This window comes from Glycine soja, chromosome 17 (genome assembly GCF_004193775.1).
Source record: "Glycine soja cultivar W05 chromosome 17, ASM419377v2, whole genome shotgun sequence".
NCBI classification, from domain to species: domain Eukaryota; kingdom Viridiplantae; phylum Streptophyta; class Magnoliopsida; order Fabales; family Fabaceae; genus Glycine; species Glycine soja.
Genome location: NC_041018.1, coordinates 41,016,414 through 41,158,032, shown reverse-complemented (window position 1 = coordinate 41,158,032; position 141,619 = coordinate 41,016,414). Strand labels below are relative to the sequence as shown.

Here is a 141,619-nt window from a genome sequence, read left to right as displayed (position 1 = left end):
AATAGAATGATAAAAATGATAATTTTTTAATAATAGTATACATAATTAATAAATTTAATGTAATTAATTAAATTAATTATTTTTCTCAACTAACATAAAATTGGTGAAAAAAATCTTGTGAGAGAAGTATAAACTTAAACAAATCTCAATATTTCTAGATATTGGTGTTTGACTTGAATTCACCCAAATAAAAGTATTTTTCTTACCCCTGAAGACAATTAATTTCCGTTTCTATGTCTCTTTCAAGTCCTGAAAACGATTAAAGAAACACCCAATATCAATTTGTAAATCTGTATATTATTATATTTTGAAAAGCTTATCGAAGATATATAAAAGAATAAGGAGACAGCTAGCGCGAGACATCGTAGTTTGTCTCTCTGCAATGTTTTTTGAATTCCCATTGTACAAAGCTACAAATGCAACAACAAGATGGATATAGTTGTAGATGGGATGTTTCCTTTTTCCTTGAACGTCGGTGCGAGCTATTTAATGCCGAGGATGAGATGAGATAACGACACTATATAAGGTGGCTGTCTATACAATTATGTTTCCTCTTGCATGCATGGGTGGCAATATGTGGTGACCCCATTGGAATGGATAAATAAGGAGAATAGTAATCATTAGCCTTGTGACTCCCTTTTTTTTATTTTTATTTTGTATCAACAAACGTCTTTTGAAAAGGAAAAGAAAAAAAAAAAACATTTTCCTACTCGATCGCAGTTATTGATTAATTTGGTGATGGCACGGAGCAAATAAAAATTAAATATAGAGAACAAGCTTAATTAGTAGTAGCATATTACAATTTACACATTATCATCAAAAGGAAAACAACTAAAAATAATCAATGCTTCACATTGTAATTAATCCTTCATCAACACTGTCATTATCATTGTTATAACCTTCACCATTACTATTCTTGTTATTATAAATAATAAATAATGATATTAACTTTCTATTAGACAAGTAATCGTTCTATGATTATCCCTTAAAATTATATGAATTTGTTGTTTTCTGCTTTCTACCAATGATTTGATTGATTATTTCGGATTGTGCAAAAAGGATAGAGAAGACTTTTCAGGTAAACCGATCTATTTCTTTCACTTTTTGTTTTTATTTTTTATATTTGTTTGATTAAGAGACCTCTTTAACTAACTTCAGACAACAAAAACACATAATGACATCGACTTTGACAGACACTAATTATAAAAAAAATTGTTGCATCAAATAAAACATATACCAATTAACATCGGATAAATGGACGCATAAGCGGTCACTAAGAAAAGCCAAACAACTCTTCTTTTTTAAAATAAAAAAAAATCATCTTACGACGCTATTTTGTTTTTAAAATTCTTTGCAGTTCCAGTTCTTGCACTCGTTAAATCCATTCCAAATATTGGTGAGTTTTTCTAGAATGGTTAAAGAATAAAAGAGCTATTGGTTAAAGAATGAGAAAAATGAAGTCAGAGAGAAGCCTGCACTCGTTAAATCTATATTCAAATTGAAGTACGCAGTTCAGAGAATAAAGCTATTGGTTTTCTTAAACTGTTCAAATCATTGTCCAAATCCTACAAAAAAAAAAAAATATATATATATATATATATATAATAATGCTACTTTAAAATTCATCTTCTCAATGTTCATAGCTACATGATGGAAACATTAGAATGGTAGGTACATAAAGAAACGCGCATACAAGAAGCCACTACCAAACTGGAATCACACGGCCCAAATATTAGGTCTTAAATTTTGCTAACTATCATTATTTCTTTTGCCGACAAAGTAAGTGCTTGTTTGCAAAAGCTCCAATTTGCTTTAAAATAATTTGGGCTGTAAAATATGTATTTAAGTAGAGTTTGGACAAGAAATTGAGTTCTATTATTCGTATGGTATTTTTATAATTTTATTTTATATATTTTTTTATCACATTACTTATCATATTTTGTTAATTTTAACTTTTTTATTCTTAAAAAATGTAAAAATAATAATAGAAAAATAAAAATTTTCTAATAAATTGTGGGCCAATCTACATAATATGCAATTGGGTGGACAAAATATTAAATCATTAAAGTGGAAATTTACTCAAATGAAATTATTAGGTTTGAATAACATTTTGTTTTTGTAAAAATTAGTGTTTTTTTCTGATGAAACTTTGAGATGTTCTTACAAGTTTACCTTTAAACTGACTATTATGAAGTTAATTTTCAGTCTAAGGTTTAATTATACTTAAAACACTAAAGTCTAAACTTATTTCATTTCATAATTACTCTACCGTACGTGTTTTTCTTTTCTTCATTTTTCACTTACTATTCCCCCTCCCACTCACTTCTCAATCGTGATCGTTGGTTGTCTTTAATGGCTAATAACAGTCCACAAATTGTGGTCCCACTCATCGGTTGTTGCAGCTTCTTCCAATCGACTAGGTTGTCCCAATAAAGACAACAACAAGCCACTTCATCTCCCTCCAATCAAAGAATCACGAGTTAATAGGAACTGGGAAGGAATTAATATTTAATTTTGAAATTACGTTTTTAGCTCAGAGTACAATCATATTCTCTGTCTCCATTGAAAAAAAAAACACATGCTTCTCACTTATTAAGAAAATTTAATTAATTTTATTAAATTGTGTTATTTTTAATTAAAGAATATATTTTTTTAAGTTATCCTTTGTTGAAACTTAACATCACAAGATAAAAAGATCTTTGTCCTTATTAAATAAAAGATAATTTCATTGAATAAGACTTTACATAGAAATTTCATCATATTTGAGACTAAAAAATAGGAGAGTTTTGCTAATTACAAGGGAATATATAATTAGATATGATTATTAAAGTACTTTTTAATTAATCTAAATGCGTATTAAATTAATATTTCCTTGTAATATGAAATATTACCGCATTGAGATTGGACGTCGCTTTGGCGGATTGATAGTTCGATGGTGAATGGGGTGGGTCGAAAGAGAAAAAAAATAAAAATAAAAAGTGGTTATAGTGACAGTACTTATAAGGAATTTGATGTTGAAAATAGGAAGAGATTTTGATTGAGTAATTATGGTATAAATGAAGCATTAGATCTAGTAAGATGGGTGGAGCCTTATATTTATAGGTGAGGGTGTGATCTTGGGATATGTAGTGGATATTAACTCAGTCAAGGCTATTGCTTCCTGCACCATTTTTGTTTAATAGGAAAGGCAAAAAAAAAGAGATGCAGGAAGCTATTTTTGGGGTGCAAGAAGCAATATTCCTCTATGAATTGGTAGTTGTGTGTAATCGTATTTAGACATGAAGTGGTAAAACGGGATTAGTCTAACGGGTCAACTTGGGTATTCAACTTATAAGTTCATTTTGGTCTCATTGTTTTATACTGCTAAAATATAAGTTCTAATTCTCTTAATTATACGATTTTTTCTCTCTCTCTTAATCCTCTAGAGGAAAGGGATCTACATTAATCTGAAATTGGATAAAGATAAATAAAATATGACAATGTCAAACATCAAATTTAGAAGATATTAAAATGATTAAACTTTAATTTCAACATATTAATCACTTGTATTTAATCACATGATTTAATCACATGATTTAATCATAAGATGATTGAAGTGTAAACTAGTAGCAGAGAGAAAAGGTTAATTTATTATTGGAAATCTTCAGGCAATTCAGATCCTCTCCAGTAGCTCCTTTTATCCTCTCTACATAAAAAATCTTAACCATACAAATGATCCAAATAAACCAAGCTAACAAAATAATAAATAGTTAATCTACTTCTTGCATTGGTTTCATATATTTCTAAGATCAGTCCATTATAAATAAGGAAGAGAATTTGATATATTTTGTACTATAATCACTAATTCACCTGAAAACAAAAACTAATTAAGCACACTGTTGCAGTCCAACTTATTTTATGTTGGATAAGGAAGAGAATTTTGATAGACACAACACTTCATTCATTCGTTCATCAGCACGTTTAGTAACTGAAACAAGTAATAACTTCCGAAAAAGAGAGTTATAGACGACAAGTTCCAACCCTGGCATTTTCCAGATTCTACACCTCAACCACAATCTCTGTAACCTTGAAAATAGAATAAAAGAATTCATGTTAGTCAGAGTGCGATTTGAGCAATCGATTCCACGCATCGCATACAAATTAATTAGCCGTTCCAAATTGGCAAATTGCAATGGCATACACAAAAATGTGATTGTTGTGCAATGCAAAAAGAAAGACCAAAGTCATGTGTGCAGTATGATTTAGAAATAAATAATAAAAACTTCAATTTGTGGAACCTGTACACCATTTGAAACAGCAAGATGCAAAAAATACAAGGAGGGCATGATAGCTTAGCCAATAGCCATGCTTTAACAAAGAGTCAATTATGTGTCATATTTAAGAATTTTAGTATGCTATAATTCTTGGAATTTTTAATAGGCATATGCACAAAGGGAGAGTGGAGGGAAAGGAAGGAGCAAGATTGGAATAACTAGCAGCCAACTAGTACTTCAATACTATTATGAGTTGGGTCAAATTTAAGTGCCTTTTGTTTTAACTTTGCATACTTTCAAGGCAGTTGAACATTATAAGAACAAAAGGTTAAATTAGTGTTAAAAAAGGAGCTTTAAACAGAAAAACAAACAACTTAAATTATTCAATTAATAAGGATATGATTTATATCTGGTAGGGATGGATGTAAATTGTGAGTTTGGATTCTCATATCAATACTAGAATTCTGTTGGTAAATAATTATAAGGCTATCTAATGTCAGAATTAATTTTGGATTCTTAACACACTCTTAATGTCACCTATCATTTAAGAACTTTTAGTATTTTACTCTTGATGATAAAATTTAATTTGAGTTTTTTATTGAACACTTTTAATGACTCTCACTCCGTCTTTATAAGTTACTTTTAGTTAAAGACAATTCTTAAATTCTTGTAGAAGAATTGATTCTACAAGTGGCATGTCACCTTATTTCTCTTCAATGTAAAAGTAAAATTAACTCTAGTAAGAACTTGCAGAAAAGATGTCCTAAGCATCTCTATAAACATTTTTTGACCTCAAATTTGTCTTGTCCCTAGTAAGTCTCTAAGATTTACCTTAAACTTTTTTTATAATATTTTTAAAGTAATTCTTATAAGCCGTATTTTTATTTTTATTTGTTTAAATTTTTTTAATTGATTGTATCTAAAAATCAACTGTTAAAGTTTTTGTTCATTTATTCTGGCAAAAATTGCATTAAAATTACAGAATTTTATGAAATTTTGAGGGGGCCGGAGGACATCCTAAAGCCTCATGGCAATGATATGCCCCTAAGAGAGCCACCCCTTTACATTTGGGTTGCTAATAAGAAAGGAGAAAAAGCCCTTTCACATTATACAAGTCCATTTGCTTTACTTGATCAAATTATATGTGATCTTGTATACATGATTGTTCAGTGTATGTATGTGAGTTAAATCTAACAGCTAAAAGAATGTCCAATTCGGAAATCCATGGAGATCTTTCAATTTGGAAGGTGCATAACAAACAAGAAAACGGTCGATAGATGTGGTTAATGGTTATTCACACCTCAGCCTCTCTTGGTAAGTTTTATTGATATGTTATGCTAGGTTAGATACATAGTGATGGCCACAATATTAAATAAAAATGATAGATTTCCTGTTCAATTCATATCTTGCGTTTCATCTTCTCTTGATAACAAGATAAGGCAAACTGATCAGATGGCTATTGCGCTGTTGAAATGTTTACGTCTTATACGGAATTTTATTGAAATGTTTACTTACATTTATCTTGCTTCAAGGAGACAAGTGGGGTTGAAACCTGGGACCCATCATATGAGAGACTTTGTATTGCTCCACTTGACCAATTCCTTAGGGTTATTAATGTTGATTTTCTTTTTGGGTTAAACAATTTTGGGTATATAAGATTTTAATAATTTGATCATACCATTATGAATTGGCATGCTTTAAGTACTGAAATATTAACAATAATGTATTGTAATATTATCATTAAAAGAAATTAAATGTGATAAAAAAAATATTAAAATTGGGTTAGAGAGAAAAGGTAAAAGAGGAAATGGACGAACTTTGCATATAAAAGAAGAAAAGGAATGGACGAACTCACGAGGAGAGTTTGCTAAAATGGTCATGTTCATTCGAGTTATTTTTATGTCCTACTGTTAAGTTTTTGTGGTAAATATGAATTATAAAGGGAGAAAATAAGGAAAAGTTCAGGATTAAATAGCTATTTTCTCTCTATAAATTTGTAAGATTGCTGGTAGATATTAAAGAGATAAAAGAAAAAAAAAGTTTCAGACTTCAACACACATGGAGAAAGGTCTTATAATAGTGAAGAAGAAGGAAGAAACCATATGCTTCTTTGATAGTCGGAATAAAGAAGGATAGGATAGCATTCTATCCTATTTAAATTAACTCATGATAAGGTAAACCTATCCAATTAGTTTATTTTATGTCTTTCACTAATAGGATTTTTTTCTAAAAGGAAAACTGAAAGAGTTAAGATAGGATAAACATTTTTTTCCATTTTCACTCTTATCTCTGTATTGTGCAAATATTTTCCTTATTTCCTCTTTGGCTAATGGCTATTGTTGTTACTATTGGAATTGAGTATAAGGTTACATTTAAGGTTGACTATTTAACTTGCACTTTATATAAGCCTAAATTCAATGATACCTTGTCCATTTAAATGTGAGTTTATATGTGTTAATCCGTTTTTGCCTGTAAGTAAGTTCAGCTTGTGAGTTGCCAATCGAACTGATAAACCAACCATGATAAAAAAAACTGATTATCTAACCTACGTTTTTTTAATAATTTGTCAATTTTATATTTTAACAATTTTTTAAAAAATGTTAAGTTATTTCAATTTTTTAATAATGTTTATTTACATTCTACAACAATTATGGGTAATCGTGGACCACATATTTTATAAGCCCATTTAACTCGTTGACCAACAAGCTGTGAAAACTATAGTAAAAATGTGTTTATATTGCAATTGCCTTCAATTGAACTCACATTGACCTCAATTCCTCACTCACATAACATTTCACATCTATGAATCGGAATTCTGAAAATCTTTGTTCAATGTGGTCTAAACGTGTGTTCCAACCATATGATAACTAATATATCATGGTATGGTTATTATTATCTTTGTCCCACTTTTATTATTATTCATTTGTTATCATTATTTATTCTCATAATTATTATTATTTCTCTCTTATTATTTATCACAATTATCACGATTATCATCACCAAAAATCATTTTCCTTATCACTATTCATCTAATTATCACTACCTTCATTTCATCAACATAATTGTGATCACTTTTATTTTTATATGCATTATCACAATCATCATTGTCATTTATATAGTTATGATTATTATTATTATTATCTCTACTACTAATGTTATTGTCACATTTATCAATCTTCTCTCACCTTGTTATCATTATTTTCATCATCACCATTATCATTGCTAATATTGTTATTGTCATCTATTATTATGGCGACCACATTTACCATTAGTGTAAATATTTTTACATTGCCAATAAATAAATAAAATTACTTTAAATGTAATTTTGAAGTAACTCTTATAAAAGTTAAAAAAATTTAATTATACTATAATATATAATAAGATTATATTTTTTTATTTTTTACATGATCAAATGTATTTTAATTAAATTTTAAAATGTTTTAATATTTTTTAACAAGAGAACAAATAAAAAGAGTAAAAATTTAATGTAAAATATTAATTATAAATAACCGCTCGCTAATAAACAGCAAAACCTTAAACTATGTTAACCTTTGTTTAGATTTAAACTTCAAATTGATGGAATTTTTCTAAAAGAAAAGGTTCAATTTTGAAAAAGTGTGGCTTATCAAAAAAAGAAGAAAAAATGAAAAAGGTTTGGCCGTGTGGGATTGGCCGAAACTAGTGAATGGGAGCCCACCTTCATTAAAGTCAAGAGCGCATACGAATGCCAGAACAGAAAAGAAAGCATTAATGGGGTGGGCAAAGCAAATATTAATATGGACGTGGAGGGTAAGGTAACAAAGAAAAATAACATTTTTTTTAAAATTAAAAAGACGATTATGGTATATTTGTTGATTAATTCTGTAATTTTTTTTAAAACAGAGTAGTAGATCGATAATACTCTGTCCATTCTAAAATAATTGTCCCCTACAGATTATTTTTCATAGATAAAAAAATAATAAATATATGAAACAAAATAATGATTTTATAAAATTAAATTTATATCACTATAATTTTATTGTCTATCATTAATATTATAAGAAATATAAATAAAAAATAATTAACATTATATTAAAAAACTAAAACAATAATTATTTTTGGATAATTTATTTCAATCATACAACAATTATAATGGAACCGATAGGGAGTAGACTTAAAAAGATCACGTGAAACAGTTTCAATGACACTTTTTTTTTTTTTTTTTTGTGAATGCAACATCAATGACACTCTTATTTTGCCCATAACTCATTTGTGATTGATTTATGGAGTATATGTTTAAAGTTTCAATAATTTTTAGGTTAATTATGAAGGGCTTAACAGACTAAAGAAATGATTAACACAACTTTCATCGACTTTGGGATCATTGACAATTGTATAATAGTACATTAAAATGAGCTTTTAGATAATAAAAATATATATAACCAAGAATATATTGTTATTGATTGAAATTAAAATAACGAAAATTAAAAAAAGATACTTTACAGATACATGTGCATAGAATAATATATGAATTTAATATAAATAGTAATAGTAATTAAGATTGTTGTTTTCACAATTGTTATCTAGAATATCTATAATGTATAGTTGCTTAAATGATTATTAGTGTTAATTAATTTTATAAATCTTACAATTTCACATAAATTTAAATATTTTATATAAAAATTCACTTTAATGTTAAGATTACTAAAATGAATGTTTATTTAATTTTATGAGTATTATAATTTTTTTAAAAATATGTTATTTATGATATAAATGTTACTAAACAATAACTATTTATATAAACAACTTCATCTCATCTATTTTGTTAAAGAAGAAAAAAGTTAAACAAAAAAGTTCATACCTAAGATGATTTAAAATTGACTTTGATTTTTTAATTTCTAATATTGAGTAAATTAAGTTTTTCTATGTTGATTTCATGTAATATTTAACTCGATCATTACTTTGCTCAGAACAAAAAAGACATTTCTTTTATTTGTTCATTGTTGTTTTAAAAATAATAATTCATTCACAGGTTTTATTAACACCACAATTAAGTTAATACAATAATAACATATATAAACTAGTAAAAAAAACATAAATTTTTCCAGAAGCTTACCAAACATAGAGATTGTTATAATTTAAATATTTTTAATTAGTGCACTGTAATTATAATTATAATGCCATGCTCAATTTCTCATGTCAATTAATTATGTAAAATATTGAATAAAATCGAGATAAAGAGATCTCTTACAAATGAGAGAAAATTAACTCTTATAATTTCTCTCATTTATATAAGAGTTTAATTTCTCTTAATTACCGTTAGAGACATAAATGACATATTCAAAATATGAAGAAGAAAATCATTATCACACACTTAGAATACTTTAGAAACTGAAACTACAAGTAGCCGAATTTTTATACTAACTAGATAAAGTAATTATATATGGGTATAATAGGAGAGTCTAGAGAAACAAAGTGGCAATAACTCTCCATCCAGCTAATAACTAACAAAGCACATAATAACTTTTTTTTTCCCCTTCACAAAAGTCGTTTATAATAACACCACTCGACCTAATTATAATAATTAATTAATTAATAGTTAGACATTAATAAGGGATGGCGTGTACTGGATTAGAGGGTGTTGTAGTTAGATTTAGAAGACATGAAGCATACACGTCGAAGCGTGATTTTGTCACTTTCACCTACTTGAAATAGCGAATCCAGCCAACCTTGATATACCCTCATTTTTATTTAATGAGACAAAGACAGTTTCTGTTCAAAAATGCTGTTCTCTGTTGATGTTCGTCCTACCAGCAACAGTAGTAACAACAAGATTATGATTTATGCGTTAAGTCAGAAAGAGGAGGCTTAAGAAGGAAAAGTAGCTAGGGTTACAACTTACATTACATTACATTACAGGTCCACCAACTGGTGGTTAGGGTTTGAACACTTCCAAGCATCAACCAGTCAACCACCCACTCCCCTCTTCTATTCTATATATTATATGCTTCAATTCAATTGCTTTTATTACTATACTATTTCTTACAAGAAAAACTTTTTACCAATATTAAAAAAAAAATCCACCACATCACGCCACACTCCTTTATCAAACGTGATTCTGTATATAGTTATAATTATATAGTGTAGTTGACTAACAATGGTTAAACCAAAAATTGATATAATGATATAAGATTTTTTTATATTTATATAAGTGATTGTATTCAATTATTACAGTATATAAAATTTTCTTGAACCAACGGCGACCACACATTACAAGTAAAATTAGTCTATTATTTATTAATCCTATAAAACTCAAATAAGATTACTTCTTATAATAATATAGTTTAGAACTTGTAAAAAAATGACAATGAAATTGAGAGAATATTTAAACAATTTATCTACATCATCTTATTTGTTAACGCTAGAAGAAATGAGGCAAGGTTTGTGCCTCTCTATATTTTAAAAAAATATAAAAATGAAATAAGAGAGAAGATGGGAATTAATTTTAAATGAGAGTGTACACTTGTTTTGAAATTGGACTTTATTTGTAGTTTGATGGGGTAATTTTTTCATATACAATTAAAATAAAGTACTGCTAATTTAATTTATAATAGTTTTTTTTATAAATTTATAATGTTAGTCAAGAGAAAAATAATCTAAAAAACTGTAGAAACAAAAATAGAAATCGCCGGTTAAAGATGATAAATAATGTTGAAGCAAAACAAATTCCTATTAAATAGCTGTATATAAAATTTTCCCACAAACTATACGTATAAATTAAATAGTAAATGGTGTAAAATAATTTTATTTTATTCTTTAATCATAGATTATCATTTAAATTATATTAATATAATTATTTTGAGAGTCAATAAATTTATTACATATAATAAATTATAATTAAAAATTATTATATAAAACTTTTTAAACAAATACATAATCATTTTTCTCTAAATTAAAACCATATTTAAGAAACAACTATTGATACGAAACATTAATTTTTAATAGACCATGCATAAGATTTAATTAATAGAAATAAATAATACAAGAAGTTGACGTGTGGAAGTAACCAATTTCTTTCTTTGATTTAATTTTATTAATAATAATCCTTTTATGGTCATTGGTTGGTGCCGCTGTTTGTTCCAAAGATAATTTGAAAATTTATATGTCTTGGGATTGCCACTTGTCTGGGCTTCCCCAAACTGTGGATTCTTGTCTGTAATTTTTTCTCTCTTACCCTTTTCTTTCTCTTCTTTGCTACCACCCTGCATATCTCTCCCCTGTTCCTCCCTTTTCTTTTCCCTTTCAGGTATTTCTCTTTTCTTTCATTTTCTCACTCTCTTCTTTTCTTCTTCTTTTTGTGTTTGGCTTTCGTCAACGACAACAGTGCAGAATGAGAAATATAATTTACAAAAGAAGCTTGAGATGACTATGATGATGGTAGATGCTAGTACTTCTCATGGTCACAACACAAGCTTTTGTTCTAACAGGAGGGGTGGTGGGGTTAATTTTCATGATTAAAAGCAGAAAATTAGAATGTAAAAAAGCTAATATGGTGTGAGAAAAAGTTAAATTCTGCTTCAAAGGCTTCAGATTTTTTCACTCCTGATTGTTTTATGTTTTTTATTAGACCTATCTTTTCACTTTCACTTTTGTTGTGTGTGTTCTTTTGCACCTCAACCTGGTTTCTCTGGTTTTCACTTTCAACTACCACTACCATAGGGTTTCAACTTTGAAGTTAATTATGTTTTATGGGGTTTTAGTTTTGCACCTCGTTTTTGGTTTTTGTTTGGTTTTCAGGTTTGTTTGCATCGTTTTCTTCTACCTCGTACCTCCGTTTTTTTTTCCTTACTTGCAAAGAACAAAAAAACATGAAAGAAGCTTCCTTTGGTCAATTTACTTGACAGGGCTAACAAAGCTTTTTTCTTTTCTTAATCTATGGTAATGAAAGTACGTGTTTGGCCAAACCCCTTTTAATTCCTCGCGTCGTTTGAAGTTTAAACCAATGTTTTGTGGTTAATGATTAAAGCTGCACTGTTATACTGTACATATATGTATGATATAGAGCATAGATAGTGATATAATGTGTCTCTGATTGCTTTTGCTTGTGATGTGGTGCTTTTGCTTTATAACAACGTAATCTTTTTTCCTTTGATCTTACTTGCCTTCTATTCTATTAATCTTCCTCTTCATTAACTTTTTCCTCCCTTTTGGATCATTTTCATTCGATTTAGGTACTCTATTTTGTAATGAGCTTTTGCTTGAGCAACATCATCATCATCTTTGCCTCAATCTTGTATAGCTGAGGTGACATTATATATTTAGCTTCAGCATCACTGCTGGATTTTCTCGAACCTAAATGGCGAAGGAGATGTGTAGTTGATTCAGTTGTAAAGGGACCAGAAACAAGCACATCTGAATTTCAATTACTAATTTTACAATGTATCCGAACCAAGCCTTTTCTTCAGGGTCCTATGCTGATATGTTGTCTGGGAATCCTCTTTTACCTCATAACTACGGTGAAACTGTAGGAGGACAAAATGAATTGAAGTTCATCACATCCATGAGGGACACGATGATTATGCAACCTATTGATGGGCATCCCAATGCCGCCGCCACCACAGGCAATCCGGATTCTTTTGAGAATGCCGGAGATTCCCATTCCCATGTTATTCCAAGGACAACACAATTGGGACTTGTGGACAATGAGCAAAATGTACAAAACCAAGGCTTGTCTCTTAGCCTTGGCTCAGTGATGCCTTCTATTGCATCTGTTCCTACCTTTCCATATCAGTATCCTGGCACCAGTTTCTCTTCCCTAATGTCTGCTTGTGTCCCAAATTTAAAGGGAACTTCATCTCTTAAAGATGATGAGGCCAGCTTACAAAGGGAATTGAGAAATGCTGAGTGCATGGCATCTTTAGCTTCTTCTGGTGGCTTTCACAAAAGGGATGGTTTGTATAATCCACAACACCCCTCAATGTGCCTTGGTGAAGGCCAAAGTCATGGATCACAAGGTTTTTCCAACAATATGTTGAACTCACAATACCTCAAGGCAGCACAGGAGTTGCTTGATGAAATAGTTAATGTCCGAAAGCAAACCAGTTTGGAAAAGCAACCGAGTTTCCGTGATGTTGGTTTAGATGGCTCCAAAGATTCCGATGGAAAATCTACCACCCAATCTGTGCAGATATCTTCAGGCCCCAATGGTTCTTCTGCTGCAAACTCTTCATGTGAGCTATCACCTACAGAACGACAGAATTTTTTGGACAAAAAGACAAAGCTTTTGTCTATGCTGGATGAGGTAAACTTGTAGACTTTGTGGCATTGAATCACAGTTCTTTTCTTTTCTGTTGATATAATTGCCTTGATCTGTCTCCAGTTCTTGTGTTTCATATAGTTGGTCTTCTAATTTGTGTTCACATAAAATTATATAGTGTATGTTTAGTTTATTTTGAAGTACAAAGCTTTTTTTTTTTCGTATTTTTTCTAAGAGAACTATAGGGGGGGAAAATATTGTTTTCCATGAAATAATCATATTTCAAAACATTGTTCCAAATAAGCATTTTAGCTAACAGTTTAAGATTGTGTGAAGTTATTATTTTTTCTAATCTTGTATGTTATTTTCCCCCCGAAAAGGTGTATGTGTTGCAAGTGCTATATATTACTAAGATTGCTAATACACTAGTAAGTGAGTTGTTCAAAGAGTAAATACTTTCTCTGTGGTTTGGTTGATCTTTTGTTATGCAATTTAGTTTTATACATATCCTGCATTAGTGTTTGATTGAACTGTGTATACTTAGATACTAAAAACACAGATAGTGCTAGTGATGATGGTGATGTGATGAGAGTGTTAGCTAGTGACTTAACAACTCTTAATCCTTTCTTTGCTCTTCTGGCAGGTGGATAAAAGATACAGACAGTACTGCCACCAAATGCAGATTGTTGTGTCATCTTTTGATATGGTTTCTGGATGTGGAGCAGCTGAACCATACACTGCACTTGCCTTGCGCACAATATCGCGCCACTTTCGGTGTTTGCATGATGCCATTAGCGGCCAAATTCAAGTGACTCAAAGGAACCTTGGAGAACAAGAGGGAATACCTCGTCTCCGCTATGTTGATCAGCAGCTTCGGCAACAAAAGGCCCTTCAGCAACTTGGTGTAATGCGACAAGCTTGGAGGCCTCAGAGGGGACTTCCTGAAACCTCTGTTTCAATACTCCGTGCATGGCTCTTTGAGCACTTCCTTCATCCGTTAGTCCCCCTCCCCTGTTCTTATTTTATTTTTAACTTGTGGTATTACATCTAATAATTGTTTCCCAAATTTCATTTGCTACCAGTTATCCTAAGGATTCAGAGAAAATTATGCTAGCAAGGCAAACTGGCTTAACAAAAAACCAGGTACAATAATTAATGTTTTCTAAATTGTAGAACATTGTATGTATAAGTACATGTTTGGGAATGATTAATTGTGGGGAAATAATCACTTTTTCTTAAACTCTTACAAAGCTGATTATAAATTGTTATGTACGAAAAATTTGTTAACTTTTACAAGAACTTCTTTAAAAGTTATATTAACGATGATTTTTCTGAGTGGCTAACATTGCACAATTCCTAAATGCATTCCATGAAAATTTGTTTTTGATGGGGGATCAAACAGTAAAAATAAGTGACTGCCTAAAGTTTTTGTCCTGTGCCATGTTTGCTAATCTTCATGCGATTCATGTTAGGTGGCAAATTGGTTCATTAATGCAAGGGTGCGTCTTTGGAAGCCAATGGTTGAGGAAATGTACAAAGAAGAATTTGATGTTCAAGCTTCTGACAATAAAAGGGAAGAGTCACAGGACAACTTAATAACAGTTGATGATAGTGTTCAGCATCATGGGCTGAAGTTGGATCATGCCGACAGAGGAATCCAAAGCAGTGATCATGGAGAAAATGCCATGGATCCTAGAATTGGAAAATTGCAAGGTGATCAAAGGTTCAACATGAACAACAACAATAGTCCTTATTATGGTGATGGCTGCATAATGGCTTCTACTCCGGCCACATATGATTTATCAGAGTTAGGTAACATTGCCGTTGGTGGCCACGTGTCTCTCGCATTGGAATTGAGGAACTGTGAAAGCGAAGGATTTGGTGTGTCGAATGATGACATGCATAAACGACGTAAGAAAACATTGGCTTCTTCCCCAGAGGCTGATTTGCTAGATTACCATTTCACAGACACAGGAAAGCAACAAAACAAGTTTGGCAATCCTCACCTATTGCACGAGTTTGTTGTGTGAATGAAGAAGGATTGGAGAATATTCTAATGTTTTTCAAGGGAACCCAAGTAGTAGATAGATAGACAAAGCCTATGTTGTTGTTACTTACTTTACTTGGTTGCTCATTCTTGTTGTCCACAGTTCATAAAAAAGCGATGTAAATCATGAAAACCGTACAAAAATATACACGTAGGTATGTGTAGATATATTATTCTCTTGTAATATCGTGGATGGATGATTGGTTGTATCATGTGCAGGCAATTTTGTAAGGACAAGGAACGTATCTTGTGCATCATGATGAATAATGGAATCTTGTCAAAAACGTAAAAGGAGTCCCATCTGAATGCATTGACTCTTGTGCACACACACATTATTGTAGTTCGTGTCTTTCATGAATGACAGACATGCTTCACAAATCATACTTTACATTTTGGACGAGAGAGGAGTACGAGCACGTTAATTATTACTATGGTTAATAATATTTGCCTTTTGGATCAACAGTTAAGGGTGTTTTTGGAAGATGGTGTTATCCAAAGTTTTACATTTTCTAAGCAATGTGAATTATTATTTATTTATTGGTAGGGTTGATGAAATTGATATCCAAACACACTCGGATTTGTTTTAGAGGTTGTTATGTTCTCTTCGTTCCCTTTCATCTATATTTTTAGGTTTTTACATAAAAAATCAAGAAATACGATAAATTTTATTGATTCTAATAAAGTTATGAAGTTTCTTATTTTATTGTTTTCATTTCTATTTTATAATAGATGCATGTGCAAATTAATTAAAAATTAAGTAAAACATAAAGATATAACTGACAAAAGAGTAATTAATGTTATCCTAATCCTAAAAAATGACAAATAAATTGAACAAATATATTCTAAAAATCCAACTATTAAAAAAAGAACATAGAGGGTAATGGCTTTCATAAATCTAATTTTGAATATGAAAGTTGATTGAGACGTGTATCTAAATTAATTTTAACCGTAAATTTTGCATTAAAATATCCGTGGCATTGTGTGGAATTGATTATGGATGCAAACAAATCAAATAGGTATTTCACAAATCGTAAAAGAAATTCTTTCACAAATGGACATTAAATCAGCTAATCTAATAGTATATTGAAATTGGAATGAAATGTTGAGTCAATATAATCCTAGGAAGATTAGTAAAACCAACCCCTCGAGGAAGAGTCGATGTTTTCATATTTTCAAGTGTCACAATGATGGGGTGCAGTGATATTTGAAAACAATGGGCATTTTAAGCACGGTTCAATTAGTGTGTGATTGAGTACAAAATGAAAGCAAGTTCCATAATTCAAGAAACAAACTAAAAGGTTGTTTTAATAAAGTAAAGTAAAGAAAGCATTTTCTTTCTTATTCTGAATCCATATTACTAGTATTTATGAAGGTTCACAGTCACAGATTGACAATCCTAGAATGAAGAGTGTGCAGAAGCCAGAAGGTGGCCAAATTTTTTGGCCTCTGCTTTTTGCAGGGCACAGAGATCAAATGAACATAGGCACAGATTTACTCTGTTCCGATCCTACTTTTTCAGTCTAGAAAAGCTGGAAGGTTGATGCTTTCGTTTGTTGTTTTATTTATGGTCAGGGAAGGTTGGGGACCATGTTTTTTTTTTGTCATTTTCTAGGTTGCTAATGTCAATTTACTTGGCTTCCAAGATAGGGCAGAACAGAACACTGCAGCCTCATAGATAGGTCTGAAATGTATCTGAGAAAGAGAGGACCCCCTTATTGCTATCTTAGAATTATTTAAAGCATGTCAGCATCCTATTGAACTAGTGCCCAAAAGTTAAGCCTCCAAAACTTCTCTATTAACCTAAACTAAGTATAAAAATAATTCACCTATGCTATGAACAATTACAAAGGGTAAGTTTTTTAGAGGATTAAAGGCATGATTTCACAAATAATACCGAATTGTCTTGGTAGAGTCACGCCACCTTTTTTATCAAATTATATTTCTAATTACAAACTATTAGTTATGATATATTTATTTATAAAATTATCTTAAAAATCATATTAATAATAATTTTATCCCGCGGTGTATTATCATTAAATTCTCTATAATATGTGTCTAACCCAATGATTTTTCATGTGATTTTAATTTTTTTTCATATCTAATATTTTTATGTCTGACATATTTACTGGTGTCAGGGGTCCTGCAGTTTGCAGCTAGCCTGGCATTCATTTGTTTTCTCATCGAAGAAAGTTCGGTTTTTATTTTTGAGAACTCCCATTCGATAAACAGCCTTGTTTTCAAGGTTTCGCTTGTACTTTAAAATAAACTTTCATTTTTATTTTATTTTTAATTTTGAAAGAAGAAGTAGAGCCATTAACTTTCATTTTTCTTATGTGTAATTTAAAAGAAAAAGATATTTCTTCGTCAATTTTGTACATTTTTTAAATAAGAAAGAAGTAAGAAGAGAGAAGAGAAAAGAAAATCTGAAATAAGATAGATCATGTAATAGACTAAGATAGAAAAAAAATTGCAAAAAATATTGACAGAATTTATTGTAAAGATAATGTATCTTCATTCAAAATATTTCATTTGTAGTTGAACATCTTTAATCAGACTTTTTTCTTTTACATATCATAATAGTTGTGAGGAATATTTACTAATTTTATTACTGATTAATTTTTCTCATGAACCTAATTTATCATTTTTAGTAAAATGTCTTTTCCTAAACACATTTTTTCATATATAAGATTCAAACTATAGATCATACTTAAAAAAGAAATTCGAGTACAGAATGTTCTAACCACCGACTTATAGGCAATACCCATTTGTTTAATGAATGTTAAAAGATTTATATATATATATATATATATATATATATATATATATATATATATATATATATATGATTGTTTCTATAAGCATAGTGTCTTAAATAAAAAAGTATGTATTGGATTTCTTTTATTTCTTTTTGCAGGAGAGTGAGAAAAGATGAGTTCTGTGGGTGACGGATCCAGGAGTTTTGGGTTGTGTGATAATATTCATGTATATAAGTTAGTATTTTAGTTTATGGAACATAGATAATAAACGTTTGTTTTTAAATAATTAAAATTTAAATAATAAATAAATAATTTATAATATATAAAATAAATTTTAATTATAATCCACAATAAATAAATATAATTAATCAATAAGTTATTGGTTTGAGCTATAGTAAACTTAATTTCCTTAAGTAAAATTTTGAGTTTGAGTCTTGTGAATGAAAAAAATATAATCGAGAGTAGAAAATTCAATTTATAATGAAGAAGATTATTTTTAAGTATTGATAATTTATTTTTGAAAAAACTATTGAAATTTAATTGAAAGATGAAGATAGAAGAATGTAAATTGAAAATGATAGAGAATTAAAATATTCAATTTTTGTGTGTGTAAAGATAAAAGAAAGATAATTTAAAATGAATAAGAGATTTTTTTATTGATTATAAATACATAGTATGTAAAATAAACATCTAAAAATAAAAGGAAATAATAATATAAACTTATAAATACTTAATTGAGAGAATCAACAGAGTGAGATTATAAATAAATTTACGGGGACAATATTTTTATTATGAATAAAATTATTTTATTATACTTTAAATTATAAAGATAATTAATAGTTATACATATCTATTACATAAATAAAAATTAAAAAGTTAGTAGGTAATTGCCCCCACGATATTGAATCTAGATCTATCCCTGAGTTCTGTTATTAAAAATGATCTTAGTTAGTATTTTTTCCCCATTTTTTAAAATTAACGTTCATTAAACTAATTTTTTATTATATTTCTCCAAGTAATGGGAAAACGAAAAAAAAGTAATTTTTGTTTCTTTATGAGAAATGCTAGGAAATAATAATGCATTTTCGAACAAATTATTTATAATTGACTGAAATTTATGAGATTATAAAATTTTGTTAGATTTTTTCTTATTTAATAAGTGATTCATAATTTTATAATTTTTAATAAATTTTAAACTAATAATAAATGATGTATAAAAAGACTGCATCACTAAATTTATTTAGTGTAAAATATGTTTGGAATGTCTGTAAAATTTGAAAAAAAAAATAATTTTGTCATTATAAAATTTTTCATATTACACGTGTAATTTTAATATAGTCCTTAGTGACAATTTTGTTTGATTGATATGTCTAACAAAACTTATAATTTTACTACAAATGAATTAAATAATTTGTGAAGGTTAAACATCTCCGGTAATGAATTAAACAATTTTTAGCAGCTAAAAACTCTCATATATTGTAATCTTTCATCACATCTTTGATAATTTTCTCATATTTTCTGATGAAATTAGGAGGAAAGATGAAGTAACAATGAGTTATGATGTATCGTGAGTATGTTTGAAAAGGTAGAAAAAAAAATTAATTAAATTTATTAATCACATCAGATGATCGTCTAATTGGATTATCATTGTGGGCTATAAAATATTTTTTTTATAGGGACTAAATTAATACAATTTTTTTTATGAAGACGAAATTAGTGCTTCTTAAATTTTAAAGCAACTTCAAACATATTTTGGCCATTTTTTTTATTACATAATTGCTATGAAGCTATTTATTTAGTCAATAAAACAAAGGTCCCCTTAATCAAATCAAGCTGCTTTATGTACCCAAAAAAATAATCAAACTGCTAGAATGAAGGAGAGGATGTATCATTTATGTGTGTAAAAAAATGGGTATAATTGTCAAAATATGCGAGCTAGATCAACAAATAGTAGTATTTAATTTAGTCTGACTTAGCAATTTGAACAATTAAATTTGGTCCAACTGGATGCAGACCGATTTACCCAATTCTACTGCTCTTGCTTCCTGCACCTCATAAAGACCCGAGCGGACAAAAATACCCCTCACCCTCTTAAAGGCACCAGGCAACTCTAGCCTCTTCCTCTTCCAATTATGCACCATCCAAACACTCCATTCTCCTTCTCTTTTTCCACCTCCCCACTTATTCTCTTCTTGCACCATTTCTCGTAATGCATTACGTAATGTCCTGTTCTGGAATATTAAAAATATGTTTAGGAACGTACATTCTGTAAAGGAAAAAAATATTTTTTTGTGTTATGGATTATGTAATCCGGAATTATGTTAACATAATTCCAGAAAAGTCTATCCGTAAGGAAAAAAAATATATTGTGTTATAGAAAAGCTTATCCATAAGTCAATTGAAACCATTAATATAGGTTAATCTGGAATATGTTCTAGAGTGATTGTTCTTGAATATAAAAAATTTATTCCAGAACAATCATTTTGTAACGGAAAAATTGTGTTATGGATTGTTATGAAAAAGCCTATCCATAAGGGCTTTGAAGCATGATGTGTTATAGAAGAGCATATCCATAAAAAGCTTTGAAGCATGATGTGTTATGAAAAGCCTAATCATAAGCCACGTGAAACCATCTGCAATAGATATGACAAAGAAACGGTATCATCTTCGATTAGTTTTGATTTTCATGAAAAATATCCGCTTTTATAATGAATTTATGATTAATCTCTATCATAAAATTTAATTGATCATTTTAATAAAAAAAATTTAACTTGAAATTTTGTTTAAAGGAATTGAATATAATATTATTTAGACTAATGCCTTATTGGTAATTTGTTAGTATTTCAAAAAACATAGTAAGAAGAGATAGCAAATAATAAATCACAGTAAAAATGGGACTACATCTTAATTATAAGAAAAAATCTGTCTTAATCAACTAAAACTATTTTTTTATAATAATTTATCCCTTTCAATTTTCACTTTTTTTAAAATTAAATTTTAATGTTTCATAGGACCAATACTTACTTTTGTTTTTGTTTTTACTGCATGACCAATGCTTACTATTAAACAAGGACATTTGATCCTGACATTGTGAGGTAAGGTATAAAAGGTATTTCATACAAGAAGCATATTCATATATTTATACAATATATTCATAATTTTCTATTTGTTTTTCTCCTTGTATTTTTTAATTTTTCATATGTCACTAAATACAAAAGATTTTTCTAGTTTACAACAAAAAATATTAATGATAAAGAGTAAATTGAAGAAGCCAGATATGGAGTGTTAAACTAGATTTAGGGCATCACATTGCCACATGTCTCAAGTCTCAACTTAAAGGATAGAGGATAAGACTGACTATAGTTGTTGGCAGCATAATAGTAATAATAAGTTACTAATAACTAAAAAAAGCGAACGCAATCCATCATTGGAATACATAGAAAAAGAGAAGAGCTTATGGTGGAAGGTTGAAGAAAGAGATGAGTGGAACTGGAACATTCTTCTACGGTTCGGTAATTCAGCCGTTGATTCGCTACCATTATCTATCACCACCAATCCCTATTCGTCCCTTATGCTGCATATCCCCTCTCATCACCTCCATTCACTCCAACGACGCCGTTTCTCCGCAAAACGGAACGCTTCGCTTCCAGACAGAGCATCAGCAGCACAGCGAAGAACCGCTTCCCGTTCCGTCACTCTCTGCCGCCGAAGAAAACAAAGCAACAACGAAGCTTCGAAAGAAGAAAGAAGACGACGTCGTTTCCGATAACCGCTTCAAGCTCCGCAACGGAAGAGAGGTCTCTACTCTCTCTCTCTCTCTCTCTTCGCTTTTCGGTTTCCTTCTTCGATTCTATCATTATTTGGCGTTTTCAGGTTTTTGAAGAAAAAGCGTACCTCGTAGGCGTTGAGCGCAAGAACGATGTTCAGGATTTCGGCATCGAAGAGTCTCTGAGCGAATTGTCGCAGTTAGCTGACACTGCTGGATTATTGGTTGTTGGCTCTACTTACCAGAAGTAACTAATTCTCTTAAACGTGCTTTTCTAATTACTCTGCCTTCAATTTGCAATATGGCCTAGTTAAAAAGAAAAAAAAAAAACAGTTATGTTATAGTTTCATTTAATTATTATCTCTATTGCTCTTGATTTGGTGAAAACTTGGCATCACGTAGAATGTAGATGTATGGAAGTGGAATGTCTGATTTCGAGTTTCACCAGAGTGATTGATTCTCTTGCTGTCTCTTGTCATGCACTTGAATGCCGCTGGCTATGTGTTGTTGCTGTCTTTGATTGCTTATATTTTTTTTTCATTCTTCTCTTGGTGTTAATAGAACTAAAAGTTATTTGTGCGTTCCACCCCTTACATCCCAAAAATGGGTTGTATAATGATATTTTTTGTAATACAACAATGCATATCCATGTTTTTCCTTATTTTCATTTTAATAATACTGAGAATCAACCCATGTCGTACCCCTTTGATGGGGGATAATAGACCATGGCTGCTACCAATTAATGTACAGCTTTTTCCCTTGGGGGCCAGGGAAGGTTTTTGGACCTGCTGTGGCCGTGGGTCTATTGTAGGCAGCCTTACTCTGTGTTTGCTAAAGTACATATAGATTGATATTTCTTCTTCTTTTGAGATAAAATATTGTTAGTTGACTCAATTTACTATAAATGTTACAGGCTTACTTCTCCAAATCCTAGGACGTACATTGGCTCTGGCAAGGTTTCTGAAATTAAGAGTGCAATTCATGCATTGGGCGTTGAAACTGTTATCTTTGATGATGAGCTGTCAGCTGGGTAGGGCCCTTTTTCCTTTGTTTTAACATTTATGTCATCCATATGTGTGCTTCATGCTTCATGTTAAGACTAATTTTTGTCTGTGCCACCATTTATTAGTGAATTAAGGGTTAGATGGGTGGGTATTGAGAGTATGATGTATTTATGTTGGAGAATATCAATTTGCAGGCTGTTGGAATGGAGAGGTATTAAGCAGTCAATTGGTCCGTTTGGGGTTGTGAGTTTACCTGCAGCATTAGGATTTTGGGATTGATGAGTTCTATGGAAAACCCAATCAAGGAATACTAGGTTTTGATGGTGTGAAGTTAATTTGACTTGTTAGGTAGGCATAAAAAATCAAGAAACAAAAAAGTAGCTGAAAAAAGAAAACAAATGATTCAATCTAAGGAACCTTAATTGGATTATATGTTATGGAAGTGGTAATTAAAGATTATTTGAAGGGTACAAAACTTCACACACTAGGATAAAGCAAAACTTGGATAAGTGATTCTGAATGGTTCCAATATCTGGCCTTTACTTGCAGGAAATATGGGTCCACTCTTTGGTAAGACATCAGAGAAAATAAAGAATAGAGCATTTTATAATCCATTAATACCTATGAAGCAAGAGGAATAACCCTTATTTATAGAACTCCCCCTCCCCCCTCCAGAAGACTGGATTCTTTAGAGTTTGTTTGGATGTAAGTGAGTGGAGAAAAAGGGAGGGATAGGAAAGGTCTTGCCTGAGAGTTTCCTTAAAAGAGTGGAGGAAGAAGAGGCATTGTCTGAAAACACTTCAAAAACCTTATGCATTTTTTATAAACATTTTGAAGTTCACCAATTAACTGAACCCAATGACACCTTGTAATCCATGTAGCCAACCTCACCTAGTGGGATAAGTCTTTTGTTGTTATTTGAAGTTCACTAATTTGGTGGATTTTAATAATCTAGACAAGGGGATGGAAACTTACTGCTTAACCTTCCAATATCTTCCTTTCTGTTCCCCTCCCCATTCTCTTTTGATTATTTTCCCTCTGTACTTCTCTCTACTCCCAAACTTACCTTCAAGTGTTGCTGTCTTGCTAACTACTATTAATGACTTTATACTGATTCTTTTTGTTTTCCTTGCCTTGGTTCTGTGAGAGAACTGTACCAACATTCATTAATTTTTTATTCTCACATTGCTGCGTAAGAAATGCCCACCCTGGATCTCACAAAATTACTGGCCGCTGCTATTTCTAGGCAATTGCGCAACTTGGAGAAGATTTTTGGTGGAGATGTGAGAGTTTGTGATCGAACTGCTCTCATCCTTGATATATTTAATCAACGAGCAGCAACACATGAAGCGTCTTTACAGGCAATTATAAATTAGAAAGAGGTTTCTCCAGTATCCTTTGATTTTAGTAGGGTATCAGTACCTGATCCGCTCAGTTGAAATATAAATGCCACAAGGATACATGATAAGATAAAAAAAAATTTATTTATTGATCGTTTACTCTAATAATTACATGATAAGTAGTTTTTTAATTATCATATATGAAGAATATTTAATATCATTAATTCATTATTAAGATGATAATATGTAAAAGTCCATGGAGAAAAATAATGTACTGTATTTATATTTCAACTAAGTGAGACATGTTGCCAGATATTAGCAGCTAATTATGCTAGAGGTACTGGTACCTTATAAAGCAAAAGAAACCATTTTCTGTTCATGTTGTTACCAGAATCAGCTTTGGCAAGAGGGAAAAATTTTAATCTTTTTTCTGATTATCCTATGGTCTTTCTAATTCTAGGTTTCATTAGCACAAATGGAATACCAACTACCTCGTCTAACAAAAATGTGGACTCATCTTGAGCGTCAAGCAGGAGGAAAGGTGAAGGGAATGGGTGAAAAACAAATAGAAGTGGACAAACGTATTCTGCGCAACCAAGTAAGCCAACAGTCTTGTACAATTGTCAAATTTATCAGCATTTCTGTGAAAATCTGCTATTTGATTTAATCAGTGTGCTGCATACTAGTGTAATACTGGAAAGTACATACATTGTATATCTGAGTAGTACCTAATGGTTACATACACTATGCATTTCTCTGAAAGTTCACTGTTTTTTTTCTGTTTTACCTCTGGAATCTTAGTTTTCCTAAGAAATTTCTGATGCTTTGGCTTTGGCAGATTGGTATTCTTAAAAAAGAGCTAGAATCTGTTAGGAAACATCGAAAGCAGTACCGTAACAGGCGTTTCTCAGTACCTGTGGCAGTTGTATCCTTGGTTAGTTTTTTACAATTATATTGAGACCATTTACTTTTTGGGTGACCTTTGCAACTTATACATCATGGTAATGTATGCCATATACATGATAATTTGACAATGCTTTTGACAACATTGTAGGTGGGTTACACAAATGCTGGTAAGAGTACACTTTTGAATCAACTAACAGGAGCAGATGTTCTTGCCGAGGATAAATTATTTGCAACTTTAGATCCTACTACGAGGAGGGTACAGGTCAGTCAAAACATACCTGGAGAATTTCCCATTTTTTATATACAAACTATTCATTGGTTTTAGATTGTTGATTGCTTTCAACTTTTGTGTGTGTGCTTCTTATTTGTAATGAGATTCAGCTACCATCTTCAACTCTTTTACTAAATAAAGAACTAGTCAAGAGCTTATAATTTTTCTTTACTTTGAGGCATAGCATTTCCTATGTTTACAGTGTATAATGGCTGTGGGATGATTAAAACTCATTATTTATGATTTTTTATTTTGTTATTTTTTTTTTAATCAAAAGTTAATATGAAAGAAAGTATTTGACTCCTCTAAAGTGAGGATACTTGTAAAGTAATACAGTGAAGGTCCATTCACAGTTGATTTAAATTAAAGTATCCTGTAAATTTAGATCATTTCAAATTGACAGTTGTCGGACTCACACTTTCTCACTTTACAACTCTTCCTACTTTAGAGGAGCTAAATTCTGCAGGAAAATAAATCTTGTGTAGTTTAAATATGGTTATTTTAACATGCTGTGCTTTGTTCATTTGCTTTCATCCAGATGAAGAATGGAAAGGAGTTTCTCCTAACAGACACTGTTGGTTTTATTCAGAAGTTACCTACTACACTAGTAAGAAAGATAACTTAAAAGTTAATTTTGCTCTTGATGTTTGACAAAAATATGCTTTTGATATTTTGTAATTTTTTGTTTACTATCAACTTTTTGCTGTAGAAGTTAAGCCCAAATTATGAAACAATCACCAGAAACTGTCTTTTTCTGCTTTCTGTAGGTTGCTGCCTTCAGAGCTACACTGGAGGAGATATCGGAGTCATCGCTCTTGGTGCATGTGGTTGATATAAGGTTATATATAAGTGAAACTGCTGTGAGGAACTTTATTTCTTGAGAAAAGCTAGTAAAACTAGTGGTGTTGACCTACACTGTATTTCGTTAATTATTTTTGTGAATTGCAGTCACCCGCTGGCTGAGCAACAGATAAATGCTGTGGACAAAGTCCTGTCAGAACTAGATGTATCGTCAATTCCAAAATTGATTGTCTGGAACAAGGTATTGGTGAACATTTTTTTTGGTTTTTCTGTTCTGAAAATAGTGTACTGAGTTAGCCTATCTCCCTTTATCTTTGTTATTTTGAAAAGACATCACGGTATTGCCTTGGACCTCTGCTGTTCTTTCAATTTATTGGTTGGTTAGGAATTTGGTTACATGTTTTTCAGGACCTTAGCCTATTCTAGATTTACTTCACTGCAATTTAATCTTTCAAGTTTCATAAAATGTTTTTTTTTTTGTATTTCTTTATTGATGTATTATTGTGTTTAATAAAAAGACATGATTATATCCTTGGTAATTCTGAATTATTTCCATTCCCAACAGAATATTAAAATTTAAAATTGTTCCAACAACCATATAATTTGGGATGTAATTGACCTCACTTATGTGGAGGACTAACTTCAAAATTTAAGCAATTGAAAGCAGAGGGGTTTACTAACATATTATTGAAATTGTTATAACTATAAAACAATTCATGTTCCTTTACTCAATAATTTAAGCTTTTGGTTAGTTGATTCATGATGTGGTATCAAAGCTTGTATGACCAGGACCAAGTGGACAAGAGGGCGATCATTGCTACCCCGATTCTAAAAGTAAAAAGAAATTGAATTTGCACACTAGGTGGGTCAATGCAATGACCATGCTTCATGCCCCAAAGGCTCTCTGGGGCATGTTATAACTATTAAGTTCATGTGTCTTCATTGAACAACTTAAGCTTTTAGGATAGTTGATTCATTATAAAAACTAGAGGGAATGTGTCTTGCAATCTTTGATTTTTTTTCCTTTTAATTGATATCCTCTCTTTTTCTAATCTTAGACTTAAGTTTTCCATTCATTTAGATTTTTTTCTTTTAGTTGATATCCTCTTTTCCTTTCCTTTTTTTTTTCTTTTTTTTTTATCAGCATTGATATCCTGTCATTTAAATTAGCATCATCAGATACTGGGATGTAAGTCATGTAGCCAGAATGCTTTAAATCAGTTTCAGGATTTAATGGATTGCTTTCAGTTCAAAAAATTGTTTTGATTTATTTAAAATTTGCTTGATTCACAGCAATGAAATTCTTCTCTTAAAATTGGCACAAGTATGCTTTTTAAGAGGACTGAGGTCAATTTCTCCCTTCATCAACAAGCTTTACTGTGCACCCAAAATTGAATTTAGTACATCATGAGGTCCAGGTTAAACATTCTGGTGTATCTGGCTTCTTATTGCAGGTTGACAAAGTTAGTGATCCCCAGAAACTCAGGCTAGAAGCTGAAAAAAGAGATGATGTTGTATGCATATCTGCTTTAAGTGGTAATGGCTTGCAAGAATTTTGTAATGCAGTTCAAGACAAGCTAAAGGTGCAAAGTTGAAACCAATCTGGATGTAATTTTAAATATACCATTTTACTATTTGATATCGTTTAACCCGTTTGTTTGAACTACGAACTATTTACATTTGTTAAATCAAAATTCTATTATTCATTAACAGGACTCCATGGTTTGGGTGGAAGCTCTGGTCCCATTTGAAAATGGGGACCTTCTCAGCACCATACACCAGGTTGGAATGGTTGAGAAAACTGTGAGTATACACCCACCCTTTGCCCATTAACCAATTCTGGAACTGGTTTTCCTTTTCCCTTTCCCTTTAAAGCTGGCAGATTTTACATTATCATTTCATGGTTTTCCTATTTGTTATTGTTGGATTTCCTTATATTTCATTTTTTAATTTATATAGGAATATACAGAGCAAGGGACATATATCAAGGCACATGTGCCCCTGCGTTTTGCAAGAATGCTTACACCCATGAGGCAACTGTGCGTATCGCAACCTTAACTTTCTTTAATATATCTAATTTTGCAGCATAACATGTACATATGTATGTGTAATTATTGAAATCATGTTCGACACGGTGGGATGGCAGTGCAAATTGGTTTGTAGCTACAGTTAGTAGCCATGCATATCCAATCCGATTTCGATTTGGATTCTTTCATGTTATTGATAAACATGACAGGGTTATGGTGAAAGAGAAAGATAAATGGATCTTATAAGTTATTACCAATCACAGTGAATCCTGGTTTGATAAGAAATGAAGGTACTCCTATCTGTCTTTAACGTGATCATAATCATATCATGTTACCAACATGAGGGAATTCAAATCCATCTTACTCTTTGTTTCAATTTTAGATATTATTTAGGCTGAAATACATTTTTGTCCTACAATTTAACTTTTTTATTTTTTATTTTTGTTCCTATATTTTTATTTGTTTTAGTCTTTATAAATTGTATTTGTTTTTTTCTTTTTTCATTCTTTAAGTGTTTTAGACAATACTTAAACACTAAAAAAAATGTTATCTAAAACATTTTAACTACAAAAATAAAACGAACATTTATAAGGACTAAAATGATTTTTTTTTTCAGAGACAAAAATAAAAAAATACTAAATTGTAAGAATTAAAAATATATTTAAATTTATTATTTAATTATTATTAAGACAACATAATCTGTAAAATTCCTAAGGTATTAGCATATTTCATTCAAGTAGAAAATTTAAAATTTAAATGCTTATAGGCGATAACACGTGAGCAACGATCTGATGCGGCGCGGCTTCTAATTTTACAATGTAATATACTATTAATGTGAGGGACACTTTTCTTTTGTAAAAGGGAGAAATGATGCATTTTTTTTATACTGGAAAAGGGGGAAATAATGCATATCTAGTGAGAGTAACATCGAATGAGATTAACATTTATAATAAATGAATAGTGTGAATTGTGAATATGTAGATAAGTTATAATTAAAATTTATAATAAATAAATGCTTTTGAATATATAAATTATATTTTAAATTTAATTTAAATAATTTAAAACCATGTATTGTGAGATTATGCCACTCAAAAAATGAAGATTTTCTTAAAAATTAATAATAATATTTGGTCTATGAAGGGCAATAGTGATATGATTTGTTTTCCACTAACATTGATATAAGTTATAACAGCTTGTTTCATTTACCCAAATGATTCATAATAATAAAAAAATGAAGATATGATTTGTTTTTTAATCCTTATCAAATTAACATTTTTTTCTTAAATCTATTTACATTGTCCCTTTAATAATAAACTAGTTTCATTTCTATTTATGTTCCACAATCACTGAATTTCATTCTAGCGTTTCACCGGTCATTTTTTTTATTAGTAAATATCAGTTTTTAATTATTTTTTTATTAATAAGTGATCGAATTCATAATTTTATATTTTTTATATTTTTTTAACCATTTCACTCATCTTTATATCTCTTAACTTTTCACCTGCTCGACTTAGTCAGGCAATAAAACTAGCTGACTGTAAAGTGAGACAACATAACTTGCATTAAGTCATTTCTTTGAACCTTGCAATAACAAAAATACCCCAGTTAGGCTTTTCCGAATGTAAATGTAATTAAAGTTGGCAGTAAATAGTGATGTGCCTGACACGTGAAAGCAAGCTCTGCGATTACTTGGTTTTCAAACGGAAGAAAAAAAAAAACAAAGTGTATGTGATATTCAGTTAAGCAATGCGCGTATGAAATCATAACCGAGAGAGTGAAAAATTTGTGCCATCATGATACCTGCTGTGAACATCTTCTACCATTCAAAATGCAGTAATAAACTGTAGAGGCTGTTAGCCTTTGGAAATTTATGTATGTATGTATATTGACAAAATAAAAAAATTATATAATTTGTCAGCTTTCATCAAATTCACTCGTGATAATAGCTTTCTTCTCAGTGAAATTGTCCCTGGCTTCCATTTTGGCTGGGGTGGCGGTCATGGATTGGGGGATATCTTTTGGCCTTTCTATTAGGAACTACGAATTGAAATGATGAAGAAAAAAAATGATTTTATTGATGAGTAAGAAAAGAATAGGAAATTAAAGAAATTACTCTCTTTTAAGTATTTTTCTTTTACAAATGATTTTTTGTTTCACAAAGAGTTAAGGTTTAATTTACAAAATGAAGAGATCTCTTCTCTTCTATCCTTTTCCTATTTATATCTAATAAATCCTTTTAATAAATTATCTTAATTAACTCTTCCTTCTCTGTATCCTATCATATCCTTCCTAAAAATTAATCTTGTCCTCAAGGTTGGAATCTGAAAACTGTAAATGCAAACTTTCTTAAGTTTTCTTTAATTGTTGGAAGATAACTGCACCCCTTATAGCTTAACTAGGAACACTGTCCTTGCTTGCAAATTGAGGTGTAACGTCTTTGGTGGTGGGAGGGACAAGGGTGGACTCCTTATAATTTAATCACCATGATTGTCTTAATACATTCCTTCTGCCTTAGCAACATTGTTGAGCGGTCAATCATAAATGCAACAAAGTTTAATGTTAAAGGCTTATCCAACAAGTTGACATTCTAAGATTTCAACATCATTAATGTTGCATCCACTTTCATGATTGAATTTGGGTCCAACAATGATTTCTACTTTATCATAACAATCTTTTCATGGAAATCTGAATTTTAAAAAGAATGAGGCTTGGTTGCATCACCAGCTTCAACTTCATTCTTGATTAACTTTGGTATTGGGTTATCAAGAAAATGATATTCGTAACTCATATTCTTCACTCTGTTTTTCTTGTGTTTCTCCTTCTTGATAAAGGGATCAACTTCTTCCTCCATCATAACTTTTTCATTTGTTGTTTCTCTTGCTAATTTTGCTTCATAATTGTTGGTTTCTTCTCCATCACAAAGTGCATGATTCTTGATTATTGGACCTTCTTTACTTCTGTTTTGATTTCAAGAATTACAATGGGTCATCATCACACTCAAAATGGCTACTATTCAAGTTAGTTCCTTGTTTTGCGCTTCCATTAAAGGTGGGTAGTTTCATCTTTCTTGTCCAAGAACTAGCTTTTGCTTCACTGCATTCAAACTCACTTTCTTTCATGCTATCTTTGTCTTGCTCAGTTGATTAGGGATCAACCTTTTCATTCAATATCTTGTGCAACATGTGTTTTATATCAGAAATAGTGGTCCTCTCTTTCAAGAACACCATGAAACCCTTCCTTTTTTTTATATGAGTTTCTGTCTCAATTTGTTTTTTTTGCTTTAAGATATTCAATCTTTCAAAGACGTGGTTACCATAGTGATCTTTGAATCTTTTGATCAAATATGTGGAAAATGACTTTCAATTTGAATTTGGGTTCTGTTGGCTCCAAATGTAGAACTAATACATCGGTGTACCCTCCATGCTCATGAATGCATATGACAACTTATGGAATGAAGGAATTTCTTGACCTCAAAGAATTTTTCAACCCTAATAATCCAATCAATTGGGTCTTCCCCCACAAATGTTGACAACTTGTTAAACAATTGATAAGTGAATCAAATCACACAAATAGTAAAACACGGTAAGATCGAATGTTTGTTCACAGGAACTTTGTTTATGTAAAAATAGTTTATGCAATTTAGATTCTAAGTTTTTTTTTAAAAAAAAATCAAAAATTAAATTAAAGGATACGAAGGTTTAGGAAAAAAAAGATTTAATAAAAAAATATAGACAAAAAATATTTTTTTTCTAATAATAATAAAAAAAGTGTGTGATATTGAGTTAAGCAGTACGCGTATGAAATCATAACTGAAAGTGGTAAAGAATCTGTCAGCCATCGTCACATCCATTATGAAGATCTTCTACCATTCAAAATAAACTATAGATAATGTTGTAAATTTATGTATTTTGACATAATATTAAATATAAATGTGGTATAAATTAAAAATTGTAACCAATATATATGAACAAACTGCATTGCAGTGCAATTCCCTTGTTAACTGCACTGGATCCATTTCTGCTTATTACTTTCTTGTATCCGAAGAAAGAAAGCACAAAAGTAGAAAAAGAGAAAAAACGAAACACAAGTTACACAACTATATATTGACTGTAATGCGTTTTCTATATCTTTTCAATAATGGATGAAGACGGACGTTGTCATATGTTTCAGTTTTTCGATCAACACGTAAAAAGACCTTTTCATATCATCTCCATACGCCAGCAAGAGAAGAGGCTCTGATTCTTCTTCGGCTTCGATAATTATGCCCAAGAAAATAAATAAATCTAACCCAATTCGCTTATAAATTTCTTAGAGAATAAATAATATAGATATTATTATATATGTGCAGTGAAAACGTATTATGCATGATTAGATTATTAACTTTTATAACAATTATTTTAAAAATTATATTAATTATGATTCTTAAGCGGTACTATTAAAACTTTTACATGCACTAGTAATAATAGTCTATTAAACTGAGTTATTTCTTAACTTGTTTTTCAGCTGAAAGTGGGGACTTCCTAATATATATATATATATATATTTACAGAACTTTCTAATTAATTATTTTAACCCCAATTATACAATTTCTTTTGGTGTGGGTGGATGGGGGCCGGTACTGTTAACATTGACAACAGAATGTAAAAAATTATCTTAGCTGAAGTTTTTTTCATTAACAACATGCGAATCTGAAAATTAAGTAAGAAACACTTGAATAACTAGACGCGCGTTGGTTACTCAATTATGCTATGATTCTTCATAATAAACTATAATGAAACTTTTGGGACGTGAATAAAGTCTTCGTCACGTCAATATATAATCAATTTATCCGTAACATATAGAACGATATGGAGGTCCACATTTAGTTTATTTATGTCATACTAATACATCAAAATAAAAGAGATAAATAAGGTTAATTTGACACTCAAGTAAAAGTATTTATGGGTCTAGATCAATTCAATTATATTGAATTGAGTACTTTAGATATTTGATTGAATTTGATCCAATCCAATTAAATCCAATTATATATGGGTTGAATAGTAGATTATATTTTTTTTAATCTAATTTGACTTAACTCAAATCATATAATTAAATTTATTATTATATATAAATTAATTATTAAATATAAAACATTAATTTTTAACTCACGTCCTTTATTAAATTATTCAATTAAATCACTTATGAGTGCATTTAGTCATTATATATTTACAAAACTTTAGATAAAAATAAATTGTTATTCTAAAAAAATTCATTTTTTACAAAATATAAAATAATTTAAAAATATTTCAACCCAATAAACTCAATCCGATCCAATCGTTTATGATAGGATTAGATTGAGTTGGGTATGTAAAAAAAAAAACACATATCCCACCCGATTCAACTCATTAAATTTTGATCGGATTGATAATAGGGTTAGTTAAATTTGACTCAATCCATAAACACTCCTACTAAAGAACTCACAAACACTCCTATTATGAAAGTTGAAGAGAGGGAGAGATAAGTTGTGAGTTCAAATCTCCCTTTAAGAAAAAACTAATAAATTAGTCATTAATATTTACCAATAAAAAATAAACATCAAAACAAAATGAATTTCTTACTTTTTTGATCTGGTCCAAGAGCAGGTAATAATATACCAGAAGCACTGTCAAAACTAAACAATGCATCATCAGAAACAATGCAACCACACAACATATTGATTGTTGAAACAGTCAAAGGCTGGTTTCCCACATAATGTGATTCGGTAAAGAGAGTGGGTGGTTTGATATATCTTGAGCAGTATATATACCAAACAAGCCTATCCAATGGAACATATAATCACCAAAATTAACAAGCTTTCCAACTCAATTGCAACACTAGTCAGTAGTCACTATGCATTTCATCAAAGTCACTCTTTTTGCAATGATAGCTTTTTTCCTCTCAGTGAAACTCTCCCTGGCTCACCCTGGCTTCCATTTTGGTTGGGGTGATCATCATAGGGGAATATCTTTTGGTCTTTCACCTCAATTCTATCAATTTTCATGCCCTCAAGCTAATGACATTGTCATGTCTGTGTTGGAGAAGGCCATTGCAAAGGACATGAGAATTGCTGCTTCTCTACTTAGACTTCACTTTCACGATTGCTTTGTGCAGGTGAATTAATTAATTACACTTGTCATAAGAACTCCTACATGAAAACTATTAAAAGAATAATATTAATCCCAATCCTATTTATAAGAAACCAATTATAGTGTATTTTATGAAGTAATAGTGTAAACAAAATCAAATTCTTTAACAAAACCCGTTGAGAAAATTCTTTTTGGGGGTTATCTTTGTTGCCTTGAGATATTTTTTAGTCTAAATTATTTGCAATTATTAGAGAGTAATGTTACTTATACAATAAAATTGTGTGGAAATCCACTTTATCTTAAAATGGGCTGATCGGATCAGAAATGATTAGTTGGATGTGAAATAAGAAACTTGGTATACCTCTAGTTGAACAAAAAATAATTTTTTTTTGTAGAAATTGTTTATTTTATGAATAATATTACTCGTCGTTAACTTGTTTCAGGTTCTTTTGTATGAATACGATGATGGTCTAAATTTTCTTGTTTTTTTTTTCTTTTGAATGGCAGGGCTGTGATGCATCAATTTTGTTGGAAGATAGCGCAAGAATAGTGAGTGAAAAAAATTCTGGACCTAACAAAAATTCTGTCCGAGGCTTCGAAGTGATTGATAAGATAAAGTCTAAGTTGGAAGAAGCATGTCCTCAGACTGTGTCCTGTGCAGACATTCTTGCCCTTGCTGCCAGGGGCTCCACTGTTCTTGTAAGTGAACAAGCTTCACTCATATTGAACAACCCTAGTATCCAAAGACTTTGCATGTCACAGAAGGCAGTTTAACCCATGACATGATGACAAATCTTAATAAAACAATCTTTTTAATTCATTTTATCAAATACATTCTTTATTATTGACCAAATTTTATTGAGATAATTATATAAGAAGTGAAATTTATGTTATTTCATAAATCTTTAATAAATTTCAACCGATAACAAAAAAGTTTTAAAGAGTGTGTTTTAGAACCTATTATTAGCATTTAACTTTATTGTTGTCGGTGCTGTATACACAAAAAAATAGAGAGAACATTAGAAATATGTAAGATTTTGAAAGTTATTTGATTCTTTAAAACAGAGTGGAGGACCTAATTGGGAACTCCCATTAGGGAGAAGAGACTCAAAAACAGCAAGCTTAAGTGACTCAAACAAAAACATTCCCCCACCAAATGCCACCATTGAAAATCTTGTGACATTTTTCAAGCGTCATGGCCTTGATGAAGTGGACCTCGTTGCCCTCTCAGGTGGAACTTCAACTTCTCATTTTATTTCCTAGTAATGAATGAGTCACATATATTAACATTTTTATTAATTATAATGTAGGTGCACATACCATTGGGGTGGCAAGATGTGTCACATTCAAGCAGAGACTATACAACCAAAAAGGAAACAACCAACCGGATGAGAATCTAGAAAAATCCTTTTACTTTGATTTGAAGACGATGTGCCCAAAATCAGGTGGTGACAACTTCATTTCTCCCTTGGACTTTGGCTCCCCAAGAATGTTTGATAATACCTATTTCAAACTCATACTTCGGGGTAAAGGACTGCTTAATTCAGATGAAGTGCTTCTTATGGGAAATGTTAAGGAAACTCAGGAATTGGTCAAGAAATATGCACAAGATGAGAGCCTTTTTTTTGAGCAATTTGCCATGTCCATGATCAAGATGGGGAACCTTCGTCCTCTTACTGGATTTAATGGAGAAGTTAGGAAGAATTGTCGCCGTGTTAATTAATCAAACAGCATATAGCTATATTTACATGACTTAAGTGTTATAGTTTTACCTACCAAAACAAGAAGGAAGGAATTTGAAAGTGTTTAACTTTTGCTAGTTATTAGTTAAGAGGGTTTGAAATATCGTGATGCTTCTATGTTAATTTGAAAGCTTAGTGTTGAAAGGTATTATTGTCCAACTACTGATTAAGTACTTTTAGGTTAGAACTAAGCAAAATACCTTAAATATGTAAAATGAAAGAGATATTAAATTTTTGCTAAAACTAGTGTCTGGTTATAATTTATCCAAAATACAAACTGAGCAATGGCAGGATAAACCGGCAAAGAATATAATAAGGAAGACAAATTAATGCATAGGAAAGCAAAAGGAACAATATATGACATTAATCATTGAAAAAGATTGATGCTAGATGTTTGATCTTTCACCAAGTCACTTTTCTTTTTTGTACTTAGTACCTTGTAATTGTATTTCCCACATGTAATTTTTTTTTTATCATTAACAACCTTCTTCAGAATCCAAATGAAAAGCAGTAAAAATATTTATATAAATTTTATCAATGAAAGATAATAAAAACATCGTAAATTTAATCAAAATGAATTCGTTAAAATATTCCAAGACTATTGTTCAAGAACACGCATTAAAGAATATTAGTAAAATTTTAATATACAATTACCCACTTACATGATTGTTACGTAACTAAATAAATCATATTAATAAAGAAGTAAAGACATTACGAAAGATCAATAAAATCCAACACGGTTGTTTGATAAAGAAGTAATTGACATAAGTTTGATTTCTGACAAGAATTTATCTCTTGACTTCTCACTGGTTGAATATCTTATTTTCAGAAAAAAAGATGTTACTATGTAAATCAATCAACAATAGAACCACCTTACTCTACCCCTTTATTAGTTTACTTAATTCTAAAAACCAGTTTAATCATTTCAAATTATTTTTTTAAAAGTAAACAAAAAACAGAAAGGAACCTTAAAAAATGATCAAAGAAAAAAAGAACCTTAAAAATACAAAAAACAGAAAAGAAACAAGTTTTTATCCTTCCTTAAGGTTAAGATTTGGGTGGCATATTTTCAAGTGGTTGAGAAAAATTATACAGCGGGAGTGTTGTGATTTCTAAATCTGAGATTCTGAATCTGAAGCTACGATGAGAAGTTGAAGTTGAAGAAGCAAAATGGTGAAGCATTCGCAAGCGTGGTTGTTGTGATTTCTAAATCTGAGATTCTGAATCTGAAGCTACGATGAGAAGTTGAAGTTGAAGAAGCAAAATGGTGAAGCATTCGCAAGCGTGGTTGGCAATGCGGAGCAAGACTTGTGCGCTAACACTCCTGGCACTCTTGTCCCTCTCCACCCTCACCCTCCTCTTCCTCCGAACCACTTCCGATTCCTGCACCCAACCTCAGGTTCGGAATTTGGATGCGCTTCAGCCTCGGACTGATTCCAAGTTACCGAACCCTCTGGAATTCATGAAGTCGAAGCTCGTTCTCATGGTCTCGCACGAACTCTCCCTCTCCGGAGGACCTCTCTTGCTCATGGAACTAGCGTTTCTGCTACGCTCCGCCGGATCCGACGTCGTTTGGATCACCAATCAGAAACCTCCTAAACCCGACGATGTCATCTACACTTTAGAAAACAAAATGCTCGACAGAGGAGTGCAGGTACTTCTCAAACAATCAACAAAACTTAACACACTTTTTTTTTTAACGCTGTTTTCGAATTAGGACTGTAGTTTGATGTAATATTCAACGCAAATCTTTATTACACTAATTGTCGAATTAAAACTCTAATTCTAATTATTTTAAAAAAAAACATTAGAAGCACGGAAGCGACAGGTTTTGTTTGTTCTCAAAAGTTTTAGATTTGTTATTTATGTTGATGTTGATAATATTTAATGTATATAGTGATTACGCAGATTAATTAGGTAAAGTTCTAGTTTTTAATTAGAAAACACTACAAATACAGAGAAATGTTGTTTGTACAAATAAGATAGAGAAAGAAAGAAACAAGAGAGGAGTAAAGAAACTATTAGATGGTTCAGAACCTCCATTGTCTCCATCAATCTCCACAGGATGCATTATCCAATGTTATTAATTCTTTTTAGCAAACTAAATTTTTTTACCGTGTTGTTACATAAAGATTAGTTGGGACCATGAACGCATAGCAAGGTTTTAAATATCAGTCGCGGTTGCGTTGCGGTTTCATCCCGTTTGTTGATATCACAGACAAATGTGACCGCTATGGTTCCAATTATGGTCACAGACAGTAAAAAAATCTTGATGTTGTGGCCCAAATCACGGCCACGGACCATTTTTTATAACCTTGAACACATGGTAGAGGCCGGAGACTGTTTAATAATTTTGAGACAAGTATGAGATGTAATGAATGAAGTGATAGGGAGATAGAGACAGAAACATTGCTGTATAAATTATTGAATGAATTGTTGATTGAATATCACTTGTAAAAAAACTTGATCTAAGTTTTGTTTGTTGTCAGAAGTGTCAGATTCGTTATTTGTATGTGAATGTGATTGATTGATTGTGTGGTGATAGGTGGTGGATGCGAGAGGTGAAAAGGCTGTGGATACAGCTCGTAATGCAGACTTGGTGATTTTGAATACTGCTGTGGCTGGGAAGTGGCTTGATGCTGTTCTCAAAGAAAAAGTTTTGGAGGTTCTTCCAAAGGTTTTGTGGTGGATTCATGAAATGCGAGGGCATTATTTCAAAGTGGAGTATGTTAAGCACCTCCCTTTTGTTGCAGGTGCCATGATCGATTCGCATACGACTGCTGAATACTGGAAGAATAGGACTAGGGAGCGTTTAGGGTATGTTTACGACTTTCTGTTTTGATATAGGTTGAGGTGTTGACTCTGCTACTTTCTGTTGTGTATGATTTTAATTGTGTGTTTTGGTCCAATGTTGCAGGATTAAAATGCCTGAAACCTATGTTGTACATCTTGGAAATAGCAAGGAGCTTATGGAGGTTGCGGAAGATAGCGTGGCCAAGAGGGTTCTTCGAGAGCATGTTCGGCAATCTCTTGGAGTGAGGAATGATGATCTACTTTTTGCCATCATAAATAGTATGATCTCCTCCCCTCCCTCTTTGATGTTTAGTGTGTGTTTGGTTGGACTTCAGTAATGTGCGTTTGTCTATAATATCAAGTCAAATATTTATAAAAGATGCAGAAGCTACTTCATGTAGCTTCGAACTAATGTGTGTCTAAACCTTACTCATGCATAGCCAAACACCCATTTAGTTACTTTCCATATTCATTTAATATGTCAATTCAGTTCATTGGATTTGTTTTTGTTTGATGTTGTCCCATCTAAAACTTCCCCTGCTATAGCAATTAGCAAGTGCATTGCTTTTAGTTTTAGTAGATATATTTTCTTTTGTTGGGAAGGGGAACGTACTGATTGCACATTTGCACATAAGAGAGCTCTAAAATTAGTAATTAGCTTCGTCTCCACAAGTGTGTTTCTAATATCATTTTTGTTATTTGCCTTTAGCAGTATTTGTCCCGGAATAACTTGATCCATTATATTTGTATGTCGAATTTAGTTTTGCTCATTGCAATATGAATTAATCCTCCCCTCTGTATATACCCTTCCATTCATTTTGAAAAATCTTTTACCATTCTATAATTTGAGCACCAGGATGATTTAATTGCAGGTGTTTCACGTGGTAAAGGGCAGGATCTATTTCTTCGGTCCTTTTATGAAAGTTTGATGCTCATCCAGGAGAAGAAACTGCAAGTTCCATCTTTGCATGCTATAGTTGTAGGGAGTGACATGAATGCTCAGACAAAGTTTGAAACAGAATTGCGTCAGTTTGTCATGGAGAAAAAAATCCAGGACCGTGTTCACTTTGTTAACAAAACCCTGGCAGTGGCTCCTTATCTGGCTTCTATTGATGTTCTTGTTCAGAATTCTCAGGTATCTTATGATAATATACCCTGCTAAGTTGAGCATGAAACAGAATTTGCTTTCATTCTATTTTGCGAAGTGGGAGGTGCTGCCTGGATTGTTAACCTTTCTACTCTAAGCAAGACTTTTGTTTTTTTGTTTTTTTATTTTTTTTTTAAGAAAAAGAGGATTTGTTTCTATCTTCCATATAAGTATTAATGCAGAGTTCAGTGAGGGACCTGATTAGAGATTCCATAAGTTAAAGTCTTGTTTTTTTAATGCTTCATACTTACAGAAACTAACAATAAGTTTTGCATTGCCACTATGGCTTTTAGATTTTGTCACCGAACATCTTGAAATATTATGTCATTTCTAAATCAGCTTCTCTTTATATTAGGCTAGGGGAGAATGTTTTGGAAGGATAACCATTGAAGCAATGGCATTTCGCCTGCCTGTACTTGTAAGTATAAGGTGCCTTGTCAACACATCTTTCCTTTTATATATTTTTTGGGTTTTAATTTCTGTAGTTGTGTCCATTTTGCCATATATGCTACTGTGCTTTCTTTTTTCATTTCTCTCTTAAATATCTGTCATGTTGCTGTTTTATTGATTTCCTTATTCAATGCTGCAAATCGGCAAACCCCTCACCCAAAAAGAAAGAAGTTGCAATTTTCATTGGTCTGTGTATGGTCTTATACGCTTATTCATACATCAAGTAAAAATCATTTCTTCAAATTTCACCTTCCTTTCTTTCCATTTTTCTCCCATGGTTTTTTTTTTATTTCCATGTGGATATGTTTCCTATATTATTTAAATCAGAGCAGAGAAGTGTTTTATGGCTTTTACATATTTGTTCAAGACCGAATTGTTTTGTCACGGGGACCTTAATGCAGAGCTAATGCATACTTCTATAGTTTTGGCTCAAAACTTCAAATGATGCATCACATGTTACATATGTTTGCCAATATAGTTTAGCACTTTCTGACTATTTTTAATCAGGGCTTGGTAAATGCAATAATGAGAGTAGAAGACATCTTATTTTCACACTGAATTTTTTATGCATGTATATTGTGTCATGTCATTTGCCTTTGACATTTCTTTATGATTAACAATAATCCCAGGGAACTGCAGCTGGGGGCACAGTGGAGATTGTGGTGAATAGGACAACTGGTTTACTGCACCCCGTTGGAAAAGAAGGTGTGACACCTCTTGCAAAAAACATTGCGAATTTGGCAACTCATGTTGAGAGGAGGCTAACTATGGGAAAGAAAGGATATGAGAGAGTGAAGGAGAGGTTTCTGGAGCCACACATGGCACAGAGAATCGCATTGGTTCTGAAGGAAGTGTTACGGAAGGGTAGCCACAATTAAAATTAACCAGCTTAGGCATTTCGCTGTTTTGAAATTGTAAATTCTACAGGGCAAACATAATGTTTTGGTGAGAGTGAATTGTATACCACCATATCTTATGTCATATGTACCGTATGCTGTAAGCAATTGGTTGATATATAGGATTTTGATATGATTATTTTTGAATTTGAGTTAACTAAAATGAGTCATTTCAGTGATAAAATTAACCGTTAATATTTAAATACATTTATGATTTGTTATAAATTTATGTATATATATATATATATATATTATTAATATTATATAAGTGTATTGTATGTTGTTCGAATCTAAGCTTGGGGCTTTTTGTTTTTTGTACATGTTAGTTATATTTAAGAAAAAGGACTCTGGACTTGTGTGTGCACCACTCAAGGTATATACAGCCCAACTAATACTCAGATCAGAAGTTGGGACAAGGGAGGCAATCGTCACATCTGCATTTCTTTTTAAGTATTAACTTGCATTCATTATCATTATTAATAGTCTTGTTTTGCCCTATTATTCTCAATTTTATCCTTTGTATATCTTTCTCAAGCAATTTGCCCTCCTCTTTTAATTTGTTATATTCTCACTTGCCTACTCTATAGGCATATATCTTCATGACCAATGAAAAAAAAAAGAGATGCACGTGAAAAACTTTTTTTCCTTCTTCACGCTTTGTTGTAATCCTCTTATCCTTTGTATTTTTTTTAAATTGAGTTTAATGATTATGCATTAAGAATGTATATTTTTATATGATTACCTAATTATAAATAACTATTTGGATACACAAGCATAGTTATCAAGTTCTGAAAATTTAAATAATTATATTACTATTAGTTATATAATGAGTTAACGAGGAAATTAAAAATAATTTTAGAGAATTTACAATATTCCATATCTCACCTAGCTAATTGAGTTAGTCCTGATTAATGACTTATAAATAAGATATATTAAATTTTAACTTTGAAACTAAAATAGATTAAAAGATTAATTTAGATAACGTAGTTACATACTCACATACACAACAGGAGAGTTTATAATCCAACAATCCGCAAACAACCTATTAAGCAGCTACTCTGCTTCAGCGTGTTGACAACACAAGAGAAGATACGAAGCTCTCTCAATCTTATTTTCTGATTAACACTAACAAATAACAATGACGGATGCTGCTGAAGACGCTACACGCCGCCGTAATGCGGTGGCCGAGTACCGCAAGAAGCTTCTTCAACACAAGGAATTGGAGTCCAGAGTACGATCCGGTTCGTTCCTTCCTTTGTCATGCTAATAGCAACTACAATTCGCTCTTGTTTTTCATTCCGAGTACTTTTTCTTATTATCATTCCGATTTATTAGGGTTTTGTTTTTGAATTTTTACGAGTTTGCCTTTGAACCGCTAATTGCAGTCCGAGAGAATTTGCGTGCCTCAAAGAAAGAGTTCAACAAAACTGAAGATGATCTGAAGTCTCTTCAAAGCGTTGGACAGATCATTGGCGAAGTTCTTAGGCCTCTCGACAATGAACGCTGTAACGATCCTATCCCTTTTCATTCCGTATTTTGAATGATATTTCGCTATTCAATTTCATTGTATATACTGTTTCATTTTTAATGTAAAAAATCTGTGCCTGTTGATCCTGGATGATAATGTATAATCTAGTAGTTGATTTAGCTAATCAATAAACTATCTTCTCTGTTGTTTTGCTTGGTTGATGTGAACTTAAGCTTACGTCGATGATTATTAATATTTTATGTTTTTGTTTCTGTTTCTGTTATCTCTCAGTGATTGTTAAGGCAAGCAGCGGACCTAGGTATGTGGTTGGCTGCCGCAGTAAAGTAGATAAGGAAAAACTGACTGCTGGTACGAGAGTCGTTCTTGATATGACGACGCTCACCATAATGCGGGCTCTTCCACGTGAAGTAAGTTTTTGCTGTTTATTCCTTTTAGATATCTATTTGATTTGGTGCATGCGATGTTTGTGTTCTTTCTGAAAGTCATGTCCTAGTTTTTTTGTGTCTGATGGTTAATATGATATATCGTGTGTTGACAGGTTGATCCAGTAGTTTACAATATGCTGCATGAGGATCCTGGTAATATCAGTTACTCTGCTGTTGGTGGTTTATCCGATCAGATAAGGGAATTGAGGGAATCAATTGAATTACCTCTGATGAATCCTGAGCTCTTCATTCGAGTTGGAATTAAACCTCCTAAGGTGATTACTTTTCACTGTACTACTTGGTCTTTGGCCTCTATTGTATGTGTTTTGGCAGCATTGTCACCTAAGTATCCACATTTTCTTTTGGTGGAAGTGTGTTTTGAGGAGCCATGGTTTATAGTTTTGTATCTGATCAATTTCTTCTCAATTCTTGTCTCCCAGGGTGTTCTTCTTTATGGGCCTCCTGGTACTGGGAAAACATTGTTAGCTAGGGCAATTGCCAGTAACATAGATGCTAACTTCTTGAAGGTCAGAATTGTTTCATTTCTGAATTCCATTGTGTTTTGAGGTTTTGGTTAATCTCAAATGTATTGTACCTTACCCTTCATGTTGGTGTAGGTTGTTTCAAGTGCAATAATTGATAAATACATTGGAGAAAGTGCCAGGTTAATTCGAGAAATGTTTGGCTATGCACGTGATCACCAGGTAGATTATTGAATGAAGTTCTTCCTATTTGTTCATATATTAAATGGAATGTTGTTCTGAATCTCCATTTTGTTTGTTAAGCCTTGCATCATTTTTATGGATGAGATCGATGCCATTGGTGGTCGTCGTTTCAGTGAGGGAACAAGTGCTGATCGTGAGATTCAGAGAACACTAATGGAGTTGCTTAATCAACTTGATGGGTTTGATCAACTTGGGAAGGTATATCTTGCTTAGTAACCCCACTTAGTTTGTTTTGAAAACCATAATCACACTTTACTTTTAGAAACACCTGCTCCCTTTCTTAACAAATTTGAAGGTAAAAAGACTATGTTGTATTTTTAATTTATTTTTTGGTGGGGAAGCTAGTGGATGGTGGACCAGTGTGGTAAGCTTTGCCAAATAAATGCATTTAATGTATCTTATTTTTCAGGTAGTCTATTTTTTTTTTCAGTGTCAAGGTTTGCAATTTTTTTCCAAAGTATTAAACTTAAGAAACAATTGCAATCGTGAATGGTAATATTAACAAATGAATTCTGCACCGACCATTTTTCAAGCAAAAGAATGAGTGGCCTTTTCCCGGTACTAATAATGAAATATAATTGAGCTGAAATTTGAGGATTTTTCTCTCTATCAACTCTGTAACATTTAGGTGCAACATATTTAGTACAGAATTCTTTCACTTATGTGAGATATAATTCAAATAAAATGTAAAGCACATCAACCTTCTAACTAATGTGTCTTCTGGATATTGTGATATTCTCTCTAAAAAGAATTGTTCTAGCTAATTCTAATGGTGGGTTAACAACTGTTAACAACAATGCTGTCTGAATGGATGTTGTAGGTTAAAATGATAATGGCAACAAACCGTCCTGATGTACTGGATCCTGCTCTTCTGCGTCCTGGAAGATTAGATAGAAAAATAGAAATTCCATTGCCAAATGAACAATCAAGGATGGAAATTCTCAAGATTCATGCTGCTGGGATTGCTAAGCACGGTGAAATAGATTATGAAGCTGTTGTGAAGCTTGCGGAGGTAAGTCCAGTTTGGATTAGTTTTGTTAGACAATTGGTGCATGTTTGATGTGTTTTTTGTTGCAAATTGCTCAGGGCTTTAATGGAGCTGATCTTCGAAATGTGTGCACGGAAGCTGGAATGGCAGCAATTCGTGCAGAACGTGATTATGTGATCCATGAAGATTTTATGAAGGTGAGTTCTTTCTCTGAGGAAGCTATTTTTGTGTGTATCAATTATGTACAAAGGGATTACTCCTCCTTGTCACTCATAGGCACAACAATTTGACTTCTTTCTTTGGTTCCCAGGCTGTTAGAAAACTGAATGATGCAAAGAAACTCGAATCCAGTGCTCACTACAGTGCTGATTTTGGCAAAGACTAAAAGCTATTATAAAATTCTGAGCCATGGATATCTAGGGAAAACTTCATGCAATTAGGTTAACTCAGACGGTCTGACCTTAAGATGAAGTGGTCTCTTTTAGCTATGCCTTCTATTGTCCGACTTATGCAGTTCCATAGAGAAGATGTTTAGTTGAATCATTTGCCTAAGCTAATTGAATTATTATTATTTTTGTTTTCTTTGGGATTATGCTATACAAATTACTGATCTTTGAATTTAGAGTTTGCGTGCCTCCCCATTTATGGTTAAAGACTGCTTGTTGAGTGAATTTGCGTTGCAAGCTTCAATAAATCTGATTTGGTGTTTAATCTATAAGCTAAGCCATAACAAGTTGTATTCATCGAAAGAGGGAAGGGTTACAAGTGATGCTACTGCTGTTATACTAATTCCAGCTAGCAACGCTCTAATCTTGAGTTTGGATTTTAGTTTCATCTTTTCTTTTAATTAACCAAAACTCAATCCAGCTAGCTAAGCTGTTGTTATAGCTGTGTGGCCTTCGCGATTGTTACGTTGTGAAGTCTAGCTTCCGTATAAACCAAATTTGTCCACTAGAAATAGTGTAAAATTAATGTACGTGCCCAGGTGCACAAACCAATCAAATTCAGCTGCCAATCAGCTTGAAAATTACATTCACACTTCTATAATAGCCTATTAGGCACTGCATTTCGAAAAACCACGTCAGAGTGAGTTGGTCAAGATGCAGTAGCAAGCATGCATTTAACTGATTGAAGTATCCTTATGTCTTGTGTCTCTCTCATTCTTGATGATTGCTGACTCTATTGCAATTTTGAGTTAGTGGTCTTCCTCGTGATGTTGGCGTGGTTGACCCCATATTTCGATGTTGTTCTTTTGGTTAATTTGTGTTTCATCATTCTTACAATTTTGAAGAACCAGAATGCACTTACCAGCTGCAAACCCAATCCCATAGCCTGTAACGATACGATGGAAAGAATTAAACAAAGTTGAGTGGTTACCCAGAAATATTTCAGAAAATAGAAATGGTTTCTCTAAAGAAAAGCAACAAATAATACCTTTATGAGAAGTGGATAGTTGGCAGATAAAGTTACGTAAGTGATACATGGTCCGACCACCATCCTAGCAAATGTAAATATGGCTGCGAATAGAATCTGTGCCATTACATGAAACTCAGCTTTTAGCACATTTTATATCAATGTTTAATTAAAAATTTAAACACATTTCACCTTAATTTATTTAATTTTAATTATTAGCCCCCAATTGAAATCCCATCTATTTACTTTATACTGCCTGCAAAGAACATTGGTTTTACCTCATTTTGGTTAAACAAAAAGTTATTAAACTGCCCTTCATTTTCTTGAATTACCCACCCCTAAATATGAAATTAGGGATACATTCTTATGAGAACGACTAATTATGTATAACTTATAATTTAAATCATTTTGTCCCAAATATTTCTAAATTGAACAATCTAAACTTAATAAAATATGTAAAATTTCTCATGATGAATTTTATGTTGAATTCAATACTTTCTGGTGAAAATAAAACCATATTTCAAAACATGGTGAGTGATTTAGTTATTCAACTATATTTTTCACTCCCAAATGTTAGATTTTAGGCCTAACTCATTTTTACAAAAGTAACTAGTAATTGATTGTAACAGTTTTCTTTCTTGTGAAAATATTTGCAAAATGTTTGAATATATACAAAGATGATGTACCAAAAAGGTTACAATCAATTGAGATTTGAGAGACCATGTATGTACCGTGTAAGCTATGCAAAACGAGTGTGTACTATGAACATAGCAACAGGAATAAGCAGGACAAGTGTTTACCGTGTACAACTCAGCAGAAAAAGAATACTAACTCAATAAATATCATAATTATTCAACCTTCTGTTGATGCATTGTATATTAAGTTGGCTATATTAACAACTGTTGTGTTTTTTCACTTTTTAATCAATTGTACTTTCAGAACTAAAAACAATTTTTAACTTTTGTCAAACATGGGCGTACGTGTGAAATAAAAAGACAAATGCCTACACTTTAATCACTTCCTTAACGAGGCAGTGTCAACAAGACATGAAATATTTGGTATGTCCTAGACTTTAGAATTTTACTTACATCAGCAGCCAAATTAAGAAGGGTATCCCTGTAACCAAGCTCTTTAAGAAGCTCCCTCAAATGCAAGAATGGGCTTGATATCTCTGTTATCCATATTGTCGCTACCATTTCTGAGCCACACTGCGCACAGATACGGCAAAAAAATCTCTAGCTAATCATGAAATCCTCACAGCAGAACACAAAACTAGAGTAATACTTCCAATAAATAAAACTTTCTAAAAAAGAGGCAAATTGACAGTATTGACATATTGAGAAAGAATTACTCCAAAATTCTACTGGCAAACTAGATTACCAAATATTTTAATCTAATTATGTGGTTTTAAGAAGAATTCATATTGTGGGTTTTTGATGACCAAATCGACTCATTTCTCATTATAATATAAATAATAGTTAAATATGTTTTTAGTCTTTATATATAGATAATATTTACTTTTAGTCTCTTAAAAATAGATAGTTTATTTTTAATATTTTATTTATAGTAATGTGTAATATGTAGTCTTTATTTTCATAAATGATGGAATGAAAGGAGACAATTTATTTTTGTGTAAAAGACAAGAAACACAACGCATTTTCATAAATGAAGGATTAAAAGGAAAAGATCTAAAAACAAACATTGATCTATTTACATGAACTAAAAACATATTAAATCACAAGAAATAATATACAGCAAACCATGGAGAAATGATTGAAGTGCTTGATTACCTTTTGATAGGAAAGACCTGCTCCAATTCCAACAATGCTTACCAAATGGTGGACGGTGTTGTCTAGATTCACTCTTTCATCCAATTGACAACAAGCTAGATCATAAATGAGATAAGAAAGGCTAACTGCTAGGACTTGCATCTGCTCATATCACAGTTCAAGCATTCCACTTTTAGTGCCAAATCCAAAAAAAAATAAAAATAAAACACCCAAATTCATAGCACTATTGAGGTTTCTCTCAAAGAGCATTATGGCATGCAGTTAATCCAATACCTGTTTGGGTGAAGATTTTGATCCCACAGGACAAATTGGACACTTCCAATCTTCAACAGAGAGCCAAGCCAATGTGACTGCTAAAGTTGCATGGAGCGTGGACACAACGCGGTTGCAGAAATCAAAAGAACGCTTGGGAAAGATTCTTCTCACTAGGACAAAAGCTGATGTCCATGAAACAACTCCAACAACAATTGTCCTTATAACATAGTCTTCCATTTCTCTATGCTGCAAAATATGTGTTCACAATTAATTGAAGTTTCAGCAAATGCATTACCATATAATTAAATTGACACACATATGCATGTATACAAGTATTATATGGTTCAGAATTATTGAAACCTGTAACTAAGAATTGACACTTGAGAGGACACGAAGAAATAATAAGTTGCATTCCATGTCACAACTGCCACCAGAATATGGGTGTGACCAAGTAGAGACAGGAATATGGACTTGTCATGAAATTATTACGCAACCACCACATTTATTATATTTATCAATGGACAGAGATGAAAAAAATAAAATGTTATATGCTATTTAACCAACACCAATCATAACTGAACGAAGGTGACCACGCAGAATTGCAGAGATGTATGAATTGAAAGCAATGGTAAAGTTATGTTGCAGTTCTCTATAATTAGGCTTTCTAGCTTTGTTGGTTATAAGTTATGTCACCGTACTTTCGCGGGTTCCACACTTAGCATTTATTTATTGGTGGAAGGTAAGCATGCAAGGGAGGATTTAAATTGAAAACAGGCTCAAAAGTGAGTAAGTTGTTGGTAAGCATGATTTAGCAGATGAAATAAACTATAAATTCATACTGAAAGTGTGAAGCTACATTGAAAGGTCTTGAAGGAGATGTTTCTTAAAAGTTCAGAACATTGGTGATCATCTACACATTAAATTTTTATCTATTTGTTTATTTTGCGTAAGGAAGGGGGTTTCATTTTCTTAGCTGATAACTATATATATACGTACACATGCAAGGAGAGGGCTTTTTCACCAAAATGGTGCAATTTTATTATTTAATTGCCGAAATAGATAGATTTTTTTAAAAAAATACGGAAGGTGGCTAAGTCGTTTTCTTGAATAATTTCTTAAAAGTGTTTGATTTAACACGACTTAGCTTTCTAATTTATTTTTTTAAAAATCTGTGGCAGCTAAAAGCCACCACAAGTTGCTTCTTAACAGAGAGGAGGGAGGAGGGAGGAGTAAAGAGTGAAGAAGAGGAGACTGTGTTTTAAGCCTAGGGAAGCAATTTTTAATAGCTAAAAACCGCCAAAAAGATTGTTTAAAATAGTTCAAACAAATTAAACATGTAATTTTTGACGGTTTTTGCAACCAGAAAATTAAATGTCAATAAATATAATAAAACTATCACTATGTCATCATCATTTAACTATTCAAACTTTTAATAAAAAAAAATTAAGAAATTTTAAACAGTCAAATTTTTGTTGAGAAATTAAGACTCGAATTTAGAAAAAAATCAGTCACTGTTTTTAGTTAATCCTTAAAAAAATACAAGAATATAGAATTTAATCTTTGAAATTACATTTTATTTTATTAATTTTATGAAACATCATTTACCTTTCTCATACAAAAAGATAATGATTTTTTTATATAAAAAAAAAACCTTTACGGTCTCTGTTTATGCTTCTTCCCTTTGACATCGTAAAGAAAGTGTATCAGTGTGTGTTGGGTGAGTGAATAGAAATTGAAAAACTTGATGATTTTGTTGAACCCCAGATTTTGGCATGGAAATAGCCTTATCGCTTCCTCTTGAGCGTTGCCATGTTCATGTTGGGACAAGTTTTGGGTCGATAACCCCAACGTTGTCTGAAAAGCGCAGCATGTTCATTCTCGGTATGGGATTTTTTGGGCAATCACTTGCACGCAAACTCCACAACCAAGGATGGTTAGTTACATTGCATTCTCTTTTCTTCAATTTTTACTTCAAAGTTCAAACTTTCTCTCATTGGATTAATGATTATTGGTAGGGTCGTGTCTGGGACTTGCACAACCCATGTGAAGAAGAAGGAACTTCAGGAAATGGGGTTTAATGTCCACCTTTTCGATGCAAACCACCCCGAGTGAGTCAACTTATAATTTTGCCTTCAAGTTTTCTTTTTTTTCATGAAAAAAAAAACACAAATTGTTATGTGGGTGTTAATTGGATTAGATGCCCAACTTGAGGACTATAAAGGGCACTGTTTTGTGTATCCCTGGATGATTTTTTGCTGCATTATAAATAAATACTATGAAATTGAAAACTTAAAATGTATAGTTGCTAAGAGCATCTCGTGGTGAATAATAATCCCTCCTCCATCTTTAATTATAAGACATAGTTGACTAATTTAGGCATATTAAAAAAGTTGGTTATTTTAGTTATTTGCATTAAATTTATAGTATTTTTTCAAATTTATTCTTAATTTTATTTGGAACCTATTCATCTTGTTCGATCTCCATTGGAGAGAGAAAGAGATAATTCAGGATATTTTAGTCAAAAAAGAATTAATGCACAAGAGAGGTGAAATGAAGTCTTACAATAAGGGTCGAACAAAAAAATTTATTGACTATGTCTTAGGGACGGAGGGAGTAGTATCTTTGATGATTGAGTCAAATAAGATGTGTGATCCATGTAGTTGATACCAAATGGGATATGGCTTTTGTTGTTGTTATTTTGCAGTGTGGATGTCCTACAAGTAATGAAAAATTACTCTCACATTCTTGTTTCTGTCCCACCTCTTGTAGGCATTGGTGACCCGGTATGATTTTACTGTAACAACTGTTATATGTCAACATTCTGTGTTGATTTTGTACAATGGAGTAATCTCTTTCAGCTTCCCCCTTTTTTTAATTATGTTTTGTTGATTTGTAGATGCTTCGGCATGAAGAGCTTTTGAGAAGCTCGTTAACTGATGGGGATCTTCGGTGGCTTTGTTACTTGTCTTCAACTAGTAAGTCTTTTTTTTTTTATAAGCTCAACTAGTAAGTCTTAATTGAAATTAGTAATGAGTTCAATGTTACAGTATGTATAGTCATGCACTTAAATGAAAAATCACCGTTTCATGCTTTCTCCTTTTTCTTTTCCTTTGCAAAAGAAAATGGTTTCTGGTCTGGAACTGCTGCATTATCTACTAGATACATTAAATGTTCGTACAACACTTTTGCTTTTTTGGAGCAAGTAACTTTTTAAAGTCAGAAGAACTCTTCTTTTCTTGTTTGATCCATGCAAAAACTCTTCTTGCTGGCATTAAATTGCTGTGCTACTTAGTGCGCATTGATGATTGAAAGTTCTTCATTCTTATAATAGGTATAAACTCAAAGACATTATTAGATGCACCCTCTAAACCAGCAGGGGAATGACTATTTATAAGATGAATTTTCTGTTGTGCTAATGAAGAATATTTTATTGTTATGCACACTTCTTCTGTTAAGTTGATCTTACCGGAAATTCAGAGTTTGCTCAACTGGTTGAGGATTTAATCTGTAGTCATAAGGTCAACTAAATGTTCCAAAAAACAAAATATTTTGACCATTTATTGAGTGGATTGACCTAAGGTTTGTTAGATTCCTTTAAAGCTAGTGGGAAAGATTTCATTTCAATAAAAATAATAAAGAATATAGTAAATATTCTAGAAGTTAATATGATTTAGCGTGTGCATAAAGATACTGTCATAGGATTCAATTCAGACATTTAGTTGCCACACTGGTTGTTAGATGATATACTTAAGGCTTTTTAAAACTAGGTTTGCCCCACTACAAGCCATGTCTACTGCTGCTTTGACATACTTTTCTAATGCTTTCAGATTCAAATATGATGACAGAGACACTTTCTGCCTTGCAGGTGTCTATGGAGACTGTGATGGTGAATTGGTGGATGAGGAGTAAGAGAGTGTAACTAAATAAATCACTTTCCTTCCAAAATTTCTGAAACTTCTCTGTTAGTTGTCTCTTAGTGTGTGCATCATGCTGTCACAGTTATCCAACAAACCCGGAAAGTGGGTTGGCTAAATTAAGGTTAGCTTCTGAAGAAGGCTGGTCAAATTTGGCTCACAATCTTGGGATCTCACCGCTTTTATTTCGACTAGGAGGTATCTATGGCCCCGGTAGAAGGTACTTACCTTCTGTTATTGTAATTTATTTTTCAAGTAATGCTTCTATTATTAGTTTCTTTCTAGGATTTGCAAAAGCCTATAAAAGTTTTGTCCCAGCTGGTTGCCATGATAATCAATTCAAGCCTGTCATTCCGAGGATATACCATTCAATAAGTGTCATATGACATTTTGACACTCATCCTGAATTTAAATTATAAGTTTGGGTTTATGTTTACATGGCAAGTTGGTCTGTCACTTATCTGTCAATTTAGCATATATATCTTTGTCTTGAACATTTTTTTTGTTTTAGTGCTGTTGATACAATAATCAAGCAGAAGCCAATGTCAGAAGGTCAGAAAAGGAGAAAAAACCGAAAATATACATCCAGAATACATGTTGATGACATCTGCCAGGCACTGATGGCTACTGTTCTTGCACCTCCCCCCAGGTGAATATGCACTACAATTAACTTTATGGTACATTTATCACCCTTTCTAGTGAAATGTTTCTAACCTAACTAGGCAAAAATTTCCAGAGTAAAGGAACAACTGTTGTAAATGGCAGTGATGAAAGCATTGACTGAGGCATTTATCTAACAAGAACAGACCTTAAACTGGAGATTTATTAGAATTTCTTCATCATGAACATGCAAACCATACTAACTACCGTTTAAAATACTTACCATATTGAATCTACACAAGTCATACTGGAATTTACCAACAGTATTGTCTAAATATTGGTTGTGTACGCTAGTTAAGGTTTTAAAAAACGGTTTGCTATTATGATTCCAGACACACAATGTCAACGTATTTGCCAACCGCATCTGTTCACAATTTTCGACAATATTGCAATGAAACCATGAATGTGACTGTGACCCTGATCACAATTTAAAATCCTGTTAATATTTCCTATCTTGTTCATTGTTCTTTGACTCATTCTATGGACCCGGATAAGAATAAAGTGTACAAGAGCAATTCTTGCACAACCACCTGTCAAAAACTTGGGATGCATAAAAATAATGAGTAAATTATGTGCTGAAGTTATCTTAATGTTGAGTTTTTACTTTCAGGGAAGTTTACAATATCGTTGATGATGACCCTGCTCCGAGGGAAGAAGTATTTGAATATGCAATGAAATTGGTGGAGAAGAAATGGCCAGGGTTGAAGTTACAAAGTGTAGAGCAGAAGCAGAAAGAGTGGCCAAATGCGAAGAATCCAAGGGGTGAGAAGAGAGTGTGTAATGCTCGAATGAAGAGGGAACTGGGGGTGCAACTACTTTACCCTGATTACAAATCAGGATTGAAGAGTATAATTCACCAAATTCAGACTCCATTCCAGTCTCATTGATATTCATATTACTTCATGTTGTTTTTTCATATCGTGTGTGTGCAAATTCCCTCAAACAAAAAAGAAACAGTAAAATAACACGTTTAAATTTCAAATTTCCAACCAATAGAATTGCAAATAAAGTCATGAAAATCCAAACTTTGAATCTCTCTGGCGTTAGAAACTCGTTGCTACCATCCCTCCCCTTATTACTAATGCACCCCCCCTGAAATTAGCCAAATCCCCTATTTCAAACAATTTCAAACTTGTCTTTTTTTACTATTTATGTAAGATGCTTAAACTTTTATATATATATATATATATATATATATATTATTTTTATTTTTTTGTGGTAAACAATCTACGACACTTATTTTTGAATTAGAGAGTATTTAGGATGATCTCCTGGCCTTCTATTAGACACACAAGTATGTAATGTCATATAACGGTAGAGAGTAATATTGATTTTAGAGAACTAAAAATCAAAGATTTTCTTTTACAAAGGAAGAAAAATAAAAGTTTAAGCATCTTACATAAAAATTTAAGACTCTGTAAAAAAAAAAAAAGAATCATTTTACATAAATTTAAAACATATGTAATCCTTGTTGTCAATTCAAGAAGAAATATCTAGACATTTACTAACAAATTAAGTAATTATAAAATAAAAACATTTAATGTATATATTTTTTAAAACATAATATTTTCTTAAATAATTTTTAAAATATTAGTAGAGAAGAACATTTATTTAGTGTTTGCTTAAATTGGTAGTAGAATGAGTAGTAACTAGTATGTGACCAAAAATAGAACGGTAAATAAAAAGAGAGGTATTGTATAATACCTCATCCGGTTTGTTACTATTTTCCTTTTTCTTTCTCTGTCTTTCTCTTACGGGCATTCGGCATTCGTACACGATTGCTTGTGGTTTGAGAAATTTCACATCCATCATGACCACAGAAACCAGAAATGCCAGTGGTCTTTGAATGCAACTTTTATTATAAAAGCTAAATTGTATTTCTCTCCTTCAACACATATTTAAAATTATATTTCTTTCTCTTCTTATTTTAAATTATGCCCTTCTCTGTTTCTTTAATGATCAATTTGTTATATTTAGTTTCATTTTAATATAAATGATCATTTTAGATTTTTTTTCCTTGTATTGTAATTCTCTACATGATTAGTAGTTAATTTTATTATTAATCTTAAAAACGAAATAAAGATTTTAGATGAAATTTAAAAGGTGATAATAAAAGTATTTAAAATACCATATTACCTACTGAAATTCTAGAATTAATAAAAATATACACTAACAGGGCCCATTATGCTCTCTAATTAGACCCCCCATCAGAACATACGAAACATTTGAATACGGTTTCCATTTAATCTTCAAGTTCTCCTAGCAGCAGCATCACAATAAGTATTGTATCTTTGTCTAATAATCATCCACGGTTTATGCGATATAAGAAAATGACCATAAGCAACACCCAAAGCCATTAAGGTAATAACAATTACCGCCACACACGTCTCTCATGGGATCAGAACTTCGTTTCTTTTTCTACCACCAACAAGATGTGTATTGATTGGACTTGAACTCAGACATATGACAATTACCACAGGGACTTAGACTGCTAGTACCACCAACGAGAAGAAGCATGCCGAAGTATGATTATTATTGAAAAAAAAAAACTGAAATAAAGTTATTTTAAAAATAATATAACATAATTGACAAAAATGTTAAAATGAATTTCTATGATAACTCTTTATTATTATTAAACAAAATTCTGAAGTTTATGATTAAATATTAAATTATTTTAGCTATTTTTTACATTATTCTTAATCATTTTAAATACAAAGCCAACTAGAAATGTTTTTAAAGAATTGAAACAAACAATTTTAAATTTGATTTTTTTCTCAACACATTCAAATATGAAACTTATATAACCAATTACATCAATAATTAATTGTACGTATAATCAAGTATCAAAATAATATTTTAAATTTAAACACAGTACCGCTTTTAAGTATAAAACACGTTTAAGCATATTCATGGTTTGCAAGCTTCATACCCCATGCGATGCAATGATTACTATGCTTTTTCTTTCCATCAAATTCGCCATACCAAAAAAACAAAAAATCCGCCAGCACTCGGACTTACTTCGAAGCATCATATTTGAGCCAACATTAATCAAATACAACATTGAGTGATCCTGTCTGTTCTTCAGATTCGCCTTGTTCAGCTTTCACTTGACTTAACTTGCAAAGTTATGTTAATTTGTATTCATTGAAAATATAAATACAATAGTTAAAAACACATTTTTAAGTTTCCAGCGTATGATTGATTGTTAAACCTTATTTTGCTGTCTGCAGTAGTCTGCCTCTACTACCATAAAAACAACTGAAGCATAACTATCATCATAAATGTTCATTTGCTTCCTCTGCCTTCTTGCGCTCATCACTGCTTTGGCTCAGCTCCATTTGTCAAAGGACGTTTATATTCATACAGTTCATATGAACCACATCAACCTGACTGGAATTTCTGGTCAAAAGTAAAAATTAATTATTTTAAAGCATTCAAAGTTATCAGTAAAGTTAGGCTACATAGAAAATATTCATTCTAAATTGATGGTGTTATTACAACTATAATTAGAGAATGATTGACTCTTACAGCAAATGGAACTAAATCTTAACGATATCTTGCCCAAAAGCCTTTCTTCCTGGCAGAATCATTCTCGGACAGGGATCGGCTCCACTTTGATCCAAGTGAAAAGTGTCTCCTCAAGAATGGCTTTCCAAATGAGCTCCTTGCACTGCAGCTAGGTTCCATTTTTGACACTTTTCCTCTCAAATCTATATCTTTTTGACGATCAAAAACATCAAAACCACCATCAAGGTAGCTATCAACTACACGGTTTCTGGATATCTTGTGGTTCTTGGCCTTCATCTCTGATTCAGCCCGAAGACCTTTTCTGGACAACAACTTTGACAAGTTCTTATCTCCAACCATACAAATTGGACATGCTGGATCATACCTATCTGCCTCTGATGTCATAGCCTCTAAACATTCTGCATGATATGAATGACCACAGACTAGTACAGCAACAACTGAGAGGTCACTGTTGGCAATAAACTTCTGGTTGCTCCATGTTGATCTCTCGGTCAATAGCTTTGAGCAAGCCCCACAAGATTGTAGTTCCATGGAGGGAGAATACGAGAACCTGCTACTGGATCCACTTATCTTGTGACGACCAGATCCAAAACACTCACTATCAAAGGACCACCTTTCCCTTTGTGATGATGCAACCAGCTCAGAAAAGGTGCGCATTGACCAGCCATCAGATGATCCGCATATGGATCCAGCTGCCATTTCATTGCTGCAAGTTGAGAGTACAAATGATGGCCTACCTTCAGAAATTGAGTTGTCTGGCGATTTCAGACCCATGATTCGACTATCAGAAATCTGTCTCAACAGAGGGTGTGCTGGAGATCGATGTGCCCATCTTGTTGGAGTAGAGTTGGGAAGATGGTGATAATTGTGATTAGGCAAAGGATCTGCTGTAGGCGTTGAGAAGACTGAAGGTATTGAAAAAGAAAGATTTGGTATTGAAGATTCCGCCGGGTTCTTCACCTAAAGAGAAACACAGATTAAGAGTGAGCCTAGTACTACAGTAGAAAGCCTAAAAATCAAACTATGCACCACAAAGCTCATGGTTCAAATTCAGTAGCTCAAAACTAACCACTGTAGAAAAATTGCTTGACATGGACAGATCTGCAATAAGCACATAGAGGAAGAAGAAACAAAAATCAATGCCAAACAATGAAACAGCAACCCAAGGAACCAAAGTGCATAAAAGAGAGCATCGGAACTGAATGTCAATAACAATATCTGGGACCATTCTGCACAACAAACCGAGTTTGAAAACCTTACACTAGATGGGAAAACAGCAAAAGATAAGGTGGTGAACAAGGCAATAGACGATGTAAAGAAGACATGTGCGTAAAATAGAGATCCCTTGCAGTTGCAACATAAGAATGCAACAGCAAAAATTTTCTTTTTTCGAAAGATATCTAAAAATCCCACCTATTGTGTCAGAAACCTATTGACTTGTTATTTACTTATATTGTTCATTTATTTGTGTGTTGCATTGTCAGGCCTTTTATTTGTATTCATTATCATAGTGATATAGCCCATGAGTATGAGTAAATGGTGCAGGTTTTAATTTTTGGATAAGCATCCTCAAAGGGCTTCAATATCAAGGTTGACTACAGGTAACAGAGGAGTATTCTCGTGGGAAAATTGCTCCACCTCTACACAAACAGAGACTGCATTTCAACTGTTGTATTATAGATGTTGAAATCCTATTTTATGTAACCAAAAATAAGAATACCTCAAAAAAAGAAGGGGGGGGGGGGGGGGGAAGAGACGTAAATGTTTTAACCAAGAAACATCAAACATTGTGCTAGCTTATGGTAAAGGACAAAAGAATAACAGAGTTCAGGGTTTAGTTTAGCATTTACCAGAAGAGGGGGTCATCAGATTTGCAACCAATGCCTCATCAACAGGGGACTTCAGAGAAATAGGAGTTACAGAATTCTCCAGGATGCTTCCACCATCAGATAAATTACCTCTTTCAGAACTTAACGAACCTTTTAACTCCATGCTGACATTTCTACTGTCCACATGGGATGTGTGATATGAAGGATTCTCAATTTCATCAGCAACACGCCCCCGGCTATCCCATTGAAAGCTCCATGATGGCGAACACACAACATCTCTATGCAAACTTTCATCCCCAGTTCTGTTAGGAAGATTAGGATCCTTTGCAGCAACACAACAAGCTGATCCCATGATAACTGCAGACAAACATAACACTCAATCTAAATTACAGGCACAAAGACTAATTAATTGCACCACACTGTACAGACTAATTCAAGACTTGCTGATAACTTTCTTTAAGAAAAAGAAAAAGAATCCAACAGTGTACCAGAAAATCACAATAGAAAAGTCAAAAGCCACCTCAATTTCCAGCAAGATTCCGTAACCGTACTTCTTCCTGACAAATAAACAAAAAGGAAAGATCATTAAACTGAGAATTCAAGGCAACACAGGTCTTAAAAACATTCCAGAGACCAAAAGCTTCATATAAAGAACCACGCTCTAAACTTTGGATTTCTGATGCTCTAACTAATCTATTTCAACCAACATTCCACCATAAAATTCAATCATAATAAAAGTTTCCATTAATTGCATCCACCAATTAGAAACTAAATACATAATAATAAAAAGACTCCACACAACCACCACTGTGCTTCAACAGTGAACACAAGGCTTGTAAAAATAGTCGGAAAAAAAAAGGAAGAACAATCTATGAGTAAAGTATGAAAAACTACTCGATCATCTTGTAAGTTCATTTAAAACTAGTTCGTGTAAAAGATTTCCACATAAGCAGCGTGACGCACTAATCACGCCCCGTACCCACAAACACCTTCATTATTCACAGTTCAAAACATAAATCAAAGCCAATACTGAGAAACAATAAGCTAATTCGATTCCATTTTTCATACCACTCCAAAACAATTAAAAAATAACAAAATATTAATCGTGTCCGTATCTGTTTCTCCGTCAATTTTGATTTCTCGAACCTCAAGGCAATTTCTAGGGTTTCGAAACATTCAAAAGATTAAAAAGAGTTGATATATACGATTAACAAAATATCATCAACGAAACAAAGAAATGAAAGAAGCATAAGCATGTGCGAATCTTACTCGGAAACTAAAAACTGAGAGAAAAGAGGGAAAATAATTCGGCACTGGTCATCGTCTTGCTGATTGATTAACGCACAAACGGAAAGGGACGGCGCTTTATATAAACTACGTCGCGTCCGTTTCACAGTTGAAGCGTCGCGTCGCGGAAGCACGAACCGTTATAACGGCGTTAGGGTAGAGGTTGTTGGAAAACGGAAATGGTGCCTCTGTTTCTATTCTATGACTGTGACTCACTGCATCTTCTTTTCTCTCTTTTGTTAGTATTTTTATTTTCCTTTTCTTCTGCAAACTTCTGTTTCTCTCTTTCCACCTTCTTCTCTGCGTTTCTTGCTCTTTAATAATTATTTTATTATGCGAAAAATGAAAATTGCACGTTGAATATTATAAAACACTGGATGAGAATTTGACGCTTTAGTTTCCACCACGTGGACCGCACTATAAGCTCACATGGATACATACAATTTCTTTCATTCTGTTATCAATCCCATGCCTCCAACGTTATAAGACTAATCTTATAATTTCCTTCAAATTTTAATAATATATAATTATGTTAAATATTTTTAAAAAATTATCATTTGTAATAATTATATCTTCAATAAAAAATATTTTAATTTTATAAAATAGAAAAATAATTTAGTTGTAAGTAATAAAATTCCGCAAGTCTGAACGCGGGGAAAGCATTGACGAAGATCCATGGTTGTGGTCAATACATGCTATGCTCTGACTACGACTATGACCATTTTTTATGCGATTACAAACAACTTCAACTTGATATTTTGTGTGCATCTGTTTAGAAACAATGCTTTTAATTATGGACCACGCACACCAATGAAGATGACTTGACCTTGCATTAAAATTAATTCGCCAACCTCACCTTTTGTTTTCACAAGTCAATGAAGTTCAATTATGAAGGTTGGCTCAACTCAAATTTCAATTTGCACTTACTAGAAAGGTTTCAATTTGATTTTGTTTACAGTTGTTAAGCATTAGATTCGATAAGTAAGGACTAAAAAATATATTTAACACTATTTCTTAGTACAAGTCAATGAGATAAAGTTGTGGATGTTGGCTAAACTCAACTTGCAATTTGCAATAACTATTATGTCAACCATTGCAAAATTAAGGACTCAAAAGTAAAAATATATGTTGAAAAGTAAAATATTTAATATTATTTTAGTCTCTTTAACTAACATTCTTAAGGTATTAAATGAAAAATTAACAATATAAATGTTTCGTTATAAATTATATTCGAAATGTATGGGATATATCATAGCGAAAATACATTAATAATGTTTCTTTTTCCCTCAAAGTCTCGTACTAGTATCTTCGAAGATAATGTTTCTTTTTCCCTCAAAGGCTCATAGACCCAAAGTTTTCGTAAAGCCCAAACTAACTGAAGTTTGTTTTAGCCTTGAAACTATAAGGCCTATTGCAATTTGGGTCACTTTCTTCTTTTGAGGCTATTGCTTGCTACACTTTCTCGTTGATTCCTGCACTACTTTTTTTATTGGTCAATCCAAAATGTATAATTACATTCTAGAAAACACTATCTTTTTGGCTTTCGGAAGGTCAAAAAATATTCTGAAAAGACTGCAGGAAGCAACTTGAAAAGTGCAGGAAACAATAGTCTCTTTTGGGGACTCATAATCCATCCCTTCCAATGTAAACTATTCGAGCTGGGTTGTCTAAACGATCGATAGGTATTAGGATGGTGTGGATGAAATACTTCACGAAATTAAATTCTGGTAGTAGTACATAAGTACATAACTGGATTTCTTAGGCATATTGTTAGGGATTTGATTCCTAGAAATCATGTGAATAGAGAAGTCTTAGAAATAATGTGAATAAACAAGCATTGGAGTATAAGTGTAAAATGAAATTTCACTTTAGATAAAAATAAAAAAGTTAAACATATAAGTAAAAAGATCTACAAACTTAATGCCCCGATGTTTTATATTTGGATTTCCCAACAAGAAGATTTTGTTATGAAAGATAAAATCTATTATTTACACCTTAAAAAAATTAATCTCCAATTATTTGTTGAAGGATATCCTTATTGTAAAAAAAAAATCTCAATTAAATTGATGTTAACTTTATTTAAAACGACTTTTTTCTTGGTAATTTTTCTTTTGAGAAGATGGCGCCCCTATTTAAGACTGAAATATAAAAATGTTAAACTACTTTAGCCATAATAATAGTAATATTATACCTTTTCCAAGATTCATAATTTATTTGTAGTAGCAGCTCAAGCATCTATTAAAGTTGTCGATGCCTAGTTGAAATAAAGAAATCCGTCGTATAAATATAAACCCATTTTTAATAAACATACATAAATTTTGTTTCCATTCAATTTAGGACATTAGAGAGTGAGACAGAGAATATAGTTCAATAACTAATACTCACAAGTATTACACATGGGAATATCTATTGTCAATTCGCCACTTTCGTGTGTCTATTAATAGTCGTATTCAAATCCAGAAGTTTTTTGCTTAAAATTTTCTCCTCTTCCTCCTTTGTTAATCAAACTAACAATCTAGCCAAAAATTATAATTATACAAAAGTGTTAATAATTGACACTCTCTAGTACAGGTTGGTCATAAAACTGTAATAAGCTTTTCTACTTTTTTTGTTCCGGAAGAATGTTTGTATATTATTTTTGCATTTCTCTTGATTTTCCCATGGGTGCTATTCACACACATGCTAGATCATCGCATCCATCACTTTATCACTTTAGTTTTTATCAAAAGGCAATTAAGAATGAGACTTAGAGTTCACAATCTATGAAAACAACCAAGACAAGGCACCTTGGGGGGGGACCAGTACCATTTTTACATTTATAAAAGCACACCCATAACATTCATATCATATTAATCATCATATAAAAAAGAAAAAAAAAAAAAAGAGAGCAGAGAATGGACATTACACTTACACCGACATCCATTTTTCCAAAACATTGGACAATGGCAAGTAGCATGCCACTTTGGTGACCTAACAACAGAACTAAGCAAATGCCACTATGTGATTTGATTCCATTATTTAAATCACATCAAATGTAGCAAGCAAGTTCTGATGACACTCCAATAATAATAATAATAATAATATCTTAATAAATATTGCCTCACACTAGTAGTAGGTACCACAAATATTTACCTTACCCTCACTCATGAATGATTCCACCGTGACGAAACTCCCAACAGAACAACACACTAGCACGAAATCTTAATTTTTTTTTTCAGATTCTTCACCACAGAAACATGTTGTTGTCTGCAGTGGCCACAATTGGTTGGTTAAGATATGCCATGTGCATGGGATTCATCATGAAATTATTATTATTGTTATTATTATTATTATTATTGTAATAATAATTGTTATGATCAAAAGTGGTGGTCGTGTTGATGAGATTGATGATATCATTGAGTGATTGAAGGCTTTGTGTGAGTTCAGTCTTCTGGGCCCTGAGAATGGAATTTTCAGCCTCAACCTTGAGACAGTGTTGTGTGGTGATGTTCACTTTCTTGAGGGTTAGGCTCTTTTGTTTCTTGAGGAGGTCAACTTGTGCAATGAGATCATCCAAGTGCTTCTGCTTTCTCATTCTTGATCTTCTGGCCGATTCGCGGTTCGATTGCTTTCTCTTCTTTTTTCTTTGTTCCATCAGAAGCTGCAAATCCTCCTCAGAGCCAGAGCTCTGAAGAAGAATGGACGTGCTCGATGTTCCACTAGATGAGGCCATCACATAAGATATATTAATTTACAATTACACCAAAGTGAGTACTATACTAGAAAAAATAAAAAAAGGTTGGAAATTTTAATTTGGGTGTGAAGAGAAATGATTTTAATTTGGCTAATATAGATGATAATTACTAATATTGTTATTGTTACTATGATATAGAACCATATAATATAAAAGGGAAGTGGTGTTGGGCGAATTAATTATGAGAAAACATAGAACCAGTAGAGGAAGACAACAGAGAAGGATTGAACTAGGTGGGTCCTGCGTCTAAGGGAGGAATTGATCATAAACCCGGAACGAAGGATTTCACTGAGGACTGGAGACATGAATGTCAAACTCAAACGTGAAAATACATATTAGAGGTGTATATATATATATATATATATATATATATATATAAGGATCAAGATTAATTCAAAGGAGGAAGGAAAGTAGAAGATTTTGTGCTTCAAAGGGAGAAAAAATGGGAAGGAAAGAAGTGAGTGAGTGCAGGGGTTTGCTAATCCAGGAATAGAAAGGAAAAAGAAGGGTGTGTAGTGTAAGTAAGGGGTGTGGGAGAGGAAGAGAGGAGAAGAGGAAGTGAAAATTGTAGTAGAAGGTTCAATTTATAAGAAGAAAAAAGGAGGAATGGTGGGAGAGTGAAAAATAAATAAAGAATGGAAAGTGGGGGGTGAATAAAAGCAAATGGCATCGGAATATACCGCAAGGGTGGGACAGGGGGGTGTGATTGGCCATGCTTTGTGGACAAAACTTTCACAACCCTCCAATTCCAGCTAGCCAGGGGGCAGTCTGTCCTCAATGTTTTTTAAATTATTTCTTTTTAACACATTGTTTTAATGTTGGGTTAAATTTATTAGTGGCTTGTACCTGTGCAAAAATTTGAGGTCCTCCTCTCTTTGCCCTCTCTTGCTTTTCTTGAATGGTATCCTTGAGATGATAGATGGATAGATGGTGGTAGGTACCTATTAAAAATATTTTAGACTCTAAGATTTAAGGATTTGTTTGGTGATTAAGATAAGATAAACTAGTTTATATTTTATTTTGTTTGGTGATTAAGATATGATAAAATAGTTTATATTTTGTTGTAATTGTTTGGTGCATCAATAAAATATGATTTGTTTATCTTATAACATATTCTATCATGTTGGTATAGTATAATTTATATCATGAATATGAAGAGATGAATTAGAAAGTTACACAATAAGATAGTTGTTCTCTCTCCCTCCCCCTCCCTATTACCACCACCATTATCACTATTCATCGTTGTCATTGTCACAAGTCTATCAAAGTCATCACCATCACACTATTTTTATTGCTATTGTTACTATTATTTTTATCATAAAAATTACCACCATTATAATTATCATTATAATAATATGTGTCACCACTCTTATCATTGTCGTCATCATTGTCACTGTTATTACTATTGTCGTTTCTATTGTCATTATCTTAGGTAACATCATCATCACCATTGTTACAATAATTGTTGTCGATGCAACCACCACAATCATCATTATCATTGTTATCATCATCATTATCACTATCATTATGGTGTCCTCATCGCCACCACCATATCCTACCATTATCATGGTGTGCATCAAACATCTAATAAAATTAAGGCTTATCATGATTTTGTTGGTAGTCTCTCCAAAGAAAAGAAAAGGTAGTATTATTTTTTAAAATCATATGTTAAGTAATAGAAGTTATAAATCAAATAATAAAATTCTGTAATTTTTATTATTTTATAATTTTCATTACTTGATCAATTTTAAAAGGTAAGTAACAGTTAAAAAAAGTTTAGTTTATATACGTTTTTATTTACCATGTCATTATTTAATATAATGACTATGACAATCTAAATTCTATTAGATAATTATACAAAGAATATTTTACATATAACAGTATATTTAAATTACACTCCTAAAAAACTAAGACCGCTTTTTGAAAGAGTATTAAGTGATGATACTTTTGAATACTTCAATATAAATATCTTAATAAATATAATTGTTTTTAGTTAAAATAGAAGTTAGTCAATAATTTTTTTATTCTTAATTTAAACTATTAAAAAAATGGAAAGCAGAGAAAATACTTTGGAAGGACCTTCCTAGTTCTCAACAAAAATGTTTTTTTTTTACGTTTATTTTTTTTAAAATTAGTCTTACCCCCTTCTTTAATAACAAGAAAATGAGAGGTCAAAAAGAGAAGCCCATGGATAAAGGATTAATGTTTTAAAAAAATGTGATGTAGAAATATAAGTAGTTGCTTCTCAATTTGATTCTTTACACCTTGGAGCTTGCACACTCATCAAAAGATATCCGATAGTATTTTATTTTGTCATCATCCACCCTCTTAAAGATCATAGTCAATTTTCATTGCGTTAAGTTGGTGGTACTTGGCTTCACTACTATTGGTTTGTTCCAGCCTCCCATTGGCTTTGATTCATTTTGTTAAGGCTGATAACAATACTATCTCCATATTCAAGATAGTTAAATTAATATAATATTTTTTAACATTATGCGTACCATATATATTAATTTGTAACACCATATTATTAAAATATAAGATATAAATATAGTTCATATAATCAAGATTATGTTGAAATACAATGATATAGTTTAAGAATTATTTACATTGTAATCAAATTATGGCTTGCTATACAATTAAGAATACAATTAAGAATGATTGATTTTTATAATAATTATTTTAAAAATTATATACGGCCGTATGTATTAAAATCAAACTATTGTTTTTTTACTGAAAAAATCAAACTATTATTGTCCAATACAAAATACAACCAGTGCTATAAAATGAAAAGTATATCTTTAAAAATATACTAAAATTTCTGTACCACACATGGTTGACGAATAATCAATTTGTGCACTTGGGAATACCGTGATTCAGGTACAACTAAGAGAGAAAAGGATATATACTAGTGTAAAATTTTTTATAGATTCATTTAATCAAAATTTATCATTTATAATAAATTTTTTAACTTTTAAAATATTTATTTTAAAATAATTCAAACAATAATTTATAATTAAATGAGAATATAATTTTTTTTATACCCATCAGAATATATGCATTATACTCAAAACTAAAATACTAAACTTTTTCTTGTCCTAATAGAACGCATAAGAAAGCTAATTAATAATGAATATCGAAATAGAAAAACATATGCTATAAGTGGCTAGCATATTTCCCTTTCAATTTCAGTCACTTCCAACAATTACAGACAATCCTACATAATCATCACCATCAAACATAAACTAAAGAAATGGAAGCACATAAAATGAAGGAAAAAACCTTCTTATTTTAATTTGCATATCGCACTGCATTTTAAATGTCATTGTTTAAATATTTTTTCAAAATATTTTCTAAATAGCTTTATTCTCTGCCGATTTGTAATATAATATGTTCGCTTGCTAAACTCGTGCACTTGCTAAAGACCACCTGTGTAGAGGTTAATTTACTTTGTCAAAATTATTTTATTTCATTAATCAAATATCAATGGAAATTTTCTATTGAAAAAATTCTTAATCAAATATTTATTAAATGAAAAAGTTGACAAAGAAAAGATTGTAAAGAAACATTCAAATATAATAAAGTAATAGAATGGTATTTTTTTAAGTGCAAAAATATTTATTATTTTCTTATTTTTAAAATTATTTTCATTTTCGTTTTATTATTTTATATGTATAGTATCATAATTAAAGATTAGATTTCAAATTATTAATTAGCAGAAAATCATAAATTTAGCCAGAACATTATTTATTTAAGTCTAAAACAATATTTTCACATGAGAGGGCATTGATCCAACACATCTGGCATAAATATTAAAAAAATCTAGATGGCTTTTGTGTGAGGAGCATCCCTATATGTAATATTTATTAAACGGAAAATAATTATTTTAACTTACTTTTGTTTGAAAAAAAATTAAACCTACTTGTTTGAAAAAACTGAAAAATAGGCCGGTTTTTTTTAAACTTTGAAACCTAAAACCCAGTAAAAAAATATTGAAACCTAATTAATGTAAGAAGGCATTATAACATTATTAAAGAGACATAAAACTAACGTTATTGGTAATACGACAAATCAAAAGATTCAATTTTGCGTAAAGCTAAAACTTTAATGTAAGTCATTTTAATTTATTCATTAAAATTAAAAAAAATAAACATTTATATTGAGTATACTGCTTTGACTTTTCGAAATGTAAAGTTATTTATTAAACTTAATTAGTTTATTTTAATATTTTTAAGGGTTAATATAACTAATATATTTAATCTTTTTATAATACGCAATATATAATTTTTAGATGAAATTTATTAATTTTATTGATGAAATATCTATAAGTAGAAACAATAGTTATAGGAACTATAATAATATTATATAAATAACATATGCATTTGGAAAAGAACAACTTTTTTCAATGTGATTAGGTATGTTATTAAAATATTATTTTTAATTTTATCTTTTTGATGTAATTTTCAATTCTAAAAGTAAGTTTAAACCAAACTCGTGTGTGTCATATTAATGCTTGTATTCGTGTAATGCACCATATAATTTATTTTTCAATTTAAAAATTTATAATGAATGTATTTAAAAGAGAATAGTTCATTAAACAAAATTTATGAAACAAAATAATATAATTTTTTAATTATCTTAATTAGAGTCCTTAGTTCTATTAATAGACCATGAGATATTTTTAAAAGTTTCTATTCTTTGAAATGGTAATTTAATGGTTCAATTTGGTCCCTTTTCAGTCCCTAAGATGATTTGTGACTGAATTTAAGCGACTACAAAATCAGTCACTAAATGACGATTTTTTTGTATGGAAACTTGAAAGTATAACAAAACTCATATTTAAAATTTAATAATAACATAAATTAATTTTATGATATTTTATTACAATTACATTTAAATTTATTTTTAGTTTTATATATATTCAAATCATTATATTTATTTTTAGGAGATAAAAAATCTTGTAATTATATTACTCCTTTTCTTATTAATTTTTTTACACTTTAAATTACTATTTTAAAAATCTTGTAAAAAATAACGATAGAAAATAATATTTGAAAGGTTAAAATGATCAAAAGTGAAAAATGAAATGAATAAAACAATAAAATTGACTGTTATGAAGGAATAATTTATCATAAAATTATTATTTTTATTTGTAGGAATCAAAAATAAGTATTAGAAAGTAGTTTATAACAATTCATATATCCTTTTTAATTAAATGAGTTAGATGCCTTTGATAAATGATTATATTGAATGTTGTAAAGAAAGAAATTAATAATATATATATATATATTTTGTTGGCATCTTATGTTCTTGTCCACCCCTACATGTGTCATGTGTGTATTCTATATTTCTTCTATTTGGCTATTAATTTAATTGCTAGTCATAAATATTTTTAGGGTAAAATATATTTTTATCCTTTAAAATGTTTTGAAATGTTAATTTTACTTTCTATAAAAAAAAAAATTATATACACTTTTGAGTCCACTCGACGACAAACTAATGTAGCTTCACATGTTTTAGCATGAACAATTACTGTTCAAGCTAGTCTCCCTATTTATCATGATGTTCCCTTTTGTATTGCTTTAAGTATTCTTAATGAAATGATACAAGTTGATTTCCGTCCAAAAAATAATTATATACACTTTTTGTTTCTACATTTATCAAAAAGTAATGTAATTTTAGTCTTTAATTAAATAGGGATTAATTTTTTTTAAAATATAAAGAATAAAAATAATTTTTTTTATATAATGATCGTACCACCAAGAAGTAAACTTATAATCTTATGCATATTATTTCAACTTTTCTTCCAAGTTCAACCCCAATGGTTAGGGACTATAAAATTTTATAAATACTAAAACTAGCATTTTAAAAACCATGAGTCAAAAACATTACACAAACTTTTATTACGTTATTCTGGGATTATATGTGGTAGGTAGCTAGCTTATTGTTCCACTATAACAGTAATTAGCTGATGGATTTTCATCAATGAATTTAGGTACTTTTCTTTTACAGCCGCAGAACTTGATGCAGAATTCTCTGTCTTCTTCTGCATCTAAGAACCAAGAAGGGTAGTTATATGACACACCATATATTACAACAAAGAAGAAAATCGAAACAGAAAATAAGAATAAAATATTAGAATTTTCTATTCCAATAATTATTATGAGCTAATATTATAAGATAATTATATTAGTTATTTATCATTTATCATTATTGAGTTTTCCATCAGATGATGATATGAACTTAAATGAGCATATATCAATGTTGGTTCATTAGGAGATAATGAGATATTTATTAGGTTAACACATTATAAGAAGATTATGATACGTCACATATAATTTTTTTTTCTTAATGAGTTACGAAGATCATATTAATGAATAAAGAGGTTCTCGTTAAGAAAGAATCATGAAGACATCGATTTCTTACGGATTCAGATTCCACTAGGTTTATTTGATTAATCATTATAGATCAAGATATTCTTAAAACTCTTCTTCATGTATGAATTTTGGGAGAGTGGGGTTTCCATACATATGAAGGGTTTACCTCAACTATTGTTGATAAAGTATAAAGTATAAAGTTCATGAAATAAGTGTTTGTGATATTTTGGTGGTGGTTGGTGATGTGCGATGAGGGTGGAAAGTGGTCCCTCCCAACGATAGAAACCTCACATAAGAAGTGCAATGCTCAAAGTCGAATTCCATTTGAAAGCAAGTTGATGAAAAGCACTAGCAGCTAGCTAGCTGGTTAATTTCAATTCGTTGGGAGTGCGAGAGCACATGTATGTGCTAAGTATATAGAATCAGCTAGTGTACGTTTAATTGATACAGTGGTCACGATGGAAAGCAATGCCCATGCATAACTAGCCCAATAGGGAGCTTGCTATTCTAAGCTAAAAAAAAATTATGTGAAAGGAAATAAGGATTGAGACAATCAGATCATGAGTGTTCCTCTCAAGTAATAAAGTGCTTTAATGTTATTGTCATTATATTATTATATTATTGTTTTACATATGAAATTTTCATAACAAATTAAACATAAGGAAGAGGAGATCTTTTTGTTTCCAACATATTTCCTCCTAAATATAGAGATGATTCTGTTTAAGACCCCATTGAATATGAAAAATGCTAAACATTACGAAAAGTGATAAGCACGAACTATATGAATCATTTTGGTTGGCTAGTGTTTTATATTAATCACCCTTTGATTTCACTGATCAAACACGGGTAACTACTTTATACTCTTAATTAAAAACAACACACGTGTGTACTTTCGTATGTTTCGTGCAAATTTACCTTCGTACTAAATCAAATTGTTTATTACACACACACACACACACAATTCTGTTTGACACGCCATCAGGTATTAAATATAAACACCTTTTTTTAGTGAAGATTCAATTCTTAATTTGCTAAATCCGACTATCCACTTCTACTAATTAAATTTAATCCTAATTGGTAAGAGAAGATAAAACAAAAGGAGAGGGAAAAAAATTGTTATAATTATTTGTTAAAATAACATAAAAGAATTTGTTCTCCAATCCTTAAATCGGTTTATTTGTCACATGCATATAAGTGTGGATTAGTCGTGGTCGTTGTAGTACTCCTGTCCAAGGAGCTAGTTTTAGATGGACAATAAATAATAATGGAGAGAATATAACACTTTTTACAACATGTATACATTATATATGATTATTTTTTATTTTTTCTATCAAATTAATAATTTTTTTACCTTCATACGTCTATTTTTTACCATCTATTTTTGGGTTGAATAAATAATTATATAAATATAATTTATTAAAATAATATAGTCAAGTCATGAATTGTTCCCACTTCAAAAAAAAAAAAAGAGTCACGAATCGTCATGACGAACCTAACTTTTCTGAAATGAGAACATCAGTACCCTAAAAGAGAATTTGTTATGACCTTTTAATGCAAATACTATTTTTTTTCATCCTAAGATTTCCTTTTCGCTAGGTTTCTTTCAGAAACTTGTGAAGTAATTACTTAATGCCAAGGGAGTTGTGGCAAAAGTGATTATTTTACATCTCAACGGAGTATGTTCCAAATGTAACTCATGTATGGGTGTATTTTTAAATAAACGTAGACAAAATTATTTTAAATGGAATTGATTTATAAAATTATTTTTAATTAAATTAATTTTAAAGTGATGTGATTTAATTATATTTAACTATTTTTATTATAAAGGCAAGTCATGTAAAAACAATTTAAAATAAATTTTTTTATCCGATGCAAAAGTTTATTAAAGTTACTTTATAACTATGAATTCATAATCAATTCTTTAATATAAAATTAAACATGTAAAAATTTACATAAAATCACATAAACCAATATTAGATAGAATACAAGGAAAATTAACTATAAAGTTAATTTAACAAAATCTAAAAGTCAATCAAATTAAGTAAAAAGATATAAAGCGATTATAAAAATTAGAGTGCGCGCAAGGGGAGTAGTGTTCGATTTTTATCTTCAAAAACTACTTTTAGTTTTCAAAATGCACTAAATAAGATTGTTCAAGAGTGTGATGCAAGGCACAACATAGAGTGTGGAACAGAGGGAGAGATTGGACGTAATGAAAACAGAAAAAGAACATGAGGAAACATCTGCTAGCAATTTCTATATTTTTCTTTTTCAAAAATACTTGTTTTGAAAACAATTTTCAAAACTTAATATAGATTTTAGATGATAAATTGATCGTGAATAGTGTGAAATTATTTTAGAAAACAGCTTTTAAAACCAAAAAAAGATAAAGGAATCAAACAAAGCCTAAAAAGATCAAATTAAAATTACAAGTGATACGATGATATATGCACTAGCCATCAAGATGAAAGCTTTCCTGGTGTAGTTTGGCCCCAGACAGCAGCACAACAGTCATGGAGAAAAGTGACTATCTTATTGCCAAATAATTAACATAAGAAAAATGCTAGAATCATATTGTGGTGCCAAAAGAATATACCAGAGGGGCTCTCATTTAAATTCAAGATGAACTTAAACAATTCACTGAAAGTTAGGAAATTCTCATTAGCCCAATTAAACAGGTAATTTCTTACTTCCATTGGCCAAATCCATCTACTTGTTTTAGGAAAGTAATTCGTCATTTGTTTGGTATTCGGTCCAGGTATTAAAATATACTTCATCTGTATAGCATAGTTCTATTTAAACCGAACACCTTTAAAGAGTGTTGTTTAGTATAATGAAATGAGAGTGAATTAAGACTAAAATTTTAAATTAAGGTAAAATGTAAAATTATGAATTTTATCTTATTTAATTATTTATTTCACTTTTTCAGTTTTCTTTCACCGCAAACAAATGAGAGCTGAATCAGATGTACTTCCAATTTCCAATTGTTTTTAACAATAAATAAATAAATACGTTTAACAATTTTGTTGATTTGAAAACAAAACTTGGGGGAAGAATTTTCTGGAAACCACCAAAAAAAAGAGAGAAGAAAAAACTCAACTTAATGTCGAATTTTCAATCACAAAACAGATCCCTCGCAGTGCAATAATTGCAACCATCTCTTTATGTTTCTTTCTAGCTACACCTACGAGGTCTTTCGATTAAAAACATTTGGAAAAAAGAGACATATTGTGGAAAAGGAATTGGTGGTGGGTTTGTTGGGCCAACGAAGTGTCTTTCCACTTTCCACAATGGGGTCCCAAATCTAATCTTAGTCGTGTTACATCATTAATCAAGAAGAAGAACACTCATGTTTGCATTCATATTTTTAGGTGCACATAAGTTTTACTAACTCCATTTAAGAATATATAGTACCAACTGAAGACTATATATAGCAATTAATGTAGTGAGACATAGTTGGTTGATCTCTAATTAGTGAGTATGAAAAAAATTTGTTGAAAAATGTTAATTTCTTACACCAATCTTAATATTTTGCGGCACCAAAATTGGTTATTTGCTTTTGACCAAAGAATACCTTAGTTTTTTTATATAAAAAAAAAATTAAAGACTATAGGATTTCAAAATTAAGCCTTGACGTACACCAAATTAAAAGAAAAACACTAGGAGCATTGTGTTGAATTATGACCTAATTAAAAAAAATATTAAAATTACAGTATTATACTTCATAGATCATTTATGAAATGCACTTGCTTTGACAGATAAGTAGTTGTTTATAGGTAACGACCAAAATTCAGTTTGTACAACATGCATCCCATGTGCTGCTGTGGTAGTATGCATAGCAAAAGTGCCACACAATTGGTTCTCCTTTATCATCTTTTTTAAGTGTCCGTACAAGCTCTATATGCCTTTCATAATCAATCCTACTAGCATTGCAAAAAGAAACGCAATGTGCCAATGTACCTTGCATTGTTGTTTCCTTTTTTTCTTTTTCCCTTCTTTGAATGGTACAAGTTAAATTGAAAAAAAATTAGAAGAGTAAAACTCACTGCACATGCGAGGAACTCGGGCCGTGGCCAATGCTGTCATTTCATTGTTCATCACTCTGTTTAATTTATGTACTTGGTATTCAAGAATATTTCAGTTTCGGTTCCCTTTTGTTTCCTTAATCACGAAGGCAATTATTAGCCCATGTGATCAATTTTTAGTAAAGATATGTATCTTTGTGGGGTTTAATGTCTGCCGAGAGTGGAAATGAAATGCGAAATGCACGGTTGCATTGTCATGTAATAGTATTTCTTAATCCACTAGGTAATCAAAAAACTACTTCTTCCTTGTTTTCAATTCATGTAATTAATTTGGTTTGAGATGTCAGACGTTGATCTTAACCGAATTTCAAGGTATGTTGTGATGGCTCTAGATCTTCTCTTTCCATAGTATGGTTGGGCTATGATAGAGAGAAGAACTAGATTATCTGCAAAGACATTCTAACACTTAAATTAACAAAAAGTTTTCATAGACTAACAATATATGTAATGAGTACATGCATGATATTGATGACAATAACTGTATTTATAAGGTACCTAAGATGGACTAGAGTACATATGACACAAGACATACAAGGACTAAGTATCTTTAGATACACAAGACATACATATGACAATAACTGTATTTATAAGGTACCTAAGATGTCTAGTTTTACATGTTTTGGAGTAAGACATTATCAATTTATTACAATTGAGTTTACCTATTTGGTCCAAGTATCTTTAGGCCATTTGAGCTTACCAGCATTTATGGGAAGAGGTGACTTGTTTTACCCAGTTAGGCTTGAAGTTCATTCATTAATTAAGATGCAAAGAAAAAGTCACAAATATAATACTAAGAAGAAAGAATAACTTGAAGAAACTGACAAAAGAAACACAACCAGTCAGCTAACTTTCCACTTTTGTTGTTTGTTGACAAATAAGAACATTGCTTTTCCATCTTTCTTCATGGCGCCAATTATATGATCATCATGTAAATATCTAATTTGTCATTCCCTCGTATTCATATGGCATGACGGTATTAGTATCCATGTAGGAATCAAATAGGAGCACACAGAAAGTGTAATCATGCACTAGTGAAATGATTTTAAATTGCAGTCACCATTGCATTAATTATGTTACAGTGAGCCAAAAAACATTTATATTACAAGTAATTGCGATAAAATGCGGTTGATACGACCACAAAAACATTATATCTTGACGTTGCAACTACAATATCAATTGCAAACCGCTAAATGAAAATACATATATGCTATATAAGTGTGAGAGATTCAATCTAAATGTTGCTAAGAGGAGCTTTTCACAATTAGTTTCCATGAATTAAGCATATCAAGTAGCTCCCAGTCTTTTGTTACATTCTCAACAACTTTTAAAGTCGTGTTTTTCTAGTATACCAATTAGTTAACATAATGTTCGAGTCACTTTTTATTAACATAATAGCACCGAACATAATTAAGAATTGTTTTGCCCCACTTGCTGCTAGCTAGCCTAGGAGGTACTACCATTCATCGATCTGATTCTGAAGCCGACAGGGTTCAAGGAAATTTGGAAAAAGCCATGCACACCAGCTGAATATGTAAACATTACAAATTAATCTGACCCCACGTGTTGAACCCCTAGCACTTCAACCTTCTTAATGATGCACTAATTACTAACATTTATCATTATCATAATCATTAATAGTTGCTTAGAAAAGTTGCTTTGGTTGCGCTGCCCATATATGGAGAAACGGGACTAGAAGTGGGTTGGCGCAGGAGACGTGTCAAAATTTTGACAAATCAAACGTGTTTTAATGATTAATAATAATAAAAAAAGTTATTTAGTAGGTGAATTGTATATGATAAATATAAATATTTCTTTTTATATAATTATAATTAAAAAATGTTTTTTTTTTAATTTATAAGTTATATTACAATTATAATTTATGATAATTAAATATTTTTAAATATATAAATTATATTTCATATTTATAACAAATAACTTAAACTGTTACTTTTAAATTGAAATGGATAAAAAGTTAAGAAAATCAAGTATATAAATAGTGATATTAGGGAGGGTGATTAGAAATGATTGAAAGAGATGATTATTGACTAATTACGAAGGTGTGTGAAATGCATTTTTTAAGAAGAGAGAGTGTTAAGAATATTTACTTAAGAAAGTAGGGAGAAATGGAGAATAAATTTTTTACCCTCCAAATTAAAAATTCTAATGTATGATATAAGAGTATATTTTTTTCTTTGAGAGAATAGAAGAGTAGATTAGTTACGCAAATCTACAAATAAATCACAATTCAGGTCGTCTCCTCAAATTTGAGCCGTTTCTCCCAATATTTCTTTCTAAAGTTTAAGATTCAGTCCTTGGAAGCTTAATGGAAAGAGAAATAAAAATTTCGATGAGTTCTACCCTTGAGAAGGACAGTTTTGTTATATGGATATTAAAAATTTGATAGTATGATTAAAATTGAAGAGCCAAAAGAAGAGCTAAATGCATGCGTGAGGAATTTAAGTGTTTAAATTATATATACATGGTGGAGATTTTTTTTTGTCCAACACATGTTGCAGAGTTTACAAAAGGATTATACTTCCTTCACTCCCTTTCTGCTTAATGCACTCCAATTTTAATATATTATTTTGGGGGTGCAGGAAGCAAACCTGAGATGCTGGAAGTACTAGCCTTTACAGGGTTATAATTATATTTGTATGCTGATATAGAGAAGTACATTAATTAGGGCATGCTCAATAGGCCCATTCTTTTGTTATCCTGGCCACTGGGCTACCCTAATTAAAATAAGTTTTTTCTATTAAAATAAGACTATTATGAAGATTATAATCAAACTTACCTCTCTTTCTATATATAAAAGAGTTTTCAGTTAGGATATACAATTTATTATACTATTCATATGATATACAGCAATCAGTTACAATAATTTAAATTGAAGTTACAAATACAGTTTATTATACTATTCATATGATATACAATTTTAGTAAATGGTTTGATTGAATCGTTGAAGGTGCTTTACACTACTTTCTCAAGGCTATTCATACTAATCTAACAAGCTATCCACTGAAGTAACCGTATATAAGAGTGCTAAGCTAACCACTAACTTCAATTCGGCTGTTTTCAACACATTATCATGCCCAACTTTTAATCCTATTTTTAGGCACATCGTGCAACCTTTCTGATCCCCCATCTAATATCAGTCTATATCCCTTGATTTTTAGGCAACACTCATCAATTTCTTTTTCAAATTAATTTTTAATCTTATCTTTTAAAATATAAGGATCAGAAATTTAAATATTGGGCCAAACTTCAAATTTCGCCTTATCTTAAAATTTTGAGTGTTAACAGTATATAATTTGCATGATTTTTTGAATCGTGAAACTACTTCTAACATGATGAACTCTCAGGATTCATCGAGAAACTTTTTAAAGAAAAAAATTGTGAGATTCATGAGTACGAGCCGAATAAAACATATAACTTTCGAATGCAATGAACTTGGAATCAGTGAACACCTAAATTTTTCGGAATAAAAAAATATATGTAAGAAGTAGTAATAGAAGCTACAATGTGTTAGAGAATAGTGTGACTACCACGTCATTGTTGACCCTCTCATATACTGTTAACACTTACGTTGTTTTGAATGGACAAGGGCCTTTATTCTTTTCCCTTCTGTAGGTCTTCAAATGCTTCGGTCCGTCACGCAGGTAAAAATAAGAGAGTTTAACGTTTATGTAATGGTTATTATTTAAATTATTTTAAAAATTAATAAATTTATCATATATGATAAATTGTAATTAAATGATTGAGCAAAATGTGAGTGTATAACTTTTTTTCTCAAAATAAAATTGAGTAATCCCATGTCTTTGAATATTTGCTAATTAATCACTTAATATCGTATGTATAATAATTATTAAATAAAAAATTTATTTAATTTTTTAAACATATAAAATATGTTCATTATTTTTTTTTATTTGGTACGTTAGAACGATTTATAGACTGTTATAAGAGATAGAAAAGTAAATGAGGAAAAAATAATGTTTGTATAAATACACAGTTTTATATAAGGGTTTTTTTTTAACTACTTAAAATAAGGGATCAAGATCCTATGTACAACTTGATAAATATTGGTATGAAACAGATAGTTTAGAAATACAAATTTTGAATCTCTTTTAACAAAATATCAAAAGTCAATGAGAGGGTGATGAAATCACAGAGTTTGGCCTGAGAAGATTACATTGAGAGTGGATAGTGCTTTAGTCTAGCAATCTGCTATCTGATCAACTGAGGGAACATATCAACGACAATATGTTTTGGTTCTAGCATGTAACATTGTATTAGAGGCAACAACTCTCGCACTCTGATTATCACACCAAACCATTGGTTTTCTGGTTGTAGGCAATTTTATCTATTGATGAGTTGAAGTAGAGACTGTAATCCATGAGATTTCAGTAGCTAAATTAGATAAGGCCTTGTACTCTGATTTTGCACTTGATATAGACACAAGCCTCTAATTCCTTAATAGGACATAAGTGTTTCCCTAAGAAATACATAGTAACCTGTCAGATTTCTTATCTTCAGTGCTAGTAGCTCAATTAGCATCTCAAAAACCCAATTTGTCAAGATCTTAATGTTTAAACAATGATTATAATTCCCTGAATATACCTCAATATTGTTTTCACACCTTGCGAATGTTCAGTGGTTGGAGCACTCATAAACTAACTCAATTTATCAACTGAATAAGAGATGTCAGGTCTAGTGTTAGCTCCTCTCAGCCTGTGAAATCCCCAATCCAAGCAAAGCTCCTCTCAGCCTGTGGAACCATGCTCTTGGGGTCTGTTTTAAATTTTAATCCATAAATGGCCTTGGCTAGCTTGCAATTATGTTGTGGCCTAGCTAGCTGAATCAATGACTCCTTCAGGATGACACATGTAGATTGCCTCTTTGATTTGGCCATTTAATAATGTATTGTTAATATCCATTTGCCTAACGTCCCAATTGCATTTTTTTTTTTGCTTCTCCTATATATGGTTGCTTTGGCTTGTGAATTCCCTCCTTATTACTTCTGGTACACATCCTGGTGGTGTTGATTTGCTTATAAAGGTCATTTACTTCTGATCCATTTCTGCTAATTTGTTTTGCCTCATCTTTTGAACCTCTGCTACCTGAGTTTTTTGTGTTGTTGCTGTCCGAATTTGTTGTCTTCAACAGTTTCATTAGTTCATACACATTCGACATGTACTCAATAAAAAAAAATTAAACATTCAATGCAATTTTTTTTTATAAATATATCACCTAAAAAGAACAAGGAGCAGGTATTTCATGGCACACTTGGAATGCTCCTATTGAAATTCGTTAGGGGGGTTTCTTTTGCTGCAAGTAATTCCCAGATTTATCTGCATAAGCAAGCAGTGTAGTAAGTTTTCAAAACTATTCATTGTTGCTTCATTTTTTGTAGTTGGTTCTTGTCTTGCTCTCTCTTCCATTGAAACTCTGAGAGAGCAAGAACCAGTACAAGGTCCAAGTTCGGATCAAAACCAAACTAAAATGCCGATACACCACATGCTACGTTGTTAGACCTACGGACATGGTTATTTAGAACCAAGAATTTATTTAATTCTTTTTCTAATTGATTTTAGTAGGATTATTAATTCTCACCCTACCAAGAGAGTATATTGGGGAAGGAAAATTATTCACGGAAACCATCATACTAGACATATAACACTTGGGGAGAAAAAGAGAAAAATGTCAGTGTACGTAACACATTTTCACAAATTAACTCGAGAGAAGATATATAATTATTCAAATCTTATAGAGTATCATATATATCCATGTGATATTCTTAATTAACTAAATTAAGGAACACATCTTCACTCACAATTCTACTTAAATAATTAAATGCAACGTGATTTATAACCTTTATGAGGAGAGATAAGTTAAGTAACATATGATAAAGAAAATTAGATGGCATATATATTGTATGTATAATTATAAATTTTTAGTTTTACACGTAATAATGTGAGATGAATTAAGGATTTTGTAAAAAAAATGAGAGAAAGCAAGGTATGCAGTAAATGTGATAATCAATGCATCAACGATAGAATTTAAAATATTACAAGTGTATGATTTCTATTGATCATTGAAAATAAAATTAATTAATTATTAAATTTTAAAAAAATAAATAATGAGAATGATAAATAATTTGATCTCTCCTCTCTATAGTTATACATATAGATAATTAAGATTAATCCATGCATGTTGTTTGCATTGACATGCATGGTCATTTTCATGATTTAATTTCCCAACTTTTCTCTTGTTGCACCAGCATGTGATAACGAAAACTTTCAACCGCAGTCTTCGGAACAGAGACAACACTCTAACTGCATTGGCATTTCCAAGAATTGGTAAAAACACGCAAAAGGTAGCACTTGTTAAAGGACCCACGTGCAATGGTTTCTCTTCTCCGAATGAAATCCACATCCTGCAACCCTAGCCTCAACCACTGCGTGATAACCAAACTCGTACAAAGATCAGTACACACCGTTTTGTTCTCCAACAAATCAATCATATCGACCTTATATACTCCTCATCATCCAAACTAGCCTTAGCTTCATTCACCACTTCCAAACCGTGACGCAAGTTAACTGCTACTAAATCCTTCACTATGATCTCAGCACACGCTAGAACGAACCCGTTCCCATAATACCCTTTGGGGAGCTTCACTATGATCTCAGGCACGCACTGCTGCTTCAACCAAACCACATCGGAGGCTCCGAACGTGAACAACGTGACAACCAGTGACTCGGATTGCGATTGCATCATCATCATCATCTTAAGCAGTAGCTCGTCTTGAAAGGCAGGGTTTGTTCTAGTGTATCCTAGGTGGCTGAAGTGCACCTGAGGTGGGTCTCAGGGTTTTAACATGTGTCACCCGTGGAAAAGTACCATTGTCAATTCGGTGTTTGGCTCTCTAATGAGCTTGGCCCATGCATGTAAAAACTGTGACGAGCTGGTGTCGTCGCATAGGCAATGGTTGAACATCGTGCACAGGATCATTCCTCCACATTGGAGACTCGTCGCCTGAAATTAAAGAGTAATTTGTTCAAACTTAAAATAAAAAAAATTAAAAATACAAGTTGTTTCTTATAAAAAAACAGCAAAATATTTTTTTATTTTTTAAGAAAAGTGTTTTTTTAAAAAAAAACTAAAAAAACAAACCCTAAGAATCACATTAGTAATAAAAGTTAATAAAGTCTATATCTAAGTTTGCTAACACTTTATGTATAGATTAGTCGACACTACATGCATGACAGTCTCAAATTATTTAATAATTTCTCATATACAATGATAGATATGATATGATTTGACCTGTATTACCCTAAGTGTGATTACACTTTACCTATAGATTAGTTGACATTTCATGTGTATGATAGTGTCAAATTATGTAATAATTACTCTCGTCTACATTGATAGATATGGTATGATCTGACATGGATTACCAGAGGAGGAATATCTAAGAAACTCTGAGCTTCCCACCTTGTACAAGAGTTTTCTCCATGAATTGTTTGGCACCTTGCAAGATTCAAGCAATTCTTCAGCAGTGGCATCCATGAAAGCCTCGACAAACACAGCAACTTCTCAATATTTTTAAGAAAGGTTATACGTAATTCATTAAAATCAACGTAGATTAAATATTAACAGAAATAAAAATTTATCGTATCACGTATGGCCTTAATTATCTTCAACTGGTCAACGCTGGATATCCTTATAATTTCCAATCAATTTTTTTTCAGTATTTGAATTCCAATCAAATTCTATAAATAAACTTGAGAATCCTTTAAAATATAACGAACATGGACCGGTTTTATATATGAATTTAATGAAGATGAATTAATTTTACATCATCATTTAATCACAAATTATATTTTATATAACTTTTTAAGTAATTATTATAAAAATCAATAATTTTATTATATATAATAAATTATGATTAGATGATAGTTATATAATTTTTTTCTCTTTATATTTATATATATATATATATATATATATATATATATATATATATATATATATTTAAAAGTCTCTTTTTTATGGTAAATGGTGTGTTTTATTTATTAGTTTTAAAATTTCTTTGATTTTTCTTTTAAATCAGAGATATTGTGATTTTCAAATTTTATAAAGTTATTTTTCACAAAATTTAAATTTAATTTATTTAAGCTAATCATAAAACATTACTTACAATTTATATTTGTCCAAGTATTATTTCTTTTCATGGTACATCCAGATAAACTTGATATAATATATGGACCACCATAAAACAAAAATAAAACAGATTTTTGTTGAAATAAAAAGAAGATATTTTAGTAGGCGTAATAATGATATTGACCATAACACCTTATCCACATCATGCGACATGTGTTTGGGCGCGTGGCATATGGCAACTGAAACTTCCTGTCCATTTTTCGAAAAGTCACAACTGCCCTTCTGGCTAGAAACAGTAACTTCATTTCGTATTAATCATAGTTTATTATAATGAATATTTATTGAAGAAATTTTAACTGAGAACAAAATTTTAATGATTTTTAAAAAATCTATGCTTGTAAAATTAATATATTAATGATAAAACTTAATTTATGAAATTATATATATATATATATATATATATATATATATATATAATATGATGCTATTTGATTTATATTTTCTCTTGAAAATTTTCATTTATATACATATATATTTTTAAGTCAATTAATATAAAATTATTTTTTTTATGTGGTTATTATAATAATATTTAATGTTAATTAGTATAAAATTGAGTAAAATTAATTGTATTTGTTGTTTTACTGTAGTGATTAAAGAAATAATTAGTGTAAAATTATGTAAAACTAATGATGTGTATGTTATTATTATAATAATAATTAATGTTATGATCATTTAATATAAAAAATATTTTTAATTTTATGTATAAAATTAGTAATTTTTCAAAAATTATTATTTATTAGTAATTTTATGTACTCTCAGTTTGTTTTGTTTTTTTATCTCAGTTAATTCTTAATCTTCCCTCCATCATATTAGACTATATATATATATATATATATATATATATATATATATATATATATATATATATATGTTGAATTTATATTTTATAGACTTTCAAATGAATTAAAATCTCGAAACTTAAAAGAAATAAATAATCAAAAACAATTCTCATATTACAGACCTTTTTACAAATATTCTTACAATTCATTTTATTCGTAAAAAGTAAACTTAAAGTAATAAAAAAATTTATAACAATTCATATACAGCTTAACTGAGTAAATTAGACATCTTAGTATATTTTTTTAAACCTTCTTCTAAAATTAAACGACAACTAATCAGGAAAATATTATTAACAAGTATATTCTATTCATTGTAGGATAATTAATTAGTCAATCTAGAGTCAACATTGAAAAATTTTCAACTAAGCTTTAGGACTTGAACAATTCAGAACATGACATTTTCATTGCACAAAATTCATTTATAATAATGAATTTCTTCTCAAGCTTTGCTTCTATAAACGTGGTGGAATTTTATTTAATATTTAATTTTGAAATTACATAGTATGTATCCAAATTATTTGTATTGGTTCGACGTTATTGGACTTAAAATGAATTCATAAAGATGATTTTGAATTAGTTAAAAAAAATTATTAAAATTATTATTTTAATAAATTGTTTCAAACATACCATAATTAAAATTGGATCGTTTTTCTATAAATTGTCAATTTCACCCTTCAACCATTACTCTCTCTTCTATTTTTATTTTTTTGAAAAACTAAAAATCAACCTAGAATCCCCTAAGGAAAGTAGTACAAGAAGAATCCGCTCTCAAAGCATTAAAAAAAACTACTGTCTCTTCTAGTTGATCCTTAGAGTAATAAAATTGTTTAATCAAGTGATTCTTGAAATATTAAATATTCATTAGTTCAATCCTTTTGTTAATATTTTAGTAAAGTTTAGGACCAACTTGAAGGAATTTTTAATAGTTAGGGGATTATTGAATATGAATTTAAATATTTTCAGTACTACTTATAAATTTATTTTATTTTGTGAATTGTTTAGGAGAAAAAGTAATAATTCAAGAATAAAATTGTTGATTTTCTCAATTTTTTTCAATCATACTTCTTTTAAGTCCAATTTTCATCTTTCTATGATCATTGATTAATTAACGTCTGAAAGTAAACCATGTCCCGCTCAGTTGCCATATTAATAAGAGTGATAGGAGTATATTTTTTTAACGTATTTTTTTTATTGATTAAAAATTATTAAAATTACAAAATTAAAAGAGAGATTTTTTAAATAAAACGTAAGACTCACAAAATTTTATAATTTTTGATAAATTTCATCCAATAAAATAGAGTGTTAGATTGATAATGGTTAGTTATAAGTATATTTTGGGATTAAATTATATAGGAATTTGTATTTTTTTTTTCTCTTAATTTTTTTTTGAATAAATAATTGTTACATTAACATTATAGAGAATATCAAAAGTAATGAATTTATAATGCTTAGTAAGTAAAATAAAGCTCAAAAAAGTGAGCTAATTAAGGAAAACAAAATTAAATAAGAAAAGAAGACTAGGTGAGGAAAGCGTGACTAATTAAAAAAAAAGAATAATTAAAAAAAACATAATAATTAAAGAAAGTAAAGGCGAACTTAGTGAAAGAAGTCCACTAATCTACAAAAGAAGGAGAGACAAGAAGGAAAAGACAAAAAAAATCCAAGAAAATACAATTCTTTCTAAAAGACAAAGGTTAAAAAGAAGGAAAAACAAACATTGAGATCCATTCATTTCCTTTATTTCCTTTCTTATCTTTCCCCCATTTAATAAATATTCTTTTAGTGGAATTATAAAGTCTCAATGACAATAAGAGATTAAACCCCCTCTTTGTTGGAAACTTAGTAACCATCTATTTCAGATGTAATTTCTCTTCCTATCAAATTATGAATATTACATTTACATTATCTTTTCTTGTACTTAATATTATTGTTTGTGGCTTAATCATCCATTTGCATGATAAGTTTTAGGAATAACATTGGAAAACGCTATTTTTTAATAAGACTGGGAAATGATATCTAAATAAAGTATCACTAGGGTTAGATTGATATTTGTTTAATCTGTTATATGTTTCATCCTTAATACAATTTACTATTTTAGCTTTGCAAAGAGATTTGGGAGAAAAAAAATAGATAAATTAAGCTTTTTTATGAGGGGAACCAAAATTAGAGTATACTAATAGATGCAGGTGTAAATTGAAATAATGATAAATAGAGAAAAATTATTAACATTAAATTAAAGAATAGTTCTGGTAGGCTGAATTAATTCTAACATCCTCATTTTTTGAATTTTATTATACAATAATATTGGATTTTCTTATTTTTTTTGTCTTTAATTAATTAATTTAAATTCTTGTTTAATTTATCCTTTTGATTTAATTTTCTATTAATTTCATAACCTTTTCAAGTCAATTTTTTAACTTATTTTATTAATAAAAAATTAATAAATTTCATTTAATAATAAAATAGAATGTTAGATAACATGTAGCTAATATTTCTCTATTATAGTAAAATTTAAGGCTTAATAGGTATTAAGAAATTTATTACTAAAAAAATATTAAAAAGATTATAGTAATTCAAATACTTTACTTATTAATCAACTTACAAATAATATTAAGTCTTTAAGATGTATACATATTTAAAGTAAACTATCTTAAACTCCAAGTTACGTTGGTATTGTCAACAAATTGTTGTTACTCTACCGTTTGTGTGGGACTTTCCAGATTACGTTCAAATACTGCCAACGTTCATACTCATTTCCAATCTGATACATCCTTTTTCTTTCAGGGTAAAAAAAACATGCACACAGTTTTTCGTTTTGATACAAATTTATATTGTTTTTTTTTACTGAAAAAATTATATTGTTAAAAATAGGTTTAGTTATATTTTTTAATCTTTTTATATTAAAGCAATAAAAAAGTTAAAGACTAAAGCTAAATTTGATAATTTTTTAGAGCCAAAAACATATTTAATCCAACAATAGTTTAACTACAAGCTAGTATCGTCAACTTGACAAATAAAATAATATAACTAGAGATTTTTAGCGCAAATATTTTATGTTTTTGTGGTTGGTGAACTGGATTTATTTATTGTCATATTGTGTTTAATTTGTCGCATTGAGGGCTGGTTTATTTGTATTTTTATGATCTGCTTTTATTTTTTTCATTTCACTTTTGATTACAACATTGCCATTTTATTTATGATATTTTTTATATAACTATTTGAAATAAAAAATAAATTAAAAATAAGATGAAATTTTTATAATTCAAAAAAAATCCTGAATAATTCTGTGAAATATTAGATGAATTCATGATTAAGAAACTTGTAGTTATAAATAAGAGAAATTTTTAAAAAGTCAATTAACACAACTAAAATAAGAGTAACTATCCGGACTCGTAAGTATTTGTTCCGCCTAACAAGTATTGACAAAGTCATTTAAATTATTTTTAATAAATACTTCAATTAATAATATTGCGTTGAGTTTATCACTTCTTGTGAACACTTATTTTATGTTTAATAAATATGTTTTATCTTTAAAAAAAATATAAATTATAATTTAAAATTAAAATTTATGTTAATAAGTTATTATATTTTATTTAATATTTATTATATATTACTAATCGAGCAAATCCGCAAAATGAATTAGGCTAAAAAAGACTTATTTTTATTTGGTTTGACTTTCTTTAAACCCAATCTGACCCTAATTGTGGGTCAACCCATTGTACTATGTCCATTTTGTTCATCATAAAAACTAGTATAACATGATCATATGTATATAATTAGAGAATAATGTGTGTTTTGAGATAAATGTAAAAGTTAAATTATTTAATTATCAATTATATATATAATTGATTATTATTTTTTGAGGTAAATGTATAATCAATTATAATTAGAAATAATTTTTGTTTGAGTAAATTTGCTGAAAAGTTGTTCAAAGATGATTAACCTCATTTGGATGCAACAAACAAATAATCTTACATGGGAAAAGAGTAAGAAAAAGGTCAAAAAGGAAAAAAAATTAAAATATAATCATAAACTATATATTTTCAGCTTTAATTTATTTTATTAGAATTTTTTCCATATGTAATTTAGGATTCCTAGACATGTTTTTATTTATTTATATAGACAGCTAAAATGCTTCAAAATCAAATGAAATGAAAAAAAAGCACTTTGTTAAACATGTTCTAAAAAGCTAAAAATATAATTTATTGTCATGAAATAAAAATATATTTTTTATCTTAAAAAAATTTACTGAAGTGAAATTAACTATAAAAAAACTCGATCACAATCACAAATACACACAAAAACAAAGAAAACATTTCATTCACCCAAGTTGATGCATAATTATTTTTATCCTAGAGAATAACATATTATTCTTTTATAGTTAATTATAAGATTATTTTAGAAATTTACTTGTTTCATTTTATAAAATTATTTTATAATTTTAGATGTATTATTTTTTTTCTATGCATCCTTAATTATTTTCTTTCCAAGCATTAATAAAAAATAAAAAATAATTGAGTAGAGAGATATGAAAAATATAATTTTAAAATAATAATATAAATAATTGATAGATTTAATATAATTAATTAAATTAATTTTTTTGTTAAGGCAGCAAATTAGTTTAAAAAATTATAATTAGGGATAAGGGAATAGTTAATAGCTTAGACTTTAGACAGTATTTTATGGCATTTAGAAAGTGAATATTCATACGTGGGTGAGGTGAGGGTATAACAGTGATTGTACCTTGTGTGATATGAATAATGATTCAAGCTCACGCATTCTTCACCTCTCTCTCCGTATTTATATGTTCAGTTCTTTGGTTTGACATCTTTCTCAAAGAATCTCTTATCTTCTTTCTTTCCCATTTTTTCATTCCACTTTATCTCAACCTCGATTTTTCCATTTTCCGATTAACTCACTCTTTTCACGATCTTATCTACATATAATTTCAAAATTTTTAATTTCTCAATTGATTGTTTGTGACGGTGATCGATCGGTCGGCGCGATCGTACCTGCATCTATTCTCTTCCAGGTCCGAATCTAACACTTCGCTTCATAATTAATCGCTAATTGTTATCGCTGAACATAATTACATGGAAATATCAGTTCGGTTCGGTCTTGTAAATTGCAATTAATTTTCTCCGTGATTTTGAATCATAATTAATCTAATTCGGTTATAGCCTTGTTTTTAACATAATTAATGCATGTAGTTTAATGGCTATACCAATCGATCAGAAATTATTACCGTTAATATAACTTTTTAAGATTTGTGATTGGATCACCGTATAAATATATAATAACTAATGCATGTAGTTTGAATTTAATGGCTATATCAATCGATTAGAAATCACTGTTAAATTTGACTTTTTAAGGTTCCTGATTGGATGATAGTGTAAGTGCATAGTTTTAATGTAACTAATGCATGTAGTTTGTGAGTTTAATGGCTATATAAATCAATCAGAAATCACGTTATTTGACTTTTATTTTGACTTTTAAGGTTTGTGATTGAATTACAGTGTAAGACATAGTTTATCTTCTGCTAGTTTATCTATTTATTGGTGTGTGTGTGTGTAGTGTATAGGTTTGGAGAATGAGTTCTGTGCAAGGACCAGTTGTGTGCCCTTCTGTCCGTGCCAAACAAGTAGGGTTCTGCAGCATTCCTATGATTGGGGCAGTGAAAATGAACGTTAGACGCATTAGAAGTGAATTTTGGGGTCTCAATGGCGCCAAGGCTAAACCCGGTTTTCTTTCTTGCCGTATAAACACACGAAAGTACAAGACTGTGCATTGTACTTTTAACTCACCCTCCAATGACAGTGGAAGTACTGCTGACAATTTCAATGAAAAAGATGAAGATTATGTTAATTCTAGCGTCATTGAAGCTGGTATGGCAATTTGGATATCAATAAACTGATTAAATAACTTATCTATTAGTATAATATAGGGTTGTTTATGTTTAGGACAAAACTTAGATACATTATGCGTTAAATTGCCCACTTGCTTGATAGTTGGCACACAATCAATATTGCAATATGCTGATATTATCATTGTAGTGCATTGTTTCTAGATAGCATGGTTACATGTCTTTGGAGATACAAATATATGTTAGTTAAAAGGTGGGTTTGGGCTAACTGAATGTCTATAATGCTAGTGCAAGAAGCTCTGGCAAACAGTGTCTCCTCCCCCCATTTGGCTCTTATAAAATACACTTGTTCTGTTGTTTTGTTAACTAGTTGAGGTGAAGAGTGGAGCAGATGGTTTCATAATCAAAATGAGGGATGGAAGACACTTAAGATGCGTCCATAACAATCCTCAGGGAGGACATCTTCCAGATTATGCACCACATCCTGCTATTGTATTGAAGATGGAAGATGGCACTGGTCTACTTCTCCCTATAATTGTTTGTATGTCACTCTTATCACCCTATATTTTTCTTTTTATCATGGAAACTTAGTTCTTGGATTTGATTTTGATAATTATATATCCATACGATTGTAAATTTCTGGAATGTGTTTATTTGCAGTGGAGATGCCAAGTGTTCTACTAATGGCAGCAATACGCAATGTTCCCATAGTATGTCCTCTTTGTCAGTTGAATTTCACTGTATTATCCACAAACATATCTGAATACTTCTTTTCCTTGTTCTTTCAAGATGTGTATTAATCATATGTTTGATCCAAAACTATTTTGAATTTATGTAATATGGCCACATGGATACTAATTATCTGGTCACTATATCAGGCTAGACCTACTTTGTATCAAGTAGTGAAGGAGATGATTGACAAGATGGGTTACGAAGTAAGATTCTGTTTATCTTTATACTCTTACTCCTAATTGTGTTGTGATATTTTTCCATCATTCAGGTTCCACGATGAAATTAAGAATCAAATCATGTTGTTTCATGCTTCCACAGGTCAAACTTGTCAGAGTAACCAGGAGAGTTCATGAGGCATACTTTGCCCAGTTGTATCTTACCAAGGCATGTACTTTGTACACTCCCCCCCCCCCAGAAAAAAGGCCCCCAAATGTTGTATCGTATAACAGTTAAATTATATTTGGTATAGGTTGGAAATGAGGCAGAATATGTGAGCTTTGATCTTCGACCTTCAGATGCTATCAACATTGCAGTAAGATGCAAGGTAATATTTGTTAATTAAGGTATTTGAATACATCATTGGCTGCATCATATTGCATTCTCTTATTGCTTTGTTTAGTAGTTGTTCGCTTTTTCCCCTGGTTGATATTATTAGAAAAATTGAGTGCTGGCTGGACTTTTTTATTATCAGAAAAGGTTAATTGTTGATTTGAGGCAAGTTGCATATTCTTGCATGCACTGTCTGTTTGTTTTCATTAGATACCATATCCTAAAGTTTTACTAGTAAAAATGAAACTATTTTACCCAAATCCCAAAAGTTATACTAGTTTCATATCCTTGGATGTACTGTTGGATTGTTTTTGATTCAATGCCAAATCCTAAGGTTTATCAGAGATTTTACTATTTTACTAACGCTGTAGGTTCCTATACAAGTCAACAAGTACTTGGCATACAGTGATGGTATGAGAGTAATTGAGTCAGGCAAATTGCCAACACAGTTCCCTGGTATGGATGGCCGACTATTTACTGAAATGGACCGGTATGTTTGTGAAAAGGATGCCTTATTGTTTTAAGACAATATCACTTGTCTGTAGTATGTGTAATTTCTGTTCTTGATATTTTTTATTTAAGGAAAATAGAAAATCTTGGAATGTGTCTCATTATTAGTACTTTTTTCATGAAAAGGCATCTTCTATAAAAGTGACATAACTGCAGGCCAAGTGGTCAACCTTGTTCCGAGACCACGGAGTTTAATCTTTTGCACAACATGTTGAAAGCTGTTGTTGAAGAGCGCTATAAAGATGCTGGTAATAATTGTGTTATGTATATTGCTTTAATTTATTGATGCGTTTTGATGTTTTTGAGTTTTTTTAAATGTACGATGTATGAAAAAAATGCATTGGATGGTATATGTGATTGATAATAGTGGCAGCCAATCATGTCCCTAGTGAACAATATTGTTTTGGTAGTTTTGCCATTGTTAGTTGGAGTAGTATCAACTTGTTAATTGTCCTCTTGGTTAAGGATCCCCTCATTTTTTTATTGGCAAATGTTAGTTGTTAGTTTTTGATAGTGGGAGGGATTCAAACCCACGATCTCTCCCTCCCCCCCTTCTCCCTTTAACCTTATAATTTCATGGATCCTCTCGTGTTAGTATTTTGAAAACATGAATTTTTCATGTTAGCAAGTAACTTGAGTGGATCCTAATACTTTCTTCTTTCATTGGCTGTATATAGTCTGTAAGCATTTGGTATCTTCAGTTTTAATCAAAACAAATTTGTATGCCATATGCCCCTGGCATTTAGTAGGAAAACTGTGATAGATGGGCCACTTTAATTATCATAACCAGAACATGCTTTTGCTATGCATTTATAGTTTAACTTTTAGTTGTATTTTCATATACTTGTGAGCTTAACATGTTCTAGGAATCTAGTTCTCTAGATAAGTGGTTTTTGCATTGAATTGAATTTTGATGTAAGTGTCTTGCAATATACATTTGTTTTGGACTACAGTATTAATTTTATGTCTCTGATGTTACTTACACTTCTCATGTTTCTGGTGCAACCCCAGCTTTGTTCAGGGACCAACTTAATCAACTTAGGGCAGGGAAAAATATGAAAAACAGGTATGAAGCTTATTTGACATGACACAAATTAATGTTTGGCGAAAGAATTCTATACCCGAGTCATTTTGACCCCAAACCAGAGTTGTCTTCTGGTCCTTTTGTTCTGTTGAACATATTGAATGCACGTTGACAACTTTTATTTTATTGCAGATTCTGAATGCTTTAATTGTAAAAATACAATCTTACATTAGAATGTCAAAGGGGGTTCGGTACAGCTGAGCTGATTGCAGTCATTTCTCTTCCTTCCTCGGTCTATATATGCTTACATTGTCTGTGAATATTTGTATATATTTATAAACATTAATGCTAATGCAATCATGTGGAACTTTTCACTGCTTTTCTGAGACTTGTTTCAATCTTAAAAAGCTGTTAATATGTAATGTGTTTTTCTATCCATGGGATGCAGTATGCGACTGATGGATGTGTTTCGCTGTATTATTAAAAATATTTGGGATGATTAGATAAAATGCTGTAAATATATTACTTGGTTCTCAGTTATTTGTGCATTTGTTTTTTTTTAGGTAGACTAGCTAATAGGAGAACTTTTATATGTATTTGTACTCAAATAACCATTCAGTGCTTATTCAATTCGATTCTTCAACTGAATTACGCTGAACAATCACTCTGCATTGTCAATCCCTAATTTTAGTTTGTAGATACCTCCCAAAGTTTTTTCCTATCATGTTGCCAGGAAGCCAGAGTAGACTGGTTCACTCTGCATATGCTGAGAACTAATGTTCAAATGGTCTTGGATTTAACTTTGCTGCACCCTAAAATGTAGTAGATAACTATGGAGCTGAGCATGTGACTTTCAAAATAGGATTTAAGGGGACATCAGTTTCACGGAATCTTCTTTAACATGGAATATCATTCCCGAATATTTTAAAAAATATGTTCGGTTAAATTTTAATATTTCCATGAATAGTTTTTAAAATTTAAAATAATTTAAATAAAAAAGAAAGTCTTCTTTAATATGTGTATTTGACGATAAATTTTTACATTCCCATGGGAATATCATTTTTTCATCTCCTCCTAATGGGAATACAGCTGTAAGAAAATATGGTAAAAAAGAAAATTATAGCATTCACAAAAATAAATAATACTAGAAAATATCTTTTTTTAAAACTTGTAACAAACATGGAAATGTATATTTTTGAAAATTTATCAATTGTGAAATAAATGCCTCTTAAGATTTTGAGGTGGTAAGAGGACACAAATATTTTTAGATGAGGAGGAATCAACTTACCTTAAAAGTAATTCTTTTAGAATGATTAATGACTTATTATAACTATCAAATTTTAAAAAAATAAATGATAAATATGTGATATAATACTAAAAAAGTATAAGTTATTTTTTCTTCTTTTTAAATATAGTAATATTTGGACGATTTACAAACAAGAGTTACAATAGATTACAAATAAAAATAAAATTTGTGAGTTGAGATAATCGTATCTTTCCTGCTGAACTAATGTTACATTAAAGACACGTCTGATTCTCTTTTCATTTTTTAAATAACTTTTTAAAACAAATACTATAATATTACTAAAGAAGCGAAAGTGCCTTACGGTTAAAGAAAGGTCCATGGTCCCAACTTGTGTAATGATTAGTAAAATGTTTAATATTTAATAGTTATATTAAAACTGTTCAACCGTTACCACCACTTGTTGACTGAACAATTTTTTAATTTATTTTTTATTCACTTAGTTACTATTATTTTCTTCAAAAAACCGTGCATTGCATGGAGATCAATGCTAGTTATATATTTTTATTAGTAATGCTGTCTTTACGTGGACTTGAAAACAGAAAAAAAAAGGAACTTTGCGTGAATATACAATATTACAAATTCTTATTTCTTAAAAGAATCATCGGAGTTGGCTTTGCATTCGATTGAAAAATCATATTACACGAATTATATGAAATTTATTAATAAAACTTGATGCTAGCCAATCTCTATCATAGAATGATACATGTTAAAATAAAAATAATGAGTGAACCATAAAAAAGGAATAAGAGTTGATGAGGAAGGCATAGGTAGCATAGAACCAAGCAGCCAACTACCACCGCACCTACGGCGAATTCCGGCCAAGTTTGAGATGATAATTAATGGTGGACTGACCTTAAGACAAGGTGGCTAATAATGCAGTAATGGTAGAACCCGGAAAATGAAAAGCCATACCATGTGAAATTGGAGTGGAGCACTCTTAATTTCAAATAATATTACATTTTAATTTAAAGAAAATATTGTTGAAGTACATGTTAATTTGTTACGCACATTATTGTGAAGATTATTTTAAAAAGTAAAATTACAAATCATATCTATTTATTAAAAAACTAATCACTATTTTTTTATATATATTTTTGAAAGGGGAAAAATATATGAAAATATAAATGAGTTGGGTCCTAAAACTTTACTAAAATAAGAAACATCAAATTCAAATAACATTTACATATGTATAAGAGTTTTGTATGTACAACAAAATTTAAACTCATATTTTTATATAATATTTGATCCTTATTAATTAGATTAATTTTTGTTGGGCAATTAAAATTTATTTAATGAAAAAATGTGTGAATTGATTATTAGAATCATGCCATATTAATAGTAGTACTATAGAGCTTTTTTCACTTTTTCATCCATTATTATTGTACTTTATTCCATGTTTTTTTTTTTGGTGAAGTTTCTACTTTATTCCATGTATTTACACACAATTTTGATCTGACTTTTTTACTTTAATTTCTTATTAAAACGAATCCTACTTTAATAAGCCAAAGTTATTTTCCTTGTTTTTAACATCAAAGCCATAAAGCAAGAATGTACCTAGTCTCATCTATGTATAATACTATTAAGTATTAAGCACTCTCATAGGACAAAGCATTTGGTGAATAAATAAACATTTTAAATAATATAGTATTGATTTGACTTTCAGCTGAGAAACCTGCAATCATCTCTGACTTTATATTTACAGATTTTGAACCTTTTTTTTTCCACCGTTTCATAAACAAATTCTTTCATTTCCTCTTCTTCTCTTTCTCTTCTGCTGACATCTTCTATCTATCTTCAAAGTGTCTTCTGTTCAATACAAAAAAAAAACAGCATTTTTTTTTGGGTTCTGGCTGAGGTTTCTGTTCCACTGAATTGGTTTTATCTGTTGGGGGGCCTTGAATTTGATGTTTTCTTTCATCCACAAAACAATTTTCATATTCATTTAACAGTGTTCACATGTCAGGGCCTCTTGATCGTTTTGCACGTCCCTGTAAGTACCAGTACCTTCAATTTTTTTAGATTTTTCTTATCAATATAGTTTCTTTTTGGATTCAATTATCTTATGTTTTGATCTATATAAAAAAATTAGCTTGAATTAAGGCTTAATTCAGCTGAATTTAATTTACCAATAATACAAAGGTTTAACATATGATATGAGTAGTGGTTTGATATTCAATCTCTTTGGATTTGCCTGTTATGAAGAATTTAAAGTTTAAACCTCATCAACTTGTGAATTTTGTCTATATTTCTGAGCTCTAGAATATAATTGGAATGGATTGTGGTGAAACTTTAATTTGATAGGCTTTGAAGGGTTCTCTGGTCATGATGAAAGGAGGGAGAGGAAATCAGATTTTGAGAACTCAGAAGACGATAGGCGAACGAGGATTGGTAGCTTGAAAAAGAAAGCAATCAATGCTTCAAGCAAGTTCAGGCATTCTCTTAAGAAGAAGAGCAGCAGGAGAAAGAGTGCAAACCGAAGTAATTCGGTTTCCATTGAGGATGTTCGAGATGTTAAGGAGCTCCAAGCAGTGGATGCATTTCGACAGGCACTTATGTTGGATAACTTGCTGCCACCAAGACATGATGACTATCACACGTTACTGAGGTTACTGCCCCTTATTACTTATATTTGAACATATCTCTGGAGGATATATTACAATGATCATAACTGATACATCATGTTAATTTTGTTATATCTTTAGTAACTAACTAACTATGACTAATCTATAATTGATTCGTTTTAGTCATAGGCTTCACTATTTCAGACTACTGCACATAAAAAATCATAATATTTTGCTCATGGCATATGTAGTTTACATGAGATGGTATCTTTGCATATTCTCAGTTTACATGCTTCTAACACAGATGACTTGTTTGCCTTAGAGTATAATATAAAACTTGCATTAACTGATGCTCTTGCAGATTCTTGAAAGCAAGGAAATTTGATATTGAGAAAGCGAAGCACATGTGGGCCAACATGATCCAATGGAGGAAAGAATATGGTACTGATACAATTATGGAGGTGAGTCATCTGATTTGAAAAATATATTTCAACTTCTTATTTTGGTTGATCCTGTTTTGTTTGATTAACTGTACTTTTTTAGTTTTTTGAAATCATTGTTCATGATATACTACTACTTTGGTTTCCTGTCTTTCTCTTTAGGATTTTGAATTCGGTGAGTTGAATGAAGTCCTGCAGTGCTATCCACATGGCTATCATGGTGTGGATAAGGAAGGAAGACCTATTTATATTGAGAGGTTAGGCAAAGTTGATCCCAATAAGCTTATGCAAGTGACTACCATGGAAAGGTATTTGAGATACCATGTGCAGGGTTTTGAGAAAACGTTTGCTGTTAAGTTTCCCGCATGTTCTATTGCCGCAAAGAGACATATAGATTCAAGTACAACCATTTTGGATGTTCATGGTGTGGTATGTTGTCTGTCTAAATGATCTGGAAAGTTTCCTTCCATTTTAATTTAACTTTAGTCAATAATTGCTTTGGATTACTATGCTGCTTTATGCTTTCAGGGTTTCAAAAATCTAACCAAATCTGCGCGGGAACTCATCATACGGTTGCAGAAAATTGATGGTGACTACTATCCAGAAGTATGTGACTTTAGTCATAATTATTGTGGTAGTTTTTAGTTCTTCTAGGTTTCTGGACTTATTGTTCTGGTATCTGTTCTAACCTATAAATGATTCTGTGCAGACATTATGTCGAATGTTTATAATCAATGCTGGTCCCGGTTTTAAGCTGCTTTGGAACACAGTGAAATCATTTCTTGATCCCAAAACTACTTCAAAGATAAATGTATGTGTCAATTATTTGATCTGTTTTTGATTTTTATAGGCTTTCAATGAAATAATCATCCTTTTCAGTTTACAGAGATAATCTGTTGGTATAGTGTTAATTAATTGATACTTCAATGTTCCATTAGGTTCTTGGAAACAAGTTCCAGAACAGATTACTAGAAATTATTGATGCAAGGTAACTATGCATTAATTTTTGTTAATGGTGTTATTTACTTATTTATCAATCAGCTTGTATTGTTATTTGGAAATTCTGACTATCTGCGTGGTTTGTTTAGCGAGCTGCCTGAATTTCTAGGTGGTAGTTGCACTTGTATAGATCAAGGTGGTTGTATGAGGTCTGATAAAGGGCCATGGCAGGATCCAAACATTTTAAAGGTTTGCTGCTTAAAATGTAATACTTAGAGTCTGATTTTAACTAAATATTAAGTATGCTTCTGTGACTCAGCAAGAACAGTTGCGTTCATGCAGATGGTTCTTAGCGGTGAAGTGCAATGTTCTAGACAAATAGTAACAGTTACTAATGATGAGGGGACCCTGATTGAATGTGATAAGGCTTGTTTTCCAATGGTATAACCATTTTAGACACTTCATGAATGAGAACTTTCAGATTTTATAATTCTTATCCACTCTCTATTTGTATTTTTAGCCATCTATTCTTGGACACTTTGTGAATGAGAGAACTCGTATTTTATGATTCTTATCAGTTCTTTGTTTTTGGATTTTATCAGCCAATAAGAAGTAGTGATACATCAACAGCAGAATCAGGATCTGAAGTTGAAGATATCACTTCTCCCAAAGCAAGTGGGAATTATACAAACCCAAGGTTGACTCCTGTCCATGAAGAAGTAAGTGATCATGACATTGGTATTTGGTGTTGCAAAAAGAAAGAAAAGATAGATAAGATACAAAAATGTTGCAATAAAATGAAATATAACTACTTTGATGTTTGTCCAGGCAAGATTGATTGGTAGGGCTAGTGGTTTCTCTGAGTATGATGATTATGTTCCCATGGTTGATAAGGCTGTTGACCTCGGGTGGAAGGAGAAACAAGTAGCAACTCAAAACTCATATGGCTCAACAGGTTAGTTAGAGACTTGATGCATATTCCCTGAAGTAATTGATTCTGATGTGCCCCCATTGTTAACTTGCTTTCATATTATTTAAGTCTACTGGGATGGAGAGAAACATGGCCGTATTCTTTGCAAATTCAAAATATTTATGGTTCTACTTAACAATATAACACACAAAAAAAATCCACAATTATGCTTGTTCTAACCTCAAGTTGTTCTTCTCAAAAAAAAAAAAAAAACCTTAAGTCCGTAGGCATTGTTAAGGTCCCCATATCTGAGGTATTATCCGTTTAGGTACTCAGTGGGTTGAGACTTGAGAGGAGAGTGTGTTTATAAACGACTCTTAACCTCAACTCTTGAGACGTCATTAGGATTCCTGTATCCGAGGTATTGTCCGCTTAGGTGCTTGGTGCATCATCACGATTTTGTCATTGTAAAAGGCACGTTGGTGGGTTGAGAGAAAAAGGTCAATGGCCTCAACTCCTAAGGTGACGTGGGACTTTGTGGCTACCAGAACAATACTTAATGTTATTTTCCACATATTTGGGATTCATTGATAGGTATTTACCAATGCATATAGAAATGAATGCAAAAATATTTAACACTTGTCTAAGAAAGTAAATATTTCTTCATAATAGAAAGATAAGAAATTCATAATTTTCTTCTAGATAAATAGAACAAATTGAGGTAGTCGATTTTAGATTGGGATTTTCATTTTACTACCCACGAAAAAGTATAATTGTAACGTATTTGTTATTCATTGCAGAAAATTTCCTACTGAGTACTGGAAAGTCTGGTGGAAACTGTGCATATATCTTGGCTGTTATTGTCGGCTTCTTTGTTGCCATCTTTACTTTTGTTCGTTCATTAGCACTTCGTGTGACTAAGGGAATACAAGACACCAAATCTGATTCTGCCAAAAATATGCTGCCTAACACGACTGTTGATTCAATAACCAAGGAAGAATCTCGTCCCCCATCGCCAGTTCCCAGATTAACAAAGACAGAACTCATCTCATCTGCTTTGAAACGCCTTGGTGAGCTTGAAGAGAAGGTTGACATACTGCAGTCAAAACCAAATGTCATGCCATATGAAAAAGAGGAGCTGCTGAATGCTGCTGTTTATCGCGTGGATGCATTGGAAGCAGAACTGATCGCTACAAAGAGGGTAACTATATTTCATTCAAAACCATAAAATTTGCTTCAGGCTAATCAGAAAAATTCCTGCTGTTCTACCAAGTCTCAAATTCTAAGAAAAAGGTTTATGCTTTTCTATTAGTCATTGAACTGCTAGTTTTCTGGTTGTGAATGTGAAGTTACTTGTAAGTTGAGTCTCATATCATTATCTTTTGATGATGCTACCATATTTTCAATTCAGTTCCAGATGTTGTAGGTAGATCTGCTTAGCATAGAGCTGCTGCTTCAATTCAATACATGATTCTTAGCTTAGAGTCTTCATATCATAAATTTAAAGGATCTTTGTAACAAAACTTTAAAGCTGCTGCTCTGCTGTTGATTATATATTTATGGCATTTTAATTCACTGTTAAATATATGTTAGCATTTCCAATGAGTTGCTTAACTTTTTTTATTGGAGCAGATGACATGGAATTGTTTATGTAGCTTAAAACATTTATACCATAAATAACATGTTTCTCAAGCATTGTAAAATCTACAAAATTAAGTTAAACACTCACTTTAGTAACTTTAGCAATAAAGTGAATTTTTGTATAAAGTGTTTAAATCTATATGGAATTGTAAGACCCACAAAATTAAGATAAACAACTTATCTATGCAAATATGCATATTAGATGCTCTTAAGATATATAAATTTTAATATATTTTATTTTCTAAACAGGCTTTATATGAAGCTTTGATTAGACAAGAAGAACTTCTGGCATACATCGATAGTCAGGAAAGAAGAAAATTCGAGGTAAGTAATCATATTTGCATCTTTTATAGATTCGAAAGATAAAATCCAAATAATTGTAACTATCTTGCTTTGGAACTCTTAAAAGTATGTACAATCTTTTTTTGTAAAGCAGAAAAAGAAGTTTTGCTGTTGAAGAGATAACTGTACAGAACGGAGCTGTTCGGCAGAATGATGGAGAGATATATATTACTTCTTTCCTGCTTGTATATTTTAACTGCACAGTACTTTGTCTTCAAGATGGCTTGTTAATTTTCATCATAAAATTCTTGTATGATGGAATTTTATTTACACGTCCACTTCTCTGTCTTTCATTCTCTCTCTCTTTCAATATAGATGAATTTGACTGCTGAATTATAGATAATTGTATGACATAAATAAAGTTTGATTCACCTTTAAGAGTAGAATTTTTTTTTTTTTTTTACATATGTCTTGAAACCTCTCACAGAGCAATATAGAAAATGTGAATGTGTATATCCTGATATCCATGCGACCTTGTCTCAACAAGGCTGGATCAAGATGTTTCTTGTGATTCATTCTGCATATTACTCTTTGTTCACCTCTGTTAGATTTAAGCTTAAAACAAATTGACACTAAGTGAAGTTGTCCAATAAATATATAAGTTATACTTCGAGAATTGAGACAGGCGATATGAGACTTCCTAACATCCCCCTCCCATGATGTTTGTAAGAAAAGACAAACTTACTAGAATAGGCGAGAACTAGCATGGACTATAGATTTTGATATCATACTAAATTTCAACTTAAAATCAATTGACATTAAATATAGTTGTTCAATAAATATATAAGTTATACCTCAAGAATTGAGACAAATAATGTAAAATTTCTTTAATAATCTCCACAATTCGGCTACAAATTTATATTCCATCAATATGAAGTTTTAACAAGGAAAAATAAAATCATCAATTCATAATGTTGTGTTACAATTTCTGTACTATTACTATTCTGTCTGGTCAATAAATAATTAAATATACCATAGTGCTCATTAGTTTTGCGCAATCACAAACAGGCCATACCCATCAATTTTGTACGAATACAGCTAGTAATAATGAACATAACATAATTCCTTTTTTTTTTTTCTTTTTTGCTAATGTAGCATAATTCCTATTTGTTTTACCCAAAATTTCAATTTCTGTAACTAGTTTTTCTTCATTTGCTCACCTTCAAATTTTTTATGGGTTTTTAACTTGAGGGTTTCTTCATTATTAAAATTACCATTATAATTTGCACAGGCATTCTCACAGCTGAGCATTGCTGCTTCCTATTAGCTTGCTGCAGATTCAATACTACACTCCATCCATCCAAACACAGGAATACATACACATTATACAACATATTCAACAATCCAACAGCAATAACAAAATAACTTTATTCTATTAGACAAGGCTGGCTACATGAATCACATTATATTCAACAATTAATTAGAATGAAGAATCAATGTGATAATTTTAATACAATGTGCGGCTGAATCCATAAATAAGTTAGATACCATGTTTTGATGATAAAAAAATAAATTAAGAATCTAAATTTCTGCTCTTGCAGATTTTGCAGTGAGACAAGGTTGGACACAAACAAAGTATAGGTTGACCTCCCCCATGTTATATTAAAGCAACGACCACCAAAACAAAAATCAAACTCAAAATTGGAAGAAAGTATTAAACAAAGAATAGGTTGGCCTTCCTCAGGTTATTCACAGCATAACTTCTGTATTACTATCAGGTAACAGATGAACTATTTTATCTGTCATAAAGAAATTAACAACAGTACGAATGGCACAACAAGAAGAATGAGTTAATTACATAATTGAACAGTACTGACTATACTCATCTTCAATAATCACATACCAGCAATGCCACAAATCACATCTCTGCCACAAATTCGGAGCATGAGAAACAACATCCTTTTTCTTCTCTTCCTTTGAGGGGCCAAAATTCACAATTGTTGCTGATTTTCTGAATTTTCTGACATTCTTTATTATCCTTACTGGATCAGTCTCACCAGCCACTGTCAGTGTTTTTGTCTGGATCTAGGACAATGGAATTAATCCCTTCAACAATTCCAAAATTTACCCAAGTATCTTTATATAATCATAATAATATTAAGTTTATCACACTCTCTTATATGGCTACAAACCACTGTATACACAGTTTATTAACCTCTAAAATACTACGTTAAAATTTATACTAGTAATTATTTTTCATTGGTTAAATACTCAAATATAACGACTTATTTTTCAAATACAATTTGAGTTTTAGACACCTGTCTGTTACAACAATAGCCAATACAAGAAAGAATTTCAAATAATCGGAAGGTTGATAATCAACTATCAATTCGTGACAATCACTATGTAGTAATTGAAATTCATTCAATTCCTCTTAAGTCAAAGATGGTCATGGCTTGTATTGCAAAAACCACACCTTAATGTAATTTTTTTAAACAAGCCCGAAGGATATAATCATCTAACTAGCTACTTATGACAAGTATATTAATTATATGATTCAAGAGACAACTTTCAGACTTAAATTGATGATTACAATCATTCCACATACAACAAAAGATAACAAAGGTTCAACACATTATAATAACAATACATAATAGAAATTCTAAAGTGCACTAACAAAGATAAGCTTGTTCCACAAATGTAGACAAATATGATCTAAAAGAGTAGTCTAATGTCAACTATTAACATAAACTACATTCTATTGGGATGGGCCTTGCTGGTAGAGATTATGAAGATCTTCAAACCGTTTGTCAAAGTCATCAAACCTTTTGTCAACCCTTTGAAACTCCTCACGTACAATATCTGTTAAACGGTTTAATCCATCTTGTAGACCTTGTATACTAGAGAAAAATTGGTTTAACATATCACTATCAGGAGTTACTTGAGGTGCCTGAGGTTGACTACCTTGAGGTTTTTCAGCACTTTCTGAGTCACCATCCTCCTCTCCATGTTCCATAGGCATCGACATGTTTTGATCAGAATGTTGCCACACTCCATCAACTTGTATGACTTTCAATTTCTTCAAGCTTTTTTGATTGAAACGATTAGACCAACCAGGTAAACTCTCATTCTCTGCACCAAGATGAATGCGATGAAATTCCATTATCTTGGTTATTAGTAAACCATATGGAAGGGGCATCCCATTAACCTTGCACTTCTTCATATGTTGACAAATGAGGTATGGCCAATTGATTTGAATCCGTTGTTTGATAGCCCAAAGAATAAAAATGTCTTCCATCAAAACTAGTGCATAGTTGCTCCCGCGTGGCATCAAAATATGCACGAATGCATAATGCAAGAGTCTATCTTCAATTGTCAAACTACCAGTATTTTTACAGTTGCGTCCCTGCAAATCAGGTCTGACCATCGCATCCAATGCCTGACCACGATGAAACCCAATGTTGTCAGGAAGTTTGGAAAGTTGAAACTTTTGCCCCTCATACTTCAAATTAGCTATAGCCAACCAATCGCGTGGTTTGACTCGAATCTTCACTTTACAAACCTCAGAACACAAGTCACCATTGTCCAATATGGTTAAGTTTGCATAGAAAACTTTTATCAGGTTCGGATAGTAGGTATCCTCAAGTGAGACAAAAGCGTCAAGTCCTTGGACGGAGAGTAATTCCTGAAATTGAAGACCACTAGTCACAAAGTAATCAAAATCCATAATCTTAGGATGGACGAGATCCCTTAAAAGGAAATCATCAGCATATGATGTCATTTGTTTTTGTTTGCTGAAATAGCGACTATGATCCAATATATGTGCAATGTCCTCAGATGCTACGGGCTCAGGTGATTGAGGTTGAGAGGTTTTTTGCCTTTTCTTTTGTTTGCCATCTCTGCCTCTTTTTTCCTTAGATGAACTCAACGTTTCCTTGGAGTCAATGGTGACATTCTCCTTGTCCATAGTTCGATGAGTTTGCCTTGGAGTACATCCCATGTGTTCTGTGGCATGATTTGAACCATAAAGTTCTTCAAGAAGATCATAATGCCTCACTTGAGAAGCTCTCCATTTTGCAGCCGATGGTTTAGCCTACATGAATAATATTTTAATACACCATTTGCAACAGAAGAATTTAAAGGAAATGTTTAACAACATTTACCTTTATTAGTTCATCCCAAACCTCATCTTCAGCCTCAAATCTCTTCGTCACTGGACTCCACGCAAATCCACTAAGACCATTGAATAGGTCATGAATTTCACGCCATCTATCTTTCATTGTTTTTTGTCTATTTTTTACATGATTTTTTGTAACATCCGTTAATCCTGAATCTCTCAAGGTTTGGACAATTTTTGTGTAAGCTTGTGGTGTCCAACTTCCATCTATCCTATTACCTGCTCGAGCTTCTTCAACCATTGCATTTAGTACACGGTTGTCCATCTCATCCGTCCACCTCAACATCTCTCTTACAGGTTGACTATTATCACTCACTTGTACCTTTCTTTTTCTCATTTTGCAACCTATAAATTTAACATAAATATTTGTACATAGAACAGTGATAAGGTCAAGTTTATAGTAAAATATTTCCACTTCCACCTCATAAAATGAATAAAGTTCATACACAACAAATAACTCAAATATCTTTGTTTTCTTTTTTTCTTCTTTCTATACCTCTTTACTTCCTACTTGTTCTCATCTCTATACTTTTTAACTTTAAATGCTCCCCATTTTCCCTCTAGACTGAGATGTTGTGTGGTCTACGCACGTACTCTATGCTAATTAGGAAACATAATGATTGGAGCAGATTAGTATTCACTCAAAATACTAATTAGTAATTATACAGATTAGTAATCGGTTTATGTTTGAGCTTAATCGATTATGCTTACATGCGTAATCGGTTTGTTTGAGCTTAATCGATTATGCTTACATGCTTAGTCGATTATGCTTACTCAACCGATTCCAAGCCAAGAAAATCACAAATTATAGCACTTTGGAACAACCGAAGAAGCATGCATGTTGCAGATCTGAATTCAAACTATACACAAAACAGAAAAAAGTGGCAATAATCTCAAGTAAAACAACAGAACTCAGCTCCACACTGGACATTCGAACAGAACAAGGAAAAGGAAAAAAAATAAAGAGCAAGCATGCGTGAACAAAAAGAGACCGGAGAAGAAGAGTAGCACATACCTCCTGCGTGCAGAAGAAGAGCAACATGCTCAGTGTCAATTTCTTCGCACTTCCGCTCAGTTGAGAGAGGAAATATTGAATTCGAATCCTTTCTCGCGTTTTCTCTATTGCTCTCTCCAGCACAAGCATCAGCCATTAGATTAAGTCAATGGTTCTGATTTCAAAAGAAAAATCTTACACATGCAAATTGGTGCAGGTTCACGTTTCTTTTGGAATTCAGATTTTAATTATCAATATTAATACGGAAAATAAACTAAGGCCGAGTAAACTCTAAACTCCATAATAAAAATATTTAAAATAAATTCCATCATCAAATAATAATGGAGAATAAATAATTACGAATTGAAATAAATTTAAAAATATATACATTAAAGAGTTAAAAAAACTGAAAAAAAAACTTAAAAAATGAACTTCTTTACCGTATTAATTTGAATTTTAAATATACTTTTGAAAATCAATTCAAACTAAATTATTTTTCAGATAAAAAAAGTAAATTGTTTCTATACATAAACTATTTTTACATATACAATTTAGAGATTAAGACTCTTAAATATTTACTTGTGTTCCATATCAAAATTTTTAAAAACCTTCCTCCTTTTCCATTCAATCAAATCATCTAAAATAACCCATCTCTCCTCTCTTCCCTCCTCCCAATCTATATAGAACCATTTTTTTTAATTCATGCCTCAATTCAAACTAGTGACCATGTAATTCGTTTTATAGTCACATTAAATTGATTATGGCCTATGTTTAGAATCATATTATAGTTTATACAGCCAGTCTCGCAGCTAAGCAAATGCTGCAGATTCAATACAATACAACACTCCATCCATCCAAACAGAGGAATACATATCATACATCATATTCAATAATCCAACAACAATAACAATAGCCTTATTCTATTAGATAAGGTCGGTTACGTGATAATTTAAGAAAGTAAAATCAATGCGATAACTTTACATAATGTACGGCTTCATCCATAAATAAGTTAGATACCATGTTTTGATGATAAAAAAAATAAAAAAATCTAAAATTGCTGCTTCTGCAGATGTTCCAGTGAGACAAGGTTGGACATAAACAAAGAAGAGATTCACCTCCCCAAGTTATAGCAAAGCAATGACCATCAAAACAAATGGGAAGAAAGTATTGAACAAAGAATAGGTTGGCTTCCCCCGGTAAGGTTATTCACAGCATAACTTCTATATTACTATCAAGTAACAGAGAAACTATTCTGTGCATGTTTGGATTAAAGTTTGCAACCCAAGTTTGTAAGAACTTCCCAAGTTTCCCAAGTTTTGTTACTCCAAAACTGAATTTTCTAGTAAAATTTTACTTTCGAATAGTGATCAAACATAATTTCAAACTGATTGTACTCTCAAACTTACTTTTGGAACACTCCCACCTGAAATCCAAACAAAACCTTTATCTGTCATAGAAATTAGCAATAGCACGAATGACACAAGAAGAAAAATGAATTAATTACATAATGGAACAGTGACTATACCCATCTTCAACAGTCACATACCAGTGAGGCCACACATCACATCTCTGACTCAAATTCGGAGTATGAGTATCAGCATCCTTTCTCTCTTCCTTTTCTTTCTCCTCTTTCTTTTCTTCCTTTGGGGGGCCAAAACTCACAATGGTTGCTGATTTTCTGAATCTTCTAACATTCTTTACTATCCTTAATGGATCAGCCTCACCAACCACTGTCACTGTGTTTTTGTCTGGGTCTAGGACAATGGAAGTGATTCCTTCAACACTTGCAATTAACTTCATCACCTTTTGCCTGCACCTTGAACGGCCAAGTTCTACTGACACCACAGTTATCTGCAACACACAAGTACCTCATATAAGTTAGTCAGTACTTTCCTTATCAAAAAGTAGATAAATCTTACACCAAAATGAACAAAACAGCTGAAAGTACTTCAGCCTCTGAGTGTAAGTATAGGATTCTAGAAGAAGTGAGGTAAACATTTATTATTACATAACAAAAAAAAAGCATATACTACTTTTGGTACATTTTCTCCTACTTGAGGTTGAAATATAAATTTCTAGTATGTGTCTTGACTCCAGTCTTTATAGAATGAGAGGAAAATTAAACTTCTTTAGCAGTTTACGCGCTCATTATATGACATTATCTACATCTAATCACAAAATTTCTATTAAATAACTATGAATGGAATTTTTTTATAATTTCTTTAATCATTTTTTTCTTTTATAATGTTCTCTAATTCTTGGACCAGAATAACTATGAAGAATTAGTATAAAGACTTTCTACTTCTTATTTGCATCAAAGAATTGAGTAATTTCTTCTTTATATATATATATATATATATATATATATATATATATATATATATATATATATGAGAGTTTTCTCTTCTTTTTTTATTATTATAATCTCCCCTTACCCTGATAAACTCAGTTTCCATTTAATTTTCAGTCGAGTTAACATCAACATCGTATTTAAAAGGAGAAAATATAAAAAAAAGAAAAATATCGTGATATCGATCTTTTCTGCTAATAAATTAATAATTAATATTTACTAATCAGAAAACTTTCAATTGAAGAGTTTCATCGCCATTTGAAACTATACCACATTAGTTATCATGCCAGGAGTGAAGTATGTGACGCCAGTGTCTAAGTCGGCACAATTTTCTTAAATTTTTTGCTTGCCCTTTAACAGAGAGTAATTAGTGACGATACACTAAGTTAATTTTTGAATTGTGAATCACAATTTGTATCAAATGGTAAGATTAAGTGAATCAATGTTATCCTTTGCGTCTAATTAAACTAACGGCATTAGCCGATAGAAAATGTAAAATTGACACCTGTCCTTGAGAGTTGTCGTAGGCCACATATCTGCGGACTACAGACTAGAAATAGTGATGAGAGAATTGATCATAATAACAAATAAGCATCCACAAACCAACGCATCATGCAGAATACTAACACTAAATAGGTTTTGCCCAAAAAAGATAATTTCATGAGATACCATATAAATACTAGAAGAACTAGGAAAAATAATTAAAAATGCAAGCACAAATACATAAACAGAGGAATCTGACAGCCCCAACATACTCATGATTTCACCTTCCAAATAGTATTACAACAACAATTTGGAAGTAAGAAAAGAACATTATTGAACCTATTAAATCTCAATATGCAGCATTAGATGCCTTCAAGCCTGTCTCTTCATTTCTTCATTGATCTATTTTGATCATTTGTCTGTAGCAGTTCACAATCTTCTTATCTAATTCATAGTAGTCTTCCCCTTTACTCAAGCGCTTTAAATCAAGGTCGATAAAATACACCTGATAGAAATCAAATTACAAACAAACTAAGATATTCAGTGCGTAACCATTACAACTGTGACTCGTTTTTTAAGATAAAGATAAAAATAATAACATCTTTAAGAATTGCAACCTACGACATAAGTCATAAATTATGTTTGATTGTTTCTTTTAAAAGTCACTTTTCTTTTTTGAGAAATACTACAGTGGGGATGCTCTTCAAAGCTGCTGTGACCGAAAAAGTATGAAATACCAAAAACCATTTTGTCTTCTCCTAAATTCTGACTTTGTCCTTTCCTAATTTAACCTTGCACCCATTAAAATTTATAACATCTGTTTTTAGTAACTTTAAATACTTGGAGCAGTTGTACGATGACCATTTTGTGCTTGGAAAGCTAGCTAAAAGGAAATAAAAGCTAGTAGTTAGAAATTAAAAAACTAACTTATTAAAATGAGAAGTATTCCATAAAATTATAATTGTTATAATAGTTGAAAAGTGTAAAATAAAAAATAATAATAATACCATGATTTATTTAAAAAATGTAACCAGGAAAATAAATAAATATATCGAGAATAAAAGTGAGAAAATATAAAAAATTAAAAGCTAGTGTTTTAAAAAGGGTTACTTGAAGTAACATTTTAAAAAACACTTAAAACTATTAAAAAGACTTATTTATTGAACAACCAAATAAATTTTTTAGCCGATAAAAAAAGTTAGAAGTTAATTGAAATATTTTGTTGAACATAATTTAAATAATTTTTGTTTCCCAATTGATTTACCTAAAGAGAAAATAAGTTATGCACTAATAAGGTAAATAATTTTAGATTATCATCTAATCATAAATTATCATCTATAATAAGTTTGTTAACTTTTATATTAATTATCGTAAAAGTCAAACTAATAGTAACATGTAATAAATTGATAGTATAAAATTATTTTACATTATTATTATCATCATCACTTAACTATTATCTAAATTTTATAAAATTTATTTTTTCTTTTAGTTTGTATAAATACCGCAGGTTTCTCGTTTGATCTATAATTTAAAGGGACTAATTGGAAAACACGTGATATTTAGAAGTATCAAATGAGATTTTTTTTAAAAAAAAACTTGGTAAAAAAATATTTATAAAGAACTTATTCAAAGATAAAAAAAAGAAGAAATTAAATTAGATGCTAAAACATTAAAAAAATTAAGAAATAAAAATCTAATTAATGTTGCGTATGAAGTATAAGGTCCGTTTCACTGTATACCCTGATAAGGCCCAAAATGTCATAGCATTGGACTGATGAACATCCTTGTTTAGTATTCCATATGCTCATTCTCTATGCTTGTTCGTTTCATACACACTATGTAGTGGCCTTTGCTTTACACAGGCAGGATAAGAAGAAAACAAAAATATTAAGAGTTATCAGTGTTTGAGTGTTTGGAACTTGAAAGTGCAGTGCACTAAAAATTACAAAAGAGAGAGAGAGAGAGAGAGAAGTATAGTGCAATAATAAAAAAGTAAAGCAAAGTGTGTGAACTGGCAGAACATACAATCAACACATCGACATCAAAATAGAGGCTGATTTTTATAATAATATTATTGACGAGTTGCATAATAATATCCTTGAGCGAGAAATTATTATGTGATGCAGACCATGACATTATTTTTATAAATTGAAAAATATAGTTATATATATCACTTGGAGAGTGACCAAAATCTCACAATTGTATACTATATAATAATTTCTTTCCTCAAATTTATAAAAAGTTAATTCACAAAAGACACAAGTATGTATACTGTTTAACTCATTAAGATTGGTAGTGGCGAAGAATTTGGAATTTGAATAGTGTACACGAGGTCTAAAGTTTGATGATAATTGAGGCAGTTGTTAAATAAAGAAAGAAAGAAAAAAGTAGATAGTTATATTTCGTTTAGTGTTATTTTACTAGAGTCTAGTTTCACACTAGACTTGAATGTTTAATTTACTCTTGCATTAAGCCATCAACCTTCAACCATCGAACGGATCCTCTTCCAAGACCCACATGCTGATGAATTAAAGCTATTTACATCTAGTTAGTATGAGAAACGAGTTTATCATGTGAACAAATACTCGTATATACATGAATGTAAGTTGGAATAATAGGGAATTGATGATTCCCCTAAAGAAAGTTTCAACCACTGCTTTATAGAATAAACATTGATACATGCACAAAAATCCTAAATCAACTTCATCATGAAGGTAACCATCCAAAAGTTGGAATAATGCATGTCAATCACTGTTTTACATATGAATATGAACATGTGCCAAAAATCCTAAGTCCTCGAATAATAATTATATCAAGTTGACTTTAATTTGTATATTATTGCTTTCGTGACTATTGCATTGCATGTCTTTTGGGAATGACCATTCTTTTGAATTTTGAGTCTAGGGATGGAGAAGGCTATTTTTCCCTGTTGCAACTTTGCTGCTTCTGGTTTGCGTTTCCTTAAGGAAGAAGAGAGAGAGAGAGAGAGAGAGAATATGACGTTTTCCTTTTCCTTTTCGTTTATAGTAGAGGAGAACCCTAATTTGTCAATTTTGAAAGGGCAACATGTAGTAGAGGTAGTGTAGGTAGGTAGGTAGCAGAAATTGGGGATTTTGAAAAAAAAATGGTAGGAAGTGTGAAATGAAACGTGTACGGATGGTGACCAATAGCTGGGTTTTAAAAATTAAATGGGTGGAAGAAAAGAGAAGCAAAAGGTGTTGGGTGAACCAAAAACTGGTGTTGATTATGGTGTTGATTATTTTATTGAAAAAAATTTGTGAAAACCCCACGTGTCCTATATTAACTAGTTGTTCTTTTATTATTGAATATAGATAGAATATAGATATAGATTTTACATACACATGCTCGTTTACAAATTCGATTGTTTTCATGATGTTGAAAACGTGAAACACATGCTCATTTGAAATTTGAATTAGTTTCTACTCTATTAATGAGCCACTTTGACAATGAAAAACAGGAGAGAGGAAGGTTTGATTTGATTGTTTTTTATTTTAATTTTTACTAGAAATACAATATGATGATGAAAATGTGTTTGGTTGAATTGTTGAAAATATTTTCTTTGAAAATATTTTTTCAAACGAATTAAAAGTCGAAAACAATAAAATCTCGTTTTCAGTTGAAATCAAGAACCTCATTTTGAGTAAAATAAAAATGCGATGAAAAGGAATATAATTTTAAGCAAATCTAAAAATACATTTTTTTTAAAATGCATTTTCAGTATTTTTATTTCTTCAAAAAAGAAAACAAAAAGTCAAACCAAATATGTTCTCAGAATTCTAATCTTTTTTAAAATGAAAATAATTTTCAAAAAATAAAAACATGAAATGAAAATACAAATCAAACACAACCTAAATCATTAGAAAACTCTATAAATTATTACAATCTCTTTTTAACTGATTCCTAAATTAAAGTAAGAAAATATAAGATTTAATTATCTCTTTAATTCCATAATTTTTAAATTTATTTATTTTATTTCTTATAATTAATAAGTAGATTATTTAGTCTTTTAAATTTACATTTTAATTTCTAAAAAATTTCTTATTGTTAAAAATTTTAACTAACGAAATTAAAAAAAAAATAGCAAAGACTTTCTTTTTCGGAATTAAAATATAAACTTCAAAGACTAAAAAAATTCACTTATTAAATTTCAGGTATAAAAAATTCACTTATTAACTATAGGAACTAAAATAAATAAGTTTAGAAAGACTAAATGAGTAATTAAAAATAAATAAATTAAAAACTACCCAAGTTGTTCAGAAATATTAGAAATCAAATAGTTCCTCAAATACTAAAAAAATGCTTTAAATAATTAAATTAGTCCTTCAACTTTACTAAAATATTTTTCTATCTTGTGTAACTTTTCATAGGTTAATTAAATATTCACTCTCAACCAATTTTAACTAACAAATTTCTTCTAACGTCCAACAGTGATTCCTTTTTAAATAAAATCAAGTTTTATTATTTTAACCATTATACTATTAATTTTCATACATTTTTTATATTATACTATTTATTTTAACTATTATACTATTTCATTTATTATTTCAATTTTATATTTCAGGAAATTGACAGTGATAAATGTTATATTATTTTATTTTTCAATTATTTTTTAATAATTTTATATTAGCTAATTTATTTTAACTATTATGTCAATTAAAATAATAAAAATATAATGCCTATTTAAGTGTATGTTTTTTTTACTTTATTTTAAACATGATTAAAAATATTTAAATATATAACATAAGATTAATAGTAAAATGTTTAATATGGAAAAAATAATAATTAAAATAAAAGTATAATGGAAATAATTTATCTATAAATAAAAAATTACAAAAGTTTAAAATTAATTGAAAAAAATAAAATCATAACTCCTCAAAATATATTTTATCTATAAAATAAAATTAAAATTTATATAAAAATATCATAAAAATATATTCATTTTTATTATTTTCTATTTTTCAGTTACTTTAACATGTTATTTTACGAAACACTTAAGATCTTTAGCTTTTAATTTTTCAAGTTTCAATTAGTTTTTCGCATAGTTTTTCAAAGGACGACCTTTCTCTAAAAAAACAAAAATCACAAATTTTGTTTTGTTTACAACCGGCCCACCAAAGGATAAAACAATAAGCGACAAATTATGGATTGTTGGCAACCTACAATAATTAACACTTTCCATTCATTTTTTTCTTCTTCTGAAAAACACTTCCCATTCATAATCTTCGTACGAATGGTGAGAAAATATTTATGAAGGGTCACCCATTTTTTTCTGTTTTGTTCTTTATTTCTCTAATCGGAAAAGAAAAGTAAAATCAACCTCCTTTTTTAAAGTTAAACCATAATAATCAAGTACACTAATTTCATTAGCCGATACAAAATCTAAAGTTAAATAGGTGAGATAAAAAGAAAGATAATAAATAAGGAAGAGATATAATGGATTATGTGATAAAAGAAGGCAAGAAAATATAGAAAACAAATATATAAAAATAATGAATCAATTTATTCAAAGAGTATCTCTATTAGATTTTTAAGAGAATAAATAAGAAGGTTAAAAAGTAACATTTTTCAGAGTTATTCTTAAAATAACTTAATGTCTCTTATAACTATAAAACTGATGTAAGATTAAAAAAATGTGTTTGGAAAATATAGTATTTTTTTTTGCAAGAAAAGGGTAAGAAATGTGTAAATACAAAATTATGCTCTTGAAAAAAAGTATTTTGAATGTTATATTTCAGTAAGACGAAAATGATGAGTCATGATAAGTATGTTTAATTTAGCTCCACTCGATTCATTAATATTTAATTCAGCTTAAGTTCAATCAATGTCAATCCTTTTATAGCTGAAACTTGATTCAATTCAAGCTTATAAATAATTTGATTTAACTTGTTAGTTTAAATTACATGAATCAATACTCATAGCTTTTCCCCCTGCACCTCTTAAGGCACTTTCCCGGATTCAAGGAAGCATTCATCAACTTTTCATTTTCCCTTTTGGTTACGTCTTCAACTCCAACACAGTAGTTAACACACTCTTGTGTGTTACCATGCAAACAACAACTCGAAGGAAAGAAATGGAAACGTTGGAAGTACTTCACATGAACAAAGGCGCAGGCCAAACTAGCTATGCCATGAACTCTTCCGTTCAGGTTGCCTTTCAATTCATATAGTAATGTTTAATTTCTCAAGATATATAATATTAATTATTGTTGAATCATATATCAGTGTAGCTGAGTTCACTGATCAGTGTGCACGAGAGTTGTTGTAAACTAGTTTGCTTCTTACAAAAAAATAAACAGACAAAAAATTAATAAAATTCAGTTATCTGTTACGTGAATATGAGGGGAGGCCATTGTGCTAGTGTTAACTGGCTTTATTCATAATTAATCTTTGTCAAAAAATTTAACTGATTAATTAGGATTCTTGTCTTTCAGTTACATTTTTTTCACGCTGGAATCCAAAATCATATTTAAAGGAATAAAATCCAGTATGATCCGGACATTGTGTAATCTTTGAATATATAATAATTTCTCCGTATATACTTAAAGCTTTGTTAAAAGTTTGACATGTTTGGTGTGAATTTTGCAGAATACGATAATCTCTTGCGCGGAGCCAGCAAGAAAGAAAGCTCTTGTGCAAATTCTTTGCTCAAGTAATTGGCCTGAGAAGATGGGAATTGCGGACTTGGGTTGTTCCTCAGGACCAAATGCCTTAAGGGTCATTTCGGAGATATTGGATGGTGTGTATGCCACCACATGCCTCTTGAATCGCCCTGCGCCAGAGTTGGTGGTGTATTTGAATGACCTTTTCACCAATGACTTCAACAACATCTTTGGCTCATTGCCATCTTTCTACAGAAAACAGAAGCAAGAAAAGGGTAGTGGGTTTGGATCATATTTTGTTTCAGCAGTCCCTGGCTCTTTCTATGGTAGGCTTTTCCCTAGCAAAAGCCTCCACTTTGCGCACTCTTCTTCTAGCCTCCATTGGCTTTCTCGGGTATATATTATATGCACATATATATATACACATAATAGCCAAGCCCTTATCTCTCTCTAACATTGCACTTAACCCATTTATTGTTCTCCGGAAATGACTGATAATGCTATGATACACAAGAATTAAAATATGATACACAGATATTTATACTTTTTGAACACCTAACAAATACTCATAATTTTTCTTTATATTTCTTCATGTTAGATCATATTATTTATAATACTTAATATTTTTTTTCTTTTTCTCTCACTAGATGTTTAATGACATATTTGGTGTCCTTTGATAAATTTTCCAAAACTAATTAATTATTAATTAACTAATAAGACAAGCTAAAGGATAAAGAGAGATGGGCTCTTAATTTTTCTTTTTCATATTTTTTCCCGGAAGATTGTGAAGAGACATATACTAAGGAATTTATTCTTGAAAACAAGAATATAGTTGGCAGTACCAAAACAGATCGATAATGGAAATTAAGTTGAGCACTTTTTACAAGTGACTAGTGCTTAGAAAGAACATAATTGGAAATCTTTGACACATGCATGTATATATGTGAAACTAAGTAGAATTATTGTTGTGGTTGCAAGGTTCCTAGTGGGTTAGAGAATGGTAGTGGGAGAGCATTGAACAAGCGAAAGATCTACTTATCAAAGAGCAGTCCAAAGTGCGTGCTAGATGCTTATTCTCAGCAATTCAAAAACGATTTTTCAGTGTTTCTTGCTTCACGTTCCCAAGAAATGGTAGCGGGGGGACGCATGGTCTTGTCTCTTATGGGCAGAGAATCCATGGACCCAACCACTGACCATAGTTGCTATCAGTGGGAACTCTTAGCACGATCCCTCATGAGCATGGTTTCTGAGGTACGTACACGTAAATAAGGAAAATCTTTGTCATAAATCTCCACCACGTTTTTTTTCCCTTTCTCTATTTTTTTTTTTAGTTATAGTAAAAATAAACTTAAACAACCCCGTAGTAAATATGTGGTGCATTTAAGAAAAATGTACCAACTACTAATATATACAAATACATAGAGAATTGCATCAAGTATCTACAATGAAGTTGTTTATTATTAACTTGGTTTTTATTTTGAATAAGTTAGGCAATCTTTTTCATTTTTTCCTATTACACCATTTATCAAATTTATCATTTCTTTTTTATTTTTAGTTTTTCTCCATGTGTAATCTTTTCATTTCAGTCCACTTTTGAGATTGACATTTATCATCATTTTCATAAATAAATGCCAGTGGTCACCCTTTTCTTTTCACTTAAAATTTAGTACACTCATTTAATATAATTATCTTTTGGTAAGGAGGGTCAAGTAGCGCCCTCCTATGAAGACTATTTTTTTAAGATATAGTAGACTCATTTAATTTTACGAAGACTATACTATTTTAATTAGCATGTTTTAACTTTTTTTAAAAATATATATGATATATATTTGATAAAATGTTCATTCTAAAAAATGAGTACACATATGCTAACAAATTTTATCGGATTTTATAACACTTATTCACTTCTTAATTTTGATTTTCTTAGAATATATCTAAGGTATAATTAACTTACTAATACTCTAGCTTTCTAAGAAAAACCCAAGTACACGCACACATGCAAAAATTTAATTAGACAAATTATTACGGCTATTATATCTTTTAATTAAATTGATTTCTTTTTAAAAATTGAAAATTAAAAGTATATATTATACTTTTATCGCATACATATTTTTAAAATTTGTTGATGTTTCATCAATCATGTAATTTTATTTTAATATATAATGCATTTTTTAAATATGAGAAATGTTAGCTACAGAATGCCTGATTTATCTAAAAATATGTAAACATAGTTATTTAGATAATGTTACATGCTTTCTGTCAAAAAAATGTTACATGCTAATAATACACGTGGACTATAATCAGAGGCATGCAATCATGGGTATTGCGTAATGGGTAAGTAGGCATTTTTCTTTTTTTGACAAAAAGACTATGAATAGCATAAAAGAGTAAAAACACTAAGCAAAAGGCACAAGATGTGCTATAGCTAAGCATGACAAAGTTAGGTACACAAATATTTGGCGGATGAATTATTAAGACATAATGTTGGCTTTTCGTTGGAACTCGTGAATTATTAAGACATTGTTTTTACCAAAATATGAAATCTGGGCAGATCAGGATTGACAAGACGAATATGGGGTCTCAGACCTTTATGGGGTCTCAGACCTTACACGTTAGCTTGGATGGATGTCTTTGTTAAGATGAGATGAAGGGATCTGTAAAACAAAGAATTTGGATGCTTAAGTAAAAATATGAGTGAAAAAAAATTAAATAAGTATATGTGTATGAGAGCAAATATGTTTAAGCTTGAAGGGTGAGTGAGTGAGAGAGAAATGAAATGTGTAGAAGGTTCAATGAAACTTGTATTTATATTAGTTGAGTGTGACTGTCGATTCTTATTTGTAGGGACTGTTGTAGCATAATTTTTAGCTTGTAGATAATAGTCAGGAGCTTATAGATAATGTTAAAGATAAACATTTACTTATAGATAAAAGGTAAAAGATAATTGTATCTTATAAATAATGTGTGACTTTATAGATAATTAATTATCGATCAATAGATAAGATATTCAAATACATTTGAATATTAATAGGTTAGAAATAACCTGTTTGTTGGGGAGTTTGGCTACTGAGAGTTGAGTGTTTGCGTTCCTGTAACAGAGCTGACGTGAAGGGTTGACACATGTCTCAATGAGTCATATAAGATGTCATGTATATCTTGTGGATCCTAGATAGTACAGACATATAGATGGACACGTACTTCAACACCTTAAAAGATAGATAAGCATCACCATTGTAACTACGACCTCAGCTAATATCATTGACTTAATATCAAATCAAGGATCAATACTCTAGTGGACCACTAAAACATGTGATCTAAAATAGATCGTTAGATTTTACTTACTATTATGGGTTATTTTTTGTTTTTTTTTATAAAAAGACAATGACTTTATTATCCTTTATTAAAGAATTGAAAACTTAAATCAAGGTTGTCACCATTAATTTGTTAGAAAGGATAACACTTTGTCGCCAGATTCTGACCGTCTCACACGACAACGATCCCTCTTCCCCCCTCTCTCATCTCTTAAGTTCTCCAGCATTCCCTCAAAGCTTCTCGTATGTCCTCTTCTCTAAACTCTTAATGCTTCCCTCATCCACCTAGTCCACCCAATTTCCAAGTCTCTTTCCTTTTTTAAATAACCTTTCTTTCCTCTCTTACACACAACAATTTGTGCTCAGGTATGCTCCACAAAATGTCCTTTTAATGTTGGGTTACAAGTGTGAGCTGAAGTCCCACGTCGGGTAGAAGTGAAAAGGTTGAGTACCATATAAGTGAGGAGAAGACCCGTAAACCCGAGTCTTAAGGTTTTGGGTTAAAGTGTGGTGTCAGGTCTTAGTTAAAAATGAAAAAAAATACTATCAAAAAGGTATTATTAATATACTTCCACTTTTGATTAATTTTTTTTTAACTGGTGTCTTAAATATGCAAGTTGATAAGATTTTAACATAAAAGTAATTTTTAGATTAAAACAAAATCATCAAATTATTAAGGATCTTTAATTTTAAAATTGAAATTCTTATTTTAACTTTAATTTCAAAATAGTTAAACCAAATATTACATAACTAAAATAGATTTTCATAAAAAAAAAGAAGCTAAAACTAGAGTTGGTTAAATATATGTGAAAATAAGAGATGGAATTTATGAGAAAAATTCTTGTGCATGGTATATATGTAGGGTCTTTTAGAAGAGGAAAAGGTGGATTCTTTTGACGCTCCATACTATGCACCATGCTTGGAGGAAATGAAAATGGAGATTCAAAAGGAAGGGTCATTTATTGTGAATGAGCATGAAGCTTATGAAATTGATTGGGATGCTGGAATGGAATTGCAAAGTGATTCCCCAACAACAGGTACGCCATTAACGAGTGGAGAACGAGTTGCAAGGAGCATTAGGGCTGTGGTTGAATCCATGTTGGAATCTCATTTCGGGTGCCACATAATGGATGAGCTGTTTCGAAGGTACGCACAAATGGTAGAGGACCACTTATCAAAGACTAGGACCAAATACATTAATTTGGTCATTTCTCTCGTCAAGCAAGGTTGAAATACAACACAATAATACGTACGACGAAGAAGACAAATATTAATTTATTGTTATATTCCACTTGTACGATGATTGATTTCTGGCCTATGTTTTCTCCACGTCCATCTTAGTATGACTGGCTAGTACGGTCGGTGGTACCAAAAATTTCATTTATTTAACGATTTCTAACCACAACAAAAAAAGTATATGCCATCTAAAGAAACAAACAAACGAAATTCCTTAAAACTAAAGTAAATCTAATAATATATATAGTTGTGAGGAACAGAAATAAAGAGAAGAGAAAATAAAAAAAATATATTCTTAAAATAAAATATTTTTTTTCTTTGTACTTTCTCTTTAATTTAAATTATTTTCTCATCCCATTTACTTTTCTCTAAACCAGAGAGAAGGTAAGTGTGCAGGCATGATTGGATTTTAGTTTATCAAGAAGTCTCAAATTATGTATAAGTTGATAAAATTAAAATTTGCTCTTTAAAATTTGTATTTAAATCATAATTTAAGATTTCTAATTATAATTATTAAAATCAAATAGGATATTAATTTAATTGAAAACATGTTAGGTTACTAGCTACCAACAGGTCTAGTTTAGTTAGTTGAACTATGTGTTTAATTAGTTGTAAATTCTATTATACTTGAATTTGATTTCTATGGAAAAAAAAATTCAGTAGAAAAAAAAAACAGATGTTACTCAACTAGTCTAAGAGTGTGTTTAGATAATAATTACGTTAAACATAACTAGCTTTCATTCTAAAAGAACAAGGGATTTGCTGCTACTTTCTTGTCTTAAAAAGTAGAAAAACTCATTGAACTTGATTTCAACAAGAAACCAAGCACACTCTAAAAAAAATTTCATATATGAGATAGAAATATTAATTATAATCATCTAACTATTTGTCATAATTTTTTTTTTAGCATAACTTAGAATATAAGTCTTTTAAGTTACATAAAATTTACTTATTTTTCTTATAATTATATATTAGTCTTTTATTTAATACATTATTTAAGATTAAAAATATATAAAGCATTTATAATATGTTGATTTAATATTGACTAAAGTAATTAAAATGAGTCAATCCAACCTGTTGGATCTGATCCACCTTGACTCCCTTAATAGGTGGACCAACTCAATCTGACTCATTTCTAAATGAATATATAAAACAATAACTCGACCAGACTCATCACCGGTTGACGAGTCAAACGAATTAATCCACTTAATATAAAAAAACCTTTAAAAAACAAATTCAGCTTCTATCATACTTCAAATTTGAAAATTTATAAAAGAATATAATCTTAAGAACAAACATTATCAATTATAGTCAACTTCAAGTCTTATAAGTTTAATAAATAACAGTTTTACGAATTGAGTATTTGTTTTAGAACCTAAAAAGAGTTTTTTTTTTTTTTTTAGTTCCTAGAATTCATAGGCCAAACAGGTCACCGCAGGTTCAACTGAGTGGACAAGACAATAAGAAGGTTGAGTCTTTTTTTTTTTGTTTTTTGCTATTACTGAAAAATAGTTTTTTAACCCACTCCAAACATGGAATAACTTTTTAGGCTGTTTGATAAAAAAAAGAAAATAAAAGAGATTTGTTTCTTTTGCTTGGATGTAGAAAGTGAAAAGAAAGAAAAATAATATTTATAAAATAACATGAATATCCTAAATAAAAATAAAATGTAATATAAATAAGAGTAATTTTGTAATCTGTGTATAGAAAAGCTTATTGCTTTAATCTTGCCTCCCAAATTGGATGGGTTCTACGATCAGATGAAATTAGGGATTGAGATAGGTTAAAGTGTTCGACTGAGACTTATGACCTCTGCTACATCAGGTTCAAACCATACTAGACTTATTTTTTTAAAAAACATAAGGTAGACCCAGACTTTTATGCAATTTTTTATTGGTGTGTTGCATTAAAATAATTTGGATTGCTTGAGGCAATTTTTATGCAACATGACCCAATTGTGAAGTAGATTTTCCCTATTCACAGTGAGATTTTTTTTTTCTCTCTTTTACATCTTTTTTTCTTACTACCAACCATCACCTCTTTCCGCACCTTTTCCAACTACCATTTTCATCTTTTTCTCTTACCTTTTTATTAGCCTCTCTGATTACCTTCTTCTTTATTTATTATTGCCTATCACATTCTCCCTTTTCAATGGAGCTTGTTAGAGTCCTTATTACAACTGGACTGTTACCACTAGAAGTGGGTTAGATCATATTGTTTTGAGTTGTAAGTGATCAGCACGTGCATATTCCGAAGGAATTACAAAGGAAAAAAATTTGAAAAAAAAGCTCAAGGCTCCATCTAAGTTTCTTTGCAATAGGAGGAGATGACTCTTTTTTTTTTTCTGTCTTTGGTGTTTGTAATTCTAGGTTGCTAATCGTTAGTGTAGCTAGAGTTGAGTGTGTGCATGATGTTTTATTGTTCATATGTTGCATTGTTGTAACGTTCTTTTAAAATCGTGTAAATAAGCTCCATCCTCCAATAGTTAGTATTTCAACATGGGATTTTGTAAGAGCGTGTGTACTGATTAATGTTTATCCTAAAATAAACCGCTTTATTCCATGTTATCCTTCTAATTCAAAAATCATACATGACTTTACGAGCTGAATGAACATTCTGTCAGCTGTTAAATTTTCTCACATTCACACTGAATAGTTATACAAGACCAAATCCTTAATTCACAAGTAAATCAAGATGGCTATATATAATCCTTTTTTTCTTTCTTTTCTTTGTTAACCATCCTTCCCTGTGCATGCTAATAGTAATAGTTTAACTCCAAGAACGAGGGCATCATCCAATTCTTAATTACAAGATTAAAACACGTCTATAACGCTTTCTTTTTAGTTTTTTCTTTTCTTTTTGTAGTAACAAATGGTAAGCAAGCTCAACAAAGTTTCTTACTTTCTTATATATCCACATGCAAAACAACTTCTGTATTGGACATAGTGCGTGTTTGGATTTTCAGTTCAAACTTAGGTTTGAGCCAATCTCCATTTCCAAGAAGCACCAATTGTCTTGCTTTTACAGGCAGAGCAAACACACCTATAAACTATAGTATTAGCATGACCGTTTGTGTATCCAAGTGGAACTACTTGTATGTGTGGAATCAGTTCAGTATTATTTCGAAATTTTGTATTTCATGCACATTTGAAAAATATAAAACAGATCGATCCTAATGGCCAAAAATATATGAAGATATAATGTAATCTATGAAGCACCGGCACTAACACCAGACACGACACGGACACAGACACATAGACACCTGTAATGTTCAAAATATAAAACATAATACGGATGGATGTCGTGTCGGTGTCGGACACTGTCCGACACCGACGATGTCAGACACCGGACGCGACAAGGGGCTGGAGTGTCTATGCTTCATGTAACATCCGACTGAACAGAATCACCAAATCAATCACATTAGCACATTCAGGGGCTTGCTCAAAACAATATCCATAGCACAGGCTTAAAGCGTTTTATCATATTACATTACAGGAATTGAAATTAAGAAGAAGAAAAAAGACAATCATGTTTGAATCGAATAAATTATTTTTTCTTGCCTCCTTTGGAAACGCCCTTGCGTCTTGAGGGGATAACAATCTCTCCCTTGAGAACAGGAATCTCCATGATCTCTTTTAGCTCTCCGAACTTCTTGCGGAACTTCTCGACCTGGTCGTCGCTGACCATAGACGCCGACCGGCTTCCGAGGTAGAAAGGGTGGTTCCCCGACCACACGTCGACCACGTACTCCTTCTGGGTCCCACCTGTCGTCAGCACCAGCTCCCCGTTGCAGTACACCTTCGCTTCCTCGTGGAATTGCGGGTGTATCTCCTTCTTCCTGCACCACACACCGCACTGAACCACTCTCCGAACCTGCAGCGCCAACAAATCAAACAACAACAACAACAACGTTATTAATTCGACAATCAAACGTTGTGAATTCCAAATTCTAATAAATTCTGTTACATTTTTAGTGGGAGCTGCTGGAACTGGAAGGAAGGGTTTTCCTTGCACGAATGTGTTTTTGGTCACACACTGCGCCATTTTTACTTATCTATCTATCTATCGATTTGGGAAGAAGGATGAGATTATGAGGCCATATGTGGTCGTCACCAAATGGGCCCTTCTACTATTTCTATTCTGTTCGCCCCAACTAGCCCTTTAACCGATTATGGGCCAGACCCGAATCATTCATTCTTTTTTATATTTTATGTGAAGGCCAGCATATGACTCTTTTTTACTAAATATTGCATGGTACGAAGTTGTTTTTGCTCAAAGTATTAATAAATCTTTATCGAGACCTTGAGAGCAAACAAGTTGTAGGTATTTTCTTTCCTACACAATTTATTTCATATCTAAGGACCAACCAGGATTCACACCTTTGACTCTAAGAGGACTCATATTGTATCAAGATATATATGAGTTTAAACAATTAATTATGTGAATAAGATTTGTTCATTATTTATTATTATTCAAATTTTTTGAACAATTCATGGTACATTTAAAGCTAATGAAACATCAGAGAAAGAAAGGAATAGTGTACGGCATTTGACTAATTCATGGTTCACGTGACAAAGAATCATCATAGACATTACAGGTGATATTTTCAGGAATGTTAAGAGGAATTAATAATGCGACTTAGAGTGAGTGTATATGTCTAAATCAGATTACGTCGTGAAATGCACCTCATTTTTGGCTTCCTGAATGACCAATTCAGAAGGTAAAAAAAAAATATTCTGGGAACGATGCAGGAAGTAGTACCTTGGAGGTGTAGGAAGCAGCAGCCACTAATTTACTATGATCTGAAAATACTTGGGAATGGACCTGTGTTCAACCCAAGTCGCAAATCAGGCCCACGACTCTTGGAAGTGGTTTTTAAAACAATTCATCAATTCTACTATTCAACAATTTTATTATATATTTTTACATTTTCACCAATTTTTTCCCCCAACATGAGAAAACTCTCATATCATATTCCTCTTGGAAAGTTATTAACATGTACTATAAAGTATGCCATTAAGCATGTGAGCATAAAGAGAATATTTCTTTCCAATATAAAAAAAGAGAATATTTCTTCTTTACAAAAGTAATGTAACTAAGCACGTGCATAAAAAAACAATTTACATAACTTTCCTTCATTCCATAGGTTATACACGTTGAGACTTCAATCATATTCTTAATTTAAAATTGAAGAGTTATCTATACATGTTCGTAACACTTATTATTTGAAGACTTACTCATAACAGATAACAAGGGTACCAATTTGCATTCCAACGAATTTCCCGGGGAAATGTATATACAGTGAAAGACCAAAATATATATAAGTGAAAGACCGAACACACATCCTAACTTCATGAAATTAAGACCGTACAACGAATGACAATGAAGGAACCAAGACAAATAATAAACAAAATTCTAAAAGAACCTAAGAACACGTCAAAAATGGGTGCAAGAGTTTTGCGGACACTCGTTCCAAGTAATAAGAAGAATGTGCTGATTAATGTGCTCAGTAATGATAGTAATAGAAAAACTTGCCAAGTTTTTCGTTGGTAATAACAATTCATTTGCCAATAGATCTCAACCCCCAACATTCTCGCTAACATTGAATCTCGTATGCACTCTCTCATTGCACCATCTCACTCACCACATATCTTTATATATATACATTCACCTCATTAGTTTTTTATTCAAGCTACTTGCAAATCTGAAACTTGGTGTCCGTTGATCTCAACACATTTCCAATCTTAAGAGTGTGGGCATTTTTTTGTGATCAATAAGGTTTCACTAGAGAGAGTCATGGATGCAACTTTTGCAACCCTGAATGCCAGTGCTAATCTAGTCACTAAGGGAATTGGATCTAGAAACAGAACTTCTTCTGGGTTCTGGGGTGAGAACACAAGGGGAAGTTTTAACATGAGATTTTGTAGTGTTCAATCACGCAAGAGTTTAAAAGCTACTACTTTCAAGCCTGGCTTTGCACAAGCTGTTTATTCACCAGACGTGAACAAAGAGCCACTGGTAATAATAATAACTACGTGCAAAACATTTTCTGATTTGTGTGTATGTGGGAATTGGATTTGCTGCATTCACGCAGTCTCAAATCTGGACCAGTAAATGAAGATCGGAAAGTTCATATTTTGTATGTTTATTTTAAGTCTAACCTATGAGTTAAAATTTGTTTTGTTCGATTTTCATGAGAAGACTGCGTGAAAAAGTGTCTAAATTCCGACCGCAGGAAATCTGTGTATGTGTGTGTCTATATATATAATGTATCAAATGATTATAGTCTTTTGTGAAAAATAAGAACTAAAACTATAGATTATTAGATCATATTTGAAAGGTTAAAATTATACAAGAAACGTATCAAGTGAGTCACTTCTTAGTATGAGAAATAAGAACTATAAATATATATTATTAAATCATATTTGAATAAGAAGAATGATCATGTAATCATTAACTAATTTTTAATCTTGAGTATAATTAATTATATGATCTAGATTTATTGAAAAGTTTTCACTGCCACGAATGTGTGTACATATAGAGAAAAACTAGGACCATTGTTGTGTGGTCATGTATGCTTAATTTGTTGCTTAGTTTTGTTGGTCCTTTTGGATGCTAAATCGTAATGCTGCATTTGTATTTTGATTTCAGGTATTCCATGGACCCATTTTTCAGAATCCAAAAGCAAACCCAGAAAATGTAGCTGCTATCATATTGGGTGGAGGGGCTGGAACTCGACTCTTTCCTCTTACTAGCACAAGAGCTAAGCAAGCGGTATGGTTTATCAATATATATGATTTTCTTTTGAGGTTTGATTTGATTACTATAAATAGTATGAGAGGTTTGTTTTAAATTTTGAGTAAATGCTAACCGAGGACAATTGGTGGGTGTTATGGGGGTTCTAGTGACTGCATTTCCTTCATGCAGGGTTATTAATACTTTCATCATGTTTGCAGGTTCCAATTGCAGGGTGTTACAGACTCATAGATATTCCTATGAGCAATTGCATCAACAGTGGCATCAGAAAAGTGTACGTTTTAACACAGTTCAACTCTTTCTCCCTCAATGGCCACTTGTCTCGCACTTACAATTTTGGAAATGGCGTGAACTTTGGAGGTGGTTTTGTGGAGGTAAGTTATTGATTGGTAGTATTTCAGGAAAGAGTGAGATTTTACTATCTTCTAGGAAATGATTTTTATAAACTAGTTTGAAGAAATTTTATCAGTGAGACTATGTCACTGATCAAAAGGTGGCATAATTTACATGAAACAGGTCTTGGCTGCTACTAAAACTCCTGGAGAATCTGGGAACAAATGGTTCCAAGGGACAGCTGATGCAGTGAGACGATTTATCTGGGTTTTTGAGGTAGGCATTTTGAATGCTACATACATATATGCTAAAATTACCTGCCTAGTACCATGAAATGAATTTGTGTGGATTACCATGCAGGATGCCAAGAACAAGGATATTGAGAACATATTGATAATTTCTGGTGATCATCTTTGCCGGATGGACTATATGAAGCTTCTGGAGGTACAACTAAGATAATTTCTCACATAAGATTACATCATGTATTATATGTAGTTGATGAGGACTGTGCTCGCAAAAACATATTGGGACTAATATCTCATCATGTATCATGTACAACTAAGATAATTTCTAAAACTAATACTAATTGAAGAGGACTGTGCTTGCAGAAACATATTGGGACAAATGCTGATATCACAGTTTCATGTGTGCCTATGGATGAAAGGTATATATATCTATATGCTAAAGAGAAAATTGTATATGCATTGCCATTATCAAAGAGTTTCAAGCTGTCAACCAAGTAGAAATCATTTAACCTCATGTCTTTTACTAACAATAAACTTTATTTTCGTTATATTGCTGTTGAAGTTGATCAATGTTAGTTATCTGGCAGCCGTGCATCAGACTACGAGCTAATGAAAATTGATAGAAAGGGACAGATTACCCAGTTTGTAGAAAAACCAGAAGGATCAGATTTGCAGGCAATGGTATATTTGTAGTCTCTTAACTCTAACATTTCACACCCCTTTATCTCAATAAATGTGGATTGTGAAGAGCTAATTAATTGATCCCTTTAATAACTGCAGCATGTTGATACCACTCTCCTAGGCTTAACTGCAGAAGAAGCACAGACATATCCTTACATTGCACCCATGGGTGTTTCTGTATTCAGAACTGAGACCCTGCTGAAACTGTTAAGATGGAGCTGTCCTTCTTGCAATGACTTTGGATCTGAAATTATCCCATCTGCTTTGAGGGACCACAAAGTCCAAGTGAGAGGGAATCCCAACCATGGATTTGAATGTTATTATGCTAATGAAATTAAATTCCTTTCTGTTCTTGATGTTTTTTGTTTCTATTTGTATTTTTCAGGCATATATGTTCAGGGACTACTGGAAAGATATTGGAACTATCAAGTCCTTCTTTGAAGCCAATCTGGAACTAACAAAACAGGTTTGTTTAACTATCCAGCAAATTACCTCTACATTTAATTCTTAATTTGAAAGTTTGTTTCAGCCAATTTGGTTTCTCTAGTGCAGCTGGTTAACCAAGAATGAAAGTTAATCATAACTCAATTTAAAAACAATTGGACTCTTTCACTGTTTAGAAGACTTGAAGTAGTATTGAGCCCAAGTTTGTGTTGTTAATCTTGATAATAACGGATTTGATAAGATTTGGAAATTACAATGGTATTATTACATTTTTTTCCCCATAATGAACAGTATAGTACATATACTGATCACATACTTTATTATTTGCAGTCTCCAAATTTTGAATTCTATGATCAAGAGACGCCTTTCTTCACTTCTCCAAGATTCCTACCACCCACTAAAGCAATAAAGTGCAAGGTAAGACACAAAGCTTTCACTGGTTTTCCTTGTTGATTTTGTACCGCAGATGGATGCTTGAACTTGGTTTTTGCAGATCATGGATGCAATTATTTCTCATGGTTGCTTCTTGAGTGAGAGTAGAGTTCAACATTCTATTGTTGGTGTGCGCTCACGTTTAGAGTCCGGTTCAGAGCTTCAGGTAAGCTTGATACATTTTGTATTTTGCACTCCTACGTTTGGACATATTATAGCCAGCATGTATTTCCAGCTCCTTGAGTTGTAACCTTTTCAATTCTATTTTAGCACAATTGTGACAAATGTTCTTATAGGCTTTGCTATACAGGATACCATGATGATGGGTGCTGACTACTATCAAACTGATTCTGAAATTGCAACTCTTCTGGAAGAAGGAAAGGTTCCAATAGGTGTTGGAGAGAATACTAGAATCAGGTGCCATGATGTCTCTTAATGAAACCTTTCAGATTATAAGTTCATCATTTCTATATTCTAGAAGAACAAAAATAGTTCCAAGTTATACTCACAATTACATATCACAAGCTATAACTTCTGTTGGAAAAATAATGTAAAATACATTAATGTATCTTGACTTAAACATTAGGAATAGTTGGTTCATGACATGTTTTAGAATCTCTATGATCAAATTTGATCCTTGCCTCATTCTTCTGATAAAAAAAAGTTTAATTTTAGCACAAGAAAGTGAGCTCATGCATTGTAACTCAAGTTTCGGGGATAGTAAATCACTTGGCCTTCATTTCTAATCTCTGCTAATTTCCCACTCCACTGTTTTGAAGGAATTGTATTATCGACAAGAATGCCAGGATAGGAAGAAATGTGATTATAGCCAATACTGATGTAAGTGCTGCTTCAAAAACTTCACTGTTGAAACTGCTAAAAACAGTTTCTGGTTCGTGGTATTTTACTATCCAGCAATTCATGTCTTTGCTTATTTAAATATGATGACTTCTCAGGGGGTTCAAGAAGCAGACAGGCCTGCGGAAGGATTCTACATTAGGTCCGGCATCGTAGTTGTAGTGAAGAATGCAACAATTGAAGATGGAACAGTCATTTGAAGGAGCTATTGGCAGAAACTACAGTATAACGAGTTTTTTTTATTCTAATTAGTTTGCTGATATATAAGTTTTTTTGCTGATATATAAGTGTAATGATAAATAATTTCTGTTGGTTTGTTTCAATGTAACAACTCTTAGTTTCGGAATAAATAATTTCTGTTGGTTTGTTTCAATCAGAGATCCTTTATATGCTGATGATAATTATGTTTGTTTTGGAAAAAATCTTGAGACAAGGTTTGTAAGCTTAGGGAGGTGTGTGTACTTTCAAGGAGAAACCAAAAAATTATTGTGATTTCCAAGAGCATGTAATCCTGGTTAATCTAAACATGTGACACCTAATTAAGTTTTATTAACTCTTTGTTGAAAAATTCGACTACATATCATGTGCTCTTTAGTTCCTTGCGGGCTTCCTTCATCCAAAAGCCTTCTGAGCCACTTAGTATGTTTAGTTCCTAAGGATTCGTGATGGTGGCGTGTGACCATTTTGGTCCCCATTAGTCTCCAAATGACTTATAATTAATTAAGTGTTATTAATTCTTTCTTATAAATTGAAAATTTTGAATATGTGTCACTAGATTGATCATAAACATAAACACATGATCATTAACTATATAATGATTTGTTTGTACAAAAGTACATGGGTCAGCTAAAAATATGTTTGACAAAACATTTCACTTAATTTTTAATTTTTTTACTAATCGAAAAGTTTGTAAGTAAACAAATTATTTTTAGTAACTCTTATCATTTTGTGAGACACTATTTAAAGTAATATTTTGTGAAACATTAATTAAAGTAATATTTTTTAAATTGCAAACTTCTAATTTTATATATATTCTTTTTCCTTGAATATTTATTATATTTTCTTTTTAATCTTTTTATTTAAGGTCAAATTTTATTATTTATATAATTTTATATTTTTCAGCTATTTAAACAAATAAGTACGATGTTAATTTTAGCCCAACATATTCTAAGCATCATGGGCATTCCATGCCCAAATAATGTCTAACATTAAAGGGCATTTCATTAATAAGACAACGTAATACAAGGCTATGGACGTGTACTATTCTTCTGTCCTCTTTTGGAATACTATAACTCATCTTATGGTGGGTAACCACATTCGGAAGATATCTCCATTCACAAATAATGTTACAAAGTCTTCAAGACTTGTCTAAGTTTTTTCTTTCATAGTTTGATTAATTAGCACCACCACCCTGCCATCGTGGGATTCTAACATCCCTTGCTTTGTTCCACTTCTTAGAATTTTTCACTCTGGGAAACATCTTCATCCGGATTCTGTTTAGCTTTTGAGACTCTTGAGCAATCAAAGTAGCAGTGGAGCAACTCTCATCTAATGGCACTTCATAACCATCTCGAAAAGAATCCATTCCTTCAGCTAGAAGTTGCCAAAACAAGCCACCAACAGCTGCCCCGCTATCACTTGCTGATGAATAGATTGCAGAATAGACCAAGTTGAAAAATTGGTCCCTTAATGTTGAGTCTTCAGTACTGATATTTTTTGTTGCTACTCCAAACTCCGCAAACAGAACTGGCTTCTGAATGTTCTGTGAATCTTGTATGTGATCATTGAGCCAACGAACCAAAAATAAGATTTGGTCTTCATTACTTGAACCTGGAAGCCTGCTCATGGAAGGAAAATCAATCCAGCATTACCATGAAGTAGAAAACCTTGTCCCAAAATAAGAAATTAGTTTTTATTTCTATGCTGTAAATTTATATTGTCAACAAATAAAAAATTATTGTTGGTGTGACTTTTATGATATAAATGTCAAAAAAAACTTATATATATTAGTTTTTGATTGAAGGACACTAAAAATTAACTTATCATACATGACAATTTTTAATTTGACGATAGTACAAAGCTAGACCTTAGTGCATCCTCCTTTTACTCAATTAAGAATTCTAACAATTTTAAGGACGTTAATTTGTTTCAAAGTTATAAAATTGTATTCATGAGAAATAATTTCTAGAAATGTTATGCCTAGAAATAGCATTCTCGTAAATATGTTTGGTTGCCATTAGGAATTTTAGAAAATAAAATAAAATTTATTTAATTAAAAAATAAAAGTAAAATAAGAAATGTGAAAAAAAAAAAAGAGGAATGAATAATTATTATAGAGAATAACTACTACTACTACTCTCATGAAAATCGAAGATACCCACCTCTAAGCATCGAAATAAGAAATAATAAAAATATGTGTATTTCATATTTCTTGAAATCTTCTGGTAATATTTTCAAAAAATTTATAGCAAAGAAGAGAATGTCATATTCCCAAGTCCACATTCTCAATAATCTTCTTTGATATATTGAAACAAAGGTCTTGTAAGATATTTATAATATTTATAAATAGAATGTATATAAATGCATGTTTTTCTTGTTTTATTATTTAAAATATGGCATAAGTATGGCCTAAGAAAAATGGTGCATGAAATATTTTTTATCCTTGTGAAGTTTTTATAAAGAATAGAAGGAAAAATCCACACCATTGATCAGGGTATGAATGAACTGTGGCAAAGTCAATGCCAGGGATTTGGTTGTTTGTAATGAAATCTGTTCCTACGTGGAAGCTGGGATTAGACTCTTGTTTGGACAGCCCATAGAAGCCCTCCAGACCAGCTTCTAGCAAATGGTTTCCATCTATGGATTTCAAATAAGATGCCATCTCAGTAATCCAAGCCTGTCAAAAGGGGGAAATTAAACTCAATTATCTCTTGTAATGTTTGAAAACAAAATTATATATATCTTGAAAACTTAATTGCAAACCTAACACAGACCAAAAGTCGCAAAGATATCTATGCTCACTCGTAACTCGTAATAAGTGGTTCATTTTTCTAAAGTTTTTTTTACCCTCTTATTCTTCCGTACCAAAGGTAAATGTGTCAACAAATGATCTTAAATATTTAGGTAGATTCATAAAAATGGCATCATAATTCATAAATATAGTTACCAAAAAAAGTAATTCATAAATATATAATTGAACAGCCGAATAATAGTTACCTGAACCGTGTTTCCTGATTGATCTGAAGGGCATCTAATTTCATTCATGAGTTCCCAAGCCATTATAGTTGGATCATCTTTGTAAACGATCCCCGTGAAGTTATTACGTCTTGTAAGTACACTCTATCAAAACACAAATTGAAAACTCCAATGTTAGGCCACTTATATGTCTTTTTCGCTGGAAAATCGTTGGTCCAAAAATGTTGTCACGAGGAGTAATAAAAAGGACTACAAAGCCCGTGCTGAAATTATTTTTCTATAGTATTTGATTGGTCGTACTTAATTAAATGCACTTTACTCATCTAAGAACTGCTCGATAACTGAATGCACATGTTGAACATTAAGGCAGTGAAATTGCAAGAGTGTATAAGTAACAACATTCTTTTAAACAAGTCTAAGTCTCTATAATACGGTTCATTAATTCTTGGCAGGTCACATTGAAAATGAATTTCTTAGCGGATTTTAGTAAATTAAGAAACTGTATCTTTAGAAATCAAGAAACTATATTTCAGGAATGGGAGATTTGTATCAGATATTGTAGATATGTGATTAGCCGTAATTATGCAAATTAGGTAGTTGTAATCCTGTATATATTTCATTACTTTGAGTAATAGCGCAAATTCATAACGATACCTCCCCAGCGCAAATTTATAACATTTCCATAATAAGAATAACATGTCATAATATATAAAAAGGTTATATATTTATTCCCACAATATTCTTATATAATATTATTATTTTTTCTTTATCACATCATTTATTTTCTCCCGTTTATACTTTTCATTTTCTTTTCCTATTTCATTCATATTTGAAAAACAAATTGTACAATATTGAAGTAAGAATGTGATTTCTCATATTAAAATCCAAAAATTGTGGCTGGATAATATTAATGAAAATAAGGAAAACAAAATAACTAAATTAACAAAGTAGTAGCTACTAAGGAAGCGGTTACCTTGACGTGATTTTTGTAGTATCCCTTCACTATAGGGTTAGTGAAGAAATCATCTTCAGAATCTATGGTCTGGCCCTCACTTCTTGCCCAGTCCACATATTGTTTCTTTCCTCCAAAGTTATCATAGTTATTCACCAAACTCAACACAAGCTTGGTCCCATATCTCCTGGCTTCTGATATTACAAAGTCCAGCCCCTTTCATTATCAAAGTAACAGCCAAAATATAATTATTACCACTGCAAAAAGTGTATACACCAATTATATACATAGCAAGCATGCTTTTAATTAGGAGAAGAACTAATGCTAGTAAAATAATAATCATAAAATAAAACAATCATTACTCTAACTCAATACCAATATCTTCTCTGAAATTCAAACTATACATAGAGATTGCAAAGATGGATGAGATCAAAACTAATCATGAACGGAAATATAAAATTGGCCTAGTGGTGAATTGAGAAGAGAGGGAAGAAGATCATGGGTTTGAATCTTCGCTAACAAACATTAATTAGTAACATTTACCGATAAAAACAAAAACTAACCAGGAACAAGTCTTCATTGTAGAATCCAGGAGAGTATTGTAGGGGCTTGTATCCACCATCACTGAAAGCCCATGTTCTGGCTATGTTAAGTCCATGGTTTGTACCCTTTTGAAACACAGAAGACACTTTGTTTCTCTGAGATGGATCAGAGGCCATATACATCAACCAATATGCATTGTAACCGTTAGCATAGTAGGGGCTCCCATTCAGCATAAGCTGCACCCCTCTTACTTTCACAAAGCCATCATCATGATCATCAGCTTCTACTTGGGGTAATAACAAGATCCCACGTTCTAGTATCATATAGAGAACCAGAAAGACCACAAAGAAACCAAGCTTCATTATTCTGCTTTCAACTCTTCACACTCCCTACCCTGTTAGGACTAGGAATGAAGCTTCTGAATCGCAGTACTGAAGCCTATATATAGAGTCCCACACTGCTTATAATGGCAAGTGCCTGTGTTTAGGAACTATATATAAAGATGATATAATAATTTTTTATTTTTTCTCAAAACTATATATGTGCATTTTTTTAGTTTTGCTTAAGTTGAATAAGATTTTTATTATAACTTTTTTTGTTTTTAAATAATTAATGCGGTTGGAAGATACATGTTTAAGATTATAGTTGAGATCATTTTTATCTATAAGTCATTAACATATTACATATAAGTAAATTTACATCACATTTTAATTTAAGATTCAAATTTATAAATATATTTTTTATTTATATGAAATTTTACTTTTTTATTTTTATTAAATGTGAGTTTTACCTTACACCTTACTTTAACAGATGATACAATTACATGAACATAATCTCTCACTAGTGAATAACGTTGGTGGAAATGGCAAAACATGAAACTCTGAATTGACTTGGTACAACTGATCCTACATGGTAAGATCAAAGATGGTATAATTATCTGTACATAATCTCTCTCATCAGTGAATAATATTGATGGAAATGGCAAAACAATACACTCTAAAATTAACGTGGTTGAGTAGCAAGAAGGAAAGGAGTGAAGGGTAGCTATGTCCAATTTACTGATGGGGTGGGCCTAAGGGATGGCAGTAGAATTGTATAGAACCATAGGCTCATGGGTCACTGTCACTGTCACACTATGTTGTGGGGCCGCAAAATATGTATCATTTTTAAGGTGAGATGAACTATATAAACAGGATCATGGAAGATAAATTAAGGTGTGGTTACTATCATAATTTTTCATGTCCATACAAAATTGTTGTCCCCCGTGATGTGAATTGGACTTTGGGACAAGATTTTAAGGTGGGAAGCAGATGGAATGGAATCATGGACCCATACCCCATTGCCCAAACGAAGCAAGACTGTTAAAGCGTGAGTTTCAAGCTCTGGTGCACATCAATTAATTACTGATTCCAAATACAAAAACTACAAGGGACACTACACTGGCACATCACAAGAAACCACTGTTCAATGAAACTTTTTATAAGAGTAATCATGCATGGATACATCGAGAGTGCATATATTTCACTCACATTCTCTATTTTTATGTATTACTTTTTTTTTTCATTGTTATATCAGTTATTACATTTATAATTTTAAAATTTTCTCTATTCAATCTCTATTTTTCTCAAAATATCTAGTAGTATGATAGCAGGAAGATAATTATTTTATCATTACTCCTATCATTTTATTAAAACTGAAAAATAAACATAACATTAATAAATCCTTACACAATGCATATCCTATTAAATAGGAATTTATAAAAAAATATCAACCAGAGACACAAACTAATATTTTTAAGAAATATAAAATAAAACTAAATGGGTAATATCTAAATCTTTTAGCTTAGTTGGATCTTTCTAGACCCATTCCTATCATAATACATAGATGTCAATGCATTTTTTAAAAAATTTATTATGTTTTAGTCCTTAGATTTTTGAAAATTCATATTTTTAGTTCTTAATTTAAATTTTGATGACCAGTCAAAATTTTTAAACCTTTTATTTTTGTCATTATTTTTAGTCTTTATATTCAAGTAACAACATTGATCAGTAATATGATAATGTTGACAATTTAATTATTTATCATATCATCAAAGAGTTTATCAAAATAATCACATTTTTTTTTAAGTTATGTTGTTAATCTCTCATCAACCAGCTTGATGTTATCAACTAGTATGAATCAATGGAAGATTAAAACAAAGTTTATAAGAAAAAAATTACATTTATCATCTCAAAACTCTTAATAATATAACAAGTTATTGGATTGTCCATGTCATTATTGTATCATTGGATAATGTTATTACTTGATAATAGAAACTATAATGGTAAGGGAAAAAAGTTCAAATATTTGAACCCAAGACAATTTTTTTTAATTAGAAACTAAAAGCAAATTAAAAAAATACTAACCAAAATGATAATCCTTTATTTTATTATGCAGCACAAAATTTGAAATAGTGATTTACTCTCATTTTAATTTTTGGGGAGTGTATTGCATGTGGAGGTACTTATACATTTTATATATTCCCGTTGTCTTAATATTATTTTTTTATAGGTGCATGTCACAATTCACACACACACTGCTTTCATAACTAGTCAAAAAAGCTTCTCTCAAGCATTTCAAAATTACTCTTTTTATCTCTATTTACATGCTTAATCTTTTTAAGTATTTATCTCTTTCTATTTATAATTATCTATTTATTTATAGATTAATTTTAATATGGTTTTTTTTAAAATGTCAATAATTAAAAATATAATATTTATATTAAAATTTATTTATTTATTATAAATTTAATTATTAAAAATAAATATTTATTTTGTAAAATACACATAGTAAAATATTAATTTTTAGATGAATATTTTTTTGACTAAGAGAAATTTAAACATTGAAATGTTACCTTAGAGGAAGAATAATGAAATTAAAACGGTTGGATTTGTGGAAGTTTTTAGGTAGGTTAGGTAGCTTTCTCTTTTTGGATTGGATCGCTATTGTCAAATTGAATTTATAACTTTTATTTGTCACTACAGGAGTCAATTTAGTATTTATTTTATTAAGGATAAAGTGAATCTAATAAAAGAGTTAATTAAGGACGATTTTGTAGATTATCTTCTCCATCAATGAAAGTATGAAACTACTCCCCATGCTAACCTCTAATGTGGTTGTAGATAAAGAAGTGCAATCCATGACCAGGCAGCACAGTGAATAAAGTGGTAGACAATAATGAAATGTCATCGAGGAATCAAAACCTCTCAAGTCTCAACAATATTTGAATACTTCTTCAGTCATAAAGTTAAATGTTTTAAAATTCCAACTAGACTGTTTGATCCAACCAAAGCGTATCATAAATCGATCAATTATGTTTTGGTTTTAATGATTCCTTATATTTGGAGGTTTTGGTCGGTTTCATCTTAAATTCAATATTTTTTTAATGCATTCGGTAAAACAAGTTCTAGTCTCATTGCACAACATATATAACTAAGGTAGTGCTAATCATTTTTAAAAGCAATATAGTAAAACACACAAAGATGACAATCATCTTACCAATATCCACTTAACAGCTAGATAATACAATTTTTAACAACAAAATTAAGAATATTAAATATATAATTATTTAAAAACCTTCACTTTAGAATTTAAATTTATGAAATAATCAATTATATTCTTAATATGATGTCACATTATTACCGCAACAATTATTTCAAATAAATATTGTAGTTAAAAATATTGGTCAAAATATAATTATTGAATTGGTGAAAATACCTCCATTCATTTAATTCTCTAATTGTTTGCTACCATTGAAATAGACAGAGGAGATGTTGACTAACTTTTCTGACTCTTTATTAACAAATCCTAGCTAGTTTACTTATTGTTCTAAATTAGCTTAGGTTAGTTAACCTAGTTAGTTATTTTTGTAACTAACTATAAATAATGTATGCAGCCTCCTTCACAAAAACAAGTAATATTAGTATGATTTTCTCCTTCATTCAGTTATAACTTCTTTCATTTTTTTTTGCACAATTGCTTATCTTGCATTGCGATTTGTTCTTCATTCTTCATAAGAGAATCAAACTTTGTTATGGTATCAGAGCTCTACTGCGCCACTCTCTTCGCATCGCTCTTTCGCACTCAAATTTTGCTTTTGCGATTTGTTTTCTGCTTCTGCGATTTTCGGTATGCTTGATTCTTTGATTCTTTGAAATTTATTTCTACCTTCCTCAATTTCAAAAGAATTTCTTCTCTATTGATTAAACATGAACACAGAAACTGGTCAATCTTTGAATGTTCATAGTCCCTATTACCTTCACCTTAGTGAAAGTCCAGCAATAATGGATGAAACTACCATAATGCTTGATCCAATGAATTATAATTCTTGGAGTCATTCAATGCTTACTACTTTGAGTGCAAAGAACAAGATTGAATTTATGGATGAAACTATCTCACAACCAATCATTACACATCATTTGCATTATGCATGGAAAAGATGTAATAATACAGTGATATCATGGATCGTTCACTCAGTCTCAAGCTCTATTCGCCAAAGCCTTCTTTGGATGGATAATGCAAAGACATATGGAAAGATCTGGAGTCCAGATACTCTTAAGGAGATTTATTGAGAATCTCTTATTTGCAACAATAAGTTTCTTCAATTCGTCAAGGTGATTGCTCAATTACTAAATATTTCACAAAGTTAAGAATAATTTGGGATGAACTTGAGAATTATAGACATGATCTTGCATGCACATGTGTAAATAGATGTACCTGTGATGCTCTCCTATGTGTTATAGAAAGAAAAAGATTATATCAGATTATGCAATTTTTGAGAGGATTAAATGATCAATTCAGTAATGTTCATTATGCAACAAGAAAAACAAATTATAGGGATGAATCAAATTGGAAATTCTGATTCTAAGAATATCATGATTAATGCAACAAGTTCTACATCTAGTCATACATGTTCTTATTGTGGTAAAGCTGGCCACACTGAAGATATATGCTATAGAAAACATGGTTTTCCATCTAGTTCAAGAAGAGGAGGAGGTTCAAGTTTGAATAACATGTCAAGTTATGGTAGAGGAATGCCAGACAGAGGAACAAAGTTGTGCACTCATTATGGTAGATATGGACATACGGTGGAAGTTTGTTATAGAAAACATGGATTTCCCCCTAGTCATCCAAGTCACAAAGCCAATCAAGGAGCAACAACTAATAACTGTGAAATTTGAGTTAATTTGATAGTCAATCTTGGTTAAGAATGATTGTAATTTTTTTACTTTACAGTTGCTTTTAATGAAATAATAAAGAAATTAATATTTGCATTTTTTTTATTACTAGAAGTTAAAAGAATAAGATTTCAAGTGCTTTGAAGGAAAATTGATGCAAAAACTTGAAAAAAAAAGTTGAAGATTGAGACAGCTCGCCTAGCATGCAAGACAGACCCAACACGTCTCTTCGCTTAGCGGTCAACTCACGCTTAGCACGAAGAAGACCCACGAAGAAATCTAAAAGCGCGCTTAGCGCGAAAGCCCGCACTAAGCGCGAGGTCACGTGGAAATTAAGATACTTTATGTCTATAAAAGGAGTAGGAAGCAAAGGAGAAATACACACCATGATATCAATCCCTACACACCTAGAAACTGATATACCAAGACTTAGAGCTCTCTAATGAATACATCCTAAGCATAAGTATCTCAAACAGGGGAAACCATTTATATATGTTCATTATCACATTCTCTTCCTCTATCTATCCTTCTTCTTCTATCCAAGTCAGTCCCTAAAGTGTAAAAGTCTCTCATGACAATAAGAGGCTAAAACCCTACTGTTGGACCCCAACATATTTTAAATTTTGAATTCATCTTTTTATCATTATCTTGATCTTTTACTTTTCTTATCTTATCTATTTTATCTTCTACATTTCTTATCTTTTACTTTAATCTCTTTTCTCTTTAATTTTTATCTTATCTCCTAATCTTCTATTTTAAATTTCTAATCCTCCCCCTCTCTTACTTTCTTTTAAATTTTACATTTAAATTTTTTATCTTTTGCTTGTAAATTGAGTTTGCATCAATCTAAGTACAAACAAAGTCTCTGTGTATTTGACCCTCAGACTATTGAGACAATTTGGTACACTTTGTCGATAAGTTAACAACAACCAACAACACCATCGCAGGAGAAAATTCAAAACATGATGTTGATCTTACAGTAAATACAACTAGTCATGATGTTCAATTCACTTCACAGCAGTATCAGGCAAATTCTACCTGAACCAGTGTGATTCACGGGTGCATCACTAATAATAATCCTTAGATATATTTTTTTAAGACATTCAACATATCTATCATATTTAAAGATTATATTAGTTAATTAAATATAATTAGTGAATTCTAATCAGATTTAAGAACACTGGTGTAGGTTATCCTCATGCGAAAATAGGATTCATCCAAGCAGAAATGAGAGGAACACTTCGTCAAACAAGGGCGGGCGTTGTTCGAGTTCCACCATCCACGACAGTTAGGACGCAAGCGGCGTTTTGGTGTGTGGTGAGGAAAGATACACACATTTTTCTTATCTGAAATTCAAGACACAATAACTGACATAACTGAGCCAGAACCTTCACGGTAATTAGAGGTTTGTATTTAATTAATTAATAAAAACTCATTATAAGTTTTATAATACTTAAATCTGATTCGTTGAATTTCTTATGATATATCGAACCATTGAGTGAAACACTTATTTAATGCTTAACCGTAGAATCTGCCGAGAAATAAAGAAGAAATTAAAATCGTATATCTCATACGTTTTAATTTTCCTGTTCAATAGATGAGATTTTCAACAATATATATCAACATCTCTATCAATTTTTTTTTTCACAATCCATTATCACAGTGTATATAACGTTACGTATAATTAATTTTATAAAAATAATTGACTTTCACTCAAAATCATGTTTGATTTTTAAAAAATTAATCAATTAACAATAATTTATAATAAGATGAAATATTGTGCATAATCATTAAACTATTTTTCTTCCTTATTTCTTTCAAACCAAAAATTCCTGAAAGTCTCCTCTCTTTTTTTTTCCCACCAATTCCGTGATACAATGTTTGTTATCCTCTCTCAAGTTTGGTAAGCACTGACGGTTCCGAGACACCATTAAAGGGGCTGATTTTTATTTTTTTATTTTTACTTTAGTTGTTTAAATATCTAATATCTAATAAATAAATATTTAATAAATAATAATTTTTATAAAATTATTTATTAGTTTTACAAGTAAAATTAAAATTAATTTTTATTTCAAATAATACAAGAAAAAATATATATTTTTTCTAACTTTTAATTGATATAATTTTTAAATTTTGAAAGATCTTTTAAATCTCACAAGTGTCATAACAGTCAAACAGCACTCACATAGTCATTATCTCACAATAAAAAAATATGCACATAAAATATAATAATAACTAATTAAAAGTCATCAAATTTCATAATTATATATAATATATATAAATATTTTTATAATATAATATTAATAATTAGATATATAGATAAATAAGATTTATAATAATATACAAAGTATAGTTATTTTTTATTGGGAATAGTATATATATTATTAATCGGTATATATTATTATATACTAACTAGTATATATTACTTAATTTTATTTTTTCTAGAAGTAGTATATTTATTATTAATATTAATAATTAGTATTATAGTATATATTATTAATAATGTTTTTTCAAAAATATATAATATTATATAGATAATTAAAAGAAATGTGAGCGAGGGGGGTAAAGCGCCGGGCTGCCCCCATGTATGCGTCCCTGGTGCTAAGGGTATGTTTGAATTTCTAGTAAAAGTGTTTAAAGTAAAATTAGTTTGAAATTATGTTTAATTATCTTTTAAAGGTATGTTTAAGAGTAAAATTTTATTTGAAAACTCAATTTTAAAAATTAATAATTTGGGATACTTTTGTAAATTTTAATCCAAATATGTATTGTTCTTAAAATGTCTAAAATAAATATTGCATGTATATAAACAAACAAACATATATATGCAACTCATTAATATACCTGATAAATGGTTTGTACGTTGGTCTTGTTGACAACGTTTAAGCATACACATGTCCGGTCAACACAATTATAATTGTAATTAAATTGTTCAAATTTTTAGT

At 30.9% G+C, this 141,619-nt stretch overlaps 17 protein-coding genes and 1 pseudogene across 24 annotated transcripts; 10 read left to right on the top strand and 8 right to left on the bottom strand.

The window, feature by feature from the left end:
• The first annotated feature begins 11,394 nt into the window (after positions 1-11,394).
• Positions 11,395-15,826, top strand: LOC114393624 (BEL1-like homeodomain protein 7). 2 transcript variants are annotated; one of them, XM_028354986.1, is made up of 5 exons: positions 11,395-11,538; positions 12,464-13,533; positions 14,132-14,484; positions 14,571-14,631; positions 14,961-15,826. In XM_028354986.1, the coding sequence occupies exons 2-5, from the start codon at positions 12,670-12,672 to the stop codon at positions 15,516-15,518; spliced, it is 1,836 nt and encodes a 611-aa protein (XP_028210787.1). In that variant the 5' UTR covers positions 11,395-11,538; positions 12,464-12,669; the 3' UTR covers positions 15,519-15,826. The 2 variants fall into 2 exon arrangements, with proteins under 2 accessions (XP_028210787.1, XP_028210788.1); XM_028354987.1 differs by lacking the exon at positions 11,395-11,538 and adding an exon at positions 11,584-11,669.
• A 5,835-nt stretch (positions 15,827-21,661) lies between these two features.
• On the top strand, positions 21,662-28,856 carry LOC114393797 (GTPase HflX). The gene is made up of 13 exons (XM_028355252.1): positions 21,662-22,088; positions 22,165-22,304; positions 22,971-23,087; positions 24,308-24,422; positions 24,862-24,999; positions 25,240-25,335; positions 25,456-25,569; positions 26,117-26,185; positions 26,346-26,416; positions 26,527-26,620; positions 27,834-27,962; positions 28,093-28,182; positions 28,339-28,856. The coding sequence occupies exons 1-13, from the start codon at positions 21,771-21,773 to the stop codon at positions 28,435-28,437; spliced, it is 1,590 nt and encodes a 529-aa protein (XP_028211053.1). The 5' UTR covers positions 21,662-21,770; the 3' UTR covers positions 28,438-28,856.
• A 5,374-nt stretch (positions 28,857-34,230) lies between these two features.
• On the top strand, positions 34,231-36,405 carry LOC114392124 (peroxidase 9-like). The gene is made up of 4 exons (XM_028353159.1): positions 34,231-34,535; positions 35,018-35,209; positions 35,576-35,741; positions 35,821-36,405. Exons 1-4 carry the CDS (start codon positions 34,275-34,277, stop codon positions 36,231-36,233), a joined length of 1,032 nt encoding a protein of 343 aa, XP_028208960.1. The 5' UTR covers positions 34,231-34,274; the 3' UTR covers positions 36,234-36,405.
• Positions 36,406-37,258: 853 nt separating this feature from the next.
• Positions 37,259-41,685, top strand: LOC114392585. Of its 2 annotated transcripts, none has more exons than XM_028353774.1 (6): positions 37,259-37,906; positions 38,798-39,069; positions 39,170-39,324; positions 39,918-40,180; positions 40,548-40,621; positions 41,272-41,448. In XM_028353774.1, exons 1-6 carry the CDS (start codon positions 37,517-37,519, stop codon positions 41,306-41,308), a joined length of 1,191 nt encoding a protein of 396 aa, XP_028209575.1. In that variant the 5' UTR covers positions 37,259-37,516; the 3' UTR covers positions 41,309-41,448. The 2 variants fall into 2 exon arrangements, with proteins under 2 accessions (XP_028209575.1, XP_028209573.1); XM_028353772.1 differs by having other exon boundaries at positions 37,262-37,906; positions 40,548-40,610; positions 41,272-41,685.
• An 865-nt stretch (positions 41,686-42,550) lies between these two features.
• Positions 42,551-45,836, top strand: LOC114392586 (26S proteasome regulatory subunit 10B homolog A-like). Its single transcript, XM_028353775.1, has 10 exons — positions 42,551-42,779; positions 42,924-43,043; positions 43,298-43,434; positions 43,566-43,727; positions 43,893-43,979; positions 44,070-44,156; positions 44,238-44,375; positions 44,998-45,189; positions 45,264-45,362; positions 45,476-45,836. Exons 1-10 carry the CDS (start codon positions 42,677-42,679, stop codon positions 45,548-45,550), a joined length of 1,200 nt encoding a protein of 399 aa, XP_028209576.1. The 5' UTR covers positions 42,551-42,676; the 3' UTR covers positions 45,551-45,836.
• Positions 45,837-46,092: 256 nt separating this feature from the next.
• On the bottom strand, positions 46,093-48,970 carry LOC114392587 (transmembrane protein 136-like). Its single transcript, XM_028353776.1, has 5 exons — positions 48,642-48,970; positions 48,369-48,509; positions 47,667-47,786; positions 46,600-46,695; positions 46,093-46,497 (listed from the first exon to the last, which is right to left on the bottom strand). The coding sequence occupies exons 1-5, from the start codon at positions 48,858-48,860 to the stop codon at positions 46,345-46,347; spliced, it is 729 nt and encodes a 242-aa protein (XP_028209577.1). The 5' UTR covers positions 48,861-48,970; the 3' UTR covers positions 46,093-46,344.
• Positions 48,971-50,282: 1,312 nt separating this feature from the next.
• LOC114392491 (protein YeeZ-like) lies at positions 50,283-54,231 on the top strand. Of its 2 annotated transcripts, none has more exons than XM_028353647.1 (8): positions 50,283-50,556; positions 50,639-50,731; positions 51,328-51,406; positions 51,520-51,598; positions 52,451-52,538; positions 52,623-52,757; positions 53,049-53,186; positions 53,808-54,231. In XM_028353647.1, exons 1-8 carry the CDS (start codon positions 50,396-50,398, stop codon positions 54,082-54,084), a joined length of 1,050 nt encoding a protein of 349 aa, XP_028209448.1. In that variant the 5' UTR covers positions 50,283-50,395; the 3' UTR covers positions 54,085-54,231. The 2 variants fall into 2 exon arrangements, with proteins under 2 accessions (XP_028209448.1, XP_028209449.1); XM_028353648.1 differs by having other exon boundaries at positions 50,284-50,556; positions 52,489-52,528.
• Positions 54,232-56,147: 1,916 nt separating this feature from the next.
• LOC114393138 lies at positions 56,148-60,146 on the bottom strand. Of its 3 annotated transcripts, XM_028354401.1 has the most exons (6): positions 59,824-60,145; positions 59,043-59,111; positions 58,576-58,911; positions 57,795-57,826; positions 56,726-57,685; positions 56,148-56,596 (listed from the first exon to the last, which is right to left on the bottom strand). In XM_028354401.1, the coding sequence occupies exons 3-5, from the start codon at positions 58,904-58,906 to the stop codon at positions 56,744-56,746; spliced, it is 1,305 nt and encodes a 434-aa protein (XP_028210202.1). In that variant the 5' UTR covers positions 58,907-58,911; positions 59,043-59,111; positions 59,824-60,145; the 3' UTR covers positions 56,148-56,596; positions 56,726-56,743. The 3 variants fall into 3 exon arrangements, with proteins under 3 accessions (XP_028210202.1, XP_028210203.1, XP_028210201.1); XM_028354402.1 differs by lacking the exon at positions 56,148-56,596 and having other exon boundaries at positions 56,598-57,685; positions 59,075-59,111; positions 59,824-60,146; XM_028354400.1 differs by lacking the exon at positions 56,148-56,596 and having other exon boundaries at positions 56,598-57,685.
• Positions 60,147-62,628: 2,482 nt separating this feature from the next.
• LOC114392167 (bZIP transcription factor 11-like) lies at positions 62,629-64,146 on the bottom strand. Its single transcript, XM_028353210.1, has one exon. The coding sequence runs from the start codon at positions 63,551-63,553 to the stop codon at positions 63,065-63,067; it is 489 nt and encodes a 162-aa protein (XP_028209011.1). The 5' UTR covers positions 63,554-64,146; the 3' UTR covers positions 62,629-63,064.
• Positions 64,147-80,274: 16,128 nt separating this feature from the next.
• On the bottom strand, positions 80,275-80,819 carry LOC114391769 (annotated as a pseudogene).
• A 7,088-nt stretch (positions 80,820-87,907) lies between these two features.
• On the top strand, positions 87,908-92,413 carry LOC114393999 (bifunctional nuclease 1-like). Of its 2 annotated transcripts, none has more exons than XM_028355534.1 (11): positions 87,908-88,124; positions 88,667-88,977; positions 89,326-89,496; positions 89,616-89,665; positions 89,834-89,890; positions 90,006-90,071; positions 90,157-90,231; positions 90,608-90,726; positions 90,903-90,994; positions 91,758-91,812; positions 91,963-92,413. In XM_028355534.1, exons 2-11 carry the CDS (start codon positions 88,683-88,685, stop codon positions 91,967-91,969), a joined length of 987 nt encoding a protein of 328 aa, XP_028211335.1. In that variant the 5' UTR covers positions 87,908-88,124; positions 88,667-88,682; the 3' UTR covers positions 91,970-92,413. The 2 variants fall into 2 exon arrangements, with proteins under 2 accessions (XP_028211335.1, XP_028211336.1); XM_028355535.1 differs by having other exon boundaries at positions 87,919-88,124; positions 88,674-88,977; positions 91,963-92,279.
• A 2,391-nt stretch (positions 92,414-94,804) lies between these two features.
• Positions 94,805-100,309, top strand: LOC114393990 (phosphatidylinositol/phosphatidylcholine transfer protein SFH8-like). Of its 2 annotated transcripts, none has more exons than XM_028355523.1 (14): positions 94,805-95,066; positions 95,378-95,681; positions 95,999-96,098; positions 96,240-96,506; positions 96,606-96,683; positions 96,787-96,888; positions 97,016-97,065; positions 97,166-97,265; positions 97,359-97,457; positions 97,619-97,735; positions 97,845-97,971; positions 98,727-99,127; positions 99,817-99,891; positions 100,004-100,309. In XM_028355523.1, exons 1-14 carry the CDS (start codon positions 95,033-95,035, stop codon positions 100,022-100,024), a joined length of 1,875 nt encoding a protein of 624 aa, XP_028211324.1. In that variant the 5' UTR covers positions 94,805-95,032; the 3' UTR covers positions 100,025-100,309. The 2 variants fall into 2 exon arrangements, with proteins under 2 accessions (XP_028211324.1, XP_028211323.1); XM_028355522.1 differs by having other exon boundaries at positions 100,001-100,309.
• A 2,084-nt stretch (positions 100,310-102,393) lies between these two features.
• On the bottom strand, positions 102,394-105,227 carry LOC114392034. Its single transcript, XM_028353073.1, has 3 exons — positions 105,042-105,227; positions 104,013-104,371; positions 102,394-103,942 (listed from the first exon to the last, which is right to left on the bottom strand). Exons 1-3 carry the CDS (start codon positions 105,175-105,177, stop codon positions 102,608-102,610), a joined length of 1,830 nt encoding a protein of 609 aa, XP_028208874.1. The 5' UTR covers positions 105,178-105,227; the 3' UTR covers positions 102,394-102,607.
• A 1,293-nt stretch (positions 105,228-106,520) lies between these two features.
• On the bottom strand, positions 106,521-107,476 carry LOC114391768 (heavy metal-associated isoprenylated plant protein 2-like). Its single transcript, XM_028352718.1, has 2 exons — positions 107,456-107,476; positions 106,521-106,871 (listed from the first exon to the last, which is right to left on the bottom strand). The coding sequence occupies exons 1-2, from the start codon at positions 107,474-107,476 to the stop codon at positions 106,521-106,523; spliced, it is 372 nt and encodes a 123-aa protein (XP_028208519.1).
• A 6,330-nt stretch (positions 107,477-113,806) lies between these two features.
• Positions 113,807-119,103, top strand: LOC114392162 (jasmonate O-methyltransferase-like). Its single transcript, XM_028353204.1, has 4 exons — positions 113,807-114,019; positions 114,459-114,866; positions 115,451-115,723; positions 118,646-119,103. The coding sequence occupies exons 1-4, from the start codon at positions 113,918-113,920 to the stop codon at positions 119,012-119,014; spliced, it is 1,152 nt and encodes a 383-aa protein (XP_028209005.1). The 5' UTR covers positions 113,807-113,917; the 3' UTR covers positions 119,015-119,103.
• A 3,310-nt stretch (positions 119,104-122,413) lies between these two features.
• Positions 122,414-123,132, bottom strand: LOC114392301 (50S ribosomal protein L31, chloroplastic-like). Its single transcript, XM_028353378.1, has 2 exons — positions 122,986-123,132; positions 122,414-122,892 (listed from the first exon to the last, which is right to left on the bottom strand). Exons 1-2 carry the CDS (start codon positions 123,061-123,063, stop codon positions 122,566-122,568), a joined length of 405 nt encoding a protein of 134 aa, XP_028209179.1. The 5' UTR covers positions 123,064-123,132; the 3' UTR covers positions 122,414-122,565.
• Positions 123,133-124,815: 1,683 nt separating this feature from the next.
• Positions 124,816-129,086, top strand: LOC114391767 (glucose-1-phosphate adenylyltransferase large subunit 1-like). The gene is made up of 14 exons (XM_028352717.1): positions 124,816-125,037; positions 125,671-125,793; positions 125,976-126,149; positions 126,292-126,384; positions 126,469-126,552; positions 126,717-126,772; positions 126,941-127,034; positions 127,134-127,319; positions 127,420-127,500; positions 127,809-127,895; positions 127,972-128,076; positions 128,221-128,327; positions 128,690-128,750; positions 128,867-129,086. Exons 1-14 carry the CDS (start codon positions 124,816-124,818, stop codon positions 128,966-128,968), a joined length of 1,575 nt encoding a protein of 524 aa, XP_028208518.1. The 3' UTR covers positions 128,969-129,086.
• An 878-nt stretch (positions 129,087-129,964) lies between these two features.
• On the bottom strand, positions 129,965-133,911 carry LOC114392815 (mannan endo-1,4-beta-mannosidase 7-like). The gene is made up of 5 exons (XM_028354040.1): positions 133,479-133,911; positions 132,937-133,131; positions 131,985-132,107; positions 131,471-131,664; positions 129,965-130,606 (listed from the first exon to the last, which is right to left on the bottom strand). The coding sequence occupies exons 1-5, from the start codon at positions 133,818-133,820 to the stop codon at positions 130,162-130,164; spliced, it is 1,299 nt and encodes a 432-aa protein (XP_028209841.1). The 5' UTR covers positions 133,821-133,911; the 3' UTR covers positions 129,965-130,161.
• Between the last annotated feature and the right edge of the window lie 7,708 nt (positions 133,912-141,619).

Bases quoted from the DNA above. Each gene is read 5' to 3' on its own strand.
- LOC114391768 (XM_028352718.1), bottom strand. From the start codon at position 107,476: ATGGAAACTGAGTTTATCAGG. The intron at 106,872-107,455 runs GTAAGGGGAGAT...TGTGTGTTGCAG, and splicing joins TGGAAACTGAGTTTATCAGG to ATAACTGTGGTGTCAGTAGA.
- LOC114392167 (XM_028353210.1), bottom strand. From the start codon at position 63,553: ATGGCCTCATCTAGTGGAACATCGAGCACGTCCATTCTTCTTCAGAGC.
- LOC114393624 (XM_028354986.1), top strand. From the start codon at position 12,670: ATGTATCCGAACCAAGCCTTTTCTTCAGGGTCCTATGCTGATATGTTG. The intron at 14,485-14,570 runs GTTAGTCCCCCT...ATTTGCTACCAG, and splicing joins TTTGAGCACTTCCTTCATCC to TTATCCTAAGGATTCAGAGA. The intron at 14,632-14,960 runs GTACAATAATTA...GATTCATGTTAG, and splicing joins CTGGCTTAACAAAAAACCAG to GTGGCAAATTGGTTCATTAA.
- LOC114392491 (XM_028353647.1), top strand. From the start codon at position 50,396: ATGGAAATAGCCTTATCGCTTCCTCTTGAGCGTTGCCATGTTCATGTT. The intron at 51,407-51,519 runs GTATGATTTTAC...GTTGATTTGTAG, and splicing joins TTGTAGGCATTGGTGACCCG to ATGCTTCGGCATGAAGAGCT. The intron at 52,539-52,622 runs GTAACTAAATAA...ATGCTGTCACAG, and splicing joins TGGATGAGGAGTAAGAGAGT to TTATCCAACAAACCCGGAAA.
- LOC114393999 (XM_028355534.1), top strand. From the start codon at position 88,683: ATGAGTTCTGTGCAAGGACCAGTTGTGTGCCCTTCTGTCCGTGCCAAA. The intron at 90,232-90,607 runs GTAATATTTGTT...CTAACGCTGTAG, and splicing joins ACATTGCAGTAAGATGCAAG to GTTCCTATACAAGTCAACAA. The intron at 90,995-91,757 runs GTAATAATTGTG...GTGCAACCCCAG, and splicing joins AGAGCGCTATAAAGATGCTG to CTTTGTTCAGGGACCAACTT.
- LOC114392124 (XM_028353159.1), top strand. From the start codon at position 34,275: ATGCATTTCATCAAAGTCACTCTTTTTGCAATGATAGCTTTTTTCCTC. The intron at 34,536-35,017 runs GTGAATTAATTA...TTTGAATGGCAG, and splicing joins TTCACGATTGCTTTGTGCAG to GGCTGTGATGCATCAATTTT. The intron at 35,742-35,820 runs GTGGAACTTCAA...ATTATAATGTAG, and splicing joins GGACCTCGTTGCCCTCTCAG to GTGCACATACCATTGGGGTG.
- LOC114393797 (XM_028355252.1), top strand. From the start codon at position 21,771: ATGAGTGGAACTGGAACATTCTTCTACGGTTCGGTAATTCAGCCGTTG. The intron at 25,570-26,116 runs GTCAGTCAAAAC...GCTTTCATCCAG, and splicing joins CTACTACGAGGAGGGTACAG to ATGAAGAATGGAAAGGAGTT. The intron at 26,186-26,345 runs GTAAGAAAGATA...TGCTTTCTGTAG, and splicing joins AGAAGTTACCTACTACACTA to GTTGCTGCCTTCAGAGCTAC.
- LOC114392034 (XM_028353073.1), bottom strand. From the start codon at position 105,177: ATGGCTGATGCTTGTGCTGGAGAGAGCAATAGAGAAAACGCGAGAAAG. The intron at 104,372-105,041 runs GTATGTGCTACT...TTAAATTTATAG, and splicing joins TCTTCTTCTGCACGCAGGAG to GTTGCAAAATGAGAAAAAGA. The intron at 103,943-104,012 runs GTAAATGTTGTT...TTATTCATGTAG, and splicing joins TTTGGGATGAACTAATAAAG to GCTAAACCATCGGCTGCAAA.
- LOC114391767 (XM_028352717.1), top strand. From the start codon at position 124,816: ATGGATGCAACTTTTGCAACCCTGAATGCCAGTGCTAATCTAGTCACT. The intron at 126,150-126,291 runs GTAAGTTATTGA...TACATGAAACAG, and splicing joins TTGGAGGTGGTTTTGTGGAG to GTCTTGGCTGCTACTAAAAC. The intron at 128,751-128,866 runs GTAAGTGCTGCT...ATGACTTCTCAG, and splicing joins TGATTATAGCCAATACTGAT to GGGGTTCAAGAAGCAGACAG.
- LOC114392162 (XM_028353204.1), top strand. From the start codon at position 113,918: ATGCAAACAACAACTCGAAGGAAAGAAATGGAAACGTTGGAAGTACTT. The intron at 114,867-115,450 runs GTATATATTATA...TGTGGTTGCAAG, and splicing joins GCCTCCATTGGCTTTCTCGG to GTTCCTAGTGGGTTAGAGAA. The intron at 115,724-118,645 runs GTACGTACACGT...GTATATATGTAG, and splicing joins TCATGAGCATGGTTTCTGAG to GGTCTTTTAGAAGAGGAAAA.
- LOC114393990 (XM_028355522.1), top strand. From the start codon at position 95,033: ATGTCAGGGCCTCTTGATCGTTTTGCACGTCCCT. The intron at 95,682-95,998 runs GTTACTGCCCCT...ATGCTCTTGCAG, and splicing joins GACTATCACACGTTACTGAG to ATTCTTGAAAGCAAGGAAAT. The intron at 96,099-96,239 runs GTGAGTCATCTG...CTTTCTCTTTAG, and splicing joins GTACTGATACAATTATGGAG to GATTTTGAATTCGGTGAGTT.
- LOC114393138 (XM_028354402.1), bottom strand. From the start codon at position 58,906: ATGGGATCAGCTTGTTGTGTTGCTGCAAAGGATCCTAATCTTCCTAAC. The intron at 57,827-58,575 runs GTAAATGCTAAA...TGCTTATTGCAG, and splicing joins TCTGATGACCCCCTCTTCTG to ATCTGTCCATGTCAAGCAAT. The intron at 57,686-57,794 runs GTTAGTTTTGAG...GTTTCTCTTTAG, and splicing joins CAAGCAATTTTTCTACAGTG to GTGAAGAACCCGGCGGAATC.
- LOC114392587 (XM_028353776.1), bottom strand. From the start codon at position 48,860: ATGGAAGACTATGTTATAAGGACAATTGTTGTTGGAGTTGTTTCATGG. The intron at 47,787-48,368 runs GTAATCAAGCAC...ATCTGTGCGCAG, and splicing joins CAGGTCTTTCCTATCAAAAG to TGTGGCTCAGAAATGGTAGC. The intron at 46,498-46,599 runs GTATTATTTGTT...GTATCGTTACAG, and splicing joins ACTATCCACTTCTCATAAAG to GCTATGGGATTGGGTTTGCA.
- LOC114392586 (XM_028353775.1), top strand. From the start codon at position 42,677: ATGACGGATGCTGCTGAAGACGCTACACGCCGCCGTAATGCGGTGGCC. The intron at 42,780-42,923 runs GTTCGTTCCTTC...CGCTAATTGCAG, and splicing joins GGAGTCCAGAGTACGATCCG to TCCGAGAGAATTTGCGTGCC. The intron at 43,044-43,297 runs GTAACGATCCTA...GTTATCTCTCAG, and splicing joins GCCTCTCGACAATGAACGCT to TGATTGTTAAGGCAAGCAGC.
- LOC114392815 (XM_028354040.1), bottom strand. From the start codon at position 133,820: ATGAAGCTTGGTTTCTTTGTGGTCTTTCTGGTTCTCTATATGATACTA. The intron at 133,132-133,478 runs GTTAGTTTTTGT...TGATAATGAAAG, and splicing joins ACAATGAAGACTTGTTCCTG to GGGCTGGACTTTGTAATATC. The intron at 130,607-131,470 runs GTGTGGATTTTT...TTCCATGAGCAG, and splicing joins CATTCATACCCTGATCAATG to GCTTCCAGGTTCAAGTAATG.
- LOC114392585 (XM_028353772.1), top strand. From the start codon at position 37,517: ATGGTGAAGCATTCGCAAGCGTGGTTGGCAATGCGGAGCAAGACTTGT. The intron at 39,070-39,169 runs GTATGTTTACGA...CCAATGTTGCAG, and splicing joins AGGACTAGGGAGCGTTTAGG to GATTAAAATGCCTGAAACCT. The intron at 40,611-41,271 runs GTAAGTATAAGG...CAATAATCCCAG, and splicing joins CATTTCGCCTGCCTGTACTT to GGAACTGCAGCTGGGGGCAC.
- LOC114392301 (XM_028353378.1), bottom strand. From the start codon at position 123,063: ATGGCGCAGTGTGTGACCAAAAACACATTCGTGCAAGGAAAACCCTTC. The intron at 122,893-122,985 runs GTAACAGAATTT...TTGGCGCTGCAG, and splicing joins CAGCAGCTCCCACTAAAAAT to GTTCGGAGAGTGGTTCAGTG.